The sequence below is a fragment of the Larus michahellis genome, chromosome 5, assembly GCF_964199755.1.
Source record: "Larus michahellis chromosome 5, bLarMic1.1, whole genome shotgun sequence".
In the NCBI taxonomy this organism is placed as follows: Eukaryota; Metazoa; Chordata; class Aves; order Charadriiformes; family Laridae; genus Larus; species Larus michahellis.
The window spans coordinates 31,047,358-31,191,132 of NC_133900.1; the positions used below are offsets into that span (position 1 = coordinate 31,047,358).

The 143,775-nt window shown below is 45.0% G+C and overlaps 1 protein-coding gene and 1 long non-coding RNA gene across 3 annotated transcripts; one reads left to right on the forward strand and one right to left on the reverse strand.

Moving 5' to 3' along the window:
- The first annotated feature begins 8,059 nt into the window (after positions 1–8,059).
- LOC141744118 (uncharacterized) lies at positions 8,060–90,881 on the forward strand. The gene is made up of 3 exons (XR_012587338.1): positions 8,060–8,195; positions 31,954–32,046; positions 90,758–90,881. It is a non-coding gene; the product is annotated as an uncharacterized LOC141744118 (long non-coding RNA).
- On the reverse strand, positions 22,365–96,642 carry TET2 (tet methylcytosine dioxygenase 2). 2 transcript variants are annotated; one of them, XM_074589437.1, is made up of 10 exons: positions 96,546–96,642; positions 42,961–46,351; positions 40,591–40,681; positions 37,628–37,721; positions 36,274–36,482; positions 35,306–35,456; positions 33,023–33,112; positions 30,312–30,449; positions 28,438–28,798; positions 22,365–27,139 (listed from the first exon to the last, which is right to left on the reverse strand). In XM_074589437.1, the coding sequence occupies exons 1-10, from the start codon at positions 96,573–96,575 to the stop codon at positions 25,740–25,742; spliced, it is 5,955 nt and encodes a 1,984-aa protein (XP_074445538.1). In that variant the 5' UTR covers positions 96,576–96,642; the 3' UTR covers positions 22,365–25,739. The 2 variants fall into 2 exon arrangements, with proteins under 2 accessions (XP_074445538.1, XP_074445537.1); XM_074589436.1 differs by having other exon boundaries at positions 22,365–27,157.
- Positions 96,643–143,775: the final 47,133 nt, after the last annotated feature.

Genomic DNA, 143,775 nt, shown 5'->3' on the forward strand with positions numbered 1-143,775 from the left:
GATCTTTTTTCCCACCTTGTTACTGCCCCAATTTTATACTTGTGAGTGGGAGCAAATGACAGAGACCCTTCTTTCCCTTGTTTGTTTCTCAGTGCCCATCAGCTTTTCTGTATCACTCGGCAAAACCCTGTGACACACATTTTGACCACAGCAGCTTGTTTCTCATTCTGAGAATATGGTCAGACTGTGGTGATGCTTAGAAAGGGGTTATGTGGATGGTAGCCTCAACTTCCCCAGTTATTTTAGGCCCCAACCACTTCTGAAAGGATGATGAGCTTAGGGGGAACAGTTGATTCATTCACTTCTTAAGGCCATCAAGCTCTCAAGCCATCTTGTGTTATTTTCCTACTTACAGTGTCCTCTCAAGAAAAGATCCTGTATGATGCAGGCACTGGCCCAAGGAGGGAAACAGTAGTTGGAAATGTCAGGAGGAATGGAAGGAGTACTTCCATGTTGGCAGAAACTTTAACATTTGGTCATGCATTTACCATGTTTTTCCAAAAATTTTTTAATGTTTTTTTTTCCCCCCTGTATTCAGTGACTTTATCCAATTGCTTGTAACGAGTTAGAACAGACAATGATGTTTTCATTAAGGTGATCACATGTAGAAGTTGGTTGGAAGTTGGCTCAGTGGTGCTGACAAATGAAAAGAAGCTCAAACCTTAAGAAAATACGTTTGGAGGGAGGGAGATGCATAAACATTAAGTTAAAATGAAAATGTTATCCAAAACAAACAGTGGGCTTAAGTCTGAGTTAATTTTTCCTCTTGAAGTAGTTGGAAAACTGTCTCTTGTATTCCAGATCTCAAATTTAAAGTGCAGTCATGCTTTGTGAAACTGAGGACATATTACAGATGTTGATTTCTATATGTGATTTAGTGGTTATGGCAAGTGGCAGATTTACAGCATCAGGACTCCCAAGTCTTATTGCAGATTGAGTCATTTAGTGACCTTTGGGTGACTTTTGGTTAAACACCTACACAGGGAGCTCGATCTTGAGCAGTGAGGAATGGCTGCAGCTTCCATGGGGTCTCCTTCAGCTTGGCCAAGACCCCTGCAGAGGGGCAGGGATGGCCACCCCTGCGGGCTGCCCCGTAAAGCCCGGCACCCCGCGCTGCTGCCTGCCATCAGCAGGGGTAGCTAAGCTGCTGCCTTCTCCAGGAGTCTTCTTCCTTCCCTCTCCTCGATCTTCCTTGCCTGGCAGAAGGGGCCGAGAGACTAACCACAGAGCTTCTCCCCTTGCTGCCTGCGCTGGGAAGGGAACAGGAAAGGGGAAGTGGTGCAGTGTGTCAGCTCAGAGGGCTGCTTTCCTGGAAGCATGCTGCTTCCTATGGAGGTGTGTCTGGAGATGGAAGTTACTGTTGTTGCATTTCCTTTCCCCCCACTGATGCAAGACTTTGGGTTGAATGTCCTGAAGTTTGCTTTCTTGATGTTGAAATGAGTTTGTGACCAATGTTTCAATACCTGGAGTGGAAAAATGCCATTTAAATCTCTAGGAGGCTTACAGGAGGTGAGGGAAGAGAGAAGGTAAGATGAGGAGAAATGGCAGCTTCATCCAGATTAGTGTCGGAGTTAATGCCACATGGCAGTCAGATGACTGAGCACAGCTGCATGGCTGTGTGCTCACATTATCCACATCCTCACCAAGTAGTTTGTTGGTTACTTCAGAAAGACAAATCAGGGAAGGGGAAGGCAGGGAAGGCAGAGAGACTGCTGGGACCTACTGTCATGTGGCACGGGAGAGTCTCTGGTGCTGTGCTTCATGCTGGGACACGTGAAAATAGTGAACAGCAAAATACCTTTGTGCACAGAGCCTGACTCTGTGAAAACAGAGGCTTAGAGGGCAAAGCAGCGCAAAGAATTTTTGGGCAGATGAGTAAATGCTCAAAGATTGCCAATTTCCACCTTCATTGACCTTTTTTCCTACAAAGAGTTGTGGTGGCAGGTCTAGGGCTGCTGGCAGGCACAGGAAGAAGCATTCAGCTGCATGGGCAATATTTACTGTCCCCGTTTCCTCCAGAGAAACAGCTGTGGGCTGGTCTGGTTTTAGCATGTATCTCTTCAAACTAGCTTTGCACATCACGCATGGTGTGCATGCCACAGTTTGGGAAGTCCTGACCTAGATGAAGGGAAGCCGGTGAATTACTACTCTTGGCCTGTTTGAAACTACAGTGCTGTAAGTCAATGCTGCCTCTAAAAAGAGATGTTACCACTAAGGTGCGGCAAAACAGTGGTGTTGCTTATCTGATTATTAGCAGAGCTGCTGAATCAGACCCACTGTTTGCATCCTCTAAACTTAGTCCAATGCTAAATGTAAAAATCGGGTAGAGGAGGGAAAAGCAGACAGGGAGGTGGCCAATTTAGTTCTGTTACTGTAATCCTTTAGCTTCATGGAACACAGCAGAAGAGGATGGGAGAGGTACATGTGGCTGGATGTAGTGATGGAGCAGCTCCTGGAGAAAGTGTGTGAATCTGAAAGCCGCGGAGTTGTTGAGACATCAGCTTTGCTCCCCGTAATTACAAGGGGAGAGAGAGGAAACTGGAATAAGGGGTCAGACCCCTGGCTAAAGGCGAGTCTAACTTCCACGAGGCAGAGTATCCTAAAGGGATGGTGAGACTGGGCCACCAGCAGGGCAGGATGCTGCCCTACCATGTCAGGGGTGGCCATGGCTGCTCCTGTGGAAGGGCAGAAGTGAGAGGCTCTTCACTACTGGCTACGTAGTATTTCTCTGCCATTCTGGAAATGCTCCAAGACTTCAGTCTCTTCTGTTGAATGTATTTAAAACAGCCTTGGTTATTTCATGAGGCTGTTATGACATGGCTACTTTGCTGTTTTTCATGAAAGACTGCTATGTTTTGGTAAAAGAGGAGTGGGATTATATGACTTTGAGAGATCTTGAATAAATTGGTTGTGGACTCAGCAGTTTTTTCTTCTTTCTTGAAAAAAACCCCACCAAACAAACCCCCTGAAACACAAAAACCCCTGAAAACAAAGGTTATTTTTTTCCTTGGGGAATTTCAAGATGTTCAAACTAAGCAGCTGTTTTTTCAGCTGTTGCAGGTATTAAACAACAGCAAGAAAATCCTCCGCTATGACCTGTCACAGGAAATAATCCGTTCTGGATCACGGTGAACAGCTGGGTTCATTGCTTCTCCTGCAATAGTAATCTTCAACTTCTCAACTTGTTACCTGCACAATGGCTCGTCAAAATTTTACGCTAACGGTATAAAAAAATGAAATAATGAAATTGCAGATGTTTAAGTGCATCCTTGGGATTCATAAATTATGGGAGCTACAGTGAATTGCTGTTAGGAATGAATTAGGTGTTTGGAAGTGACCTGCTTTGGAGATATTTTTCCTTTTTGAAAAATGCTAAATGCTTTTGACCTTTCTTCCCATTGCAATGCAAGTGACCACCTAATAACACCACTTCAATTTTGTTGCTTTTTTGTGATACTAAATAACATTTGCTTTTCAATGGTGATACTTGAATTATGCAAATCAAATTCTCACAGCTTTTTTCAGACCCCATAAATCTGCGGTGTAACTTGTTCTTTAGAAAATAGGTCAGGGGAAATGCAACAAAGGCAAGGGTGGGCAGATGCATTTTGGATCCTCTGTTTAACTGTATGTATGCTGTGTAATCACTTAAAAAAACCCCAAACAAACCATGCCAAAAAGCCCAAGAAAATGGTGGTCTGTATAAATGTTTGGAATTGCTGTGTTTTGTGTTGTTATTGTCAATAAAGGGGCTGTTGCCAATTTATTTCACTTAACAATATCAGTGGAACCAGTCCTGAAAAATCTTACTCTGAGAATATCCTGTAGGTTTCCTTTACTTGGAAACCAACATGTTTATTTCTGGCTTGAATCTGCTTATTGTTTAGATTAAAATCTGCTTTGCGTGGTCAACATAGTTGAAAGCGAGCAGATTGCCTTCTGACATTATCAACACAAGAATAATTGCAATCGCAAATAAAAAGGCAGGAAATAACATGCATTACTTGAAAAAGAACACACAGCTTTCATGTTCACAGATTTTTAAGGTTAACAGTTGCTTTCCCTTCTCTTTCTCCTGCTTTCAAATCAAAACAGAGCCCTACCCTTGAAAAGCACCAAAAAAACCTCAGGAACAAGTGAACTACCCCAAAAGCTGAGAAGGAGGCAGCTGGGATCTGTAATTGCTGGGACAAATAAAAATGGACTTTTGCTGTATCATTTCTAGAATCGTATTTGAGATTGGTGTTGCGATTGAATTGTTAATTCAAAGCACATTGTTAGTAAAAGCACAGGGACGGAGTGAGGCAGAGTTGCCAGAACCAGCCAGACCAGAAACCCAGCGCACTGCAGATATGTTTAAATTCAGTATGTAGCAATACAAACTCATTTCTGGATGATGTCTGTACTCTCCCGTGTACACCAGCCAAGGCCATTTCAGCTGGCTGATTGCGCAGGATGGGAGTCTACAAGATAATATGAGAAGTGAAGACAGCAGAGTCACGAGGAGGGGATGTGGAAGGAGAGTAGTGCATTGCACCGTCCTGTATACAGTGAGAGTACTGTGGTAGCCATCGCAAAAAAGGTGCATTTTGACAGAGATTATATGTTCTCCGCGCCATGCTTGTCCTTTCCCTTTACCATCATTTTGGCATTGTAAGTTTTTATAAAGAAAATCAGGGTGTAAGAGCATGAGACACCTTAAAGAATCAGTAGGTGAATACCAGTTCTTTGAAGATAAGCACAGTCTGTCTCAGAGGACTTGATTATCCAACAGCAATTTGATCCCGTGCTCTGTTGGTTCAGTGATTTGACACACTGTGTTGGCATTGTTATTTAGGGCGTTTTTATGTAAACCTGTATGAGCTGGTTTATCCTGTTTAGAGCGTAAGCTAGTTCTCCCATTCCCACAACTGAATCTAACAATTTCATTACAGTGAATGCTTTCCTTATTTGTCTCTGAACTTTAACTATGATCACGAACAAAACAGCTGTGACCTCTGTCTTTGACGTGAGCTTGTCAGACTTCTCTTAATATAAGACAGGTGATACTGCCTTGCCTTGCTTTGGATAGTTGTTCCCCATTATCTTTGGAAACTAAATCTTTTTTAAAAAAGGATGTGAAGAACCATCATTACATCAGTGTTTCTCAGGCTACGATCCTGGGTCGCTGGTCAGCCATAAAACATGGAGTGTTATTCCAGGGAGAACAGAAAGTAGAATGCTCAAATTGTACCACGTGTGTGCTCTCACATATGTCAGCAAATCAACAAAGTGGGAAGAAATGGGCAAATAAAAATAGCAGTCATACAGAGTTTTAGCCTAATTTTTTGTTGGGAAGTTATAAAAACTAACAGGGCAACAAGCACGGCCTTGGTTATCGTTTGTTTAATTTCCTGAAGGGACAGATAATCCTTTGATTTATTTATTTATTCTGATTTGTTGGGAAGCATTGCACTTGGGCTCTGTTCTGGTGAGTCTGATTATCGTAGACAAGAGATGCTGTCTGTCCTGCCTCTGATCTGGAGCACTGGTGCCACAGGCACTGGTCTGCAGGAAGAACTAGTACACCTCCGTCGCAGCCAGCTTGTCATCGCCTAAACTCGGAAACTATTTGGTCCTCGTTTTTGCCACTTAAATCCTCAGACGTGGACAGTCCTGCTATTGCCGTTCTCAGAAGCACCTTCCTTTTCTTCAGGGCTGAGTAGCATGGCACATCCGTCTCACCTGCGCCACAGACAGGCTGCTCTCCCTGCAGTCCTCAACCCAGGCAGCTTTTGTAGCAGTCATCTTACACGCTGGCTCGGAGGTTGGAGTGTTCAGGTCTCCAATTTCTGATTAAATTCAGCCCTTGTGAAACTGAGCAGATGGATCTGCGTTCCACCAAGTAGACAGGGAACTATGTTTAATTCCCACATCCTGAATGAGTGCTCTAACCTCTAAGGAAGGGCAAGGAAACTGCTGCTTCCTCTGGCCACGCTGCGTAGTACAGAAGTTGCCCTTCCTCATGAAAGCAAAGGGCTAGTAGGCAGAGCAGAGCTACGTGCTGAACTGCAAATGAGAAGAAGGGCCTCCTGTTGCCCTGCAGGAAGAGGCTGAGCCCCCAGAAGAGGTGGTTTTAAGGAGCTTCTCTCTCCTCCGTGCTCCCTGGTGCTGGTGGAACCAGCTTATTGTGCAGTGAGCTGGTTTACGTGGATCGCGCTCTGCGGCATCAAGGCCTTTCCTGCACATTGCCCAGGGAACCTACTTGCTGAAATCGCGAGCGTTGCTTCTGCTGCAAGATCTAGAGACTAAAATAGTTAAGCGCTTTTGTGTAGCACTGCTGTGCCAAAAACCTAGGTGCACAAATATATAGTTTGTTCCTTAGGGGGCATTAACACCACAATACTCTTGACATATGTGCTTGTACAGAGAAAAAGCAGCATTTGGTACTGCTTTCTTTGCGAGCCCTCCTCCCAGCAGTCTGCATATTAAATATACATTAACCCCCTCCCAATAACTACACAATTATGACAGTTGACACAGAGTTAGAGGAGCTAACATAAAGCCAGACCCCGTGTCCCACCTGCACTGCAGGCTACTGTCAGAGCACCTGTCGCTCATGATTTGCACCTGCGCGACCATTTCTTTCCTGAAAAAAAGCAAAACAAAAAGCAGGCTTCCTTCCAGCCTGCTGCCCTGATAAAGCTTATCGGTCATAGCGGCAGCGAAGGCATAGTGAGGATAGCTTATAGAGCTTGCATCTCTCTGCTCTCAGAAGTATAGATGACACAGCGCTGAAAATCGGTTCCTTGCATCTCATTGCGCTTCTGCTGCTGGTGGGACGTCTACCAGCAGTTACAAAAAAAAATCCAGCTGTAGCATATGCAAAGCCTGCACTAGTATTTCAGTGGACCTAACAATCAGTTTCTCAGTGTCCTGCTTGTATATCAAATACATAATAAAATATTCATACGAGATAAAACAGTACAGTTTCTCTAGAAAGCTCTAAGCTGCCTGGCATGGTCTAACACCCAGAGTCCTGGTAGTCTATGCATTACCTGAATTCAAGAACAGCTAGCAACTTTCTCTTGAATAAGCAGCACGCTTAGCTGGAGAAATAAGAAAAAAAGCACTTTTTCATATGGCTGGTATAATGCCATTAATTGGCATTTTTAGAGGATCTTCTGGACTTTCAGCGTTGACTTTGTTAGCCCTGAACTCTGAAATTTCAGTATATTGCATTCATTGCTTTGGATGGACGCATGCCTTCTTTCTTTCTAAGCTAAGACCAAGCACTGAGGCAATTATAGTTTTAAGATAATAATGTCTTTAGTTAAATAAACCCAAGACTGCCATTTTTTAGAACGTAGCTCTAGCCCATTTGTTGCAAATTATGGCTTTCTGTGTTTGCACTGCTGTGACTGTGCTGGTTCCTGATGTGGGCTCATTAATAGATTATTTCCTTGTTAGCTGTAGGTAAAGCTTTGACCTAGAGCTGATTAGGGAAAAGAACTTCTGTATCTATTATCTTTTCTCTCTCATAATTAGGATAATTATGCTTCTGTGCCCTAGACAGAAATCTCAGACGGTCTGCTGTGGAGCCACAGAAACCGTCTGGACTGCAGGAATGGGAGTTTGCTGTTGAGCAAGGGATGGCCGGGTTCTGTAGTGTCAGGGAAAAGCTGAATTACAGCATTACACAGAAAGTAACCAAACCAGCGGAGAGAGAGTTCCCTTCCTCCCCACCCAGTTAAATCCAATTAACCGGGAGGAATGCAAAAAGCAGGTTCTGTCATTTCCACTTTTTTTTTAGGATAAATTGTCACGCCTATGAGACAGAATCATTTAAGGGCACAATATTTCAATTCATAGGTGGAAATCACAGGCAGCGTTGAAGAGGAATGCATCCAAAAAACACTGCTCTGGTTTTGACACAATACTAGAGCTTTTTAGTAGTGGATTCACTGGATTCACCTGCTCTCTGGCGACTGGGGCTGGTTGGGAGTGTTTGCAGCTGTGCAGAGGGGGTGTGATTGGGACTAACTCAGCACTGGGCTGGGGGCTGCTCTCCACAGGTGTAGGTAGGGTTCCCCTTCCCAGCGTGACCTGCAAAGGCCAGCTGCCTTCAGAGTTAGGTTGCAAAACTAAAGCGAAAGAGAGGAGGATGCTTTTCGAGGTAGATCTTAGCAGCCTTTAGGGGGAAATGAGTGCAAAAGGTAAGTTCAGTTTAGTACGTTTGGTTTTCATAAAGCTTCAATGTTATTTGAATGCAATGCTCTGTTCCTGAGATGTCAAATCAGCCTAAAGTTAAGGCTCACCTTAAAAAAGGATATGGCTAAACTACTGGTGTGCCCAGAAAGCACTGAGCAGCTTAACTGGCCTACAGGAAAGATGGGGACAAACTTTTTAGCAGCGCCTGTTGTGATAGGACAAGGGGTAATGGTTTTAACTGAAAGAGGGTAGATTTCGACTAGGTATAAGGAAGAAACTTTTTACAATGAGTGTGGTGAAACACTGGCACGGGTTGCCCAGAGAGGTGGTAGATGCCCCATCCCTGGAAACATTCCAGGTCAGGTTGGAGGGGGCTCTGAGCAACCTGGTCTAGTTGAAGATGTCCCTGCTCATTGCAGGGGGTTGGAACTAGATGACCTTTAAAAGTCCCTTCCGACCCAAACTATTCTATGATTCTATCATTCTATAAGGTATCTTGAAGCTTAAACTTGAAAGAGTTTAAATGTATGTTGGAGAGCACAAACAGGTGTCTTTTTGTTGCCTCTTACCCTTCCCACTGTGTTTGTACCTTAGAGTATGTGTTGCTTTTCCTTGTGGTGCAACTGGACTGACAGGATTTAACAGGAGTGTTGTTCTTTACGGCCATCTCGGATATCATCTCTCTTGTACTATGGAAGTGTAATTCTTTTTATAAAATGGCAGTTGTACCTCAGCACTTCCCAGTAGGGCTGAGAGGCAAAGCTCAATAGAAGGAGAAAGGAGATGATGGTAGTAGATAGTTGTGAGGATGTAGCAAGCATAATTTCTTCGTTGGGCTCAGGGTTTGGAGTCTATCTTGTGCCTCGCGATGGAGTTCTCTGGTGAGGTGGGAATGGGTTGTTGTTCAGTGGGAGCAGCCTTCATCCATCCTTCTGAATTAATCTTGCAGCCTGAGAGAGTTGCGGTCTAAGTGCCTGTGTCTGAAGTGGAGAGGGAGGCTCTAGTGTTTCATGCTCTTCTCCGTGTAATGATAAATGCATGAGCAGCCCTTGGAGGAGGAGAGAGCTCAGGCTCTGGGACACTGTTAGCCTAAGTACTAGGATGCATTCTTGGGAATTAAAAATTATAAACTTGGATCCCTTCCAGAAAGAGAGGGGCTTTAAGGCCTAATGACCACATCTCAGTTAAATGCTGAACTAGTTGTGGGCTGAAGGAAATGACTTCTGCTCTAAGAGTAGAACTGGAGGTGCTTACTTTTAATCAGAGGATGTGCATCATGAACCAGTGATGCTGCTTCTTAATAAACCCTTGAAGGCCCCAGGCAGGCTGTAGGAGCTTCTGCCAGGGATCCTGGGTTGTGCCACTTGTCTGCCCCTGCATCTCCTTGAGGTACCTGATCGTCCCTGGGCTTTGGGTAAGCTCAGCAGTTGTGTTAACGCAGTCCCAAGTTCTACTCAAGGCCTGGTGATCAGTTAGATCCTGTAACATTACCTGTGGAGCTGCTCGAGTCTCTGTTTGGGCTAAAGTCCTTGCTGTTAGCCATCAGCCCTGCCAGGAAAGAAATCACTGAAATGTGTGAAAATACTTTGTGTAATAGAGTCTCTGGCAACTGAGAGGGGATAGTTGGATTTTTTTTGTTGTTTGTTTGCTTGTTTTCGCTATATCACTTCTTAAAAAAAAAAAAAAGTGTAATTCATTAAATGAAAAAATAATCCAGTTATAAATGTCAAAAGCACTCTGGACTGTGCTGCTGCATCCTGTGGTGTAACAATCCACGTTCTTTCTGTGTTCCACGTGTGATAAAATAACCTGGGAGAGAGTAGGGTGTCTGTAATCCCATGTCCCTGGCTCCCTGCCTGGAGGTGTTCCATAAGCACCACCAAGGATGAGCCACGGTGTGGGGTGTGCCATGTGTTTAACGTGGCAGGGGAATGAGTGTGAGGCTGTGATTAAGGCTCTTGTGATGCGCCATGAGAAAGTAGAAGGCTTGTGTGTGCTATTGGTGGAGAAAAGGAGTTTTGTGATGTACGGGGAAGTCCTCTCCTGTGTTGAACTGTTTTCAGGCTGTCATTAAATGCTCTTAGAACTAACGAGTGTCTGAATTTTTAATACGGAGTTGATAAAACTGTTGTGGTAGTGTAAAAATTAACGCATTTTGGAAGTAAATATGCAGTTGAGTACAAGAGCTTGTATGTCTAAACTAGGTTAGTGGTTTAGGGCCCAAGAAAATAGGTAAAACCTCTTGGCAAGTGGAATGATACCATTTAATCCTGGGTTACCAAAGAGAAATTTGAGATAGAAAGCAATGGAGAAACTGCCTGCATCTGGAAGTGTTTCAGGCTTCAGCTAGATTTTTACTAATTTTAAGAGACTGAGTTCCAGCTAAGAAGTGTGAATTGATTTATTAACTGGCTGTTACTGACCTTTCTCTCTGTTTACCTATGTTGCTAATTCTTTCTGTGCATTACAGCAAGAAATCATAGTTTACGCTTTCATCCTGTGGAGCTCGCAAGCATTTACTTTGCAGCCTGAAACCTCTCCCTTCAGCTGATAAGGAGCAAACTGCGTTGGAAGTGTAGCTATTCAGCCTGAGACACAGCTCCCAGTTGTGCTGGGTGGGGGCTTAGGAGTGCTAATTAGCAATGGTTGAATAGTTCCACGTTTCAATGGGGACAAGCCCAGTGTGAGCAAGGCTGGCAGGGAGCAGGTGGAGGAAGCAGATGATCTTAACCTGTTTAGACAACTTACTGACAGTTTCACAACCAAATAAATAAACTTGCATGCTGACTGTATCCAGAATGAGTCAGGGCATTTTACAAGATGTCTGTTTTGGTTACAGAAGTATATGCGTTTTCTTCTTGTGAAAGATACTGGAAAAGAGTGAGACTGACTTCTAATGTGTGTGGAAGTTCTGGCATTCACTCCTGGGGTTTCCTTACCTCCTGTTTCCTTGTCATGTTAAAGTGCATTGCTTTTTTTTTCTAGGCTTTCTAAATATAATTCTTTTTTTATTAGTGATCCAGTGGTCATGGCATCTTCCAGCCTAAGGGAATTAGTCATCTCCAACTCCATTTTTCGTTTCTTATTTTCAAGGTGCCTTAAAATCAAATATAAACCCCCACCGTTTGGGGTGGCTCCCATGTGAGAGCACTTGAAGTTGATCAGATTCATTTGTTGTTCATTGACTTTCCTTTGAAAGTATCCAAAGTGAGGCGCTTTAATGTTCATATTTTTGTGCTTCTCTTAAAATGAAAGAGATGAAAGGGTCAAAATGCGTATCAATGAATTTTGACTTCTATGCACCATCTCAGTTTAGATCCCATTCCTTGCCACACTGTGAGAAGAGCCTTCTATTGATTTCCTTACTGGTTACAGCTAATAATAATGTTGGCATCTATAGTTGCTGTGAAGGGAGGTAGAGAGGATTTAAAAAAGAAAAAAAAAGAGGGGAATGAAGAGAGATTATAGGTATAACTTCTGATCTTCTGGAAATGCTTTGAGTCATAGGCACTGAGAGCTGCGTTTTGGTGGCTACAGAACCTGGTAGGATGTTCCCTTCCAGTCACGTGTGAGTTCCTGTTGAAGGCAGTTCATTTTCTGGAATTAGTATAGGTGGTCATAGTAACAAAGCTCCATGGCAGTAAAATAACATGAAAGCATAAGCAGGTTTGTTTTTTTTTTCTGGACTGATGGACGGCAGTGGACAAGCATACAGAGCGAGACTTCAAAACAATTTAGTAAAATAATCTGTGAACAGAAATAACACAATGATAAATAGAGGTCACCTGGTAATTCTCATAACGCTTCCTCCCCCTACCCTAAATTTTTTTGCCAGCTAATGCTGTGGAGTCAGTCAGGGTGGTGAGCTTCAGAGAAGAGTGGAGAGCTCTGAAAGGGTACTAAGGCTTGTGCAAAGCTGCAGTCGGTGAATGCTGAGGTGTAAAGTGCTGAGACTGTTGGGGGATGAGGAGAACATGGTTTCTTAGTAGAAAGAAGAGGTCTTGTTACTGATGCAGGAAAATCTGGGCCGTTGCAGAAATAGCAGCCTGGGTAATGGTGCTGACTAAGTTCTGTTTCTAACACGTTGAGCGAATAGATCTCTTCAGCACCTGAAAAATGAACGCAGAGAGGCAAATCTTCAAATTCGTGGAGGAATTTGGAAACTGCAGAAACTCATGTGGCCCCCGAAGAGGATTGAGACCTTTTGCAGTCATTATTGACATCTTGGTACTCCCACACCGGGTGTGGTGCCAGCTCTGAAAACTGTATTCTGGCTGCCAGATTGATTTCTCCGCTGTTCCTGTGGATTCACCTTACACCCGACCTCCTCGTGCTCCATTCCCAGGGCTGCGCTCTGTAGGTGCGATTGTCTGGTCATGGTTTGCATTCAGGTCCCAGCTCGTGGAGCCTGTCAGATGGAGGCCTATGTTATAAATGAGAAACCAGACACGTTGTATTTTACCTTCACTGGGTAAATGATCCTCTCTGTCTCAGCCTCGCTTCCTGCATATTGCAACAGGCAACTGTAAAATCGCATCCACAGCACAAAAGTGTTGCAATCTCTCTCCTCTGACTGTCCTTCCTCTCCTCCCCACTTCTGTATTATGCCAGGATTATGCTGATTTTCACTATTTCTGTTTTGCTTGGTTTTTTTTTTTTTTTTCTTTAAGGAGGAAATTGAATGAGACAGAGATATCTCCTTTTTATCTCTCTCTAGCCAGACTTTCCTCTGTCATGTATGGTACATTCAGAAATCCTCAGTCCATCTCCAGCTTTGATTGGTGGGAGTTACAAAATGGTGCTTTTTGCTCAGCATAGCTTGTGTGCATCTCAGACTAAAAACTGTGTTAAGCCTGGCTGGAGTTCTGCAAAAACTGGCAAATATGCAAGGGTGAGTGCAGTTCACTCACTTTCGTGTCATTTCTTACACCTTCACGGTTCTTCTGTGGTACTCGGCAGAATGGCTGCATTGTCTTGCCTTGAAGTTTCCCACAAGTCCTATATCCAGTGTAATCTTAGTGCTTTAAAACTTTATGAATTGCCTTTTGGGAAGGACCTTTGGAGAACTAAGCTGTTGTGAGGGTTTCTCGCATCTTGAAAGGGCGAGAGGGTCAGGGCAGCACTGTCTTAAATAGCTTTCACAGTCTGAGCTCAGCCGTGAAAACAAGGCTCTGAGAAAACCGTGCATTTCGTAAACCATCTCCCAGAAGCTGTGCTACTTACAGCCCATGTTCTGCAGTGTGCTATAGACTATTTTGTGAGCAATCAAAAATTGTATAAACAAGGTCTGCCTTTGTAAATCTGTAATTGGAGGAAGGAAAAAAAAAAAGTGTCTTAATAAGTATGGAAATAGATGTTTATGTAGTCTGATCTACAGTTGGGCTGCACTCAAATACCTTTCAAAGTGGCTCGCTGAGTGTTGGATGGTTAATGGGAGACATTAAAAGGAAGCTGAAGTACCTGTCTGTATTCCAATAATCAGGTGGCTTTAAAAGGTTTCAAGCTGTGCTCTCTGAAAACCTCAGAAGGCTCCAAGAGCTTGTGGCGTGTTTGGCCACATACTTTCTATAGACTTCAAGATATTGCTTCATTCTTTCCCTTAAACCATAGTGATAAGAGTGTATGGGGGTGGGTGGGAAGTGGGGGGTTTACTTTTTACATATATAGACTTAAACTCAAGGAAGAGAATTTAAGTATCTTCACCTCTGATTACCTTACCCCTGATGGACTAGAGAGTGCGTTTGAGTAGAAAATACCCTTTGCCCCAGGGCCATTTGCAATCCCCAGCAGCTCTTTAGAGAACGCTGCTGACTAGCCCGCATACGGTCCTTCTGCCCGCAGAGCGATAAACCAGCGGTAAGATGCACTTCTTGCCTTTACGTTTGGGGCAGTTCGCTGAAGACGGCTTGGAAAAGTTTTGCGCGGTGGGCTGTTTAGTTCAGTGTGTTGTGCGTTTTTTCTGCGCGAGTTATTTCCCAAGAAGGCAGAAGGGCTTGCCTGTAATGCTGAAAGCTAGTCCTTTCACATTGAACCCGCTGTCTAAGACAACTAGCAGCATCGTTGTTGAATTTTGTGGTGCTTCTCTAGCTGAAAGTTGATTCTGACCAGTGGGTTTGGGTGTTTTTTTTCCCTTGCAGCTAGCCAGTACTTGATGTGGTATGATGAGAATCAGAAAAGAAATCATCTTCTATGGATTTTTACTGGAAAAAAGCAGTTGGCAGATCTGCATCTCTGGGGGGGGTGGTTGTTTTGGGGTATTTTTTTTTCTCCCCGACACATGACAGCATCTTTCCTGTCTCTTGATGATGCAAATAGGATTTTATGGGTCATAATGAAATATTTTATTGATCATATTATGAAAAATCAATGAAAAAGTTGCCCTGGCTGTCAATTGTGTGCTGTCTACTATGTATGCAGTGACAGGTTTGACTGCTCACCGTTGTGGCTGAGAAGAGAATACCTTGGGGTGCCCAATTATAGCAGCAGTGAGAGGAAATTCGTAAGAGTAATTTTGGCTTCCTTCATTGCCTTTATGTTGGCCTCTGAACAAGTGGCCATTCCACTCCTTTCAGATTTCACAGCTGCAGGAGCACTAATGGCAACTATGTGCAATTTTGACTTCTCATGTCCATGAGATTGAATCAATGCTTTTCCTTCCACATTTAGTAAAACAATTTTCCACGCACGCTGAGCAGCTATTCTTGTCTATACCTGCTTTGAGATGGGCTAGACGAACTGGAAGATTTTATAGAAAGCCTTCTCTTTCATTCTTTCTCCCTTCCCCACCCTCTTTTTTTTTTTTTTTTTTTTTTTTTAATAAACGGCGGATTGACAATGGAACAGTTCTTTAAAGGGGAGGTATTTTTAAGGTGAAGATGATGAAAAGCCAAGTGTTTTAGTAGGGCTCATCTCATAAGGGGTGGAAGTTTAAAGCAGGAAAGAAGAAAGTTAACACGAACAGAAAAAATAGCTGTTGAGCTCTCCCAGTTCAAGGATACGTAATTCAGGTGCTGTTGCCATAGCATCTGAACACTTAAATTGTTAATGTATTTATTGTTATAACATTCCCACGTGGTTTGGAGAAGGCCCTTTTGCAAGGGAACCGGCGCTGAGAAACACAGTTTAGGGGCTTGGATACCTAAAGCAGGTTCCAAGCAGAGTTTAGATGCTGAAATCCAGAACTGCGGTCCCGTTGCTTCTTACCCCTGGAGGTGATGCATCTTCCTGACATCTATGAACAGCTGGATTTTGCTTTCAAACTCGCTCAGGACTGCTCAGAATGGGAGTTCCCACAGCATAGCTCATAGGGGAGCATGACCTGACCCCAAAATGAAGTGTTCCTCTCTCTAAGTTCAGATCAAAGCGGACTCATTGCTCAGGGGAACTGAGCTCCTGACACCATCACGCCTCTGTTTTGGCTGCTTTTAAAGCGTAGCTGGGGAAGGAGAGAGCCTACTGGGGAAGGTGCTTGCCTATGAAGAGGAAGGCAGGGGTCAAGTGCTGTCTCTGAGCACTGCCTTTTAATGTGCTGTTTAATATTAACATCACATCCATAAGCAGAAATGAGAACGGACAGCAGAGCTCGCCATTCCCATAGTACAAAGTCACGCTTCCCCTTAGGCATAGTTCTCTCCCCTGGCCCAGCAAATATGGTATAATAATTTGGGACGAGTGGCAGGAGGAATCCCCTTCCTTAAAGGGGCTTGTCTTGGACTAATGCTCTTTGCTCTCCCCTGCACTGAAGGCTTCAATCTCTTCTAGCAGCTGTTTAAAAATGTTGCCCATGCTTCCGAACAGAAGCCCACTGCATTTTTGGAAAATGTTTGCGTGCGTGGTAGGCAAGAGAGCTCTTTCCAGCCTCTGTGGCAAGAGGTCATGTGTAACCTGTGATCTCTCTTATTAACTGTAATCGATTGATCGGAGTTAACTGAACAAGCAAGAGCTTCGTTTGCTCTTTACCAGGAGCTGTTTGGGAATACTCGCAGCAGGGCCCTCCACGGATCAAACGGCGTCTGCTCCCTGCTTTGTCCGTGCTCTAGAGGCAAGCAGGCAGGCATCAAATATCAGCAAATCCCCTTGGTGTGTTTTTGTCAGCACAAGTATAATTCATAACGCCCCACCAAAATAGGGCAGCGTCTTTCCTAGAGTGATAGTCCGTAAATTATGCTGTGGAGATCTTCCTACAGACACATCTGACAGCCATGTGTAACTGGTGACTGTCAACTGGCAGCAAACTACTTTCTCAGGAAGAAAACGGCTGCTAATGTTCCCAGCTAGTCAAATGTCAGCTGTACCTGGCGATACTTGGGCTTGCTCTGTGTTTGAGTCCTTTTATAGAGCCTTACTACAAACGCAGGAAGAGAGCACATGGGAATGCTTGTTGGATTCACAGAAACTTGTGAGGCCCTCTTCAGACTTTGTGAAGTTCTCTTCTTTCCCTCACACTGAAATGTGTGCGTGTCTGTGTGTTCCTTGGATCTAAGTATGTGTAAGCAAGCTGCTTGCCTGCCTTTCCCAAGGAAGCAGCTGCTGCTGCACGGCAATAGTGAACGTGGAGGAGGAGGCAGCACTGGTTTCTTCACGTAACAGGCACAGCTGCTGGAGCTCTGAAACCTCGTGGCTACACTTGACCTGGTTTCCTTGACAAAAGCACATCTGGTTTTCGATTTAATTTAACCTGGAGACTGTGCCTCTGCCTGCGCCGGGGCTAGGAATCCTGTGTCGCAAGTCCTTCTGTAAAATGCCAGTGTGTTGCTGCTGGGAAAATTACCAAGATAGCAGATCTAATACATTCCCCATGTCCTCTTGGTAGTCCTGTGAGAGAGGCTCACCTTTGTCTTGTCACCTCACGTGTCTGGGATTTGCGCCTGGCAATTTGAGTGCTGTGGGGACTGTCAGACTCCCTTTTCCTGCTCGTGCTGCTTTGGTTTGGCTGGTATCGCCCGGCACCTCCTCGCAGCATCACTGTCTTGATACAGATGAGTTTCTTCTGTGCTGCCGTTAGATCAGCTGGTATCTGCCTGGGGTTTTGGACAGGAGGAGCCCAGCGTGTCCTCTGGGGGGAGGTGTGTGTGTTGTGCCATGACCTCGGTCCCCGTCTTCCCTGGAGCAACTCAGCTGAGGAGTTCCTGCAGCTGCTCCAGGGAAGGTGGGAATGGGCTGCTCTTGTTGGCATCCTGTGCCAGAGATGTTGGAGTGCTTTGGTGCAAATGCACGGTCGTTTTCATCTTAAGAGCCAGTATAATAAATGCCGACAAACTGCAGCCCTCTGACAAAATGCATGCTTGCTTCTGGTATGGAGAGTGTTAACAGCAGAGAGACAAACAGAGGGGAGATTTGCCAGGGTTACTGATTATAAGACTGTATAAATTCTTGAAGAGCAGGCAAGCCTGAGGTTTTAAAATTCTGCCTTATACGGTCCCTTCCAGTATCCTGTCCTTCCGCCTTAGGAAGGCTGCATGGATGCTGCAAAAGTTCAAATGCAGAACCAATATCTGGATGTTTTAAAGCGGGGCCTGAACTGAAGGGCTGTCATGCAAAACAAATGTGCTGGGGGTGGTGGTGGAGGAGGGAACAGCTAATAGATGTTTTCCCCTTGCTTGACATCTGTCACCTCCCCCCACGTCAACCCTTCCTCTGTTTATAGCAAACCATTTGCTCCCATTAATTAGAACTGGATTCCTGCCATCTGACCAGCTTTATGCCTGTACAAATGTCAATGGAGCCAGGACTACCCAGGTGGGGAGAAGGGCTAGTCAGGGGAGATCTGTTGCATCTGTTTGGGGAGGGATAGATGGGGGGAAGACGCCAGCCTCCTCACCCCCCCCCCCCTTCCCAATCAGGCACGTTAGCTACAACAATAATTGAAATGCAGACTGGGAGCCCCAGGACGCCACTTTCCCAGTCCCTTTTCAGAGCAGACTGCACTTTAAGCCATCCCCTCCAGTTAAATCTCTTTACCAAAGTGGTCTGTATGAAGGCTTACATACAAGAAGATAATGGTGCTGTCATTTTTACAAATAATCACAACAGGGGCAGAAAAATAAGAGGAAGATGATTACGCCTGAAAATCCAATGAGGTTCCAGTTGCTAATGCAGTGGGAGCTAAAAGGAAGCTGAACCCCAATCCCAAGCTGTTCCTGCCAAGCACGGGGCTGCCTTCTCTGCCGTGATTTAGGAGTGTACAGTTGCGTTGCCATGACATTAGAAGGAAAGCGCTTACCCTGGGATGGTTTTCCATGTGTAAAATACTACAAAGACAAAGTATTTAATGTGCTAGTTGAAGCAAAACCTGAGTGGGAGAAACAGGTTAACCTTGATTAGCTTGGCTGGATTGTAAAAGAGAAAAAAAAACCCACAAACCCTCTCGTGGCCTCCTCCAGCAGCGAGTGCCGTATTGCTGCTGGGATTATGAATCAAGAGAGTGGCATTGTTTTTACGCCAAGCATTAAACCCCATCTTAAAAGGAAGTGGAACAGCAGGCTCTCCCTCCCTCTGCTCCTTCGTGTAATGATTTGAAGTGTTTTTTTTATGTGACGTGGGAAGGAGGGGGACGATGTGATGTTCCTGTGTGTACCCCAGAGTATTTTAAGCCTTTTACATCCTGTAAGGTGGTGCTCTGAATCTGTTCAGGCAAGGAGGACCTGAACGGCAAGGTTATGAGCAATCGAACCACTGAACTGATGGCAAAATGATCTGGGGGAGAAAGAGGGGTGCCTTCTTCCTACATCTGAAAGACACAGGCGCAGGCTCCAGACCTGGGAACAAGGTGACCCTTTGAAGTCAAGGATAAGGAGACTTCTATGTTTTTATACCGTGTTGTAAGAAGTATGTCATTCCCTTCCCCATAGCCTGGCATCTGGGGATCCCTCCCTGGTGTTGCCCTGGGCGGACGGGGTGGCTACAGCGAGCCTGCTGTTTGCCGGGGGACGGAGCGCCTCGTTGCAGCGTGCAGGTCAAGTTCCCGGCTTCAAGCCCCAGTTTTCTCTGTTGATCGGAAAGAGTAGAAAGGACAGCAGTAGGTCTTTAACAGACCTTTTCCTTCTTCTTTCTCGCTTTCTTACCCCAGTGCGAGGTTTTTCTTCCCTCTAAATAGAAGGCGTTTTGTTTGTTTTTTTTCTTCAATCAGCAACACTTTCGGTCCTAACTTCATGCACATCAGTTATTCCCTTTGGTGGTTAGAGGTGAGGAAGTAAAACATGGAGCTGACTTAATTGCAAGTTCTGCAAGAATCCCTCCTAGTACAGTATTTCCCCCAATTAAACTAACTTTAGGGAATCATTTACAGGACAAAGTAAAGGGACCCACTTAATACATGAACTTAGTTGAAAAATGAACCGTCTCACACAGAGTGATGGAGGGAGGGCTGTCGTCGTAGCTTGTGGGGTTGTGGGGGTAAAATTGTCAGTCCTCTGAGACAAAACGGTCCTTTACTGAGTGCCTCAAAATTATTAGTTGTGGCTGCAGATGGGTAAACACAGTTGAGTGTAACAGAAACTTGACAGATGCACGTTTTTCAGGAGGAGAAAAAAAAGTTACTGTGTCAGTTAAATAGCAGAGTATTAATGTACTGCTGAGAGGATGGTATCTACCAATTCTAATCTCGGTGCTGCTGGAGTATCAGCAAGCGTCAGTGAGTTCAGCGTGACACCTGTCTCGCAAGTGTAGACGTAGGGGAGAGCCCTTAGTGCCGGCAGGCACGGCGCTGCGCTCTTCTCAACAGCCTGCGGGCAAGAGAATGCCTGTTTCTATAAGCTCTGTTTTGCAGCTAGGTGTAAACCACAGGGTTCACACTTAAATCCAAGGTCTTGTTCCCCTGCTTTGAGTTTTACTTGAGTGAAAAGATTTGAGTTTGTTTTTTTTTAAATATTTCCTAATTAATATTTGAAAGTAGCGATGAAAATGTGCACATGGAGAAACTACCTTTACCCGCCACTTCTTTTGTAAGGTGCCTGCCGCCTTCTGTAAGGTGCTTTACTTCTCCAAAAGAAATCCTTTTATTTAAGTATGTGGTGGGGTTTGTGGGGGTTTTTTTGTTTGTTTTTGTTTTTCTTTTTTTTCCCCTCCCCCTTTTTCCTGCTCATCCATGCTGGATGCTTTTCTGCATCTTTGAGCACAATCACCTGTCGCTCTTAAATTTTACCTGGGGTTTGTTCACCCTTGGCTTGGCTTGTCATCACAGGCTTTTCACTCATTCCCATAAAAAGCTGTATTTTCCTCTCTGGGATGTCAAAAGGCAGAAAACGACAGAAACCGATGGGTAAGAGAAGAGGAAAGGCAAGGCAGAAGCTACCTCTGGGAGATGGATGCTCAGCGGAGGCACCCTCTGGTTGTAACTCATTCAGCAGGGCTAGCAGCTGGTGGCTTGGGTGGAGATGGGAAGTGGTACCTTGGTCACGGCCACCGGAGGCACATGTCTCGGGGAGAGCCCGTGTTTTGGGAGAAGCGTGGTGGGCGGGTGTGGTTTGACTTCCCGGTGGCCGTGGCTGGGAGCACCTCCTGCCAATCTCGGCAGCGCCTCTGAAGTGAGATCTGTCGAAGTGCACCAAAGGGAGAGCCACTTATGTTAAAAGGCCACTGGTGGGAATGTTCATTAATGGCAGGGTTGTTTTTCCCAGGAAAGGCTAAAGGGGTGATAGACCTTTGTTAAAGCGAGTGCATTTGTCGGTTCCAGCTGTCTAATGCATTGAAGTGCACCTGCGCACAGAAAAGAGCAGCGCTTGGCTGCTGCTGTGTGCTAGCCTGCCTCAAGACATTCCCAGCTGGGAATATGCTGGGAGCAAACGCTACAGATTTTCTCGGGTTCTAAATCACTGCTTCCCCAAGACACTTCGCTCTACGAACGTACAGAGTAGGGGGGGCTTTCCCAAGGCACGTGCCATTGACGGATGGGTGTAACCAGGGCTGACAACAAACTTGGTGTCTTCAAGAAAGCCTGAAAAGCTTTCAAGTACCAATAGTCACAGAAATATTTTGCAGCCGTGGAGAGAGCAATTTCTGTCTCTTCCCGCAGCAGAGAATATTTCAGGATTCAGTCCCGATATCCCTTGAAGTTAAAAGAAGGGACCGTGAAAACAAGCCTTTGTCTGGTGCCTGCAGGAATGTGTATCCTGGTATTGATTCAGACACGCTTTCTTAACTGCTTCTGATTTTCTCTATATTATCCGTGATTTAAATTATACATAAGGTTTTAGGCTTTTATAATTTTGTTTTTTCTTAATTGTACAATCACGTAGATCAGGGAAAGTTCTTTAAGATCACAGAGTCCAACTGTCAACCTAGCACTGCCCAGTCCCTCAGCACCACATCTTACCTGGCTTTTAAATACCCACAGGGATGGTGATTCCACCACTTCCCTGGGCAGCCTGTTCCAATGCTTGACAATCCTTTTGGTGAAGAAATTTTTCCTAATATCCAATCTAAACCTCCCCTGGCACAATAATACTATCTATTGGAGCATCCCACCATTTGGGAGCAATTTGAATCAACTGAAAAATGCAAACCCAGGTACAGATAAATACCCCAAACTCCCCCTTGTCCTGCTTCTGCCAGGCGTGCTTTTGTGGGTGTTCCTCGAGCAGCGAGCAAATTCCAAGAGTGAATACACCACATTCATCTGTGTCCGCAAACACCAGTAGGAAACCAGCAGTGATGCTCTACACCCTCTTCCTGCCCATAAAAATGCCTTCCTCCTTCACTGTAAACACAGATTTTATTGAGCAGTAGCCTGGGCTATGTAGCTAGTGTCCCAACGCGTTAGGGGTGAGAGTCAAAGCAGAACTAGGAATGAATGTGATGTCCAGATGCCCTGTTTTGAAGTCCCTAGTGATGCATTTCGTTTGAGTGTGATGCTTGAGTCAGATGGAGGTGGGCTCAGCCTGTGGGGGTGTGTGGGCCTGCTTCCGTGAAAAGTTTGGCTTGTCCTAGGGTGTCAGTGGATGCATTCAATTTCTGAGCTGCTGAAGTGTGCAAACTTCCTCCGTTTCTCCAAACACGGTTTTCAATGTAAGTTCCCCAGGCACTAGCAGCTTCCCCAGCCCTGTGACCACAGTCCGGCTCCCCGGGGGCTGTTGACCTGTGTCTGGTACTAGGGGCCGCGTTTTGCTGCGCTGGCTTTGTTGTTAGCTGATAAAAAATAATGGGGAAAGACAAGTTTCTGCAAGACAGACTTAGAGTGCATTAAATAAATATAAATTTTATTAAAAACACCCACATCTCAGCGTTATCAGGAATGATATAATAATAAACAGCTTTCAAATAACCTGCATTACATTACAATACTTACAGTATTTATAACCATCCTCAGATTCTTTTTATAGACATACCAAACATTTCATGAAAATGAATGAAACTAAAGTAAAAAAAAAAAAAAAAAAGTAGAACATAAGCATAGAAAATGCACACAGAAGTTCATTACCTTAGTGTCAAACTGCTAAAGTTTCCTACACAAGTTAACCACTAGCTTTAGAAGTGAACTTTTTACCACTGTGCGTCAATCAAGATGAAAAATTCATTCAAGTAAAGTTGACACCACTCAGAAGCATCTTCAAGTATGGCTATAGTCAACCTGATAATCCTATACAAGCAATTTTATGTCTGCTTTGTCATTCGTTCCAACTGAGGCAGGGTTCTGTACACCAAAAATTACAGTTCGGGTATTTACAATACAAAACTGATTCACCAGCTAAGCTTCCTGCTCCGGCTGCCAGCAGTTTGGCAAATGACGGTGCATGGCATATTAACCAAACATCTACTATGGATTACATGAAGAATATAGGATTTAAAAAAAAAAAATCGCTGAAAGATGAAGATTTATAAGGATTTAATTAATCTGACATATAACCATCATTAATTTTATTTTTTTTTAAAAAGGCGAAACTTTTGTTTCAATGCAGTGGGTAAAGTCACAGACTGAGAATTAAAAAACCAAAATTGCCATAATAAATATTTGACCATTAAACCCAAAGGCCTCCTTTGATTTACTTAGAGCTAGGTTGTGATTCTTTTAGATAAAATTTCTTTCGACCAAACTTAATCTTACAGTATATTGCACAAGATATATCTGGGACATGGAGGTTTGCATGTTTAGGGAAGCCCTTGTACAGACTGTACCTTTTTATATTTTATCTTATTTTATTCATTACAGTATTCAAGAAGCCTTGTTTAGAGAGTGACTTGAACAACTCTAGCAAACAGTCACTTGCCAAACCCCTGCCTTACATTTTTCCCTTTAATCAGCTCAGTGCATTCTACTTTCTTTTTGTTTATTCGTTTGAAACAGGCAAAACATTCTAAATCTCTTAAACACTTTCATTACAATAAAAAGAGCTAACGAATTTACAAAATTAGTTTTAGTTACATCAATACATGTACAAGAAAAATTAGAGCAGGGATTCAAAAGAAAAGCATTAAATCCCTGAAGAAAAAAAAAAAAGGAAACAAAAACAAAACAGAAAACCCAAGAATAATATATTTCACCTATAACAGCTTTACATACACACAGGTGACACGTTGGCATAGGAGAACATGAGCTGAAATATCCCTGAATTTTTAGAACCAAAAAAAAAAAAAAGTTGAAGTTCAAGTTATACTTGCTAAAATGTCAAGTATTGAGAGAGTTTTTTTTTGTTTTGTTTTTTTTTTTTATTTGTTTTTTTCAAAGGCTATTGGGGGAAAAAGATGGTATACAATATATAAACTTTCACACTCAGTTCAATATCCTATTGCCAAACTAGTGTTGAGGTATATGACAAGTAGGAACATCACTCAAACCTTTTAATGTATTTTTTTAGCTCACATTACGATATATTTGTAGCAGGCTGAGTAGCACCATGATGTGAATTCAGCTCAAAACCCAAATATATATAGATTTAATATTTTTACAGTACTAAAATACTAAAGCATTGCGTTAAAAAAAGTTTTGTTTACAATTTAATTTACTATACAACTCTCCTGCTTTTTTTTTTTAATAGAAATTAATGATTTAAAACCACCACAGCAAGCCAGCTGCCTATTTTTTTTTTTTTCTATTTCATCAACGGAATCACACAGAACTAACCCTGTTTCATTCATCTTGTGTAGGCATCGGTCTGCTTAATCTTCCTGGCAAAGAGGACACTTGCACCAAGAAATGACTTACACCACAATGTACATAATTATCAACACAAAAGCAATCTGCCATTCAATATTTGAAGAGCGTACAGATCTTTAAAAACAGCAGAAGCCCAAGCTAACTAGTTGTAGTCTGTCGCATGCTGCTAATTATTACCTGTGGTTAATATAAAATTCTTTCCTTAAAACTGTACATATTTGAGCAATGAACTTGTCATAATAATTGTAGAAAACAGTTTACAGTATAGCTGTGTGAGATGAGCACCAGAAAAACATGTGTTTTGTGTACTAAAGTATTCCCTTATATCCAGTAAGCCCCATTTTTGCCATAACTGACTGTATTAAAAATGGATATGTAGCCCACTAGCAGATGCATGGCTAAAACAAAAGTATTTAAAAGCTTTTTTAGTTTAAAAAAATTATCTTTGCATTTTAAAATCAAAGTAAACTTTTTTCTTTTTTTTTTTTTTTTTTTTAATGTCTTAGTACCTTAGCATTGTTCAAGTTGCCAAGCTTAGGTAGACAAAGTGCTTTTGAAACACTATTTAAAAAAAAAAATATCTCTCTCTCTATTTTATTGTCCTTTTCTAGGACTTGGCTGGATGAGCAAAATCCAGAGGTCTTTGTAATTCCCATACGTTAAAAAGTAAGCTTATTTTAACACCAGGTAAATTCAATACATACATGAATGAAAAGGTCCTCCCTGTTGTTGAAGAACATTTGACTACATCATTGACATTTTGTTATAAAGGCATTAACTGTTCGACTGTTAAAATAAAGACACCATTCTCTTAGATAGCACCATGGTTTTAGAATATCCAAACAAATTCAGTGTTTTGCTGTCTATTCATTATGTTTTATACTTATCTACTTTGTTAAATAAAATCAAGAGGCTAATAAGATTACAGTAAAAACTGCATGTTAAAAAGCCATAATTCCAGTATTTCAGTACATCGTAGATTCAGCACCAGATGTTATTTTAAGATTCCTGCAGTTGTAATACTACAGTATTATTTTTTTTAGGGTTGTTTTTTGCTCCTGTTCCATGACTATGCAAACTTGATGACATTAAAAGTGGCCACAGATGTGCAAAACTGTAAGAAAAAAAAAATAATCTATTTGCAGATTATCTCTTTCAGTAATGGAGCCAGTGTTTTCAAATGTAAATTGTCAAACACTTTTTTTCTTCTGCTTTCGTTTTTGCATAGGATGCTTTGGTCTTGTTTCCTACGTGCCATCTGTGACCACTTAAAAATCAGTGGAAAATAAGTGCGCTAGTGAGATTACCTCTTGTTGCTGGTGTGCTGAGGCTTTTTCCACTGACGAGTTTTGTAAAAACACTGTTTTCTTCTTCACCCTTGCCTTCCCCACAACCTAAAGAAGAACTACCCTACTGACAAGGTGTTTTTTCAAATGAGGTAACCAACAAAGGTGTGAAGTTAGATATATCGGTTGTAAGGCCCTGTAACCCGTGTAAAGGCATATGGAGATGTAGTTACTGTGGAGTCTGTGGTGACCGACAGTGTCCTTTGTGCAAGAGACTTGATGAAGCGCATGTACGTTGGCTCTGAGGGTTCGTGTGGCTCAGCAGGCTCCCGCTTTGCTTTTTTGCCGTAAGATTTCTGAGGCACGTAGTCTGGACCGTACTTTTCGCATTCCTCTTCTTTCTCTCTTGCCTTCTCAGCCATCTTTGCCTCCCACAGAGCCAGACCGTGTTTTGGCTCATTCATGCTCTTGTGCTGGTAAAAGACAAGGGATATTCTGGTGGGATGGTTCCTGTTGGGATTTTTTAAGGGAGTCGTTGCATGGAGCTCACGTTTTGCGCACTCTATGAGGATTGACCCATGAGATGGAGCAACTGCCACTCCTCCAATTTCTGGATCCAGAAAGCTCTGCTCACTGTCTGACCAGACTTCATCGGGATCCTCTGCTTTTTCTGGATTCAGCACTTCAGTTTTATCTAAACCACCCTGGGGAGTAGTCCTATCATGGTTTTGACCTGGAAGCATGTTAGACAAACCATTAACTGCATGTGAAATCATTTCACTATCCTTATTTTGGAGATGCAGTGAATTAGGAGGACCACTAAACATATTTGGAGCAGAATGGTAGTCGTGTGCTAAATGCGGAAGGGGTTGCACGTGATGATGTTCACTGGTTTTACTCATGGTGGCATAATCCATGCTCGGATTACTCAAATTAGATTTTAACCTTGAGGCAACCTCCATAAAATGACCGTCAGCCTCAGGGGTGGAGTAAGAGGAAAAAGACCCCACGTGGTGCACATTTGGTCTAATGGTGCAATTACTGAAGGAGTCTACCTGCATATTTTGGTTTCCGTAATTCAAGTACTTGGGACCAAAACTCTGGTTATTCCCAAACCTATGCTGGTATAATGTTTGAATGGGTGGTAGACTTAGTTTAGACATATGGTCTTGGCTCTGGCAACTATACAAGTCCACGTGCTGATGCTGGGAAGAGTAGGAGCCCAAGTAAGAGGGGCAGTTGTCCATCGGTATGTTTCCATTGCATTGGTAGGGCGGATATTGGTTATTTTGACTTAATGATCCTGAATAAGGGTTCATGGGACTGGAAGAATTCAAATAAGACCCCGCAGGCTGTGATGAGGTTGTGTAGAGGTTCATGGGACTGGACCCTCCATAGGGATCTGAAGTGTATGAAGAGCTTGGATAAGCATTGGCTGGATTAGGCAACCTTACATAGAGATTTGCAGAACCTGAACCCGAGTAAGAGTTAACAGGATTTGACTGAGGGTTGTTAGGGAGAGTGCGCTGTGGATGTTGCTGCTGCTGCTGCTGTTGTTGTTGTGTGGCTGGTCCTGAAAGACGTAAAAGATCTGTGGATGTGAAAAGAAAAAAACCACCACAACAAACAAGCTTTTTTTTTTTTTTTAAAAAAAAAACCCAACCAAACCAATAAACAACATATTTATAGACTTTCATGATACATATCTATGAAATTTCTAAGAAAAGTATATCATATGATACATTAACAGAGGTTCTCTTTCTCATATCTCAAATACCATCCTTTAAGAAGCTGAATAAATACTAAGACTACTCATCCTTCTTGGCACGTATCCAGTGAGATCAGATGCTAGTGGCAATGGGGAAAAAGAGGACAGTGCAATCTGTTCAGAGTCACATGCACAAAATCCAAAGAGTTGAATCATCATTTAAGTAGCCCGTGAAACGGAGCATCAAAGTCCTCCCAAACAGCCGTGCACAAGGTGACCTTCTTTTCCCTAAGAATAAATAATTCTTCTCATCTATATTAATGGAACTGTCTCAAAAAAATGTCCCTATCTTTATGTAAAAAAATCAACGGTGACATTCACTGGCAGAGAGAACGGTTCAGTAACCAGTGAGATTAACCGAAGGCCTAAGAGCAAAACCATCACTCATTAAAGTGAAATGGCATTGTTTAATGGTTACAACCCTAGCCTAGGTCACGGGGCAGCTGACTTCCATTCATAGGTATTTCAGTGACCTTCGATGTGGCCTTGGATGCATCGCTTTTTTCCTCTCTGAGAAAGCTGCTGTAACAATAAAATAGTCATGATGAACTCCTTTGCTCAGGACTCTTAAATCTACTGATGAAAACTGCCAGGGATTGCTAAGTGGGTTTTTAAACTCTTACTCCACTATGGAAAAACCTGCCTTGCTTTTGGTCTTGAAGCAGAGTATACATCGTGGTAAAGAGGTTAGGCTCGAATCCCTTCAAATTAGGAGGTTCTCTGTAACAGCGGCAGACAGTGAGTGACGTGTAGGTCATTCTTTCTTTGGCAGCAGCATCACACACTTCTTTTCATGGCTTCTAGCACTACTAGTCTTTTAAAGGTACTTTACAATCCACTGGATGGCAAGCAGAGTTTGCAAAAGCACCAGATTTCTACAGGTGTTAACTATCCAACAGGAAAGGATTTCTCATACAATTTGCCACTCCAGTATTTATAAATATACAATAACGATATTTATTTTCAAGAATTCTCTTTCCCTTTTACTTTAAAATGTTCTTGGGCTGAGAATAATGGTTTTCTTGAGACTTATTAAAAATAGCCCTGATTTCTAGGAAGCTTACCACTGCTGATAAAGATCCCGATCCGATTCATGTGTTTACCTGCTAGCTGCTTTGCATGACCTGCCGCCTCAGAGTTGCCTTGCTTGTTGCGTGCTGCAGCAGACTTCTCTCTTTCAGCTTTGCTAGACCCATTCTCCAAGGAGGAAAGCTTCTCTGCAGCTGCTTTCTTTGCTTCTAGCTTCCTTTGCCGACACGTCTTGACGGGCTCTGCTAACATCCTTACTTTTCGGCGAAAGGAGGTAAGGACCTGGATGCTGCCGTTCCTCTTCTTCTCCTCCTGGCCTTCAGTGCTTCCAAACTCATCCACATCAGAGACTTTGTATAACGGGAGCACATGGAGCTGCTCATCTTCTGGTGTTTGGCCAATTTCACGATTGTCTTCTCTAGTTAGTGTGCAAACCTGTCAGAAAGGTGTGTTAGAGGAACTCCCTCAAACCAGTCTGAGAAGAGGAGATCTGAAACGCTACCCTGGGCATTCTACCTTGCCCTGCCACTGTCGGCATTGGCATCTGGCAAGCTATTTGTAAACTCTAAGTTTCTGAGCAGCTTATGCATATCACAACGAGCCTGCAATTTCATTTCTTCCATTGCTCTGTTGGACAGCGTTAATAGAAACAGAAGGTGTGTGTGTGTATATATATATGTATTTATACATATATATCTATCTATTTCTTGTACTTTTGCTGAAATGAACAGCATAGTAAGGGATTATCCTAATGTGAAATAAACTATGTGATGCATTGTACTGCGGCCAGAGAGCTAAAACAGCGGAACCTGGAACTTCATACTCACCTGAAGATTTTTTTTGCTATAATACATTAGCTAGCTAGCTATTAGAAATAGTGTGCAATATAACATACTGCCATTGTATTTCACACACCCTTACAATGGCAACTTCCAGGACTTTGCAAAGGAGCAAGTCACTGTAATGTTAATAGTGTGATTTAAGGAAATTACTGCTGTGTCGTGCAGCACGCTCATTGTGTTAGCTCCAGCTAAAATAGGTGTTGGGAGGATCTCTGTGGGAAAAGATGCTGATACAGACATATTCTATAGCAAAATCATTGCATCAGCCAGTTTTAGGAAGAAAGCTCAGCTAGAAATATATATTGTATTGGTGGTGGCTGACTGGTCAATTAAGTCAGACCCTGGAAACAGGAAAAATTTAGTTGGTATTAAAAAACTAGATATTCCCTTTGGTCGTAATAGGAGCTGCACTCATCTAGGTAGTTGCTTCAAATTACAACTATGATGATTATTCAAAACTGAAGATTATTCTTTCTCACATTTACCCCAACTGTACTGTCATAGAAAGAAGAGGCAAGGAACAGAAATGATCCAATACACGTTGAAAACCAGCTCCCTTTTCTGGTATCTTCTATAGAGCCTTTGCTGTGTACGTGCTAGAGAGAGAACTGAAGAGAGTAAAGGGTGCGTGTACAATACAAAGGATGGCAAGGCGTGCAGGCTTTTTGCTCATCCCAAGCAGGAATGAAATCCATAACTTCCTAAACTCTTCTGGAAAGAAGTTATTTGTTTCCATTTTTATTTTATTAGAAGATATAATCCAAAGTTGTTAGAAAAAACCCAGTGTTTCAAGAGGACAAATATAAACCATTCTGTGCCAGAAACACTGAAATAGGCATTTCAGCCCTGCCGGGACCTTCTTTCCATTGTCTCCACAGTTTCTCTTTTACCAGTTCTATATTAAGCCTTTCTTTAATACACTGTAAGTCTCATTCGTTTGAATGAAAAATTGTGTAGGGGATAATAAGTTAGCTCAATTACTGCTTAATGTTTCTTTTTTTAGCAATCTGTGTTATGCAAGTATAAATTTAAACAGACGGGAGATAATGAATTAAATATATGAAATTAGTGCTGGAGTAAGGAGGCTATATGCATCACAGACTTACCAGTGTACTCCCGTTCTGCATATTGTGCAAGTCTCTGTGAGCATGAGCGCAAAAATCCAGGCAGGCAGTGACCCCTGAGAATGGGCGACCTTCTTTTAAACCCAGGCGACACTCGGGTGCCCTGTGTTCATACTCGATCTGGAAAAAGATGACAGGTATCACTGCAACCGAGCTGGACGCTCCAGTACACAGAACTAGCACCGAATGCTCCGCTGTGACAACATGCAAGTTTCCTGACACCTTGGAGATGGCAACATACAGATTTTGAAGACAAATAAAATCAAGCCATTTGATAGCAATTTCATATCCGCGCTTCATTCCTTGTTGTTTCGTTCCCTGTTACCTTCTGTCTCGGGCTTGATTGTGAAATTGGCCAATAATACTTTTCCTTGTGTATTACTTCTCAGTCGCTGCCAGTGGTTGGTGTTTTTACATGACAAATGCAGCGTATGGTTTCAGCGTCTGGCACTGTAAGAGTGATATATTTGTGTAGACTGGAAATATACCAAGCTATTAAAGGAAAATGGCTTTAGAAAACTGACTTCAGAATGACTTCATGAAAAATAACAGTTTGCTTTTTGATTTGTAATATTTTGGCGTGCTAAGCGTATATTTCATTAGCTTAAGTATGACTCTAACCCCTGACCAAAAAGAGAGAGAATTCAGTCAAGACAGTACTTTCTAGCCATGCGTTCATTATTAAGGAGCTTTACAAAGAGTTGATAATGCAACAATAAACCTTACAACAAAGGAAAGGATTTTGTAATGGAAGATCAAGCCTTAGACAAACGATGGTTTCATATTTTATTTAGAAAATTAAAAATGAAACCATGTTTGTAAAATGCTTTGCTGAAATTCCTGAACCTTTCAAGTGAATGCAAAAAAATCTTAATGGAACTTAATGGATCCTGTTTTAAGTTAAGGTCAAATTAGAAGTTTTGCCAAGTCTTGATCCAAGATCACTAAAAGATTTCTAGTTTGCTCACAGACCTTTATTTTTTAAATTTGGAATATTTACTTCCCTGGAATCTGAAAATAAAAGCACAATAAAATGTGGAACATGTTTACATGTTTACTTCTTTGCAATTAAATGAGAGGGATCTGAAATGTTAGCCAGACTATAATTGTCTGATTAAAGTATGCTGGTGCAACTGTTCTCTGAGATGTTCCGTTGGGTCCAGTTGGAAAAACAGACTCTTTCCAATTCTAGATTTTAATCCGGTAGCAATCCAGACTTGGATTAGAATAAATCTGGGAATCTGGAATTTCTCTTTAGGATTCAAAGGGAGCGTTTAGGGCGTTTTGGTTTTTGAACCTTTCACAATACCATACAAATTAGGCCTTGATCATCCCTCTTTAAAGCTGCTGACAGTACCTTGATCAGGGTTTCCCCACAAATGCAAGGTCTGCATGAAAGTCCTGAAGTAGGCCAAGCTATACATGTGCCTCATTACATGAGGTAAAAATTCAAACTTGTAAAAGCATGTATTTTCAGCAAGTGTCAGGCAGGTCCACGGCTTACATGGAGAAAAGTTCTTTTGCAAACTATTGTGGGAAAAGAAAAGCAGCCCAAGCAAAGAACCATTTTATTGTTCACCACCCCCTCATTTTTTCTTCTTCCTCTTCCTTTCTTCTCTTGCAGAATATCTCTCAGATATTTGGACAGATAACCACAGCTAGTGGGCACACGGCCACAGCTTCCTCCATAACGAGTCTCCAAACATTATCTGATCAGGTAAGTGAAATCGGGTACGTCTGCTTACCCTGTCTAGTTGCTACTAAATATGCAGGAGTGAGTTTTCTGGCAAATAAAAATGGACAGTTTTGTGTTAGTTTACTGTATCTGTTACAGTTGAAAATCTGTCTTGTGCTGGTTGCTACAGCGTAGTGCTGCCAACAGGAAAGAAAGAGGATGTCATAGTTTGCAGTGATGCTGATAGTTTGGAGACTGTAGGTTCTGTGAATGTTTGTAATGGTACTGAACTGAAGCAATGAAAATGAAGGTCAAGTTATGCATTTGCAAGGGGTACGTTGTCAAATTTTGATGGAAGTATCTGAAAGACTTTGGGTAAAGGAGAGACAGCCAAACTGGGAACCTCATAAAGGCTTTGAATGTGCTAGTATCTGTGAACACTGCTTCACAGAAAATGCGTGTGCAGTCCCCTCATGCAAGAAGGCTGGTGCAGGCCCGTGTGTGCATATGCAGGGCTGCGTATGTTCAAAGATGAAACTTTGCTTTAAAAGCATGTTTGTAACGCCTATTTTGGTGAAAACTAAATTCATCTGCCACTGAGAGAGCAAAACCGAAACAATGGCTTCAGGACTGGAGTGCAGTATGATACACTGCCTTCTGGCACTGTTGCCAGTCTCACACCATCTTCATGGCTGTTTCGCTAGTTTGGCTCGTGAGTCATGCCAAATCCAGGAATTTGTGTTGTAGAGCTGAAGAGTTCGGCTCAAGTGTGAAGTAATTTTATTGTGTTGATGTGGGTGAAAAGATTAGTTCTACTTTGTGAACCAAATTCTACTAGTTTTACTTTTGAAAGCATGTTAAGTGGAATTGTTCATTTCCATCCATCTTTAAGCCGATGTCAAAGGAATGCTGGCACAAAATGTACGTAATGGTTTGGCTCAAGTTTGAAGCATTGGGAAGTGTGGTAAAAATCAGGTTATTTGCATGACTACTCCAATTCCTTCTTTCCCCAGCATACCTGGTTGTTATACGCATCAGGTGCAAGCTTCTTGTAGGTAGGTGCCATCAGGGTTGACAGATTCTGCAAATTGGATTCTAGTTTTTCTTCCTGGTAGGAAATGAAATAGAGTTCAATGACATTTCTAAGCTGTATGTATGGGATTTAAAAGTTACAGTCTTTACACAATTATGTTTACACTGATAGTTGTTTAAAGGCCTAGACCGTTATCATTCTTGTTCAGACAATAACCGTTGTGAATCTTCTTTTAATTTTACTGTTTCACAGCCTTTAAAGTAATGAAGTAGTAAAGTACTGTAGTGTGATCCTTGCAAGAGGACATCACATACTATAATCTTAATCTGGTTTATATTAAGAAGAATCACATTCTTCAACATGGAGATGTTTTAGACCCGAGCATGATGATCCCCATTATTTTCCCCACTGGAGTTTTGGGAAAATAATACTCTTCAGAAAGCTTGAGAGAAATAATATCAGAATGGTTCATCAAGTAAATCTGGATAATTTGAGGGTTTTGCACGTTGCAGTGACAGCACTTCAACACACTGAAATATCTTTTCATGCAGCTATTTAAAATTATTTAAATACTTCAGACTTCAAAAAGTTCCCAATTCTTAAGCAATGAAGAATTGTGGACATGTCTAGTAGCTGGTGATACGGAGGCAGGAATGACCACACTTCTTTTTTCTGTAAGGAGAGGTACACGCTCTCAAAATGAAGGGCTCTTTAAAAATGAAGTACACTAATAACATACTCCAAAGTTGCTCCCCATCCTCTCAGGATGAGAATCCCCAATCCAAAACGTTGCTTATATAAGGCCCTTATTTTTAATTTCAAGTGCATAAGGAACAGTGGCATACTTGTTTTTAGGAGTTTGTGTATTTTAGGAATGTGTGAAGAGCTGTGAAAAGCCTATGGGTTTGAGAGAGAGGTACGTTTGGTACATTAAAAATTTCAATCTCCTATATGGGACTATCCTAGTTTGGGACTCCGAAATGACATTATGAAATTGTCAAAAATATCTTGCTGTGACCTTGTGGCTGCTGCCAGAACGTGGAGCTTTTTGTATGGCCCATAGGTTACCATTTGTAAGTGTTACTTCTAGTTTTTGTTGGTGAGGATCCTATTTGTGTTGTCTGTAAACTGTGTCTATGCTGTGGGATCCAGCCCCTGGTCTGGGCTTTGGCTGCCCCTGACTTTGTGTGGGAAAGAGATTGAAGGGTAAAACCATCTTTCCTGCCCAGCTCTGGCTTCCATGGGAAGTAAATCTAGGAATGCAAGTTGGAAGGATGCCCTGATGGGCTCTGGGGCCAGGTATCCAGCTTAGAAAATTTAGGGTGTTTAGGATTGCAGACTATGATAAAGAAGGCTTTGTGCCACGGCGTGACTGAAGGAGAGCTATTCTGTGATTCTCTGGGCCATAGAAGAGCAGTGGGGAGGAAAAACTGTACCTTCATTATGATGATATTCTTAACAGTGTGCTGTTCTCAGCACAGGCCATAGGATGCAGAAGTACCTGGCGCTCTGATCGTGCGGAAGAAATGCTTGGATTTGTGTAAGACACCAGAATACAGTGAAAGCTGTGGACCTATGCGTCAGTGCACAAGCAAGGGACTAAATTTGCACGTGCTTGCCAAAAACCAGACTGGGCCATTGGAGCCTCCCAGACACATGACTAGCTGGAGGTGTCCAGGAATCACTGCAGTCATAACTTCAAAGGCATCTTGTGCCCAGGCTAAGGTCAATGTTTTTTATATTACTTGGACTCATTTTAAACAGTTGCCAGTTTGCTGTAACGTAGAGCCCAGTCTGAAAACATTCAGTGGACCAGGACTGTATGTAGAATGAGTCTTCCTATCCTCTTCTTCCTGTTGTCATCTCAGAGTTTCATCATGTTTGTCTCCATGCAGTCTGCTCTGGTTCCCAGTTGCAATGTTATGTGCCTTCAGTTGGTAAACCTTCCACTCTGCCACTGGGGAATATCCCATTGCAGGCCTAATACAGCCACAATTATTCAGGCCGTGCTCTCTCCTCTAATTGTGAAAGCCTGCAAACATGGCTTCAAATCTCAGGGCTTTTACCAGCTGTCAGAATTTGGACAGCCAATTCGGCTGGCTCGGTGACTGGAATCAATCAGTTTTGACTGGCAGTTATTTAATTACCCTACATGTGTGCCATTCAGGCAGGGCTCTGGCCCCTGGTCTCTTGTGCTGTATCTCTATTTGCAGAGTGACAGAGAACATTTCCTTGCAAATGAGGCTCATTTTAGACATGGACACCAACCTCTTTTGGGTCATCCCCCATCAGCTTAAATTTTCTTGGAATCTTGCTTCTGGCAAACTTACAACCGTTGTAGTACATGCTCCAGGAGCAACCAAAGGAAAATGAAGCACCACAAGTTTCAGGGTCCAGCCCTTGACATGCGCAAGTCCGCCTAAAAAATAAGAGAATATGGCTGTCAGCAGTAGGTGGGTCACCCCGGGGCACTCCCACAATTCTGCTGGCACTCTGGGGAATCACTGCTCTTGGATTGTCTTCCATCAGTAAATAATGAAGAAATAATGAAGAAAGAGGGAGGCATACACATTATAACAGAAGAATTTATCGGAGTGAATAGTTTTGTGGTTGCAAAGCAAGGACTATGGGGTTTTATGCTTCCGGCTTTGCTCAAAAGAGGGAATGTTTGTGTGGTGCCTTGTCAGGTAACCATATTCATGGCACCTGAAAGGGGCAGATGCTGATGGCACTGTGGCAATGTGGGAGCCCTCTGACAGGGGCTAAGCAGTAATTCCTGAATTTATGACTCTACCCATTAAGCCAAAATAATATACAGTGATAGCTATGTTAATTTTGGTATAAATGTTTTACACTCTCAAAAAGACATGGGAAAACACGTCTTTGTGCAATATAGTGCAATTTCTTTAGATTCAGGCTGGCTTCTGTAGGCTTACGGTATGCTTTAGTGCATCTAGTTTTTATTTCAAGGTTGAGGTTATCTGCTGTCCTGCGCCCTGATGAGATCTCTTCTTTTAAATATACTGAGATGCTTCACAACTCTGGGAAGATGTTTTTCCCTGAGTTATAAGAATGTTTACTTTGCTTTTCTCACAAGGTTTGTGGGTTTTCAAACTGCTTGAAATAGTTGGAAAAGTTATGAGTATTTCAGGGTAATGGCTTGAGCAAAAGTGCCGGGGGTCCGAGGCTGAAGGGGGGGTTGCAAGTCCGGTGAGCAGACCCTTTGTTCTACTTACTCTTCATTCAGGGCGCACCGCCGGTTTGTGAGCGTGCCGTACTTCCTCAGGGTGTCGGTGAGTTCGGAGTAGAGCTTGTCGGCCAGGCTTGTTGGGATACCCTCCCAGACCAGGATAAGAATCACGATCACGGCCGTCTCACACGTGTGGCCCGCTCGCTCGCGCACCAAGCAGAGTAGCTTTTCCTCCTGACTGCTTCTGCGGACTACCTGCATGCACAGCAACACACACCCCCAGAGCCCCAACACAAACAGTGCGTTTCTTAATGTGAAGAGCAGGAGAATAGGAAACCTCAGCATTAGTGCGCATGTGGGGACCTTAATTCTGTCTTCCTCTCTGTTTCTGCCAACTCAGTCCGTTTTTCTTGTTAATGATACGGGCCGGGACTACCCTTTCTGTTTAATGAAGCTGACTCTAAGAGACTAAACTTGACCGATGGCATGGAAAGCCATGGTGGTGGAAACCAGCTTTGTAAAGGTATCCCCCATGCTCTGATTCACCAGGAATATTCCTGTGAATCTGCGCTGTGGTACAAGTGTCCCCGTTTGATTAGCGGGCAAAAGGAAGTGAGCGGTGAGATGCCTCCCCGCACAGAGCTGGATGGTGGACACTTGCACTTAGGGCAGGAGCCATGCGGGGAAAGGAGACAGCTAAGGAAGGGACTAAGTAACTGGACACGGGAACTCTCTCCCTTTCCCTCCCAAAGTTAAGCAGCTAAACCTGTAATCAGCCACGCAGTTTGGTGACCTGCCCTTACTACAAACAAACATTACAGTGATGAGAGGAAAGCAGTAGATGTTGTTCAAATAAAAGGGTGTCCTTGCTTCTCAGTGCTTGTGCTACTGTGGGTATTTCTGAAAAAAAAAGGTGCAGTCTGGCATGCATAAAGACTATAATCGTGTATTGGTTTTTCACCATCCCGTCTTCCCCCAGCCTACCCAAACTACTTCATAATTTGTGCCAAAGCATGACAGTGTTTGCTAAGAGGGTGTCCCAATGTCTCCCTCAAACTGGGAGTGCATTTTAAAAACATCACAGTGGTGCACTTACTGGCTAAAATTAAGCTAAAAATTAACCAGCAGTGTTAATTTTACAGAAAATCTAAGTGAAACTGCTTTCTCGGGTTTTCATATCTTTAAGCCAAATTTTATTCTTGCTGTTCTTCATGCAACAAGTAAATGGGAGTGTGAGAGACAGGGGTGGGAGCAGGCTACAGGCATCCTGAGGTACCGCTGCCGTTGAGCTATTTTAAGTTTCATAGTGTCAGCTAACAGAAGGACATGTCACTGCTGTTTGCTTACGTGAACCATCGTACTGAACTAGATTAGTCTTAACATTTGTGTACATCACTTACCCATTTAGCAATTGGACATCCTTGAGAACTTTTGCCTTCTTTCCCAGTGTAGACAACCCTCTCAATCCTTATAGCTTTACCCTTCTGTCCAAATCTTAAACAAACAAAAATAAGTAGAATAAGCAGACTCATTTGGTTCTGCGTGAACACTGAAAAGATGGAGCACGTTTGCCAGTCTTGTCTTAAAAAATAAACACTATGAATTACAGGGAGGGATATGCAATGTGGTTCATCTTGCTGATTTTATTATAGCAGCAGCTTGATGTGTTAAGAGAGGCAAATGTCTTTGATACATTTGCCTGTTAAGGTCATGCATTTCCAGGCATGTTCTCAGGCCAGGCCTCTCCCCGGGCTGCTGCAGCTGGGGGGTGCCCCCCTGCTGAGCCCTAGAGCACATCAGGTCTCGGGTGAGGCCATGCATTAGAAACGTGTGGGGACTAAGTCACCATCTCCTTGTCCTTTGCCTGTTACCTATAGAGCAATCAAGATAGTTCCTTCCTGTTACGCAGCCATTTAATCATGCCTTGAGAACTTTTGACCTTCCATCCCTCTTGTTTTTGCACTAAAATCTTGTTGACATATCTGAGAGCAAATATTTGTATTTAAATCTCTGTCCTGTAAAGGAAATGAAAAATGCTTATTTTTAGATGTGATCTCATTGTGAAATTTCAGTGTCACAGGAAATTATACAAATAAAATCAAGTCGTACTACACATGTTCTGCAGGCAACTGTTAGGTCACTTTTTCCTACTTAGGCTTGGATGTTAGTATACATTTGTTTCTTTAATTAACCACACGAAAAAACATTTTTAAATCTTAAAATTTTCTATCAATTTGCTCATCTGGACAAGGACCTCATCAAGGACAACTGTGCAGATGCCGCTATAGAAATACGTTGTGCATTACACACTGGGAATGAAACGGACTTTGTCTCAAATCTTTTCAACTGTCAGAAAGGAATTTGTGCCTGATGTTTGTCATGCTGGCTTTCAGGCTGGAGCTGATTGGCTCTAAAACTGGAGCAAAACTCACTGAGCATGAAGTAGGGACTGGGAGAAGGAAGAGGTAATATGTATGTATCCACCATGGATTCTGCAAGGAATCTGTTCTGGTATAGCTAAAATATCATCTGGGAGTCTAAATCCAAATCCTGGTTTGTTTGGCAGTGCTGATACCTTAAAAGTCAAACCATGTTCATAGGAAGCCAGTTTAAAAGTGCTACAGTTGTCATTAGTGTCACCAACTGCACACATGTGCTTGAGAGTATCTTTAGAGTTAAGTGCTTTTTTAACTCAAGGATACAAAATTAACTAATGAGGAGGAGTTATGGAGTTCTTCAGTCAGGGAATCGCATAGTTCATACCATATGAACAGCTGAAAACTAGCCCTTGTTCAAGTGGCTCCTGCTATACTCTGCTGAACCTGGCTGAGTAGATGCATGTTATCTATAATCTCTCAGGATTTCCTTCTGCCAACATGAAATGAAATTAAATGCAAAAAAAAAAAAAAAAAAAAAGAAAACAAAAAAAAAAGAAAAAAGGTGAGGTCAATATTAAGGATGAAAAATTACATTCCAAAGTAAAGAAATGAAAAAAGTTTCATCTCTAATAATTGACATCATGACATGAATGACTTTCCTCTGTTATTTGTAAATACTAAAGAATTAACCAGTCAATGAGAGCTCTGGAGATAAATTGTCAGAAGCTCCTCAGGAGGGTCAGTGTCCGCTGCCCCTTCGCAGGAAGAAGTTGGTTTATGTAGGTTACATGCATTGGAGCTGCTCACAAAGCTGAAAACAAGTATTGGGGCAAGGCCTGCACAGGAGTCACAGGGAAGGAGGTGCTAAGAAAGAGAAAGGACCTTAGGACTTAGAGGTAATCGGAAGGGTTTAATATGCCCTCCGTGGCCACGCAGTGATGAGCACAAACTAACAGACCTTGCTAAGAAACGGCGCTCCTTAGCTCAGACAGAGCACTGCAATAATGCCCGTTTACTTTTGGTTCTGCAACTAGCTGCAACTTCTTTGCAGTTCTGGAGTCCAGATTTTTCAGGTATTCAAATTCCCATCTGTCTCTTACTTACTGGGGAGCTTTTTGTTTGCTTGTTTGTTCAGAGGGGAACTGAATTCCCAGATAACCTCTAAAAACCTGGCCATTGATATCTATGCATGCCAAAAGATACAAGTAATGCAGAATTCACAGTGCAAAAGTCACTTTTGTGTCAGTTTTTAATTTAAATACCTTAGAAAGGCTAGTGGGTTTTGTGTTTACACATATTTTTAAATAGCGCGGATCACATATCCATTCTGTGCAGTTCAAAATTCCCGGTTTGCTTGGCTTTGATGTAATAAATATATCATGGGATGCAACACGATACAGGGATTGTCCACAATCAAGAGAAGGCTAGTTTTGTGCAATACTCTGAGGAAGGGGGATGTTTTTTCACAAAACTATTTATCGATTCTTGGGCTGAACTCCTATCCAGCAACTTTGTGGCACTTCTCTGGACGTGACCGAGTTAGATGTAGCCCTTTAGGGCTTCACCGTATACTTAGTAATTTGGGCAGGGGGTGCACTAATTTTGGAGTTTGGTATTCTGCTCTTCGTCTTCCTTCTACCTTGGCATTCTCCTACCCAGAGGGAACACCAGGTCCATGCCTGCTTTTGCAGCCATTGCCAACCGTCTTGCTTGGCAGGCTGGTGAATACTTGTTCCTGCTTGGGTTTGCTGGCATCTGTCTCAAAGTGCGCAGCCTGTGCCAGCCAGCAGACTATTAGCCCTGTCAAATATTGTGACTCTCTGGTGAATAGCACAGTGCGTAATGTTGGCAACACTGGAGTAGCTAAGCCTACAAGTAATTACTTGAGTTGCAATTGTTTATTTCTTTATGTGCAAAAGCTGGAAAAATTCTGACATCCACAAAAGGATAAACGTTAATCTGCCCTGTGCCTTTGCACTAATTACCTTTCTTCCATGATTTCTCTAATAGCTGCCACATTAGGACCGGCTCCTAGATGGGTATAGAAAGGACCTTCATCTTTTTCAATAATTTGCTCTGTTTAAAACAAAATAAAGGTTATTACTTCGAAGCTTAATTCTTTAATGTAAAAAGTCACATTGCAAAGCTTACATCTAGCTCGTTAGAATACTGCTGTATGGGTCTGGGGTCAGAGTTTTCACACTTATGTCTAAAGTATGCTCGCGCAATTTGTACAAAACATGCAAAGCACGTGGCTAATCCTGCAAATAGCCACGATATGGACTGTGTGCCTTTTGCTAGCACAAACAGTTGTTTTGCATCTTGGGCTCTAAACTGAAATTCAAAAGGCATTTTCCTGTTATCACTGAACAATTGTTTCTCCTTCTCCCACTTCCTCCTCTCCCAGTATCTAGAAAGGAGGATAAATGGGATAACAACGGTAAATATTGACGTTAGTGAGCTGTACAGTACTTGTTTTTCAGCAGACATGTTACAGTGTAGGAACCTACAGCTTGAGAGAGCGGCCAGTAAGGTTACATAGAGAATTTCTGCCACCCACAGAAAGACTCTGTGAAATGGAAAAAAAAAGCAAGTTTGCTGAAAGAAATCCTGCACAAGGCTTAGTCAAAATGCTTGTATGCTAAGAATGTGCCCTCAGTTTTCTGTGTGTAGGTAGGACCATGTCAGCATTCACAATATACGCTATATGTTTGGTTTGATACGAGAAGGCAAGCTCCGTCAGTGAGAAACAAATGGCCAGGCTCTGCCTGGGTTCAGGAGGAGATGGTGGAGCTGTGCTGACTTGTCCAAGGGCTGACTTTACGCTTTCTGCCATGCTAACTCCAAAGGCTGGATGAGGTGATGCTGCTCCTGACGTACAGCCTCTGGAAGAATGGTGAAGGCACGCTATAAACCTGAACATGTCAACAGGGGAATGGCTTAATTTAATCTTCCTAAGAAGGAGTATTGGTAGGAAAGAGCAATAAAGCCTATCGATTATGCTGTGGCACTGGGTTCTTCAAAGAGGATGGGAACTAAGTTTCATGCTCCTTTATTTCCTAGAGGGTCTGCTAAGACTGAAGAATTAAAATGGAAGTGGAGAGTAAGTTCTTTTGCTTAGTTAGCGGTTACGGTACTGGCTATAAAAAAATAGTGAGAATAATGAAATGATTGCCAGAAAATCTTGTGCCAACTACACTGGAGAAACAGTCTCAGGAAAAAAAACCCAAACAACTTTAGTGTTTTCAAAAAGCCTACATTTTGTAGATTGTTTCTTATAAAACAATAAGAAACAGCAAGGAACTGACTTCCAGTTTTCTTCCTGGGGGCTTTGGAAATCCAGTACCTCCTGGTTTTGTTCCCATGGATCATCTCTGAGACATAGGTCCAGGTGTTTGAAAAGGCAAAAAGGTCCATTTTGCAGTTTTGGAGGAGTGTTGGTTCAACTTTCCACTTTTATAGTTGGTACAAAATCTCAGTAAGTGAAACTATAACAAGGATTTCCCCCCTCCCCCCCCATTTTTGGCACTGAGCCTTTTGTCTCAGCCTGAATAGTTTATCCAGTAGAGTCTGGAAGTGCCCATTAGACCTGGCTATGTGCAGCATCAGTGCTGTATGGAAGCTCGGGCTACGCGGCCATGCCTGTCACTCCACTTTGCTTCCCTCTGCTCTATTATTCCAGCTTTTGGAGATCAGGTGTGCCATCAAGAAACACCGAGGGTCTCACTCGCTGCTTTTTTGGAGCTGCCTGCGTAGCTTCTCTAAGAAACTGCTGCTCTCTTCAGCCTTGCAGGAGACAAGTGTGTGAAAGGGATGATAAACAACAAGTTAATCTTAACTTGAAACAAGTGAGGAATAATCTGCCATCCCTTCCTTGCTTGGGCTTGGCTGAGGGAAGCTTCAGCAATTTCACTCTTAGAGCAAAAAAAGGCGTAAGGATCTCAAGTTTTGGACCCAGGACATATTTTATAAACGCTATATCTAACCTTGATGAATAAATTAGATTATAAAGTTATGACCTACTTTTTATCAGCATGTTGTCGTTACATGTCTGCTGCTCAAGGAGAATGGATGTGAGGGGATACATTACTGGCCGTAAGCATTCTGACTGAAAAAGCAAATAGGCAATTGCTTCATGAAATATTGAGAAAGGGCCCGTGTGCAGGGTTGGATAAGTGGAGTAGGCATACGTGTATAAAATGGCAATTTTTTAAGTCTTTACTAATTACTGTTCTAAAAAAAGCCAACCCAGAAAATCCTCCAACAAAAACATCCAACTAACCCCGTGATCCCAACTTTGAAGGCTCATTTCCTTCCTGTGAACTAGTACATTTTTAGTACATCTCAGCACTTACCCACACAGCTGCAAGATGGGAAATCATACTGGGTTTTGGCAGGTGTGTCCAATAAATTTTTTACAGGAGTATCCAATAACTTGGAAGGTGAGTCTAAAAAATTATTGAGAACAGTTCCAGCTGTTCTTTTGGTCGGGGTTTTCTCAGCAGACAAGTTTGCTTGCTGATCTAAGATTGGGGTCTGAGTGTCAAAATCTGCAGCACTGGTATTTCTTGATAGGATGGTAATAGGGCCTGCTGTTTCAACCTTCACATGTTTAGGAGATTTGATAGTAAAAGTCTTGTGATCAAACAGTGATTTGACCTGTATCTGTTTTAGCTGCTGTTCCATTGTCTCGATGATGCTCTTTTGTTGCATATTCTCACAGCCAAAGTGCTGATTCTCTTGTTTAATTGTTTTCTTCCACATTTTGTTTTCCAGCTGTCCAGCTGATGGACGCATGCAGACATTAGACTTTGTGCCAGCCTCAATTTTTATAGGCTTGCGCGCTGCACTGGGACCAATCTCGGTTTTGGGTTGCTGGTATGCTTGTTGCTCCTGTTTTTGCAAGAGATGCCACCTTAGAGCAGCATGCTTTTGGAAATCCTTAGGGGTTTGGGACTGCAAATGAGAGCCTCTCTGGTCTTGGGAGTGTGGGGCGGTTTGCTGGCTGTGTGGTAAGTACCGCTGAGGAATCTGCGTAGCTTGTTGGCTCAGGAGATCTTGGTTCAGGCTACCACCGTAGCATTGTGTTTGCTGGAGTGGTGGTAGCTGTATAACTGAAGCTTGTTGTGTCTGTTGCTCTTGTTCTTGAAAAGAGTGATTCACATCTTGCTTTGCGGTCAAGTTATTTGAAAAATACTGCACGTGTTGCAAGTCCTGCATTTTGTTGGCTCCAAAGCGTTCGATATTTGTGGGGTTTTCTTTCTTCTCAGAAATCAAGTGCACGTTGTTTGGGCAGGGATGCTGCAGACCAGCATTCGCTTTCTGAGTGTAAAGGGGAGCTTTGTTGTTCATGCTCTGTACCTGCTCTAGGCCTAGCTGAGGGTTATGCAGCGGGAACGCAGTTGATTTCATGTACTTATTCCCAGTTTGAAAACATTCATCTGCTTTAAGCTGATTGAAGGATGCCCTGTCTAGCGGCTGTTCAGCATTGCTTTGGGAGTGGGAAACGGTTTGGGGCAGGTCTTTGTTTTTCATTTGCAGAGCCTGTTGCTGGTTTGGGGTTAGCTGCGAACTGCACGGCAGTTGCACCTGCTGTGCCTGTTTCTGAAGCATCTGTTGCAAAATGTGTGAATGCAAGAATTGCTCATTTTCCCCTGGCTGGGGATTCAAGTGCTGCTGTTTCAGCGGGGCCCCTAAAGGCTGTTTGGCTTGTTGTTCTGGTCTTTGCTGGAAATGGAGCTGCTGCGGAGGGTGTTGCTGCACTTGGGACTTGAGCAGGGAATCCATCTTCGTGAGCTGTGGCTGCGGTGAGTGTTTCTGGAACGGCAGCTGCTGGTGGTCAGCTGTGGGACGCGGCTGCAGCTGGGAGGTCTCGCTTTTGTACAGCGGAGGAATTTGTTCCTGTTGCATTATCTCCTGGCTCTGGGGCTGTCCCGAAGGCCCCTTTAATGCATCAGGACTTCCAGCATACTGTTTTGTATAGGCTGTTTTGGCTGTGTTTGCCTGGAACTGAAGAATTGATCGCAATAATGCTTCGCTGGGCTTTTGGGGAGGCTCTCCCTGGCGGAACTGGGTGGAAACCAGTTCTATCCAGGCTGGTTTTGAATAATGTTGAGCCTGTTGCACAGGCTCTTTCACTTGGTCCTTTACTTTGTCGGGAGGAATCTCAGGTTCTCTCTGACCTGGGAAAGGCTGATAGTGTTGCTGCAACTCACCCTCGCTTCCGCGCGCTTGCAGGCTTTGGAGGGGAGGCTCCGACGCCGGCGTCATTTCTTCTGGGCGCTGCTGAATTGAGGCGGCCACAGCAGCTTGCGGGTTGCTTTCACCAACATCTTGTGGTGTTTGCGCCTGCTGCGGAAGTCTCTGCTGAGGGTGAAGTTGTTGTTGGCTGAGGCTGGGACTTTCGGACATTGGTCCCTGCTGTTGCCCTTCATTCTTTATCTCCCCAGGAAGAGTTTCATCACATCTGTTGTCAAAGGAATGAAGTCCTTCTCGCACCATGACAGACAGTGCACTGTTCATTTCTGGAGCAGGAGGAGTAGAGGAATCTTTGTGAAACATTGAGTTCTGTTTAAAGAAAGCACCATTTTTTTCTGCTTGCTCAGAAAACCTTTCCAGAGTGGCGTTCTGAGCTTGCAGGTTACTGCTGGAACTTAGAGAGAGGTCTTGGTTGGGAACCTGCCCTACGCTTCCACGAACAGTACTGTTTCCTACGGGTAACTGGCGTGGATCATAGCCTGGAATCTGTTGCTGTAGCTGTAGTTCTGGTTTCTGAAGCGAACAGCTACCTGGCAATACAGGTGGGTTACTGGAGTCTTCTGTGTTGTAGACCTCAGTAACCACTACAGCTGGCACTTGAGGCAGCTCAGAGTTTGAGGTCTGTGGGGAAGTGATCTGCCCTGAGGTATGGGATGAATGTGTTGTCTCATAGGACAACTCATTAGTAGCCTGACTGGTAATGGCATTGATATGAGATGTGTTCTTCTGCATTGCTATGGAAACATGTTCTGGATAATATTGAGACAGTGTTTTCTCCAGGAGTTCACCATGCATGCTTTCCATGGAAGAGGCAGAAACTGTAGCACCATTAGGCATTGGCACTGCCTTGTTCTTAAGTAGTAAGACAATGTCCCTGTTGTGGCAATGAATGTTTTCCCGCTCCTGCTCATCCTGAATCAGGAGGTCATGAGGGTTTTCTGAACCACCACTGTTGTATCTTGTAGACTGTATCAAATCTGAAACTTCATTTTCTTGTCTTGTAAAACTCTCGGGTTTCTTCTCACTGTAACAATTGGAGACGCATGGTTTTTCAATATTATCTTCTGGCTCAGCTTTTTCTCCATTTACCTCTTTGTCTTGTTTCACTTTCTTGTTCTCATGAAGTCCATACAGAGAGGGCTCACTAAAAGTGCGTTTTATCCCACCATTTTGCATATATTTGGAATATACTTTCTTTTCTTGTAAAAGGTCGGGGCTAACGCGGTTGTTTGGACTTCCCTTCAGGTGGGGCACTCCATAGCTGCTTTTAATGAATAGCCTCTTGTGGTCTCCATTTACTTCAACTTCGGGCCTCTCTGTTGCTGGACTTCCATTCTGTAGCTTCACCGCAGAAGGCTCTGCCTGGCAAACGTGAGAAGATTGCGGTATTAGAAATGGACTCAATCTATTGCCGTCAACATGGTTGGTTCTGTCCTGTTCCATCTGGCCTGCTCCGGGGCCATCCACAAGGCTACCCTCTGAACGTATCTGAAAGAGAGAAAAGAAACGGGAGAGAATCTAAGTCAATTTTAGTTTACATTGATGGACAGCCAATTATCAACAATCCCTGCAGCATTCAAGCACCCATTGTCCTGACCAGCACCCACACAACATGAGCTCGCAGGCGCACCTGAGGGGTGTTTCACTGTCCTGTCACATTTTGCAGCCCCGTGCCTTCCTTTTTCTTGAAGGTTTGCTCTTCAAGATGAAAAGAGAGTGAAAATACAGAGTGGCTCCTTACCCCCATTTAACACACAAGTGGATATTTTACCAAAAAAAAAAATCTCTTAATGGTGCAAAAAATATTCTCTGCTTTTGAACGATTTGCATAGACTCCTCTATTGTCACTTTTTCTCCTTGGTAAGACAGCAGAAAGTCATGCCGAAACTGTGGTTCCCAGACTTGGTGCTAATCCCGTTATTTGATTAAGCGTGCCAAGCCTCTTTTGTGTGACTTGAAGGATTATTGCCACCAAGCCTGCCAATTAGAGGGGAAACCCCCCTTTTTTCTGTCTTCAGCTGTCTAACAAGGTCTTTTAAAACTGGCATTCCTAAGGACCACGCAAGTGGCACGATACACACGTGAGACAAAGCCACGCATGATTGCTGTCCATAGGAACTCGTACAGTTCATCAACATCTCAGTAATGTTGACAAAAACAAATCGAGAGATTTCTGAAAGGTCTGATGGAAGCGGTATTTTTTCAGGTATTAATACCCGTTTGAATTTGCATATAGACATCAGGCATGGCTTAAACTATGCCTTTGGGTTTTGAACTGGGCCTCACAGCTGTGGAGTTAGGATTTTTTTTTCTTCTTTGTTTGAATGGAAAATCCCATTTTCTCATATGCTCTTTATATTTTATTTATAAAATGAAGTTTTTCATTGGATAAAAGTACTGACAATGTGCAGTGAACAAATTCCACATAATGACAAGCTAATCCTGTTCACATGGATCTTCCCAGGATTCACAATCCCAGTTAACATAGATAAAGCCCTTGTTTGACTGTGCTTGTAATTTATTCTTTGTTGGCTTTATGGTTCTCAACCAGTCACAAACGACAGAAGACAGGCTGACAGAGGGTCTTACAGATGTGAGATTGCACAGAGAAAATTTGGACTCGTGCGTGTCTCTGTCCTGAAGCTTTTATTTTTAGTTTGCATAAAGAGGAATCTGAAGGGTTCTCCACTACCAGGTCATCCCTAGTTGGACTGCAAAGTGAGGAGAAGCACTACACGTGGCTGGTATTGCCACTACATAGAAAGAACTACTATACTGAAAAATTTCTCCCATCATGGTTGCTCTGCTTATATATTTATCCTACACTAACACTTTTTTTTTTTTAAATGCCAACGAACATCTGATTTATACAGTTTTCAGTGCAGTTTTGCCTTACTCAAGTAATATGATTTGAAAATGCTTTTAAAATTAATATTAATTCATGAGATTCATTACATCCAGCAGAATCCCCTCTCCGCTTGCAGCTCTGATTTCAGTATCAGGACAATTCAGACATCCATTTTGACTGGCACGCACTTATATGATGACTTGTATCCACTTCCTCCTTATCCCAAACTTGGTTTTAGATTTACTTTTGACCTCCTGAAGTTTTTTTCGTTTCCTTCTGTACTCAATTTATGTTTTGTATGACAGGCATAGAGAAGTTATCTCTGCAAGTAACAGTAGTTAAAAAAAGAGTTTTTGAAGGGAAAGCTAAGGAAGATAGAAGAGATGGAAAGGAGTGTTTGTCCATTTTACCTGTTTTCTTGACAAGGTAAGGTAGGCTTCTTCCCTTCTAGATATATTTCAGTATATTTCACAACCTAGCTTTAAAGTACCACAAGACACAAGCCTTTGCAGCTTTCCCAGGGAGACGATATTCCACGCTTAACAGAAAGGAGCGTGAAAAGGATCCCTCTGATGTGTCATTCTAGGCCAGGAGGCAGAATGATGCTCCCAGGCTCCCAGAGTGTCTCAAAAATAAAATGTCAGCCTAATTTGGAAACCATTCTTTGCCTTCACACCTTTCATACCTAGAAACTGTAGCTGAACCACAACTCAGACATGAGTGGGTAGGCTGCTGTATTTCGCAAGTATGAAATGAAATAAAAGGCACCATAGTAATTAACACTGTGCTGTCAAGCTGCTTCTAAAATATTTATTTCTTTAAAAAAAGTTTTAGGCTGTGCGATTGAGTCATGAGAAACTTCCTCTGGCCCTTAAAGTCTGCCTTGCTGCTTGTGTTCTGGTGTATTGTGTGGGTTGCAACTAAATTCCTCCCAAGAGTTCCCAGACAATCCTTCTTCTCAACTCATTACTGATAGGTAAAACCACTCTGCCCAACTTCTCTAACCTTAGCTTGCAAACCCCTTGAAGGAGCACATCTGTGCTTCAGAAAAGAGCCGTAGGTTCATGCCATCCTCAAAACCCACGAGGTTACCTTCACCATGTGACATGGATTATTAGTCATGGTACCCTCAAAGTATGTGTTAACCAGTTCCCCCAAATTCCCATCACCTCCAGTGTAAAAGGCGCTTGTGTTAGGCATTGCAAAGGACATGGGAGTCTTTTGTTTCTTTAAAATAAAAAGTTAATTCATTGATTAAAAGTGCCAGATTTGCATTCTTTGAAATGCATCTAGGGTTGCGGTGACTTTGCATTATACTTATTTCTCCCTCTGTCTACAGTCAGTTATTTGCAGTCCTTGAGTCACACCTGAGTACCAATCTTGCTCAAGCAGCTACAAATCACAGCAATTATTTGTAATTTAAAACGGGCAAAAGACAAATGGCAATGATACCCTTATTACTGGTTTTAACTGGGATACCATGAAGATATTCTTAACGCTACTACCTTACGAAGTCTCTGTGCTCTTCTTTATAATTGTCGTGGGGTGAACTGTCTGCCTCTCCAAGTAAATCTACCTTTCCCTAAGCGTAGCAGTTAGCCTTTTTTCTCCTTCCTATAACTGTATTTTATCCAGACCGTTTAGTAGCTCCGCATATTTTTCTTCAGCTATAATTCATTAGAAATTCAAGTCACATCAGCAGCATCTGTGAAACAATTACTGCATCTAGGACTGACTCTGCAGTCTAATCCATCATAATTATGACTGGCCTCTTTGAAGATGCCACGATGCGTGACTTAAATATAGCACATTACTGTGCAAGTGGATCAGCATCTCATCCCACCAGCATGCATTCAAGTTATAATTCAGTCCGCCAGCGTTTGACTTTTTCAGATGCAAGCAATGTACGTACATTTATTTCTTGCCATGTATGGGACACAAATTGGAAGCCAGGTACTGAAAGAGAGTTTGAGATTTATCTTTTTGTTTGTTTTATGGGCAAGTTTGGCATATTCCTGCCACCTCTATCAATACTGGAAAGACTGTGTAAGGCGTTGTTATGAGCGCAACAAACCTTTCTGCGGCAACAAAAGTACTCTTAGTTATGTCATTTTCTTTCATGGAAAATCTTTCTTTACTTTTTTTAGCCAGTTCTAGAGGTTCACACCTTATATAGCACTCGTATCTAGGGAGTTTGTGAATGCAAAGCAGCTCAGATGAATGAATGGACAAATACACCCACTGCAGGGAAGTACAGTCTTCTGCAAAGCTGGGCAAGATTCCCAGTAGAAAAAGTAGGTGGGAGGATGCTGTGTTACAGTACTCATGGCCCTAAAAGGACTGAAAGGTGGGATGTCAGATGGCTTTGTTTCCCCTTCTGGGGTTAGCTGGGATAGAAATATATCTACTCAGAGGTTTTTCTCCCCAGCAGAAATATACCTCCTCAGATCATGACCTCAACTGACTTGTGCTCGAGTGATTATCAGGATGAGAATTAAGAAAGCAGAAGTCAGATACCTGGGAGCTTGTCAATGGCTCGCTGGGTTGTCCCTGTGGCCTTGCCACAGCCGCCATCCTGCTGGCACCCTTCTGCCACCACCAGATGACACAGAGGTCTAAATTGCTCCCAGGCAAGAAACCCCTGTAGCACTTTCTAGACAGGAGGTGAATTTACCTATGCGTCTTGCCAAGCTCCAGTTTGGTAAGTTGTACGTTTTGCTTACGTTCTCCTGCTCTTATCACCTGGGTACAGTAGTTGGCTTCACACCTGGCTTAATTTGCTATGTATTATTATGTGCTGTTGTGTAGCTGATTCTCTCCTTTGAAGCTCATGCTGCTGGCAGAGGTCTAAATCCTGAACCTCCAACAAGTGAAAAAGCTCCTAAAGTGAAGGTTTTTTTTTTTTTTTCCCTATTTCAAAAATGACCGAAAATTTGAGAAAAGTCATGAGTAGGTTTATTCCTAAGTAAGGACACTCATACATGGCATTATCAGAAAGCTCAATTTCTGCACTAAAACCTTAAATCTTCTGGACTTGCATACATGTGAAATTGTTTCTGATTAACTCTGTGTCAGAGTTTTCTCTTTTTTAACGTGAGAACAAGTGTGTAAGCAGTTAAAATGATGCTCAACACCATGATTTATAGCAGTGTGGTTATCATGGGATGTCATTTTTCTCTGGCCTATCTAAATAGCAGTTGCTTCAGCTGTGCCTTGGGTTAACACCTATAAGCAAGTTGCAAATGTCACTAGAGGAGAAAAGATGTGCCGTTAACTCAGATGGTTAATGGGCGATGTAACACATCAAAGCTCCTTATTAATGAGACATTTCCATTATTGCTGGGATAAAATGTTGCACACATGAAAACAGTGGCATAGTTTAAGGATTTCCTGTATGTTTTGCACTTAAGGTGCCCTGTATTTATATACTGAGAAACAAAGCAAGCTCCCATGTGGAAACTAATGAGAGAGGCAAGACCAGGACTATTCCTGCCCAGCCTCTGGATGGTTTGTCATTTGCAGAACAGCTTCTTCCCAAGCCAAGGTTGCCGGTAGTTTGTAATAAATACAATACCATCAGAAACCAAACCCTGTGTTGGGCCTGCTATTTAAATACAGGTTTAACGTGCTTTTCTGAAGCCAGGGCATCCATGAGAGAGAATTTCAACCCTGTTGTCCAAAGCATATTCCAAAGAGAGATTGCATTCGTGCCCAAGGTGAATTGAGGCTCTGAACCCCAGAATATGCTCTAAGGATTTGCTCTGCTCCCTACCAGCATCTCTGCTGCCCCGCTGCAAGTGTGGTGGCTGAGGAAAACACAGTGAAACTTCAAGGCAGATGTGAAGGAGGCCCCAGAAGGACAAGGACACTCTGTTGTTAGCTGCGCTCTATGGCTTACAATGGGGTCCTTTTGCACTGCATTCAGCTGTCTCTTCATTTGGATACTATATTTATTCAGTGCATTAGCAATGCTTTGGAAAAAGCTCGCATAAGGATGCCGTGCTTTCTCCGTCCCTTGAAGTTTTAAAGTTAAGGCTGTATTTCTTTCTAAAATAGACATATTGCTTTCTCATTGTAGCTTCAAGCAGCAGTTAAGGGGTTAATCTAGACACTACTGGATGAGGCTCTGTGACTGTATTCTGCAGGAGGTCATATTACATGAATATAATTGTCTTCTCTGGCATTTAGATCTACGAATAATCTGTGTCAAACAGAAAAGAAAATGTGGGATGGCTAAAATTTGTTACCTAATTTATAGCTAATTTATCATTAATTTACAGGGAAAATGGTGACTAGCGAATATAGATATAAGCAGACATAAGGGAATGAAGAGCATGGGATTTGTGAAATATGAGGATTAATAATTCATTAAATCTTATCTAAGCCAGAAGCCTCATAATTCATGCATTTTTAAATCAACTAGCGCTAAACCCCCCTCAATTTATTGACACCAGTTCTTGCATTTCAGTGATACAATGATCTAATCGCAAAAGCACTTGAATCGGTTTGATTTTTGACCTTAATACAGAGGGCAAGAGAGTAAAGCTAAACTGGTCTGCACAGCAATTTCCCCTTGCTACATTTCATAACCATCAACAAGACTGGAAACTGCATAGTATCTACCCAGACATGAAAAATTGCACTATTTTAACAATTGCATAAAATCAAGGGGAGTGAAAATTAAATGCCTCTACAATGAGGGTGGAAAAAAAACAATTATGTGAAGGAAATGAATTCAGGAATATAAAATGAGAGCAAATAGGAATTACAGTGTTGCATCATACAGCTCTCCAGTCCCTATTTTTTTTGTGATTTACGTCCTATGGAAACTTTGCAACTAATTGTTCCATGTAGCACTTCCAACATAAGAACACAACTCTTCAAGTTGCCTGCAATGCCACCATAGTATATTTCTACCCTAGTGATTAGAAATGTTTCCTGAAAGGTTGAACTTCAGGTTGGATTTTGGAGACAAAAGAACCTTCCCGCTTTAATAACCAGAACATTCAAGATGAGGCTGGCACCCACACTTGTTCTTGCTGGTTGTAAGCTCGTTTTTGTGGTTTAGATTTGCAGTATGGTGGATCTAGGTGGTTTATACTGACAGGCCATCCCACAGAGCTATGTTACGTCCCAAGTTAGCCTGTTTGACATTACTTTGGTTGTTGGTATGCTGATATACTCTAAGACCAGTATTGCTCAATTTCTTGAGCACCACCTATTATACCATTATACAACTTTCACAAATACCAGGAAGCTGAACTAAAGCACCCTTTTGCCTTTGCTGTTTTTGAGAATCACTGCAATTGGTAATTGTAACAGGAAGGCTGTGGGGGTGGGAGTTACAGTCTTAAACGCTGGGGATGCTCAAATAAGTGTGCGCTGAGTGAGATGCTTCTATGCCTGGATATAACGAGAAACTTCTCTCGTGTGCCTGTGAAGTCTGGACCAGCAAAATTGTTTCAAATTGTGATCCACATAGGGCATCATTTGGGTAATTCACCAGTGCCTGTGGATTCAACATCAGGAAACATGTTGGGGTAGGAAAACAGAACCAAGTCTCTCTTTTTCTTCATCTCAACCGGTTGTCGTGCTAGGTTAGGTGTGTTGAGCACAGGTTGGCAAGGTAAGGTGGGCAGTGCTGTCGGGTGCACAACTAGCGCTCAGACCTATTTTGATTTCTGGAGAAATGGTGTAATTTGAGGGATGATTTTCCTCTCGGTACTTCAGCTACCCTGTGTGTCAAATAGTAATGATGATACTGGCTGCTGATTAAAATCAGCTGTCCGAGAGCAACAGCTTACTGCTCATGCTATCCTGACCGAGCTCTGCAGTGCAGTGTGCTTCTGTGTGAGCACGCCAGAATGAGCAAGCGTTGGTGGCTGAACCGTTCTTCAAGAGACACTTGATGTTATCAACCTGCCGTTTACGAGAGGTTACCAAGAGGTCAGTGTCATCATTATCTTCCAGTTTCTGTGATCTTTTTCCATCTGGCTTCAGACCTGGATATAGCATGGATTTCTTGGGTTGATGACTTCCTGACACCAGTTGAAGGTTGGTTATCCATGATGATTTCATCACAGCTGTTGGCAGAGTTAAGTAGTTTGCTATTAAGTAGTACATCCTCATTGAGAACGAGAAGGAGTGGAAGAGATTCTCTTGGTTGTCTTCATTCCATACTATAAAGAAGAAAGGGAAGACCCAAAGGAAAAACCACTGGCAAGCTAAAGATTTCAAAGTTTCATCATGTTGGGACAGTAACATTAGAAAACAAGAACAAAAATGGTCCTGTTTGGCATGTGGGTGGAAGAACTGATAGAAGAGAGTAAAACGTTGTGGGCTGCAGCCTTCTCAGAAAGCCTGTTTACACACCTCTGTTTTCCATTATCCTTTGAACTTCAAATAGGAAATCCTGTTGGTCTCCCAGTTCTGATGAAAACAGAATTTTGGATGAAATGCTGTTTTCTTAAATTTCTTCTCCAAAAGTTGAAGGTAAAGATCGTGTGCCGAGAGGAGAGTGGGGAGAATACAGAGACACAGGGGTTGATGACTCTGAGGATTACTCTGACTGTTGCTCCCACGTGTCCAGATGATAAAGCGTAGCTTTCAGCCCCTTCACTGGCCTTGCCATGGCAGCCTTTACACCCCATACACATTCCTCCTCTGTTTTTCTCATGCCTCTGCCACACCTAGGCTGGGAGGCTGTAGAGAACTCAACTTTTGGCTGCTATTCTTGGCCTTTGAGAAATGAGAGGCAGCAGAGAGAGAGAGCTCCCATGCTGCACAGTGTGCACTGTGCGCCCCAGAGTCCCCGGGGGGCAGGTGCTGGGGATCCCTGCCGGGGGCGGCGAGCCATGAGATATCCATGTGTCCGTATGCAAGATGCTGCGTGCCACTGCAGCTTCTGCGTGGTTTCCTATGTCCTTCTGGGGATTTACTTCCAGATGGTGAAGTTGGAGGAGTTCAGCCAAAACAAGGGTACTTGCTTTAGAAAGATCTTGTGCTGTTTTAATTGTTGCATGATTTGATTTAAAAATGTGTTTTCACACCCACTTGTGATGTTTTTTTTTTTTTTCTTCCTTCCAATTTGTGCCTTGCACGACTTACAAACCAAACCAATCGCTCATAAACACATGGGAAAAATAGGTTTGTCAGGGGCCTGAGGAGATGAGTGCCCTGTTCCTCAGCTCCGGGGCAGCACAAGCCAGAACTGCACCAGTCCACTCCAACCTGTTTTCAAAGGTCTCTAATGATGAGGGTTGCATAATAACCCTCAGTTACGTGCAGTGCTTCATTAACCTTACTTATTAGAAAGCTTCTACCATTTAAAACGTAACCTTAGATCGCCTCTTCCCATCTACCACAGACTTGCGGAGCAGTTTTTTTTCTTCTGTGCTATGGCTTCTTTCTCCCTCTGTAACTCAAGACTGTTATTAATGCTCACCTCTTAGACAGAATAAACAACCCAGTTCATGACATCCAATCTCCTCCCTGGGTGGATCTATATCCCTACCATTTGTTCCCTGACCAGATGCACGGAGGTCGCAAAGCAAATGCAACAGTCTGTTCCTTGGAGACCTTATGCACATGCCACATTCTGCTAGATTTTCCCTGAGTTCAGATGTTTGATATACAAGCAGCTATAATATCTGCCTATATATTTCAAATACCTGTATGAATTAACTTGGCTTTCCCCCCAGTAACTAAAATCAGTTTTATTCCCTCAGCGTGAGAGAGGACTGTATAAATCACATTGAAATCAACACAACAGGCTCGTTACTGCTAGCAGAGCTTTATAGAGGTTGTTTCCTTAAAACCTCTGCTTTGGTATGTTTAAGTCTGTGAGCTACTGGCACAAACATTTCTTCTGACTTCCACTGTTGCTGAGGCACCACAGAAGATAAGAATCTAATGCATTTTTAGAGGTCTATTAGAAGATGCTCCCTGGAGCTACGGTTGCCATTCAGCTCCTTTCTGCATTCGTGTGTGGTCTTCAGGAGCAGTTTTCATGTGGGTTACTGCAATCTACACGCAACAATGGCATGGATTATCATGCTGAAATCTACATCTGAGAAAATAGCTACAATTGCCTCTTCAGATGTACAAGAGATGAAAGACAAGGTGTTTTTGATGACCAGAGCCAGCTGACAACCTGAGAGCAGTCGAGATCTAACCTTGATAAAAGCACAACTTTGGGAGAGAAACGAAACGTGGGAGCCGGCGCTGCCTTGCCACAGTTCTGAGCACACAAGAGAGCTTGGCATGGGTACTGTTGTCATCCCCTTTGGTTTTAGGTTGGAGATGAAGATGTGGGACTACATTTTCATTTTCAATACTCAACATATGAGCTTGGAAAGAACTTGGTCGTTGACTAATCTTAGATAAAATCGCCCAAGGCCCAAACAAATTGTAGGTCAAGAGACACCCACTTCACATCGTGCCAGCATTTATCAAGAAGTTACAGCCTAGCTTCAGAAAGCTGGCTTGAAAACTAGATTTTCTGTAGTTACCACCTTGGCTAGAGTTATTTTCCCCCTTTTCTAATTTTAGCTTTTTATTACTTGGCAAGAGATTTTTTTTAGCTTTTTCTTTAGAAGGCCACTATTAATCCTGTTCTGAGGATCATGCGACGGGCTCCAGTTTGTGCTTCCACACAACTGAGGCCATTTCAGAGTTCCTTCTTACCTTGTTACATCCTTGCTTACACAGAACACAATTTTTATCTATAGCCATTTAAAACCCCTTAACATTTAAGCATAAATGGGCAGTATACAGGGATTTTTATGTATTTTGTGGCAAGAAACATTTAGTTAGAGAGCTACTAGAGACAAAAGCTTATTACAGGGAGACAGGCATTTGCCTTTCTGTGGAATCTCCCTTCGGTGTTTCAGGGAAGCTGGAAACCAGTAAAAAGTCTGGATTTTGTGAACAGGATGTTTGTTTAAAAACACAGCTCTAACACGAAGGTTTCTCCCTTTAACCAAATTACAAAACTGGATAAAAACTTGGTATTTCTGTGCTGAGAAAGGGTTGGGATCCCAGAACAAGTTGGCATTCCTGCTTTCCTTTAATTTCTAATAATTCAAAGCACATTCTTTCTCCTGTTTAAATTTTCCTCTTTATGGCGAGATGCAACATGAAGAGACAGAAAATTCACAGCCGCCAAGCTAATAGAGGTGGGGGGGAACTGGCAGATTGTGTTTTAACTCTCACTAAGACTTTCAGACTCCCACAGCTGACACTTGGAAGAGTGGTATTTGAGCAGTCCTGAAGGGAACTGCAACACTCCTCTCTCTGTCCTCCCTTTTCAAATATTTTCAAAGCTTTGAAAACAGTTGGTTGTTCTTCGTTCTGGCAACTTGCCATTTGCTGCCAGCTCACATCAGTTCATAGTCTTCAGAGGTATCCAGTGGCCCGCGTGGATTTGAGAGAGTTTGAACCTCTAATGAAAGACCTTTGATATTTTGGGATTTTTAAGAGGCATACAGAAGTGGATGAGTTCAAAGAGCTGTTGTCAGTTCCCGCAAAACCCGCTTCATATTCTCAGTCACGAGATAACGTTTCACTAATTGATTATTGTCTCTCCGTAACAGAGTCATGCTCTTTAGCGCACAAAGAAGCAGTGTGGATGAAAAGCTCACCATTGTAAAGTACACACTCAACTGGATTTAGAAAGCTGGGAACTACAGACAAATCTGAGATACAGGAGCACTTTGAATGAAACTCATAAATCATAGCTGAGACTTTTCACCTTAAGTAAACATCTTTACTACAGACAGTGAAAAGTAATGGAAGCATTTTAAATGCCTCTCTTCACTCTTCCTTGAAAGGGTGGCAGGTAAGCTCTCCTCAAAAGGATCAGGTGACTTTTCGTTATTTAAATCCACACCTCTAGCAATGAGGACCTGATCCCGCAAGTCCTGCAGAACCGCTCCTAGCTGGCAAGGTTATGCGAAGTGTTTGCCAGGCTAGTCCTTCAGCCAGAAGTCTTAACAGCTGTGGTGGTCTTGAGCTGAGGAATGCAGGTAAAGGGATGAACGCCTTGCATTGTGCTGGTTGAGTTCCCGTAAGCTTATGTACGTCCTTGTACATTAAGTGTGATTGCGCAGCACAGTCGCTGCTTTTCTTGCCAACACAAACTTTCACTCCCTCTTCCATCCCCCTCCCTCAAAACACATCAGGGAGAGAACAGGGTTGGGGGCAAAGCAAGGATGGTGGGCATTAAGCTCTGACATATGCAACCGGTTTTGCTCAAAAGAAACTGCAATGTAGTCTGCGCTTGGTGGTATTACTTCTATACAGCCTTTGGGGGCAATGAACAGCTGCTTCTCCTTTAAAAAAAGGCGGGAGGGGGGGCGCTTGGGAGAAGAGAGGAGGCAGCTATCGGGATACTAAATGTCTAATGCAGTCATTCAAGCTAACATGCATGCCACTGTGGAATGAATATAAGGACACTTTATTTTTGGTTTGTTAGCAATTTGAGGGTCAGCCAACTTGATTATGAGAAAATGAGCTGGTAAGTTTACTGTGGGAAAGGTGGGGGACAGTGATGAATGGCAAAGTTTATTTGCTCATTACACTCCCCAGCAAACAACTCTTCCTGACAGCCTCATCTAGCTCACAAAAGCTTGCGTGTAATTGATGTGTAATAAATCAGAAGCACGCCTCAGCTCCCCAAACAAAAATGATCTTAAAAGATTATGATAGGTATTGATGATTAAGCAAATGTTCTGAAAAGTTAGTTGCACCTAAACTAAGAACTGAAAATGAGATGGGCAGAAAGAAAAACATATCCTGGAGTACCTGCAGTTAACCTTTAAAAAAGCGTGTGGAGGACTAAAGCAGATCAGGTGAGCACTAGAGACTGGATCTGTGTTCCTGTACTGCTGTGCATCAACTCTGCAGCGTGCCACGTCCTTCAGAGGAATTATGGCATGAAGCTGTTCAGAGTCTATGTTCAGGGTGCTGGTGCCTCCCAGCCCATCCTGTTTCCTACATTCTCCCTTTGGGACCATTAAGGTCCTTTCACTGGCCGGTCCCAGCAAAACCATGCTCCTCTCTTCACGCCTGGCACATGGGCCCAGGGCACAGGAGCAATACAGGGCGTGTGTCAGCGCTGCCCTGCAGGGCCCAAGTCCCATCCTGCCAACCCATGGGGATCCCAGCAGCTCCCGACCTCCCCCGGCCTGAGCTCCCTGCCCCAGCCCCTGTTCCCGGAGGTGTGGGGACAGGGATGTCTTCAGAGCTGTCAAAATGTTACAACAGGTGACTTGTATGACCAGGATGCTGGCTACTCTGATGTTAAATATTTGCTTGCTCTTTTTGCTCCTGTTCCACTTCCTCTAACACCGCAATATAATCAGGCAGTACAAAGTCGTAGTTTATGCTTTAGTTTTGCTGGCTTCATTGAAAAAATTCAACGTCTTAAAAACAGCTGCTACTACTTAATGATCTTTTGGTAACTAAGGCTGATTTCTTTTGTTATGCTCTCTGAAGATTAAATTTTGCTCTGGACTCTGTTGCCTGAAGGAGGCTATTGTAAAACAAGATACTCAGAAATCAGCAAAAAGATGTTAAAACTAAAACAGAAAACCAAAACACTTTAACTCTAGCAGTGCTGCTGCCAGCAAGTTTGAGAAAAGACCCTGAGATTATGCTAAAACCAGTCTGGTATTGTGGGCTGATGGCTGAGGAACTGCTTTATAACAAGGTACACAGCCTTGCAAAAGAATAAAACTTCCATGATATGAGACGCTTCTTTGATGTTAAGTTTTAAATCCTGATTTGATCTAACAGGCTATCGTGCAAATAACTGGAGTAAGCATTGCTATTGCTTTAGATTGTGAGGAGGGAAATACAAAGCTCGAGGATTTGCAGTCCCTTTTACAAGAGACCCGTTGGGGAGAGCCTGCATTCTACCAAATACTGAAAAGCTCGATCAGGATTACAAAGGAAATTGCTACAAAAGATTAAAATATGCGGTCAGCAGTAATAACTCTCCCTCTGTTTGTTGTCTCAGATTGTATTTGTGTTGGAGGAAAGATTGGTGTACTTCAGATAGCAGCAAGGAAGAGAGAGAGAGGTTTTGAGAGAGATTTTCCATGACAAGGTTAACAAGAGGAAGTGGATGGGGATGGGGGAATGCGCTCCACAGAGCTGCAGGAAGTTGAAGCTGGAGGAAGGCAGTGCAGCAACTAGGGACTACAGCTAAAGACTTGATGAGTACAAACACTGGCAGTAGTTTTTGGAGTTGAAATTACTGAGGATTGCCAACTGACCTGGTCTTCCAAGTCTCCCCTTGTTGGGATGCTCGTGCAGCACCCACTGGGGTTAGCCTGTCCCCAGGGATTGGCACGCAGTGACCTTCATTGGGTGTTTATTACAGAAGGCTTCCCCCTTGCTCAGGTCAGCTAGGAACTTACGGCATAGTTAGCACTGACTCTGGAACTAAAAGTTATCACTATTTTTATTGGTTATAAAAAACTTTTGTTTAAAAAAAAAGAACAAGGATACATACAGAATACTGGTGTGTGCAAAGGAGTCACAGGAGGATTGTAATGAAATTCCAGCTGAAGTGATTGTAGCATTTTATCTTCTGTGCTCACTGTGTTATAATAGTGATTCAAGGGCCCAAAAAAAGCGGGAGAATGAAGGTAATTTCTCCAGATATGGCTGATGAGAAAAGCTTTCCTTCTTAATTGAAAGTTTAAGCTCTTGCTTTGCAACTACGGCACTTGTTTCCGAGTAACTGAAAAAACTTTGATTCAAATCAGTCTTTATAGGAACTTGCCCGCATGACCGTCTGTATCTCCCAGTGCACAGCAACTCTGTATGTTTCCCTGATCCTGCCGACTTGCACTGAAATCCTCTCTTCTGATCTAGCCTGGTGCCAGGAGACACGCTCATTTGACCCGAGATACCAACCGTAGGATTTACGAAGCCATTTCTGTGAGGCTAACTGTCTCTGGGGAGCCCTCCTACTCCCCGCAGCCAGCAGTGGGTTACTGAATGGTATCGGGGCTTGCACATGACACCACTTAGCCTTCGTTTTATGTTCCAGCTGAAACAGGGCATCAGCCTTCGACAGTTATTTTGCTCACGCAAGTTACCACCACAGATACAGATTCAGAGGGAATTACAGTAGCCCATATGTAACAATGTGCAAAATTTAGGGAAATACATTTTGTAAGCACTTTAATTACTCACTGTTACCTCTTTCTGTTAAAGTTACAGATACATATTTATAATACACAGACCTAGATTAATTAAGGTACATACTGCCAACATTATCTTTTAAGAGCAGATTTGCATATCACATGTGAAGACATGAAGATCGTAACTAATGCACATGTTACGCTGAACAGTAACTCTCCTTGAAGGACTTAGGGTGGCCAGACTGTCACCACATCCCAGACTGACGCGGCCAGGAAACCTCAGGACCTTTTCCATCCCTGGGGAATGCAGCTTGCAAAATGCTATTCCCACCTTGGGCTCCCCTTTGGGCACCTGGTAGGCACTATGTTTGTATCTGTGCGCAGTTCTTCATTTGAATACTTGGGAGACTTAGGACCTGACATGAGAAATGGGAGGTTGTGCATCTGCCTGTTCAAATCACAGCTCACTTGTCTGTAAAACAGTGGCCATGGGCCACACGCCATGCACAGTTTGGCATGGCAAAGTGTGGAGCACATAGCACAGGGTATAGGTTGTGGTTTGTTTGTTTTTTTTTTTTCTGTGACCAGTAGTTCAGGAATAAACTATTCATAGATATTGTAAAAGAAACAGCTATAGCATTAAGTTTTAGATGAACTTCGTTGACTTGACTTTTAGCGGGTTTCCAATAAGCAGACTGAAAAGAGCAGCAGCTCTAACAGCCGTTGTTAACTTTTACGCTCATTTGTGGCCATATCATCATTTAGGTTTAGTTTTAGGGTACAACTGCTTAAGTAAGTGCGAAGTAATTTTTTACTTTATTTACACTTTCATTTACATGTACTACACATGGAAAAGAGGACCATAAACTTCAGCATCCGTTGCAATGGACAGGAAAACTGACATTGACTAGACCAGAGACGAGATTTTACACAGAAACATTAGATTCTAGTAACTTAGAGGTGCTACTTTCAATAACAGGAAAAGTAGTCAGTTGTGGTATTTTTTTATATTGGTCATGCCCCAGCAACTCCCACAGTGCTCTTCTTTTGTAATACTGAGTCTTTCATTGCTTGACAATGTTTATTTGCATTCTTTGTATTTTTTGCTCGAAGGGAAACTATTCTGTGAGCCTTTTTTTTTAATAAAAAAAAAAACCCCAACCAACCACTCAAATTCTGAAGTCTAGTTTCTGTATTTCTTGTCTTCTCAAAGGCAAAAAAATAGATTTATGATATCTGAATGAAGAAAAGAAGACGGATAATATTAAGTACCTGACACATTCAAAGAGCAAAGATCATCAGCTTTCTCTTTCAGTGTTACAGTTAGAAAGTGCATTTGACAAAGTTATGCTGTCAAATAGATCATCTGCTGGGAAGACTTACACAAGTCTCTCACTTGTATCTTTTAGTCATGACACAAAGCTATGTTAAAGTCACCACAGATGACAAATGAGAAACCCGTGTTTCTTCACTTAAAAACTTTGGTGATTTTAAAATGCATAAAGTAGCTGCATTAGAGTTTTCCGCCCTCTACCATGTTGCTCCTGAACACATATTCCAAAATTCCACTGATCTGTGTTGCTGCATTTCTGCTCACAACAGTTTAGCAGCTGAGCACTTGAGTCAAAGCCCAGGGAAGTCAAAATGACACTGCGAGTTCTTAGATAAGTGGGATATTTCTAAAAGATACCCTATACCCAGAAAGGTATGTATTTTCATATCCCATATGACTTTGGTCCATGGTCAGTGTCTGTCTGAAAAGCAGAACTGCAAAATGCTTTACATCAGGAAACTGAATCAGTAATAGATGGGCAGAAATCTTTCTTTCCTTGGTTCCACAGTCCTCACAGCTGGTTGTTTTTATTGTTTTCATTTCAACATTAGTTGTATTTGAGAGCTGCTGAAGAAGGAAGAAAATCTAGGCAAATTTCATGCTTACACTTTTTGTCCTACAGAAAAAGTTCTATATTCCTTTTTCTATTATTCTTCACAATTTTAAGACAGACCTAAAATTTTTCTTGGCTATCTTTAGGGGTGAGGGAAAGGGATTATTTCTTAGCTTTAAATGGCATTTTAGCAATCCAGAAACACAAGCCTCTGCCATAATGAAGAGCAGTATCTTCATCTTGTAGTAGGTGATACAAGTGGTGTAGCAAGATTATTGTTTTTGCAAGGGTAAACTCTAGTTCTGTAGTTCAAACGTAAAATAGGAATCTTCCTAGATTAGGAGAAAAAGGAGTTACAGAAATTCATAATGCTTGTCGCAGTTGACCTTTTCTCTCCTTGAGCTTATGGGTGTTTTCTCAAGTAGAAATTCTTGTTCTTGCTGTGCATGGAGGAGATAAGGACAGTATCACAGGGGGAGGCAGTTGTGTTTTCCTAAAAGGTAAGTTATTATTTAGGGAGGGAGGGAAAGAACAGACAGAAACTGCTTGGGGGGGTAAGATGTTTTGCCTAGGGAAGGAGAAAATACATAATATCACAGTTGAGATAAATTACACTGAAAAGACTGTAAGAAAAAGAGATGCGATGGTGGGGGGCGGGTGTCCAAAGTTTGTAGAAGCAGAATGCACCCACTAAGGGTGGAATGGCAGGGACCAGCATTCAGATTTAAAACTCCTGTTTTTTTAGAAAAAGAAAGGATGGGATGAGGGTTTTTTGTATCATCATCTGATGAAATGTTTATTTAATAGAGAAGAAAAGAAAAATGCAAATACAGGAAATCTTCCTGTGCCTGGGTTAAGAAAACCCTCGGAGTCACTAACGCATAGAATAAATCCTGTTTTAGGCAGGTAATGACTTGAAACTCCCTGCTGAAAACAAAGGTGGTTCACAATGAAGCGTGACAGATGCAGAAGCAATGTGACTGTGAGATGGCACAGTTATTCCAGTTTCAGGGACGATGGGAGTTTATCTAAGGATAAAGGAGGGAGGGATTCCCTGTGCAAGGTCAGTGTCGGGGAGAGATCCAGGGGGAGACCAGCTGTCTGTACTTACTAACCTCTAATCCAGCAGGACGGCTTTGTTATGCTGCTCCAATGCAGAACAGGTTAGATGAATGTCGATGAGGTACTGACCATCTAGGAAGGCATTTTCCTCTTCACTGATTTTTGGTTCTTATTGTTTTGTTTTCCCCCTCTCTTTGTATGTAAAACAAGCGTTCAAGGAGTTCCTAAACAGAGGTCGCCCTGCTCCTCTGTAATAGCAGTGTTTGAGCAATGTGGCTGCTGCTGGCTGAAGGGCTCACCAGCACTTCACAAAAAGCCCCAATAGTACATAAATTCAGATCTTCACCAGATAGATAATTTTATGTGGTCTGCAGAAGAATAGGCCTTTGTCAGAATGAGATGATAGCTGACTTTGTTTGGGAGGGGGAGGAGGGAGTTTTCTCAGTTTCTGTGTATTTCTATTCAGATGCTGCAGAAACATCCCCATCTGCTTTGAATCTACATTTTAATTCCAAACCCTAGCAAGAAATGAAGCAAGCTGGCTTGCTCTGCCTGGCAAAGTACACACATAGCAAGTTGCTGAGCTGAAAGCTGTTTCAAAATCCAGGAATGTAACAGACTTAAAAGCCAAGTTACCTGGCTTTGTGATGTTTAACTGTACAAAGATGATAATCACAAAATGATACTCATCAGTCTGTCCTTTAAACGTTGTCACTTACTCAAGAGTATGTGCTTTTTTTGCTATCTGCTTTGTCAGGACAATTTGCTTTAAGGAAGTGACACTGTAAATAAAAAAACCCAAACCCATTTCATTTCTCTGTTGAAAGCAGGCTATGGAGCTTTGCCTGCTTTCCTGCATGATTAATGGGTAGTGAAATAGAGGGTGCAAATTAAATTGTTGATTACCCTCATTTATAACACCTATGTCTGAACTCATGTAGTATGACATGATTTTTGACACTGACAGTAGAATCCTGCATTTTTTTAAAATATATATATATGAATGTTCAACAGCTTATTTTAGCTTTATGATCTGCACAGTTTAGAGTTTTTGCTTGCCTTTCCTAGTGCAGGAAATTTTATCCCTAACTGTCAACAGGTGTCAGAAACAGAAGCAGCTGGAGCCAGAGCCGAACAACATTTCTGTTCTGATCTGATAAACTTGCAAATAAACCACATGTAACTTCTGTTATGGACGCTCAGCAAAAGCTAATCATGATGCAGACCTTAAGTTAATTTCTGTGCCTGTTTCACAAGCTGTAACAGGGGATAGTGAGCGATATACAGACTAACTCGCAGGCTGATAAGAAGCAGAACTGCCTCTTAAATTGCTCCTGGCTGAAAGGAATCATAGAAATGCAAGTTATTTGCATCGCATTCTGGAGAGAATATAATTTAAGGGATTTTTTTTTGTAATGGAAAGAAAATGGACAAGCGAAACTGCTGAAGCAAACTTAAGCTCTTGTGAGACAAGACAGAAAAGGAGAAGAGGGTTTTACTGTGAGCTGAAAGGGAAAAGAATTGAAAGATGCCCATTCAAATGCTTCATCTGCCTGCTAATTTTAATTAAGACTCCTCCTTTGTAACTATGCCACAGAGCCTGAGTCTTTAAAAAAAAAAAAAGTTGTCACTAGGCAGATTTCTGAGTCTCCTGATTGAATCATCATTTTAATCTCTTCACTGCCACCCCCCTCTCCTGAGCAGAAGCTACTGGCTGCGTTATCTGACAATTAACATACTGAGAAATGCTACTGCACTCCTCAGGGAGTTTCAGCGATGCAAAACACTGTTTTACTGTATGACAAAACCTCCAAAACCTTTAAAATATCCTGTGTGATAAAATATCCTGTGTTTTCTGAAGCCTGGATGCACACCACCTTGTTTTCACCAGGAAAAAATATTCTTTATGAACTTTTTCTGAAGCAAAAAATATTCTTTTCCTTCAATTCCCTCCCCTCCCCCCCCCAGTATCCCCTCCAAGTTTGGAGAACTTGATAAGTACAGTGGTATTTGCAAAGAAATACTGGTCAGTGACACAAACTGCTGGCTGGGTTTGCATGTCTTTGCTCAGTGTCCTTGTACTTTCTCAGATCCCTCCTTGTCCTTGTCTTGCTGCTTCACATTTCACCTCTCTTCCCTAACAAAGCACTAGGAACAGCTTCTTGCTCTGTGCCTGGTGAGGTCCCAGCCTGCTCTTCTGCACAGCCCCACTCAGTCCCACGGAAGCCAAGCCAGGTTTATTGAACTGGGTCACTGGTCCCAGTTAGACACCACCCACTGTACCAGCCTCCTCTCCTAGCAACACAAAAGGGAGGGAGGGGTAAAAAAAGGGAACAAATCCTTTCTGCGTCTTCTCCCTCTGCCACCTTTGTAAGCCACAGATCAGCCCAAGCAAGGTCTGCCCACAGGGACAGGCTAATTGAGATGCTGTTTGGCAGCAGACTCTGTCCTTGCACAAATGTTCACAAAATGACTAATTAAAAACAAGCCTCTTGCCCTGCTTCCTTCCCTCGACAAGTTAACATAGGCACGTTTTTCCTTTCATTATTTTATGGACAACAATAACGAACACGCTAAGGAAAGAGCACTTCAGGAACAGTTTTGTCTGAAGAAAATACGCAGGGTGGGTTGTCCCTTTCTTCCCCCACACCCTGATGGCTGCCTGCATTGCTGGGAAGGTACAAACCAGGAGGAAGTCGTGCAAGAGGGGGGGTGTATGGGGAAAGGAGGGTTGTTCCAGGAAACTTTTAATTATCATGAAAAAGGAGGAAATATGCTTAAGCATAAGAGCTCTGTTTCTGTTGCCCCAAAAGTACTTTGGGTATTCGATCTGAGAATAAACAGATTTTCTGTGAAGCCAAGAAGGTTAGGTGTCGTTGAGGAAAGCCTCTGGCTTCTGCTGCTCAGCTGAGCATGTGTCCTCCCACGGCCTCGCTTGGAAACCAGAAGGCACCAAGTAGGAGTGCAGAGTGCTGTGTTACTCCAGAAAGCACACGTGGTGCCAAATGGGCAGAGCTCTTAATTACATCATAGCTAAATCATGGTGTAATCACGGAAACATGCAAGGAATTGGAGTAACTTTAATTCAGGAAAAAATAGCTAACTGGGTTGTGTAATGGGGAAAACCAGCAAATGCAGGAGAAGAATGCAATGGAGAGGTGACTGCTGCAAAGCGGGCAACGGAACCATTTCCATGTTGATCGGAGACTGTGAAGCACCAGGCTGGATTTTTATCTAGCTGTTGTACGTGACTAACATGAGCTCTGTGCGTACTTGAAAAGCTGAGGAACTGCTTTCACTGTTACTCTGCTGCATGTGTGTTCATTGTTGTCTAAGCTTGGGAATAATTGCTGTGAAACTTTCAAGCACATAAGAGTTTTCCTGTAGGCAGAGTGGACAAATCCCCAAGGGAGAAAGGAGTTGGCTCCTTGTGAGGACCTTGATCTCTAGACTTGGACAGGAACAGCTTTGCTGTGCTGGAAAAAGCTGCATGTGCATCCACGTGCTTTGGAGGCAGCCTCCTCGCTGGGCCCGAGCCAGCTGTCCGATAGGAACATGCTGAGGAAGCAACTCTCTGCTCCGTGCGCAGCCAGGCTGCTGGTCGAGCACCCGAGATGCACAGGGACACGGAGGGGAAGCCGTGTTTATTCCTGCCGAGGCGAGGAATGGACGACAGTGTGGCACAGAGCCCATCCTGCAGGTGGCTGGTCGACCTCGTTCTTCCCAGCAACTGCTCGGGAAACCTTAACAAAACTTGAGTATGAGAGGGACGAAATGAGCAAAAGATGGGCCAAAACGTGCAATGATGTTTAAGCACATAGACATGCGGATGGACACCTCCTGGGGATTTACAAAATCGATTTGGTAGTTAATGTAATTAGAATCTTCATGGGAGTTAAAAAAGTACCTATCTGACTCTCTAGACATCTAAATGACCCTGTAGAGACGGTCCGTAGGGTCTGTTTTACCAGAAGTCAGGTATGCAGGTTTGGTGACCACAATACACACAGATCAGATGCTTGCAAATGCAACTCTCCTCCTGAGCTCTGCTGTGTACTGCTAGTGTTTTGGTGGCCAGCTCTCCAAAACGCCTGTCTCTGGCATTCGATCAGCAGTCCCATATGTAGTTTGTGGAACTGCCACTGACCTCTGCAAGATTCCATCAATATGTGGACAGTCGCCAGAGTCAGTGTCATGAAGCTGAGGTCAAAGTGTTATGCAAAAAAAAGTGCAGTCGTAATTCCACCTTGAGCCGTGACACTGGACCTCCCTTGCTAGGCAGGTAAATTAACTCAGTTACAAGGAAAAGCCAAATGCTGCAGGAAGTAGGGCTCATATTTCCATATGTAAAACCACTTTTCCCTTATGTTAGTACCAAACCCTCAATACAGAAGGACAAGGTAGCTTGATTTACGGGCACAAAAATCTGTCTTCCTCTGAAATAGTTAACTACATTTTTGTTCAGAGTAAGGAGGGGGCAGGGAGTGAAAGGAGTGATCTTTACATGTTGGGTTTTTATTTATATAAACTATACAGAACACCTTGACAATCTTTGGGATACACAGAGCTATATATAGAAATGTGAGTAACTGTATTAGTGAGCGTGACGCTGTGTGCAAGCCAGAATATTCCCCAGGGTTTTCAGCCATGTGCTTTCCTTCTCCCCTCTAGCTTTGCGTAGGTTATTCTAAATCGCTTTAGCATTATCTAAAATAATTTTTTCTTGCCTTTTATGGTAGTTATTTCTCTATGATTACTATGTAGTCTGAGACTTCCTCAAAACCTCCCAGTTTGTCTTGCAGTTTCTACTAAATAAATACCTTTATTAGGATCTCATAAAGCTATACCTCCATCTCATTGGAGCAGGTTATTCTGCAGTGAGCAGGTTATACAAAAACCTCATTGATAGAGATGTAGAAATACTATGACATGAGAGCCAGTACATCAATAACCCTAACAGGCTGATGATTCCTCCAGAATTGGTACATACCTGTTACTATCCTGAATTATGTACAGAGCTTTTTAGACCTGAACACTAACCTAAGAAATAACATCTTTCCAGGCCATGCAATTACACAAGGGGTTTCAGTACTTTTAGTTGTATTTTGAGGTTTAAGAACACAATGCTGTGAACTAGTATTTGTTACTGCTGAGCTGAAATGCAAATTCTAAATGCTTCTGACTGGAGTGGGAACTATTCCTGATTTGGGACCCATGCCATGCTTTCCAAGCAGATAGTTCTGGGAGCAGCAAGCCTCAGGAAGCCTGAGAGTCCCATGGGTTTGCTTTTTTGGGCGACTGTGAGTTGCAGCAGAAGCTTTTCTCGTGGCTGGAACACATATAAGGGCTCTCTCCCATGAGCGTTCTCTGGCATTTAATAATATGTGAAGTCATGCATTTGTTGTTCCTCACTGGGGATGTTTACAGGGTTTTTCTCCTTTACCCAGCTTCTGATCTTCACAACAGTTGGAGCACTAAATCTATTACACATGGCTGAAACCAACCAGTTGACTCAGACTCTCTTTGTGGGGGATGGACAAGTGCATATGCACAGTATCGTCACGTATTATTCATTCTGTTGGGAAACTATAACATATATTTTTCTAGTCACAAGAGGGACGTATGATGGCAGTAGCTTGTGGTAGTGAGCAGAATGGTTGCTGGTATTAATGGGTAAAAGAAATCCGTTCAAATCAGAGCAGAAAGCTGTCAGACATAGCACCTTAACCACAAGTCAGAGGACACCAGGGAACACTATCTGTAAGAACTGGCAGTGGAGAGGAGACAAGAGAAGAAGGGTAATTTTTACACAAGCCTGGACAGAAGTTGACTCCTGGACCCTGCAAGGTCAGCGGAGATTATGTGAGGAGCTCCTCTGGAGGCAACTGGAACAGATTCATGGAAGACACTCACTGTTTGGGTTCACAGAGAGAGGTGAGAAGGTAAGAAGTAAAACCAAGCGAGCCTTTTTCAAGCAATAGACTTACTGCAATTTGGGACTGGCTAGAGGACAGTACTTTGGATTGATAGCTTTCTTGTCTTCTATGGAGAGAAACTTGGTAACTCATGTTTTGGGGAAAGCAAATCAGAAGTGTTTGACTGCACCCAGAGCAGTGCTTCAGAAAGGGGCAGGGCAGAGAGGTGGTGCAGTTTAGAAAAATTCTGGTTTGTTTTAATGCATGTTAAGTCATGCAACTGCAGGGTAGGAATTTTGCGCCAGTCAACAAGTTTTCCCAGAGAACCATTTCACACACATTAAAGTGACACATGTGAAAGGCTGGAGAACCTCAGAATGAAAAGGGACTGGAAGCTGGGAGCATGTTAGAGGAAGTCCCTTCCTAATTTTTAATTTAGGAAGGGAACTGTTTCGGAAACAGTTGAAGGTAGTTGCAGACTTTGGTGTCAGGAACTAAGAGAGAAGTTTGAAGGATATGAAGGGAAGCAGGGTAGTCACACAAGCAGAAAATGTGTAGGTGCTTTACGAGCAAGCACGCTGCAAAGAATTAAGTAAGGAGAGTGCTGTATGTATCCAGATACAGATGCAGACCTTGGTTAGATTAGAGAAATCAGATGTCTGGCGTTCTTTGGGTACAGAAAAAAAGGAGTGAGATAAAAGGAAGGATCTTAAAGGAGGGCAAGAATAGATGAGTGAGAATGTGAAATGGAGAAGGCTAGATATGAAAAAGAAGTTCTGGGTACAGTGGAAGAAAATGCTTACGAAAGCAAATTTTGAAATAAAGCAGTGATGCTTTTCAGCTTATAGAAAGTGAACAGAGCAAGTGAGAGGTGAACCAAAGTTTATATAGCCAAGAAAGGAGATGATAAAGAAATAAGACTTTCTGGTTTTTTCCTTTTAAAGCCATACCACTAACAAAATTGTGAGGTTTATCTTTCTGTGAAGGAAGATTGTTGCTCTTACCTACTTCTTGAGCTAGCATGGTGTAACCAAATGGTAACAGTGATCGACATGATGACAGAAAGGTCTCTAGTGACTATGCAGGCAAAAATACACGTGAGGATGAATTTACCCATCTAGCTAGTTCGTAATAGCTGCAATGAACATCCCATTCAAAACGATCAAATAGCTTATACGATATCTTTCCTGTGACCCATGGAACCGAATCTGTGTCACGGAGTAAGGTCACTACACTGTCAGCTGGGTGACAAACCTAGTTTGAGCATTGACTCAGGATTGCAGGCCATGGGCCTTGGGCCAAGGGATGTCGAGCGTGCCACAGAGGTGACGCGCATAGTCCTGGCGGAAGGCTTCCAGCCGATCGGCACGCTGCCACGCCATCCCCGCGCCAATTCATGGAAAGGCAACTGGGCCGCCTCCGAAGGGAGCGACTCGTCTGGCTGTCCAGATGGATGTGGCGCTGTGCTGGCAGCAGTGAAAACCTGGCGGAGAGGAGGAAGGAAGCCTGTTGGGTAGTCGTTGGCCGTTCGTGACCAGCTTTCTAAGGAGACTGAACACTTGCCGAAGATGCCCTGTTTGCTTTGACCAAAAAAATCTGGTAATTTTGCAAGAAAGGGAGGAGACAAGAGCAGATGTCGCACTGCTGTAAATCCAGGTAGCTCCACTGATCTCAGCAGAACCACACTGGTTGAGTTTTGGCTCAAGGTCTGAACAAGGGCGTTAGCACAATGAGACTGTGTTACCTATGCTGCCGTGAAATGGTACCATTCCAGATATTTCTGGTGTAACATAGATGTAAGCCTGTCCCCTCGTGAGTTACTGCTAAGATACGTTGGTGCTGAGGGTTTGTTTGGTGTTTCTGTGTCAGTTTGAACAGGTAGCAACCTCGTTGCTGCAGTTTAATCCTTCAAACAATGCCATGACAACTGTACCACACAGTGCCTGCCAGGTTCAAGCAAGGACATAGTGGAGCGCACGTCAACAGTGGAGCTGCAAATGAGGTAATGTGTTATCAGCAGACAGGTCAGGGCTCTATGTATCAACTCCTGGAGCACAGAGTGACTAAAAATAACTTTCTATTGCAAGTACCCATTTCCCGAAGAAGGAAATGCCCTTGTTTAACACCTTCCACTCCAAACAAACCAGGAATGACTTATCACGCGATTCTGCATCCCTTGATATCCCAATGGTCTAGCTACATGACTGGCTCAAGTGCTCTGCTTTCACCTCCAGAAGGTGACCAGAAGTCAAGAGTAATATAAAGACCTGAGCAATCCCAGACACATTCCCATCACCTGACCGTCGCCATGGGTAATATTACAGTTATGCACCAGCCTCTCTCTCTCAGGAATGTGAGAGCAAGTGTGGGACTGAACTACTCCTTGTGCCTTTTAAGGCACACATCATCGGATCAGGATCTAGACTACTAAATAACCTCACGTGTCTACTTCCCACTTTGAACTGTGAACAGAGAAGCCTTTGGCTTTGTTATTAAGTCAGATTTTATACGTGTACACAGACACCAGAGAGATCCCAAGCAAATAATACTACTAGTCTTAAATTATTTTTAAGAAATTTAAAAATTACTATTAATTTGTAGCTTATAGTGTGCCCTAAGAAGTTTATATTATCAACTTAACTGTAGTGGATGTTTTGGACCTTGCCATGAATGAAGAGGTCTACAGCACAACACTTAATAGTGAAGGGTGTGAGCCTGTTCTCCCTGGCACTGTGGAGCAGTATGCGTTCAAGTCATGGGGAGAACTGAGTGAACTTCAGTTTCTCATGAACATTGGGCAAAAAAAGTTTCAAACTTAGCTATTCTAACTGTATTTATGCATCTTCACAAAAAAGGTTTATCTGATTTCTGTTGGCAGCATGTTTCACTACCTTGTCCAATAGCTCTGATGCTTTTACTACTGGCCAGGCAATTTCTATTCCCCCTGCCCTCCTAATTATTGCTTTTCCAGATGTTTACATTAGTAAGTCACGGAATACACTAATCCTTTTTAATGGAAGTGGCAGATTTACAATTGTGCCACTACAGGCCAGTGCAATCTTCTCCTGAAGAAGCTGCAATAGAGGTCAAAAATCCACAATACATACATAAATAAAGCAAGCCTCAAACGCTACTTGCATTAATAGAAGTGAAGGTATCCTCTTCAACGAAAAAGCAAAAGCATTTTGAAAAGGCACATACTAATAGATACACCAGAAACAAGCTTTCTCTGAAGTAAATAATCCATGGCACATCTCCTAGTGACCAAAACCACAAGTGTTTTATTAACACACATGAGCAATGAGCTTTAAGCAGGGCCATTGGATCAGGCAGGCCAAAACTCTTCTGCATTTGCATTAGTTGACTCAGGACTGGGGTTTTTTTTGCCTCACTACAGACAGTGCAGAGAGTATAAAAAGGACAATTAAGCACCACTGCTGAGCATGTCTCTTCTTCCCATGTTGCACACCCTGGCAACAAATCAATTTTGTCTTTTGCTGTGAGACTTTCTCTCTCTCCTGGCTGGCTCAAAATTACTCTCCCAGAATCCTCTAGAGCAACTTTTTTTCCCCCTCTACAGTTCATCCTGCCAGCTGCCACTTTAGTAAATAGCATATAGCAAGCAATAACTTTATTTTTCCCATTCCCTCTAAAGGTTAACTATAGGTGAACGTTTTATTCTTTATAACAAGTAATTGACATGCATGAGCCAACTTTCTGTTCAGAACATAATTTGTATTCTTGAGAGATCTGTGCATATTCTTGTTCATATTGTTTCTTCCCTGAAGGGATCTGGGAGGGGGAGGAGAGGGAGAAGCTTTTAAAGTTTGGCTCACAAAAGTTACAGAGAAAGATCTAGGCTTTCAGCTCCATCAGATAAATGGTAATGTAACTGCACAATGTACAGTACAGTGGCACGTACTGATAGGAAAAGAACAGAGTAAATAACGGGGAGGGAGAAGGGGGAGAAGGGAAGTCAGCAGGCAGAGAGAAGAGAATACTCAGCATCCAGGCAAGCTTGCTGCTAAAATATAAATTGTTAGAAACTTTGATCCTAAAGGTTGGTGGGCTTACCTCCCTCATTACAGACACAATTCAGGTGGGAGCTTTCTAATGAAAAGTCAATGCATGTCTTCATATCCTTACACTTGGGCAGCATTTGCTTAATCAAACATAATGATTTGATCCCATGATCATTGAAATCAGATTTGTTTCAGTCACTTTAGTGGATTCAGGATTAAGTTTGAAAAAGCACCATTTTTACAGGGGTGCAGTGGGGGTGTTTAAGGAGCGTGCTTTTTTTTTTTTTAATAAATCAAGAGTCTTCTCATGTGGTTACATCTTCTTGTGAGAAGGTCTTTTCAGAATTCGTATATATAGAAAGAGTGTCAGCACATGTGCAACGCCTGTAATTTAGAACATAGCTCGCGGGTTGTGGTCTCCTCGGTCAGGCTGGTAGGTGTGGTGGGTACAGCTGTGTAATCCTTGCAATGCCATAATCTATCAGCTGACACTTTAGGCCTTTAATTTTACCACACAACAGTGAATTTTTATTTTGTAGTAAGGATCTTCAGCCTGTGAACATATAGTTTTTTCAAGATTAAACAAATGTAAGACCTGCTTTAGCAAACACAGAACATACTGCAAAGCTAATGTGAAATCGCATTTAAAAACCTGCTGTTCACACTTTCACCTATGAGGGTAGGTCCTACCTCCCAGAAATGACCTCCTTAGCTTGTAACATTCAAATTTGTGGTTTCAGAAGAGTGAACAGTGTATTTTTACTCAAGAAAACATAATTTACAGACAGAACTGGGACAGGATTATATATTAGTTGCATATTATCATGGCAACTCATGAGACTTAGCTACTGGACAGTCTTCACGCTACTTCAGTTACCGTACCCTCTTGCAGCCCCTGACTTCAGTTGCCCGCCTCACCCATTAACAAGCATTCTCCACACACAGATCCCAGTTGTCTAGTAAAAAAATTACTCTAAATACTAAGTAACTAAGATAACTTACCCAGACACAGCCACCTATCTTGTACAATGAAAGCCCAAAAGAGCACCACGAGGTTATACTTTCCACTCACACTTTATTTCAAACAGGTGTGCAAAGGGAACATATCAGAGAGATTTAAATAGAAGGTTAAGCAGACTGTAAATTTCCATCTACGCTTGGTCTAATTAAAGCTATGAACATACTTGAGACTGAGAATTTTGTTTAGAGTAATCCCTTTATCAAAACTGTCATATGCCAGGAAATGTTAGAAGCAAGAGTTTCTTATTCCCCACGTTCTTGAGCTACTGTGTCTGCCATTTAAATATCAACATTTCTCAACAGCTTTCAGTTTAACCCACAGAGGTTTCCCGCAGTAACTACTGGCTGACTTATGAGCCCCTTACTCATACCGGTGATTAGTTAATTCCACAAATAGCTTCACTGACTGCAATGGGATCACATTTAATTATGACTGCATCAACATAAAAGATTTCCAGCCCTTTAGGACTAACGCAGATAGCTCTATGAGATAATTGCAACAGCAGTACTCCCAGAGGTTGTGATCACCAGTCTTTTTTGCTGCTTCTGCTCATCTGAACGATAAACCACTGCACCACAAGACAAGTGGCAAAATGTTACTACGGCAAGCCATGCTAAGCCTGGGTTTGGTTTGGTTTTTTTTTTTCCCATTATTATCTTCCTACAAAGAGCTCTCTGCCTCTTCTGACTCTTGTATTCTACTCTAAAAGCAGTATTTTAAGCTCTAGGGTGCAAGGATTTTCTCAACTTTACACTGTCTCGCTTGGTGGGGTCCTGAGTTTTGCACTTCTACCCAGAATTTGCACTTACACATAATTAACATACTATACAGGAAAAATATTTATGTGCTATTTATGTAGCACAGCAACGTCTTCAGGCCTCAGCTGAGCTAGGGGCCTCCTGCTTAGATGCCTTAAGGATATATAATGTGCTTATGAATCCCCTCTGTTATGTGCTTCTTCCCAAAAGGCTGTATTGTGAGTTTCTTACATGGATGCAGGTAAAACTACATGTGATCTCACTGCAGTCAATGACATTATTTGTGAGATTAACTAATCATCACTGTGGAAAACTGCTCATGTTCAGGTCTACAGTTAATGAAGGGAAAAGGGGAAAAAAGCTTTTTAGTGCCGAGACTACAATCCTGCACGGAGCAGCAGCCAAAAGGCTAGAACAGGAAACAGGTGCTCACGCATCAGGCAAGCCCTCCTGAGGCCACCGAGTGGGTCCAGGGATAAATCTACACACAGACCACAGGGTTACCCATTTTCCCAGGGCTCCTCTTGCTGGTGTCCCAGGGACAGATTTCCCTGCTAAGCTTTCGCCTGCATGCTACAAAGCTTTCTTTTTTGGGAACTGCTATGTAATAACCTAAAATAGCCTGCCCCATCCATCCTGAGTGCAGCTGGGCAGAGTTCCTTCATAATATCTGTCATGCCTAAAAATATTCCTGTTATGAAAATAGAGACACAGATACTATGTCTGTTTTCGTGTGCTGTGCCTGGGTGTTTAGTGTATGTGTAGGTGCATGTGGGGTAAGTCTGAGGGTGAGCTTCCTCGTCCACGGACTGTGAATGCTGCACTGAAGAATTATGTAAAACAGTGAGCTTATGAATAGGGGCTTGGTATTTGTTTCAGAGTATTTGTCTATAGCTCTACTGCTGCACTATAAATACATCTAAACCAAAGCAGACAATATGTAAAATAGGGCAGGGAATACCTCTGACTTCTAGACTTGCTGAACTTGCAAAGCTGAGGGCAGTGCTGCTCACGGTAATACTTTGCAGGGGTGAGAGAGAAAAATACAACCAGGAATAACCAGGCTAAGCCTTACAACTGAGATAAGATATGATATTTGAACGCTTCCAAGGAAGAAACAAAAGGGCAGTGCAAAGTAGGCAAAATGTACTTTGACTGGTGTGTAGAGGATGACAGTGGTGAGGACCACAGTGACAAAGCAGAAAGGTGGGAGGTGTTTTAGATCATACACAGTTTTCTTCCTCTGAAAGTTTTTAGTCATAGAAAAAGCCTGTAGAGGAATCAGATATGACCATACAGAAACAGGAAACGATGAAACAAACTAAGTCATGGGGTAGAGGAAAACCCTATTAGTTGAGTGTTCCTCACAGCTTTTTTCCCTTCTTTCTTTTTATTTAAATTATGATGTTCAACTTCATAAAAAAGGCAAACCCTGCAACTGGGCCTGCCCAGCTTAGGTGTTTTAAAATGCAAAGGGAAGCAAAAAACATGCAAGCACAACCACCTGCTGAGTTTAGGAGAACAGAAAGAAACAAGAGAAAGGATGAAGCAAAGAAAAATCGCAGGCTGTCTCCAGTTCCCTCTGAACCTAGTCCAGGTCAGCACTGTTGCTAGCTATACCGCAAGATAGGAGTTCCAGATTTTATGAAAAAAGGATGGCTATTTCTCACAAGTGCTATCTTTACATCAGGTTACTGTTGCTTTGAAACCTTCTTTGCTTCATAGTTTCTACAGTTCTACAACCAATATCTCCGTATACTCATCCACTGTGACTGTTGAAAACTACTTCTTCATTCCCTGGAGGGACAGACAGGGGCAGATGAGGCAGCACTTTCCTGCCCAGTTCTGCACAGGAGAACCAGTAACCCTTCCAAAAAGACTGCCATTTACCCCCCTGAATATCCTGATTTAGTGCAAACTCATATTCATACATATCATTAACATTTTAAAAGAATTTCTAAAGTCTGTGTCATAGCCTATAAAATTCTTTGGCACATGCAGAGGAATTTAGGTACTTTCAGGTTAAAACAGTTTTGGCAGAATAAGGAAAACCAGAAGCAGTAATAAAAAGCCCAAATCCCTGAAAGTACACAACGTGTCCTTCCCCATCCATTAGGCTGCAACAAGTGTGTTGATAGGCAACATTAGATATGCAAGGATGAAGTAAACAAAAAAGACTGAGGATTGCAAAGTAAATATTTGGGTATATTAGCTAACTGTTTGTGGGTGTTTTGTGCTTTTAAATTTGTTTGTATTAATATTTGAGTCCAACTCAAATTCCAAAAAATGATAACTGAAATGATCTGTCTCCTGCCCACAGTCCTCTCCTGCATCAATATTTTTGCTTATCTCTCTTCTCATGTTTCATGTCGTTTCAAGCAGCTCTTTAGCAAGCCACAAAAATGTTAGCTATCCAGTTAGGTTTAAGTGGACCCCAGCTGAAGTAAATACTCCACGCAGGCATACTATCTTTCTTTTCCAGTTCTCGGTCAGTCCTCTTTAGGCCTGCTACATGTAGACCAAGAGTCTTTAAAATGTTTAGTGAGGAGACCATGCATTACAGAAACTATTGCTTTCACAGTACTGTGTTTCTATAGTAACCATCTTATTAAAGGACTGCAGCCATCTGCTTTAAATATTAACTTCACAAGACCATCAGGACTAGCTTAAAACAATATCACATGTTCATTAAATATTAAAACTAGAAACAAAAAGAGAGAACTACAGGAGAGCACTTTTTCCTGTTCCCTCAATCTAATCTTTTAAAAAAACCGCCAACACTGGTTTGTTCTTTTTAGATAATTTAACAGTTCATGCCACTGCTTTAGGAAGAACTGTTTAAGTGACCACACTAGCTGCCAGTGGCATAAACTACAACTTTGTGGATGTTGCAAAAACAAATAAATGAAGAAAATAGCTTCTTGGGGCAGGTGGTCAACTTTGTATATGTTCCTCCCAATAACAGATTTTTTTGACCCTGTTTTTGTAGCAGTACTCTCAGACCTACTGTGGCAGTCTTTAGAGGAGGGAGCACACAGGGAAACAGCCAGCAGCAGCTGAGAAGTGCCACTGGAGCAAACAACTGTCTGTTTTTATCATAGTCTGCTAAAGGGCAGATGCCTCAGAGAAAGGTATAAACACTCAGTAATGCATTCAGCCAGCCTCCAGTTTACAGCCAAAACTATGAGACTTAAAAGCCCGCAGAGATTGTATCCTAAGGAGCAGGAGCCTGGATCTTGTCCTAATTCACAGAAATGTCTGATACTTACAAAAGAACCTGCATCAGCAACAGGTTGTGACAGCAAGATCCTTAGATTAAGCACACCCAATCGTATTTGTTTCTTTTCAGCAATTTGAAATATGTTGGTGGTTACTTCTCCAAATACTCTCTTTCTTCAAACTGTGCTAGAGAGCAGAAGGTAAGCTGCTGATCGCCCTCCTCTGCCTTTAACGTATGGTATTTAGCTCACCCTCCAACATTATTTTCTCTGTGCTCTGCTTCCTGCTCCCTCCTGTGCTGCCTGTTTTGAGGTGCTGACCCAGCACAGGCTATTGTATTTGGAGTTGGAATACATGGGAACACTCATAATTTGCAAATTTCATCTGAAAATTTCACTGGAACAAGAGGAGGAGAATTCAGATCTTCCCATGGCACACCCACGCACCTCTGGCACTGTAGCTCAAGGGAAATCTTTTTTAGCATATTGGGTTCCCTGAAATACGCTTCTATCTCCATCCAGTACAGCTTAGCAAAACCATACGTACTACTAAGATTAAGTACTCTATTGCATCTGGTTTTCCCACTTCTCTTTATTGCCACATCGACCAAGTGCCTACATTAAGCTGTGTATGATACTGTCCAGATCTTCCGCAGGAGAGAACTTCTTGCATTATGCATGGAATAGCAGCAATGTGCCCAGGTAACACAGACAGTCCTTGTCCAAGGAATTCACAGTCTAGTGGATCACCAGACCCTCACAAAAATACATAATTACTTATTTTAAGATTCCCCCAGTATGCATGTCCTCCTCTTTGATGACACCAACTTCTCTGTTTTCATACACTAGCTTTTTTCTGAAGTTCTCCTGGAGTTTCTTGTATTGATAACCCAAGGGCAATGTCTCAAAAGGCAGGAACGATCGTGAGCACAATCACTGGAGTTACAGTGAATATCAAGCTGAACAGTTAATGTCAATCCTTTTGAGAAAAAAAGGCTATTTTTTCACAGGCTATAGTCCTGTTTGTGTGACATTAAGTTACCTTTCTTCTCAGCCTTGGCAAGGCCTCAGCTGGAATGCTGTATCTGTCCAAAAAGAAAAAAGGTGATCAAAACAAGAAGATTTGGAAGAATGCAGACTCTCCACTAGCAGAGGTCTTCTAGAGCAGATTATCCAAGTATTTGTCAAAAGAGACAATTATGATTTATCTGGCCTGGGAGAAGAAGATGGATTACATTGTTTCTTCCATGGCAATTTCATACAACTTTAGGAACAACTTGTCCGTTTTTCTCACTGCTGTGCACTGGTACAGGGAAACTCCATTTAGTATAGCCTGGGGAGAATTTTCCTGGTGCAAGCAAATTTGCATAGGCCATAAGGGGCTCACAAAGGGAAGACGTTGACCACTCTTCCCCCGAAAATTAAACAAACCCCAGTTTTCCCCATCAAAACTTTACACCAGAGCACAACATTATTTTACACGGAGTTTCATCATATTTGCTGCTCTTGAGACACCCATTCTCTCTACGCTCATGGACCTACAGCAAGAAAAAATAGCTAGATTAAAAAAAAAAAAAAAAAAGCTGCCAGGATAGTGGAACTTGAGTAGAAGAGAAGGCCTAATTTTGCTGCTTTTGGTGTATCTCTATTGAAATAATAAATCAGAGTTTCTGCTGTTTGCTTGTTACATAATAACGGCTGTTCTCTTTTGTTGATGTATAATTTGGCTTCTAGAAATGGGGGTTTCATCATATTTTGAAGCTTTGGAGGTTGTCCCTGGCCAAAGGCAGGCTGGTGGGCAAAGCACAGTAGTGTTTCTTGTAATACTGAAAGACGTGGGAAGAAACATCAGCACCTCACTGGTTTAATCCTGTGAACATGAAGAAGAGCCATTGCTGGCATGGCTCAGCCAACTTTTATTTTTTTAAACTTACTCTATAACGTGGGATTTTCTTGCTTTCCTAAAAACATCTCTGGGCATTTTTCCCCATACATTCGCTGTACTGTAAAAATCTAAAATACTCCTTGTTCCTTTTCATTGTTTTTGTTCTCTTTTGCCACACATTGTAGTTCTCGTGACTCTTGAATTAACAGGACTTGTTTTGTATTTAAGTAGGGTGATGGGAAGAATTTTCTGCCTGTGGTTTGTGCTGAGCAGATATTCTGCAGGCCTGTTGCATGTTCCTACCTTGCCTTTGAGTGCTGTGGGCAGTTGTTAATGTAACTTCAAGTATTGTCCAGCAGGTGTTCTGCATGTTTTCTTCTCTGTACGCAAAAAGAATAAGCAGTTGGTCTGTTAAGGAACCGTGTTCTGCTGAGAAAGCAATGAGTAAGAGAGACAGAGGAACAACGTGGTCCCTGTCTGTCAACCTCCTGGGCCAGAGAGTCCTCCTGCTGCCTCATTCAGCGCTGCAAATTTTGGTAGCGCAATTTAGATCCCATCCAAGATTCCCAGCTCCAAGAGACATCAATGAAAAATCCCTCAGGTAAATACTACAGGTGCTGTTTCATCTCTTCTCCATCTCTCCCTGCTTTTTTTGTAGATTGGCTTCTGGAGGGGGCCGGGGGCAGAAGGGGACTGGCAGAAAATTGTAAATTGGTGACTAATCTCTTGCTTGCTCTCACACACACATGTGGCAGAGAAAGCTATGGCTGGGGATAATTGTTTATTATGCCAAGGGATTTTTTTCCCCAAACTACGCACTGACATGATTATTGATCAGCATATATTCTAAGTATAAGAAAAATCAAAAGTTCCAAGTCTGTTCTCTGGTAGTTGGGTATAACTCTTCAGTAAGAATTGCACCCATGCCTCTGAAGACATAATTAAACTTTAGGTGTGCCTTTTGCTGAACTTGTTAAACAAGATTTCCATTACTTTTTTACCTAGAGGACAAACCCATGACAGAGTCTGTATTTATTTTGAGATACTCATCTAAACTGACACAATGGCGGTATTCACCCTGTAGCATACAATGGTAATCTTACACTATTTGCTTCCATCCTGCCTCCAACTAAAAGCATTGCATAAAATAATCTCCATCATAAGCAGCATTTCTTTCCTAATATTCTCTTCATTGGGTGACTAAAAGAAGCTCTTCATATAATGTAAGAAAATATCATAAATGGAAACAATAAGAAGATTCTCTGAGTCAAAGATGCACCAGACACATCATTTGTCTATCTGTATAGATCTTACACTGGTTAAGTGAAACGTACTGGTAAAGCCCACAGACATCATAAATACTAATAAAACAGTCCTTGTAAACCTCAGTACTTTCTGATTCAGAATATTTTAAAAAGTGCTTCCAGGCTTCTGGAGAGAGACTCCAGAAGATGTACAATCACGTACATAGGAATAAAGCTATATACATTTAGAGAAGATTTTATAGTAAGGCTCTCGTTCTCCTTTCTCCGAGTCTGCCCATACTTGTACAGTTTCACAGCAAGGTGGATTTGCTTTCCTCAGGCAGGAGAAATGCTACAAAGAACAGCAGTGACCTATTTTCTGTACTTCCATTCTTATTTCTAGGTCTATTACATACAGTGTAATGAATACACTGTAATGAACATTCAGCAGTGAAAACACATCAATAAACAACACAAGCACATTTGCTCACATTCCAAATGCAACATTAAAAATCAGCTTGGCGATTGGACAAAACCAGTGATGGTCAAGGGCTGACCTGCAGAGCACTCACCTGCTATCAGGTTAGAGCTATCTGACCACATGAAATGAGTTAGTGACCAGGCCAGAGTGGGCATGTGTTGGTCTCTCTTGATTTATTTTGTTTACACAGTGAAAAAACTCTGCAGGAGCATTAACAACTCTAATGCAGAGCTGCCATGACTATGGATGGAAAAGGTGAAGACTATGGACTAGCTTTATAATGAAAAAAGTTTTATTCAGAAATGGGATTCAATTGCATTGGAGAAGAGGCACGGAGAAGCTCGTAGTGTATCTTTCCTAAGGGCTTTGTCATTATGATATTTACAAACACTGAGATGTATCATAGTGACACATATAAAATAGAACTACCATCTTTCTACCATCTTGTCTGCTTCTGAAAGGTCAATCTTTCTATTTTGGGGGGAGAAGGGGGAGGGAAAATCCTTCACCATTTAGTAGGCTTCTGCAAAGTTGGGATTAAATTCTTTGACTCTAAAAACTGGAAGTGATTTATTAACAAGCATGGGTTATTTTTGCTAGTTTAGCAGCTTTTTCAAGAAAGCTCGGTTTATCTTTGGCAACCAGTCACAATTATATAGCCTGTCTTCCTCCACGTGCATGTATTTCTGAGAAAACTTCAAGAACACTAGAATCTGTCAAAAACTAATCACCTGATCACCTTCTTCCATTTTACAATAAACTGCTAACTTCTAGGAAGGAAACTGCTTTAGAGTAATTTGGCATACAATAAAAACTTCTTTGAAGATCTTCAAGGGTAAGGAGGGGACACATTTTTTTAAAAGTAGACATCTACTGCATCCAAAAGTGATTTTAAAAAAATATATATCAAGATAGAATGAGGACATTTGACAGTTAAGCAAATAATGCCTGGTTTGCTAAAGGGGTATTTCAGCTATGCATTTTTTTCTTAAGGGCCATGTCAAAAAAACAAGTCAGCCATACAGTGGTATTTGTAATTTGTAGATGGAGGTCTGTCATTTGAATCTACTAAGGCATCTTTTTCCTAAATGGACGGTCACAACCTGGCTACAGAGCATTCATTGGTGCCCGAGTGCAAGTGTTAATAAAGGAGTAAAAAAGGAACTGCCAGTCAGGAACTACACGATCACGCAGTGTTCTTTTCTTTTAGCCAAAGTAAGCCAGCTTTGCAGTTCCTTCCTGCTTTAAAAATTGTACGGACTTTCTGAGTCAGTTCTAACGCAGAAACAGACTTACGGTGCTGAAGAACACAGTCACTTCTATCCTCGAGTTGCTGAATCATTTACCCGCCGCTCCTGCTAGTTAATAGTAGCTATTTTTAGCTTACGGTGGAAAACTCTCTCATGGTGGCAATGATATTTCAAAACAGTTTGGGAGCAAAATCACCTGCCTCAAATGTCTGATGTGCTCTCAGAGCCTGACGTTTTGGTACGAGCGCCTTGCTGTTCACTCCCAGCACTGGCGATCTAGGTCACCCTCACGGGCGGGATGCGGCACTCGCCGCCGGCTCTTTCATAACTGCCCGTAAGAGTTCTGGGGTCATGTTTGTAAACACTGCTGCCATGTGCGCGTAAGCACGTGGCAAGACACCAGCGTGACCTGGAGCGCCAAGCCGAGAGGTAAACCTTGGCGTCGGCCTCGCCAAGCTACTGAACGCCAATGCTCCGGCTGGTGCACGCGCACCGCGCAGCCTGTCAAATGCCGCGGCGGGTTATTCGAAGGGCAAATGGGGACCTTTTTCCTGTATGTGGCACGCATTGATGTTGATGGCCTTCCAGGGCAGGTTCCTTCTTTCAGCCATAAGCAAATGGCAGTGCCGAATTGTTCTCCAGAAAAATAAAACTCATTTCTGCCCTAAGTCACTGAAATTGGAGCCAGTGTGGTCCCACAACACAATGCAAAACTATGGCTATTAAGAAAAAGAATTGTATGAGGGCACATTGCCAAAGTTTCCAAAATGACTTCAAAGACAGATAACCGAGACTTCGTATTTGTACTAGCTTTTTGCTGGCTTTGCACTGGTGAAATTAAGACCATGTTTCAGGCATTTGAGGAAGTAACTCCTAAATTATTTACGTTTATCAGTAGAGGTTGCATGAAGCTAGATATGGCCAGCACAACCAAAAGTCACAAGTCTTTCATTTCCTCTTGGCGACAAATTAGCAGATACAGCCACCCAAAACCTATGGCGGGAGGGGGGGAACAGTCTGTGGTCGCCGTCCCTCCCTCCCTCCCTCCCTCCTCTACCGGCTGTGTTTCAAGTGCAGCTGTAAGTCTCGTTTGCTTTGACCTTTGCCGGGAGAGCTGAGAATAGGACAAAGAGTTAAAGTGTTACCAGTGGCTGCTGAGTCTGCACTTCTGGGCCAGGGAGGCAGAGAGGCGGCTGGAAGAGGGTGTGCAGGCAGCAGAGGGCAAGCGGGAGGGGGCGTGGGGAGGGAGCATCGAACAAAAGGAGAAAAATAAACAGTGCACACCCCGAAACAAAACAGGGGAACGAGCACAGAAAAATGCTCGTCTTTGAAGAACGCGGACTTAACTCCGTGCAGTTATATCTTGTTATCTGAACTCAAGGTACAGTAGATATATGAGTCCTTGAACTCTGAACTCGTGAGGGGAGCAGCAAAAAGTAAGTCAATACAATTTTAGCTGAGCGGCTGGAAAGAAGCACGCTTTGTCTTTTCGTGCCTCAGCTATGGGAGGCCATTTAATGCAGCAACACCAGCTGTTCAAACCTCTTTCTTGCTGTATGCCAATGGCCTGCTAAAACAAAGCAAAACCAAGGCAGTCTTCTCCAAGTCATAATGCAACTGTGGTTTCAAATACTAGCTGCTCCAAGCCACTGCTGTTTCGTTGAGGACCCATCTCTTCAACCTGGACAAAAAGCGGTCCCCAGTTTGTTAGCAGGAAATAATAAAAAAAAAATGTCCCCATTCATTTCCACAGGCTTTCTGAAATCTTTCCCTACTGTAAATGTTACCCAATTCCCTAATAGCATCTCTGGAAAGCAGAAAAGCACCTTCCTCGCTGTTGCATGTATGTCTAGCTAGCGCTTTCCAGCGCTACTACTCTATCGAGCAATAAAGTTTCTATTTTTGACTCACTGTGGACGACCTTGCTCTAAACCCCTGGCCTGAATATTCCTTAAATGTAACACAAGCAAACCCAAACGAGCTCACAGGCTCCGCCAGCCCATCGCAGCCCTGCCTTTGGCCACCACTGTTACAAGCAGCCACGGACGTGGGTGAAAAAGAGGGGTTCTCGCGAAGGGAGCGTGGCACCCTCTCACTGGTTACGCGTCGCCTCGGGGATGCCTGGGAGGGTGTTTGTAAACAGCGCGGCCACGTGCATGAGAGCCACGTGGGGGCCTGGCCGGCTGAACCTCCAAAATGCCGTGGGGAGAGCAGCGACTGGGAGAACAAGGGACGAGGAGGAACATCCAAATGCTCCCACTACATCTTTTCCCCCCCAAGTAGTTTGCAGCGCTATCGAATCTCTAAACACGGCAGGGAAAAATCCATCTGTCCTTCATGGTCAACTGCCTCCGTCAGCATCCAGAGACGCTGCATGAGCTAAATTACCCATCGGATTTTATTTCCAAATGCATTTCATCATGGATTGTATCACGAGTCTGTGAGTGTGCTGATGTTACTTAGGGTAGGCTCCCGGTTAAATGCACTATGTACCAAACCAGGCAGGCTGAGCTATGACTACCCACAGCAAAGGAACTCCAAAAGATGGGAGAGAGGCAACATTAAAATTTACTGTTTCTGATTCAGGTCTACGAGATAACAGGTGACTGTTGCAACAGAAAGCTATGACTGCTGCTAAGGTTGTGTCACCTGCATGGGTTTGCACATCCTGTCTCCAGCAGGGAGATTTCTGATGACCAATTAAGGTTGTTTTTGGTAGGTGTTTGGTGGGTTTTTGTTTCTCTTTTTTTTTTTTTCTTCAGCTCTGTTACCAAGTATGAAGTCAGCATGAGGGTTCGTGAACCCTGACAAACCTTTAATTGATAAAACAGATCAAAATGGGAGTCGTGTGGTAGGCTGGAGCTGATGCGCGGGAACAGTTTGCAGACTGTGTGAAATCTTGCCTCAATGAATAGGAGGATCAAGGGTATTAAAGGTTAATGGGAGTTATTGGAGTACCTACTTTATGAAATTACATTACACAACTCGGTTTCACACACTGCAATTAACTGACACAACACACTATTTTTAATTGTTACTAGCTCCTTGTGAGATTTTGCTTATTTGTTTGGAGGTGCAAGGAGACCTCTACAGTGCCAGTAAAACCGAGATGACATCCTTTCCCGCACCCTTCCTCACTTGGAGTGGAAGCTTTCAGCAGTGGTGCACAAAAAGCCACACTCTTCATTGAGGAGACAAACAACAGTATTTAATTTACTGGGTTGCTCTGGATGAGCACCAACTGCTGGTTTAAAGGTCCAAAGGCTTGTGCAGCAAAAAAAAAGAACATGTTGTCAATCAACAGAAAACGCTACTGAAAAACAACTTTTGAAAAAAGTGAAAAGGTACTTGTTTCTGAGTTTGGTTTCTGTTTCTTAAAATTGATACTTCTGTTATCTTAGTAAGCAGAGAAAACTATCTGTAAACCTCTGAATGAGCAGGAAGGAGGGTATCATGGGTAAAGCACTGGTGCTTAGGAGATATGGGTTCAGTTCCTAGCTATACCACAGCTTTCCTGTATGACTTTTAGGGTTAAAAAAAAAAAAAAAAGGCACTAAAATGAATGGCTCCAGCAGGGTTTGTACCATGTTGCATGATCTGTGTGTGCTTTGGCTCTCAGTTGTTGCTTATTAATTTTATACCCTTTCTCTTACTCTTTGCATGTTTTGCCTGCTCATTAATATTAGCACCCTAGGGAAAAGACTGCAGCAATGCTGGTTAGGAACTACTCTTAACACACACACACGCACGCACGCACACAGAGCAGGTAGCAATAGCAGCTTTGCTTTATTTACTGCAAATATTTAGTTTTCTGGAAGGGAGCTGCCTGCCTCTGCTTTGCGTTATAAACAAGACTTACTAACACTCTGGCCCCTAGTGCACTGCCAGACCCCTTTTCTCTGTCTCCTTTACAGAATTAAGTAGCAACACAGAACAAAAATGGCTTATGTTTGTACAGCCCCAAGCACAGTGGGATTCTGTTTCGTGGCTGGGATATGAGGTGCCTCCTAACGTGCAATAATTAATTCCTCTCTATCCACTCTCCTTATATTTAGAAGCATCAGAGTTGCCATCCTGAATTAGACTCATGCTCCAGCTTGTCCAACAAAATATCTCCAACCAGCTAGTAGCAGTTGTTTCAAGAAAAAGCAGCTATTCAGTAGGTAGTTACAGACTCACTCCTCCAGAGGCAAAACTTCTCTCCAGTCCTGCAGCTAGAGTTTATATTTTATAGCAAAAATCACGTTAACTTGCAACGGCTTCGAAAAGTTTGTTGTTTTTTTTTTTTTCTTTTAAAGTAAAAATTAGTTTTTAGCTTCTATACCTGCCTTTAAGTCTTTCCATCCATTTCCTCTCCCTCCCTCCTCAAAGAAGAAAAAATACCCCCAAAACTACTTTTCCTTTTTTCAGTTGCTACAAAGTATGTGACTGACTAGGTGCCTCACTCCGGCAAGTGTCTCTACATAGGCAGACTGTTACAGCTCAGTGAGCTCAAGGAAAATGAATAGGGCTTTGTGAAAATGGCAAGGGCTGCCATCAGTTTGCAGGATCACAAGTCAGATGACAGCACTGGGGAAAAAAAGCCACCTAACCTATTGTCAACTGCACAACGCAGGCACAGTGGAAAAATACATAGAAATCTGTGTTTTCCTACCTGGTCTCTCACTTCTCAGGCAATATGCCTAGTAATAAAGAAAACAGATCAGCGCAATTCTTGTTTTTCCTACTACTTTTTCACACCTACAAAAGCTTCTTCTTTGCATTAAGGATTACAGGGAAGCAGAAAAGTACAGGTACAAAACCATTTAGAGAGATCAAATGTTCTGTGGAAAGTATGGAAAGCACCCATAGAAACAACAGAGAGCAGAAAGGCTGTATTTTTCTGTTTTGTGCGTTTTTCATGTTTATAAATATCAAGAGTGCTTCTCCCTATTTGGTCAATATTTTCATTTGCTCCTGGGTATGTGATGTGTACACTCGCAAAGTGACTGTGTGTGGAATGGAGACTCACTAGGATAGATTTTCTTTTCTCAAAATGTCTACTGGTTATGAGTTAAGTAAGTGTAAAATCTGACCCTTTTTGGTTTTGCTCAGCTTTCATGTTTTTGATTTTTACTGTTGCCCTTTCAGTAATACTTCAGACCTTTTTGGGCAGACAACCTTGAAATCAAACAGACAAGCCAGCAATGGAGTGCACTGGCAATAAAAAGTTGGTCATTTGAAAAGAAAGTCTGTTAAGGTCTGTAACACCTACACACACATACCCCCATTTCTCCAAATCCCAGGGAGAGGCGAGTCCAATGTATTTTCCAGCTTTCATACGTTCTCTTTCAGGTATAAACTGCATTCCTTTTATTAAGCTATATGTGCATTTTAAGCTTCAAGGAAATATCTCACTTCTGTGAACTTTAGTAACTTTGGGGGAAGGGAAGCAGCTCCTGCTTTACTGCAACAATTCGTTTCCCTCATTTTACCATCAGCAGGACAGTAATGCTACTTGCACACAAGAGGAAATATGTAATCATTCTTTTCTCCTTTTTGCTTACATAAGAGCTGAAAGAGTTTTGTGTCCTTTGGCAAGTATAAAAATTGTATAACTTCAAAGTATGTGACTTCAAACGCAAGTGGAGTAGCACTGAAAGAACAAACAGATTAAACAAAGATGAAAAAAGAGTATCAGGGGCATGAAATGGGGGTGTGCACTGGACGAACAGTTGTTGTCTCTCATGCTAAGGGACAAATATGGAAAGTTATAAAAGGACACTGAAGTTGAGCGCAAAACTCTCCTGTCAGCATCAGGCCTAGGGTTAACATTTACCCTTTCATCTCTCTAACAGCACTAAAAGTGGCAAGAGCAGGAACAAATAGTCAGTGCAAACTCAGAAATGCTTTTTTCACCTATTCACTTATATATTCTTTATTCTTATCTGCTGCCTTCTGCTACCCAGCTGCTGCAAAAGTAATGGGAACTGGGGGTCAAAAAAGTCAGAAAAGAAAACAAAAGGAGGTGAAGAGCTTCGTGAAACAGAAGCAGGTTCTGGATGCGACCCAAACCATTCTATCCAGCATATGAGAGGACAGGGGAGAAAGAAACCACTGGAGCGTGATAATAAAAATACAGTGATTGTAATTGACATTAATGTAAAATGGAAGCAACCAATGTGAACACACAACTAATAGCAGAAGTCACACGTACAACAAGATCTGCGGACTGGCCTTCATACTCTGTTTTACGATGGTGAATACCATGACTCATTTTGACAAATTCAGAATATGGAAGATGCACTTGTACCAAGTGCTTCCTCCCTGTGTGGAAAAAAAACAGTTCTTGGGATTCATTTTGTAAAGCAAGTGATGTGCTTTGCACACCATCCTGAGTGCTTGCTGCAAAACTGCATGTGAGAAAGTCTGAAAAATCCTCACGGGACTGGAAAATAATGTTTCTGGATGAGGAGCAGAACCTCTGCTAACAAGGTCCCACAGCGCACACACAGCACAGGCTGTCTCTGGAGACCAGAACCTGTCTGACAGCTTTGGTTTAGGTCCACAGGGAAGGGCGTGATACACATTGTCAGCTGGGTGCTTCTGACCAGCTACGATGTATTTTCATCTGTGATTCCTGAAGCCATCTTGTCAAGACAACCCCAATAATTACGACCACTTCTCCCCCCTCCTTTTTTTTTTTTTTTTTTTTTTTTAAAAAAAAAAAAACAGATTGGTGGCATTATTCTTTTGGTTGAGTAAATGCAGAAATCTCCACCAAGCTTCTTATGTCTAATGGAGATCCAAAACTTGCCTTGCAGTGGTATTAGCTTTCGTAACAGCAACGCCTCTTTGTGTCAACACGTCTCATTAAGTAATAAAGACTTTCAGCTATTTGATTTTACTTATAAAGTTAGTAGGACTCATGATTTCTTTTTTGTTCTTTAAAAAGGGAATTGTTCTAGTATTCTAACAGGCAGTGAGTCATGCCTAATTAAGGAAAAAATATATAACCATTTACAGTGGGATTCTTGTATTGCAAAGAGCTATTTTGTCATGAGAGCTTTTGGGGATTGGATTCCTTATAAATTTTTTAAAAGGGGAGAGGGGGCAGGGAAATCATTTGAAACATTTGCAGCAATTCCCTTAACCCCCGTCTCGTCCTTAGGGTCAGTCCGTTCCAGGCAAACGCGTCAACACAGCCCAGATTGCGCACGAGTGGGGGGAAAAAAACAGCGGCATCTGACAAAGGAACCAACGACCTCAAATGCAACACAGATGCAGAAAGCTCAGCCAAAACCCAAACTACGATATGTTTTCTTGAACTCGGCATTTTTTTATTTCTGTCCCCCCACTCCGCCACCCGTGAGGACCAGGGACATTCCTAGAACTCTGTCCTCACTGGCTGCGTCAAGGCAGCTGCCGAGGATGCTGGGACACTGTTTGTAAACACTTAACCACGTGCGTGCAACCACATGGAGAGTCATCCTCCTGACCTAAACATCTACCCACTTGGTAAGCTGGGGGTATTACTGCAATGGAGCCAAATCCTTTTCCAACACAATGTGACTTAGAGCAGCTCACGCCAGGACATTTGAAGACAAAGCTTGGACTGTTTATGCAATATTAGAAAGGAGATTAAGCGGAGAAGTTGTTTAAATTTTAGTCATCGAAATGTAAGTTTAAGGATAAGGTAGCTCATGTAGAATAAAGAATGTAGTCATTATCCTCTTTATACATCTGTGAAAAATTCAACTTAAGCCTGGAAAACTTCTCCTCCCCCATGCATACAGCTGCTAGAACCAATATTCACACGCTGAGAACCCATGTAGAATATATCTGAGGTTAGAAGTAATGCTGTGGAACACATGAAGATATTCTAAGTTGTCTAAACTGCATCACAGTAATTAATCAGAAAGTGACAAGATTACTGCCCTGTACCCATGACACACACTTCTGAGGGGTACTTGGTTATTTAGCTATTCCTGGTTATCTTAGCTATCTAACCACTCGCCTGCTCACTTCTTTGAAACGGCCTTAAAAGACATGCTGTATTTCATTAGTATTAAAATGCCGGATTTTCCTTTCTTGCTGAACTTGAGCATAGAACAAACCTATTCCTTTCCATGCTGCAAGAGAAATGTTGCCTTTATTTTTATTTTAGTAAGAGGAAAAATCCACACGCACCAAGAATTAGGTCAAACTGAAGCCTCAATACTGCAAGCCTTTATTTATTTGCAAGAATAATCCTACTGGGGTTTCTCGCCATATGTATGCTACAAGGCAACAACACTTCAACTTGGAATCCACACCTCCACAGAAAACTTTGTTTTTGAAGGACAGCCTGAATTTTGTTCAGGTTGCTAAGATGACTCAGCTTTCTGGAAGGTGTTTGACAGAGACGAACAAGCCTGCTTGAAAAGATAGACAGGAATCTAAATCTTTGCAGCTTTTAATTGTTAAAGTGTTTTTCAAAGCATAACAACTTTCTTTAAGTTGCCCCCAGATTTAAAACCCTTTACTATGAACAACTAGTAGAACATTCTTTCTGATCCTCTTATATGGCAGGACATTTTTTTTTTTTATTCATTTCAAGAACAGTGTGAGACACATGGATAAAATTAGTTAACTGTTCTTCCTATTTCTCAAACCTTGTTTTTCTCTATCTTCTTTCTGTTACTCTCTGCTACGTAATGCGAGACACATTCCCAGTATTTTAATCCAAACAACCTTTTCGGGTCAGTCATCAGCTGTCCTTGGGATTAGTCCAGCTGATGCTGGAGGTTCAGAATTTTCCTTAACTCCACCACCTCTGTCTCCACCCACTGAGCAATTCCTTGGGAAAATGGGTGATTTTTTTTTTTTTTTTTTTTAAGAGACTCGTCTACCCTAAGGCAAGGCAGAAGTGACTTCTTTTCAACGGGTGACTGAGAAGATGATTACTCATGGTACTTTCCATTTGTAACATTTTATTATCTAGGATATTGGGACCAGCTATGCAAATTGAACATGCAAGCAGTGACGATCTGAAAATGTAACAACCGGAACTATGGCAACTTGTTACTAGTTACTTGTTCAGTGCTCAAAAGGATATTTTTCCTGCAGAAAATCATTCAATGAGTAAGAAGGTATTCACTTATTCACTGCCTTATGGAGTATGGGATCGGAATAATGCTACAAGTGTGATTGATTCATATAATTCCCTTTTTGGCTTTCAGCCATGATGCAGTCATATGCTTTATCTCTGTTCAGACTACAGCTTTTTTTTTTTTTTTTTTTTTTTTTTTTTTTTTAAAATAGTGATTCATACTACATCCCACTCCATTTCAGAACCAGCACATTGCCTTTCAAAATGATGTCACAACACTTACTGCTGCTGGCTGACTGCCTCAACAGCAATCAGAGAGCTGGACTAAATAAATACTGTATATTATTTGGCAAAATCATTTGTGGTTGTGTTCTCCGGTACAGTTTCCAAGATAACCACCAACTCCACTTGAAACTTGGCAACTTTGTTCTACCACTTTCAGGCTCCAATTGTGTAGCTGGCTTACAGATGCTGCTACCACGCTTAGAGCTACTGTGTGGCAGTTGAGTGAGAGAGGTAGAAGGGTCACCCGCTGTGACAAGCCAAATTTGACAGCTCATCTGAAATTCCACCTTGAAAAATGGACAGTTTTTTTAAAAGGACTTTATTTGACTCCCGTAGAAACACAACACACTTCTTCCACTCGGAACAAAACAGAGCAAGGGATTTAACGTCCCTGCTTAGGCACACTCTGAGAAAACCACTCTACTGCCCATGCACCCTCTGTAACCCCAAACAGGGTCAGTAACATTAGTCTAATCCAAACTTCATGTTTTTCAACACCTGAGCAGCAGATTTGTTCCAAAACATGGTGAGTTTTTTCCTTTAGGGCTGTCGCTAGTATTTAAAGGAACTGTATGGGAGACAGAGTCCCAGCAGCATCTGAAGTGCTTGGGGGAAGAGGGAACGGTCCCTTCCAACTCCGGCAGCTGAAATCCCCATTCCAACAACTACAGGGTCTCCCAATTCTGCACACAGAAATCAAAACATTTTCAACCTCCTATTTCTGTTACAGCACTGGTACCAACAAGAGACCTTGGAAATCTGTCCGTCATAATAACTCCTCAGCAGGCACACGTTTCTTGTTCTTTAAACAATGTTGACATGCCAAAGTCTAGGACCATGCGTACTATATCAAAACAATACCAGTTTCCCTGGCTAAAAGCCAGGAATCAGCACAATGCCAAAGTCCTCATTAAAAGCCTTCCTGCGAACAGTGATACTTCGGCAAATTCAGGAGCCTCAGTGTCTCCCATTCAACCTTTTCTTCTTTTGAAGATTTGTTAATAATTAGTTCTGAAATGGGCAATACAAAACCACATTGTGAGGTTCCCTGGATGCATTCACAAAGTTTTTGGGTGTCACTTCCCAAAATGAAAGAACTATTTCCACTGAAAGATGACTTCTGAGTTCTTAGTTTCATATAAACAGCAGTTCAGTCCCACCACCTCAGCACTGTTATTTGTCCCGTCTTTGCCCCCCCTTTTTTTCCTCCTCCCTATGCCCTGGTTGCTAGATTTAAATGTTTTCTGACTTCACTGGCAGGGTCCGCACTATGCTTTCTGTAACACTCAGGAGGAGAGACAAAATATTTCCCAACGGTGATTTATTTACAATGGTTCCAAATTGTTTTTCTGCAGGAAAAAACCCAAAATGTGTACATAGCAACAGATCTGGCAGACCAAAAGTTCTTGACTTGCTAGATTTACCAGTGTTTTCAAGACACAACAGACTTAAATATAATAGAAAGAATGCAATTTGGGAGCAGGAAAAGAAATATACAAAACTGTCTTAACACAGATGTAGCAAAATAGTATCAGTGTTTGTATCCAGTTTTATTTGAGTCTCTTGAAAAAAATCAGAAATTTAGCGACTGAGAACTGAAGTGTCAAAGGACAGCACCAACCAAAGTGCCATGTATTTGAAACGGAAAGAGGTGAAAGAAGTAGTGTTTCTGTATGACAGTGTATTAAAAACCATTTCCTGACCATTGCTAGTCACGGACCTTTAGTGATGATACTCAAGTGGTAATCTATACAGAAACTGCAGTGGCTTACCTTTTATTTGGAAGGGTGCACAAAATTAACTGTGAGGTGACCAGGAAAAGGAAAAAACCCACCAAGAGCCAAAGAAGTTCTGGGAAATGCAATGGTAATTGAGGGCCAAGCAGCCCTAAGAAACGTGCTCATTTTCAGTGGCTACTGGTAAAAACAGTCAACACATTCATCACACACCACTTAAGCAAATTTGTCTAGCTCCCAAAAGATAAGGGAAGGAATGATTTATAATCTATGGTCAGCCTGCCAGGCCGAGGGCATCTCTTAAAAGGACACTGCATGTACCACGGTGTTGTTTTTGCCACCTTTTATTCAGTCAGATCCCCCTCTAACTCGAGTTTATACATGACTCTTGACCATTAACATCTCCCTGTTGAATATCTTCGCCAACCAAGTCCTGTTTTGCACTTTACAACCTCCAGAGAAAGTGCCGTAGTGGAACACACATGCAGATACACAAGTGAATATACATATTACTACACTCACCCCCTGCTGCAGTAAGTCAACCTGCCATTAACATGCAAATAGAATGGCCTCATTAGCCGACAAACAACACCCACTGACCTGCTTTCACTAGGGACAGTATCTCCTTATCTCTGAAACTCCGAAACTTCGCATTCAAAAAAAAAAAAAAAAGGAGAGAAAAAATTGTGCTGAACCGATATGCAGAGCTGCTGATCACTGCTCAAAGCCTGCACATTTGCATGCCGCTCATCATGGAAAACAAATCTTGTGATGAGATCTTTGGTTGCAACATTTCGATGGAAGCATGCTAAACCACATCACTTCTCCCTTCACCTCACTCTCTTGAAAAGGAAAATTACTTAGCAGAAATGGGTCTGCTAAATTTCCAAGATTCAAACCGCGAGCCGAAAAGCCTCCTTTTAACTAAGGGCACGAAAATGACTGCTGGTGTCTAAGGGGGTGATTTAACGCCAATAAATGCCACGATGCGAGCATACAGAGCCGCGCGTCCGACTTACAAATGTGCTAAGGTTGTTGCTCTTGTCTGTCATCTGGCGGGGACAAGCCTGACCTCGCCGAAAGCGTTATTTCAGGGGAACATGCACGAGAAAGTAATTTTTTTTTCTTTTCTTTTTTTTTTTCTTCCCTTCCCGCGGCCACATTGTGCAAGTGGCCCCGACAGCAGGATTTAGCAACGCGGACAAAACGCGCGTGTAGATGGCACAGAAAAAGGAAGGCCTCGCAACGAGTTCCCCCCCACACCCGCACACACTTCTCCCTCGCCCCCCAGGACCGGGTTTCGGTTCCCCCCCCTCCGCGCCTGCCCCAAACTCCGCAAGTCCCCCCTCCTCTCTCCCCCTCTCCCCGGGGCTGCGCCCGCCTTTGTGTCCGCCCGGGGCTGGGGAGCGGCACAAAGCCGGGCCCCGCCGCCGCCCCGGCCGCGCTCCGCGGTGCTCCGGTACGGGGGCGGCCCGGGAAGCCGGGAGCGGGAAGGCCGGTCCCCGCGGGGCGGAGGGGCGAGCGGAGCAGCACCGCGGCCGGACGGCCCGGCAGGGGCTCAAAGGCGGCGGGCGCCTCCCGCCGCCGTCCCCGTCCCCCCCCGCCGCTGCCGCCGCCGCGCCAGACAAAGGCGCGGGGAGGGGCGGCGAGGCAAAGTTGCGGGCCGGCCCCACGGGGAGGGGGCGGCGGGGGCCCGCGGCGCCCCCCGCCGCCTCTGTCAGTCAGCCATGTTGGGGGAGCCGCGGCGGCGCCCACCCCCCCGCCGACACCCCGGGGCGCGGCGCGGCCCCCCGACACCCCCGGGGGTGTCGGGGGGAAGGCGGCCGTCGCGGGGGACCCGCTCTGACCTCTGCCGCGTCCCTCAGCCTTGCCGACATCCAGCACGCACAGCCGGGCGCCGCGCTCCCCGCTCCTACAGGGCCGCCATCTTGCTTCCTTCTGCTCCTTGACGAAAGCGGCCGGGCCCCCGCATCAATATGCACGCGGCGCCCTGACGTCGGCGCCCGCCCCGCGCGCCGCACCGCCCCGCGCTCTCAGCACAACCCCCCCCCACACCCCCCCGCGGCAGCCCCCCCCTCCACGCGGCGCCGCGCGCCCGCGAGCAGCGCGTGCGGGGGCGCCCCCATCCCCGTCTCTGTCCCCGACCGCGGGGCTTTTTTTCCCGGCTGGTGCCGCTTTTTGGCGTTTTGGGGTTTTTTTTCCTCCCCCCTCCTTCTTCCCCCAGTTTTTCTGCTTTCGCCTCTCGCTGCGCAGCGTTCCGCGCACCCCCCGCCCCGCGCTGCGCGGCTGCTGGCGGTCCGCGGGGCACCGCGGGGTCGTGCCTCCGTCCGCCCGCCAGCGGCACCCCCGACACCAGTGGCGCCTCCCCGGGGGCCGGCGGCGCTTTCCCACGGCCGCGGGACCCCCCCGCCGTCTCCCGCGGGCCGGGGGGCTACGGGGGCCACCACTCGGGCTGCGGGCGTGGGGACCGGTCACGCCGGCTGGCGATGTGAAAGAAAAGCCAAAAAGGAAAAAAAAAAAAAAACTAAATAAAAAAATCAGAGCCAAAACCTCCCCAGGTTTCCCCCAAAAGGAAGTCGCCGTCCCGCGTGCTGCGGCCGCGGCGGGCTGCGAGAGGAGCTGGCTGAGCGCGGGGCCAGCTGGACACCCGCCCGGGCGAGCGCCCGCTTCCCCCTGCCCGCTCGCCCCGCGGCTCGGCGGCGTGGCTGCTCGCCCGCCCCCGGCCAGCGGGGGCCCGTCGCACTGCTGCCAAACCCCGCTCCTGTCGCTGGCCGCAGGAGAAGCGGTTTCTTGGGAGGTCGGTCTGGCTGCCCGGTCCCGCATCCCCGGGGTTTGGTGGCCACCCAGATCTGCCAGCCCTCGCCAGCGGGTGACAGGTCGCCGCTGCCGCCCCCTCCGCTCGCCACCCTCCGTCGCCGGAGGAGCGCCGGAACGAGCCGGTGGCCTCCCCACTACCCTGCTGTCCCCACCGTGGATGTGTCCTTCGCCCCGGGGGTGGCAGGAGGGGGTCTGCTGGCGCCGTGCTCATCAGCTGTGCCCGGGAGAATCACGGAGTCGCCTGGGTTGGAAGGGACATTTCAGATCATCAATTCCCAACCGTCAACCTAACTCTGACAAAAACCACCACTAAACCATGTCCCTCAGCACCACATCTACCTGACTTTTCAATGCCTCCAGGGATGGTGATTCCACCACTTCCCTGGGCAGCCTGTTCCAATGCTTGGCAACACTTTCGGTGTAGAAATTTTTCCTAATATCCTATCTAAACCTCCCCTGGCGCAACTTAAGGCCATTTCCTCTTCCACTTGCTACTTGGGAGAAGAGACTGACCCCCACCTCACTACAACCTCCTTTCAGGTAGTTGTAGAGAGCAATAAAAAGAAGCCGAATCCCCGGCTGTCCCCTGCCAGGGGAAGGCCAGGCTGGTGGGAAAGGGCATCAGCAAGATGCCAAATCCGTTGCGCTCGATGCAGATCAGAGTGATTTCTAGGAAGTTCAGGTCACTGAGTAATTTGTTTTTCACATCACAGGTTGTTCTCTGGGTTTTGGTTTTGCTTTAATTTCTGTGAAACATTTCAGAAGCAGACTGGAGATAAAAGGTCACCCTTACAACGTGCTAAAATCTCTCTGCGCTGCTGGCAGAGTGTCACTCCTGTACCTGTGCTGGGCAGCTTGCTCTCCCCAGCCCTTAGAAAGCTGCTGGCCCAGTTAGCCTCATCCCATAGGAAAATACACAGGTTTTCTAGACAAAGGCTTTGTGTTCACTTTTGCAGAACTGACTTCATCAGCATCTCATGCAGCCCAAACCCATGCAAATGGGCTCAGTCTCTTGTCTTTTTTTTGGAAGAGTAACTGATGCAAAGAATGGTCAAAGTCTGTCTCAATTTACCAGATTTGCTGCACTTTCACAGCCCTTACTTGGTTTCCAGCAGGCTTTCACGAGGATTTCAAACTCTTTTAAGCCTGTGTACTTACTAAAGCCCAGGGGTTGCTTTTTCCCCTGGTGTGGCACATCCAGCTGACATTACTGGGAGCGAGCACGCTCTGCCTCTTAGTGCTCTCTCCTTCCTCCCTGAGCCGCTCTTGTAGCACCTGCGGAGACACCTTCGTCCTCTGCACCCTCTTGCTCTGCCTGACCAGGGGCCTCTCTCTCCGCTGTTCTCCAGTATTTGCATTGCGCTGGGTGAGGTGACGCTCCTTTGCATGGCTCAGGTGCCTCCCATGCCCGTCACCCCTTCCCGGCTGGAAAAAGCAGGTGGGTGGTTTTGGCAGGACTCTGTCGCGCCGGCTCCCGGTTTCAGCGGGAGCACAGCCCTCTCCTCCCTTCACGCCAGCAAGTGGCTGCGAACCTGGATAACCGGCTGGGTAAAATGAAAAAAGAAAGGGGGAGGGGCAGAAAAAAAGCATTCCCAAATCCACAAACAGGAGTTTTACCCTGAGCTGGGATTCTTTTCTTTTCTGACTGTGCTGCTGGGCTGAAGATAAGAAAGAGACAACTCGTGCGTATCTGACCTGCACGCGTGAACGTCAGAGAAGTGTGCGTGAGAGAGAATGTGTGAGGAAGCATGCTTCCTGTCAGAGGTGTGGTTCACGTCTCTATTCTTTTCTTTATCTCGCTTTTTTTCTTTTTTTTTTTTTTTATGAAAACTTTACTGCCCTAATGACAGCCTGTTGTAATCACCGGGCTCGATAAACCCCGCAGCGGTCCTGCTGAACCAGCAGTACCGTCTTCCCTCCCGCAGCACAAGGCGCGTTTGCCGGAGCCTCCCCTGCTCCCTGGGTTGTGCTCAGCTATCCTGACCTACAAGCCTCCTAATTGACCCGCTGCCCTCCCGTAGTCCCGACACATTTTGACAGACCGCAGGATCTTTTCGGCTTCCGAAGCGACTGCTTTCTATTACGCGTGCCTCTCTCAAATGCAGTGTGCTCTACAACGCAACGTTTCTCAGTATCAGCAGCCTAATGAGAGGGACATGGATCTAATTTCTCCCTTGGCGTAGCTCCGTCGGCTTCAACGTATTTATCGAACGAGAAAATTTGACCTGTTTTGCGTTCCTGTGTCTCTGCCTATCAAACAGGGAGAAAAAATGCTTGACCATAGCAACGAGTGACTTAACCCCTCCCCCCTTTAAGAGTTGGGGTAAAAAAAGCCTTTTACCTCTTGAACATGCTGTTCCCAGCCTGAAGTTGCGTGCGTTTTTCAAAAGAGGTATCTGCTGTAAAGGACAGATACGCAGCTTCCTTGGAAATGCACCAAAATGCACTTAGCTCAAGCGGTATTTTGGAGCCGTTTCTAGGGCTATCCCAGCCTCACCGTTTTTCCTCTCAGTCGATCTTTGCATCTGTAAGCAACAAAAAAAAAAAAGAAAAAGAAAAAGAAAAAAGGACATTTCAGCTGATTAAATGCGTCACGAATCCCACCAAAAAACCACTTCTCCAGACTATGTGTGTCCGCTGCTATCCTTGTCAGGAACAGCTTTTGCTCCTTCTGAGATTCGCTGGGAAGGGAATAATCTGCTTCAATTTAACTTTCTGAGCAGAGGGTTAACAGCGACAAGGTCCAGATGCCTGATCATCCCCGGGTGCGACTGCAGGACAGGCGCTGGAGCGGGGGGAAGTCACCGCTGGCCATGGCTGCAGCAGGGTCTCTTAGCTCCCCAGCTGGCACTGGGGCCAGGCGAATACGTCGTCATGGGCAAGACGTCAGGCAGAAAACACCCTCTCACTCGTCAGGTAGAGTGTTTGCGAGTACAACGTGTAATTGCACACAATTAGAGCAATGGTTTAGAAGAGTGTGGGCCTTGGCCCTCTGCTAGAGGGAAGGACCGTCCCGTCCCCCCCGCCGTGAAGGACCTTGGGGCAGGCAGGGCACAAGCCCCAGCCAAAGGTTGCTCCTAACCCTAAAGCTGCAACGGGCAAACCTGACTCTGACTATCTCAAGGAATATAAAGTACTTGGCCCCCCTCAAACCCCTGCATGAAACGCTCAGAAAGACATACAGGGCAAATAATTTTTCACCCTTTATCCCGCATTGAAGAATAAGGGGGTTTATATTAACTACCCGCTTCACGTAGCTTGCTGGGCCAAATTCAACTCTGGCTTAAAATTTCTGTGCAAAACCAGGTTCAGAGCCATAATTAAATTGTTTCTACTGAGCCTGCAACTCTTTGTGTTCTTTTATTCATGTTTTCTCCCCGCTGTGATAAAGAGTGAACAGCTACATGAGGTCAGGGAAAACAAATTTGCCAGATAGCCTGTTTCACCTCCTTGAGCGAACCCCGGCAGCCCAGAGAACTGGCAACTGCGACACTATAGCCCTACAGAAAATCTCTCGTCTCCTTTCTCTGTGTAGACATTTATCTCTGTCTTCCACCAAAGGACACTGATTTCTCATAGGGCCACATCTGGATCACAGCGGTATCCACCAGAAGCCCTACAGGGATAAGGTGGGAAAGGCAACGGGACCGGTTCAGCAAGCCATCATTTTGCTTTGGTTTATACTTTCAGAAGGGCTTTTTCAGGTCCCAAGACAGTTGTTTGTCCCTGTGCTTGAGAGTCCAGCCTCAGAGCTGAGGGATCAGGCTGATTACAGGAGCCACAGCCATGCTGCTGGGCAGCAGGGGGTGGCCCTGCTGGCAGGGCTTGGAGGTGGCCTGGGACTCCAACACAACAGGACACCGCTTCATTTTTTCCCCGATATTCATCAGAGGTCACTGTTTGTTATTTCTTGGTGTTCCTTCCCTGGGCAGGAGGGGGCTTTTCCAGGACCGCATGGACAAGACGGTGCAGAGGAATCACGGTAGCTTGTCGTGAAGTTTGGGGAGCAAGATACCCAGTGGCTGGGATGCCTGCTGGGACGACATCGAAGCTGCGGTGTATTATCCGCCCAGCACCATCGTTCTGGTGGTGGGAGGCATGTGTCGCTCAGTGATGGAGATGTGCTGCAGATGGTTTGAATTTTCAGTCCTTGGCTTTTTGCCGATGGTTGTAGATCTCTCTATTCTGCTCTGCAGCGTTTGTAGCTCTGAAGGTGACTGTAGCCTTGTGATTGTTCGGGCATTTGTGGCTGGAAAGTCTGAATCTGGGTACTTTGGGCACCTGCTGGGCAGCACCTGCCCCCAGGGCCATGGCTGGGACATGCACCCTGGGGCAAGGAAGCCTCTGGCCTGGAGCAGGAGTAAGGGAGGCTTAAGGAGAGGGAGGACCCTTGGTGGCTCTGAAGGTACAGCTCATCCTTTCGGGGCCCCAGGCTTGCTTTTCCATGGCTGTGGCAGTAAAATCCCAAATCCTTCGTGGTAAAATTGGTTTATTTTCTTTCTCAGCTTTGCTGCCCTCCCAAAGGTCCTGCAGTCTGGGAGAGGAGATGTCCAAGGGATGCCGGCAGGCTGGGGAGTGGGATGAGCAGAGCAGGGAGGGTTGACTTTGGTCCCAAATGTCACCACTCAGTTACATCCAGGATCTATACATGCTGCTGAGCGCCCTTTCTTTTTGGGTTGGTTTTTGGGCTTCTGGGGGGAGATTATTCCCAGAATTCACCAAAGAGCAACTCCTCAGGAGAAACCAGAGACCAGGTCTCCATCCCTCAGCTCGCAACTTCTCCTACGAGCCCATGAGAGGAGTCTCCACTTCCCTTGCACGAAGGATTTGGGTACCTTACACCATCGGTACCACAGACCAACGTACACAGAGGGACAACGCAGAGTGTGTGGAAGCCCTTCCCCAAAATATCTGCCTCTGGGAGCAGAGAGGCTGACTAGCCTTGCTCCATCAGTCTTGCTTGCCATGGCTGAATGCTCTCCCCCACACAAATGCCTGCCGTAGCAAAACGTGGTGAGCTGTGTTGCATTTCTGTCAACTACATTACGCAGTCGTCGGGAGTCTTGAAACACCACTGTCACCATCAGTCCAGCTCCAGGGAGGAAAGCCCAGTGCAGAGCTGTGCCATTAGCCCTCCACGGTGTCATTAAAGCAATGACGTGAGACTAGGAGTGCTCCTGCCCAGTGCCACCAGTGTCAGGCTCTCTATGTAACAGCACGCATCTCTCACTGCCTTCCTGCGCTAGAGCAACATCTGGTAGCTGTATCTGTATATTCTCTGATTGTTGGAGGAATTAAAATCCTGTGGTAACCCCCGAGCATTTTGTTGCTGAGTGAAGAGCTAAAAGCTTGGGTGGACTGAGCAGAAGGGGCAGCCTACAGCTGCCAAATCCATTTACCAAAATTTTTTCCTGCCGTCTCTACTGATGCTTGGTTTTCTCCTCATCTCCAAAGCCCTCCACAGCCTTGCGGTTGGCATCCTGGTGTGCATCCTCGCATCCTGCCCATGGGGTCTGCCGCACCGCCCAGCATCACCGTTCTCCAGCAGCCCTCTCCCTGCAGCTCTGCAGTGGTGTTACGGGAGCAGGCAGGTGGATGCGGCCATGGAGTCTCCTTTGTGCCCTCCCTGGTCTCCGCCAGTGCCGGTGATGGAGGAGGATCCTTCACATACAAGCCCTCAGTAGCTGCACACGCAGAGCCCGTGCAAAGCCGGGATGGGTGCAGGAGGCTTCAATGCTTCTGTTTCTGATACGGACATCAGTAACGTTGGCTCTGGCCAACACAATGTTGCTCCCAGGCCCTGCCTTCTCCTCCGCTTTACCGAAAGGTGTCTCAATTTGAATGGTGGTTTGTTTTCAGTGGCTGCTCTGTCCTCTGTCTCTGGATGTGACTTTTGGTTGACTATGAATTGAAGGGGAATGATCTAGAGCTAAACTCCTATGGGTGCTGGTCCCTGGGAGGTGCTCAGTGTCTCCTCTCCTTGCAAACCAACTCTCGTTTCCTCAGAAAATTGGGGTAGAAGATGAAGGAGTGATCGAGCACTTACCTCCTGCAACCACATTTTCAGATTAGGTGTCTGAAGACAGGCTCCCTGTGCCTGTAGTTAGGCACCAAAGAAAGGTGGCTTTTTTTCATGTGAGCTTAACGTCCACTGGTGTCACTAGTGACAGTCTCAGAGAATCAGTACTGGTCACTTTTACTTAGATATTTTCTGATATATAGATGAAACATACAACTTCAGATTTCAGGAATCTGTTCATTTTCTCCACTTCATCTCACAAGTAGAAAGGAAAGGTCTTGCTGTCGACTTGGACAAGCCAAGGAGATTTGCCACTCTGCAGTGCAGCCTGTGATTTCCCAGCAGGTGTGAAAGTTGCCTCCTAAGAAAGTCCTGCAAAGGGAAAAGCCCTGAGGGAAAACCATCCAGGGCTGATGAAACAACTAAACTGGGTGACACACAAAGACCTGGGCTGCAATATGGCAAATGCCGGCGCTTGGAAGGAGCCTTAGCTGTGTGCCTGGGCAGGAGCTGGGAAAGGCAGGGGTTGCATAGTGGGGCAACTCATAACAAGCTTTACCTTTTCATTTTTAATTATCATTTGCCATTTTAACAAGCTCGGTGGGACTTGGCTTGTTGGTTTCCCTTCTCCCAGCGCATCCAGATGAGAAGCCCAAACCTAACCATGGGGTTGCCATTGCCCCCCTGATTCAGAAACTCTCAGCCTCAGAGCAGAAGTGACTGTGTCACTGTTGTTCATACTCCTAGTGCAGGCACAATTATATTGAGTTAAATTCTGCCTAAATCAATGTTGCCCTATAAATAAAAGCTACGTGCAAAGCTAACTGCTTTGCGGCGTGCATTTGAGCAGCTAAATGGTGTTCAAAAGCAATGTAAACGCTTGTGTACCCGTGATCTCGTTAGTGCAGGTTTCCTAATCTAGAAGGAATGTATAAAGAAGATAAATGTTATAGCTGTCTTTGCCTCTTTTGATTTCCTTCTCTGGCAGAGCAGTTAGTCTGTGGTCCTAGCTGAGCTGTCAGCTTGCTTTGATTTTTTCTTGCATGCCTGCTACTGTTTTAGGCAGGGAGTCAACACCGTAGCTCCTCGAGGGCAAGAGGTCTGGGTTCGGACACGACCTGGCAATAACCTGGGGTTTTGCAGCTTGGGGAAGGAGCTATGCATTTGGTCCTTTTTTTTTTTTTTTTTTTTTTTTAGGTGAATGTGGTGATGTTATATATGGTCTTCCTTCTTCCCTTCTTCAAAAAGCTATGAAAAAGCTCTACTGAAAGATGCAGACATGCATCAGACACACAGTCACCACCTTAAGTGTATTAAAATGTACATTTTTGTCTGGAGATTTGAAAAGCAAGAGGAATAGCCTGGAAGGGCTCTGCAGCTACAAGGCATCAGCAGAAGCCCTTGCCACCCCGAGCAACTTAAAAAAAACCCTCCCAAATTCTGTCTTCTTTTGGGCGGGTTGGACAGTGGGGAAAAGCTGGCTGCCTTTCACAGCTCACTGGTGCAGCTTTCACTCCTGCCAGCCCTCCTCCATGGGCACATTGTGCCACCCTGCGCCCCTTATCGGCAGGTGGCAGGGCGATGCGCTGGCAGGTGGGACTCGCTTTTGGTCACTGGCGTCGGCGGGTGCCTCGGGGCAGGGCTGGGGGCTGGTGGCCAAAGTGTGGCCAGTGGTCAGCCTTTGAATGGCGTTATGCACCTTTCCACGCAGCCGGTGCCTCCAGTGTAGTATGCCACTGGCTGCCAAAATGAAAAATATCTGCGGTGCTGCTCGGCGGTGACAACCTGCCCTGTCTTCTCCTTCCCTTAATGGGATGCTGAGAGACAAGGAAAAAGTGATTTTGTGAAGCTGGTAAAAAGTAAAAAAAAGACAAACTGTAGCTGCTGGGACAATCTCTGCCTTGCTAATTCCATCTCTGAAATATTAGGAGATGTATTAAAAAGGGATTGCTGTGAGAGAAGGAGATTGTCTGTGGCCACAGACTTATTGCCACAGAGCCTGCAACGTCCTTATTTTATTTCCATCCAGGAAAAAGCTGTGGATGAGCTCCCTGGCTGTGTGACAGCATCCTCAGTTTTCTGCAGTGCCAAGGAAGTGGGGGGTGCCACCGCTCGGAGGTGCCTAAACTGAAGCAGCTTCAGGGGCACAAGTTTTAGAGGGTAGTTATTGGCATTTTTTAAAAAAATTAAACTGCTGTTTGCTTTTAGGGCATCTCAAATTAGGGACCTGCTTTATGAGATTTTTACTTCCAGTCCCACTTTGCCTTGCTTTTCCGTTTGTAAATAAGACCACTAATACCCTTATCAGCAGAAGGATTTAGTGAAGATAAACAGATTTGTTTTTAATTCCTTCAGAAATCATGCCAGAAGTACAGACAATAAACAGGAAGCATTTGGAGACTCAGCACAGAAGCAGACCAGGATTTAACAGGCACCGCAGAGACTCTGGGGGACAGACCACAGTTTGGAAAGGCGGGTAAGGAAGGGCACAGCTGATTTAGGAAAAATAAGCAGAGAAAACAGAAAACGGGTTAAATTTTGCAGCAAATACCAAGAAAGGCTATTCTTCATCTGACATTGGGGAGGAAGCAAGAGGAAGATTTATTCAGTGAGTTTGGAGATGGATAAAGAGGGAAAAGACGAGGGTGTCAGGAGGAGGGCTGTTACAGCCCGCTTGATCAGCAGGGAGATTTTGGGAAGGTAACATGTAAGCAGCTGCTAAACAGTCACCCACAAAGGACTTCACCTACCCCCTGCCTGTAGCGGAACAGTCCCCGAGAGGGACGCAGGCTCGTGGTGCCTGGGGACACCAGGGATGTAGAGCAGAAAAGGCTCCAAAGGCACTGGTGGCCACTGCTCTGGAGCCAGCAGCCGGACGGGGCTGTGCAAGGGCAAACTGTGCCCCACGGTGTATTTGCCATGGGGAGGTGTCCTCTGTCGTTCACAGCTTGGTGAAGTGTCAGATGGAGAAATGCAGCCGTCTGGAGAGCCGTGCTTCAGTAACACATTAGACGAGGCAGTTCAGAGGTAGTCGGCAGCAGTGACGGCTTATATGGCGAGGCTCTGCCCCGAGCAGAAGGGTTTGGGACTGCTGAGTCTGGATTTTGGCAGACGTGAGGACGCGGTAAGTCATCTGCTCTGTGTTAAATTCTGTTAAAAAGCTGAGCATCGGCTGCCCTTCACATCCACTGGAAAGGAAGCAAGGAAAACCTGGGGTAACTGGCAGCAAGGCACATCCACAGCTACTATGCCAAGACAATAACTTCTGACTGTAAAGATAGTTCTGTGCTGAAACAAGTTGCCTGGAGAAGATACTGCACCAGAGGCTCAGCAGGGCAGAGCCTGTCAGGACACGTCCACCCACGCGGGCCAAAGGTGGACCAGGAAACCACCTGCAGTCCTTCTCAGACCCACGTTTCCATCATGCTGTGAAAACTACAGACGTTTTTAAGAGTTTTCAGGAAGAACTGTCAGTCTCACAACAGCATGCCAGATGGAGAACATATAGAAAATAAAATGGGCACTGAGAGTAAGATAAATAGTGGAGATGTGCCATTTGCTGGGCTACCTGCCCTCATGGAGTCCAGGCCACATTGTCACAGCTGAAGGAGGGGGTACAATTTATTTTAATTTTTTCTGGGGTGCTAGGGAGCAGACTGAACCTGGAATATTAAGATATGCGTTGAAAAAATACAGCTAGTTGTAAACTGAGAAGTGACTTGGGTGGAAAACGTTCTTTGATTCATAGAGACGGCAGTCCAAAAAAAGCCCAGCTTCAGAAGTATTTTCGGTGACTTAAATATGATAAAAATAGGTAAATGTGAAGTCAAATTAAGATAATAAAATTCTGATGGGAAATACATAGGGAAGTGGGGACATTCAAAGTAATTACTGGAAGGCTATACCCGTTTAGGGGCAGGAGGGACACACTCAAATGATGCTGACAGGTTGGAAAGGGTTTGGAGAGGACCTACCATCTTGCCATCAGTTCCTGGCCTTTTTTCTGAGGTCAGAAAAACTTGTCTCCCTCTGAGACATGTAAAGAAGTTCAACCTATTTGTTTTAAGAAAGGCAAGGTTAAGATTACAGTCCTCAAAGATCTACAAAGGGAAACGTTCTTGGTAGCTGCAAGTTCTTTAATTGGGCAGGCAAAGACAAAACAAAACACAGTGGACAGGGGCTAAAACTAGACAAATTCAGTCTGAAAGGTTCTCATTTTTGAGACTAGGTGGCATTTTTTTCCTAAACTACCGAACAGTTTAACAGGGGAATCAGAGCCAGCAAGGGTTTGTCTAAAAGACTCGTTGCGGTGCCTTAGCTGGTTATCTAAAGGCTGTGCCGTATGAGAGGTCAGATGAGACAATTGTGTGGTCCAATTTAGTCCCTGGATTACAATTTTATGTCATTTGTGCTGTTACTGTGATTAAAGCATGATGGGAGCGGTTAACCTGAAGATGTCTGCCCTGTCGCTGGAGGTCTCTCCAGTGAGCAGATGTCTGGCATTCAGGAGCGAAGAGGTAAAGTGCAAGATGCCCCACACAAAAGAATTGTAATGGTATTAATTGCGCAGTCCTTCCAGGGATTTTGAAGGCAGGAATTGCCGAAGGAGTCAAGAGAGGTGGCTGCTAGCTCACTAGTGAGCCTGTGAAGCTCCCACCCGTGTCTTGCTTGGTAAAAGAAACTTTGTGGGTTATTGCCACAGACCTCCTGTGTCTCTGACTGTTTCAGCTGGCTGTCCCTCCCTGCCAGAGCTCTTCTTAATTTTCAAGTGCTCCATCTGAGGGAGGTCAAGAGAGCAACAAGTTTATGAAAAGGGCAGGACTCAAATTAATAAATGCGGGTGGGAGAGAGATGGTGAGGTGCATTTGTCTTTCACATCTAGTCACCCATGTTAATCTGTTGTAATTGCATTAGAAGGAAGAACGGGCAACAGAGCTGGTGTTTGCTGAGGCCAGTGCTTGTAGCAGCTCCGGGCATCTGCTGGGAGATTTCACCAGGTCAGCTGCACTGGAGGCAAAGACTCCTCTCTCAAGCGAAGGTAGACACCTTATATGTACATACGTGTCTATATTACTTTAGTGACAGGATATGTACATATACATATGTAGCATAAATAGTCTCAGGAACGACATCTTAGCTTAAAAGTTTGCAGTTGGTGAACATAATACCCCTTCACTCCAAACTGAGATGAGACCCACATTTTCCACACTGAAAACCAAGCTCTTAATTTCTCTTTTGTTCCTCTTGCATTTCAAAAGCAATGTTTTCCTAGGAAGTAATATTCATCATCTCCCCCATAATGTGCTGGCTCTTTCATACTGATCTTCTCTGGCAAAGGTCTAGAGCAACAAATTGGGTCTTGTCAACGGGGGCTTCAGTACAGGTCGGAGTCTGCGAGTATCGCTGAGGACAAGCTTTGCCGAGGTGAGGAGGGCAGGATCTGGTCTTGGAGCTGAACATCATCTAGAATTGATGTTTTTTGTGTTTCAGTCTATTTAGACTTGTTGATATTTTTATCCCAATTCCATGGTTTTGCTACATGCAAATCAGCAGCAATGGGGAGGTAAAAATCCCTGTCTGAAACTGGCTCATGCCATCCCTGTACCTCACGTGTATTGCCTGGTGTCTGGGAGGGACAGCCTGTTTTGGTGATGTCTCAAACCCCTTTTGGCTCCTGCATGTCTGCAGCGGCATCCATGGGTGGGGAGGAGAGGAGAAGAGAGACATGGGAGCGCAGAGACCTCGTGTGCGTGTCCTCTTAATCCAACAGCTGCAAGGAGTTTGCATTTTTTAAGTGATTCCCTCATTGCCTCCCGTTTTGCTTCCTTGGCTTGTTTTCAATTCCTAGGTATGGTGCAAGCCCCCCATTGGCAACCGAGGGTGCTGAGGGGCAGGCAGGGAGGGTGATGCCACCCTCGGGGATGCAGCCCCAGCTCCCGGCTGGTACCCTACAGGTGACAGTGCCATCTTAGGGTATGTGGTGGCACTGGACAGAAAGCTGGAGCGAGGAGTGGGCCACAGTGGGAAACCACGCAGGCAGGGCTTGCTTATGTTTACTCTTTGCAGACAATTTGAAGGGAAGCATCATCAGTCTCCTCATCCCCATGGGCCTGGCAGAAGCGTTTTCCCACTTCAGGGGTTTCTCCATCCTCTCTGTGGATGGGCTGGTGCCGTGCATGTCCCTTGCAGGGTCATCCGTGGCAGAGGCCATCGGGAAGAGAGATCCGTGGCTGCCTGGGATGTGATGTATCTGCCCTGGAAGGGTTTTGTGTAGGCATGTTGAAAAGGGTGTTGTTTCCTCCTGGCCGTGATGGATTGCAATGGGGGAATGCGCAAGTGAGCTGTTGGACATTAAAAAAAAATAAAAATCCCCCATGATCTGGTCAGCAAAGGCCGGTGAGACTGGTTTAAAAAAAGGTTATTTTTTTCCTTTTGTGATAACTTTTGCGTTCTTTGCATTGAACCATCTGGGGTTTGAGTGGGTAGTGATCACTTGAAGTTTCTCCAAAACCAGCACCCTGTGCTGCAGCTTTCTGGGTCCCCCCTCAAAGGAGATGCTGGGAAACCAGGCGACTCCAAAGCCTTGGCTCTTGGGGTGAGTGTGAGTCACGGGTGGGTCAGGGTTGGTCCCAGGGTGGCCCAGGGACACTGACCTGGGTGTGAAGGGTGAGGATTAATGAAACCTGTTGGGTGAAGGGCTTGTCCTGGCCTCGTCTTCCTCCGGTCCTCCCTCCCTCCCATCCCCTGCTCCCTTTCCCAGTCTGGTCCCACAGAGAAGCAACAGCCTTTACTTTCTGGGAGGAGCTTGTTGGTAGCCCCATCACCATGGCCGTAGTAGTATCCGCAGGCTGCAGCCATTAAGGCACGCCGCCCCCAGGGCAGTTGAGGAAGTGGGGGGCCTGCATCCATCTCCTTTTCCGCTTGCTCTAAACCCAGCCCTGTTTTAAGGGGTTCCAAATTTTGGCTGACCCGAGCATAGGGTAGTCGGGATGCTGTTGGTGCTGCCCCTCAGTGAAGGGAGGAAAAGCAAACAAAGTGCCCTGGGCAGGATGCTGCAGGCTCCCAAGGAGCTGGGGCTGTCCTTCCTAATAGATTTATTGCTTGCCGTGTTGTTTTCCGGGTTGCTGGGTTTTTAAAATTTATTTTTTTCCACTTTTCCCCACTTAACTTTTGGACTTTCCTTCTGCCAGTGGATTTTGAAAACATATTTGCAGTATGCCAGGCCTCATCCCGAGGGAAGCGCTAAATGGGAATTAACAATTAACATCTATTTCCGAGCCCCCAGAAAAAAAAAAAAAAAAAGTGTTGACACTCTTCCTGCTGTTAGGCGCCAAACAATAGGCGCAGAGCTGTCATTACTTACCTCGCGCACGGCTAATTAGTCTCATACGTGTGGCTGGGAGTGTACGCACACAGGGCGGCCGTCCCCACGTGCCTGCTCTGCTTGGCGCTGCTTCTCCCGGGGTGAGGGTTGGGGACCTCTTTCCACAGGGTGCCTCTGTGCTGCTAGAGGATGAACCATAAGGGCAGAGCATCCTTCAGGGGCGGGCATCCTGAGGAAGGATGGGCGCCCACTGGCGCAGCTTGGCGAGCAGCAAAACTGACATCCAAAGCATGGAGAAATGCTTTTAGTTTAAATACACGGGCTCTTTAAAGTCAGAGAGGAAATCTGGGAGAGCGAGAGCGTGGCCCAGCCTGCCTGGGCTTTAACCCGCCTAATTTAAGAGAGCAGCACAGCTCGCTGTTGAAAGAGGAGGAATTTAGAGAGCGCATTTCCGCACAGAGAGAGGTAGCCCGGCACAGCAGAAACCTTTTCTCTCCTTTTGGTGCTTTTTTTGTTGGATTTCAATGGCACTCAATCCTACTGAGTCCTGCAGGTGTGTTTTGTCTCCCACGGTAATGCTGCTGGGTAGGAAATTGCCTATAAAATGCCCATCCTTTGAGCCTGCAATCTGGGGACTTGACTCTTTTTAGGGGGGGGGGGATGTCATTTCCTCAACATATTTATTTAACATTAAGGTGTTGGAAATATATATTTATGAGAAAGCAGCCATCAGATAGTCAGTAAAGTCCCTGATGGTGTTGCTCTCTGCATATCGAAGCCAACACAAATCAGCACAAACAATCGTTAAGTCATTAGCAAAGGCTGCAAATGCCAGTAGTCCTAATATTAAGCCTCCTGGTGCTCTCCCTGGAATCGTCTGACTCGATTGCATCCTGTTACACTTGCAATCTGCTTTCTGCCATCAGCAGATAGGCTGGCAGCCGTTTAAATTCTTATTTAGAAGTATCTGAGAGCACTTGGGTTGGGCTTTTTTTTTTTTTCTTATTCTGGCTTTTTTTCCTGCTCCGATGAGAACATCGTGGTTCCCAAAGGGCAGCCTGGGGAAGAGCCTGATCTCCCGTGGGGCCGAGCACTGGCAGCCCCATTTTGGGCTGGTGTAGCCCACAGCAAGGGCAGCCGGGAGGAAGGGGGAGCCTTGCTGGAGGGGGGACACACATCAGCCTGCTGCTCTCACCTGCCTCCTCATCCTCTGTCCCTGTCCCTTATCGGGTTTGTTTTCCAAGGAGACGTGGGAGGAGGCGATGCCAGCATTCCCGCAGCTCGGGGAGGTGCAAGCCTCTTTCGGGGGGTTTCCTGGCACGAGGGGCACAGGGGGAGCTCGCTCTTGTGGAGCTGGGATTTGGGTCAGGCAGGAGGATAAAATAACCTTTCTGGGGAACGAGAGGTGAAGAGAAGGTGGTGTTGTAACACGAACAGGGAGGTTGTTCCTCCTCAAACTCTTCCACTCCTCCTCTTGACACAAAACAAGGGGGAGCGGGGAGAGCCCCCTCTTCCCGCCAGCCCCTCCTGCAGCCCTTCGTGCAGCCCTGGCCCTTGGTGGCTCATCCCAGCGCTGCGGCGAGTCTCTAGGCAAAGGGACGGGGCACCTCCTGAGCCTCCGGCTTGCGAGGGAAGCCTGGATGAAGCGCTCTTTGCTGGAGACGCCTGGCAGCACCGGCCCCCGGAGCCAGCGTTCAGCCTTATGAAAGATTTCCCTTTGCAAACCTTCCCCGGCTGCCCGAGGTGTGGAGCCGCTGGCTGCCACCGGTGCTGCTTGGCATCTGCCTTTTCGGCATCCGCAGGCGTGAAACACTGCCGGGGTGCCAGCTACTGACACAGCCTGCGGTAGCATTAAGCGTTAATCCATTTATGCCATTTAACTACAGGCAACATAGTTTAACAGGTTTTAAAACGCGCAGGGTCATAAATTCCCCCCCTGATGCTTGTGTATAAGTCTCTCCCTCTCTCATTTGCACAGCTATGAACGTGTCAGGAAGTTTCCTATAGGATTTGGCTGGGATGCTGGCCCCGAGGCCAGCTTTTGCATCCCTAGGTCTGCTTTGCAGGACGGATCTGCAGATGTGGGTCATCTTCATGCAAACGCCATCTGCCTGGGTCCTGGCTCCCCAGGTTTTGGAAAACCTTGTCCTGAGGGAGTATTTCCTGATTTTTGATCATGTCTCCGTGACTTGGTGAACTGTAACCCCCTCCTCTGAAAATATCTTGTCAGCGTGCAAACCCTGGCAGAACTATCTGTGTATAAATCGTTAACCTAGTGCGAGGAAAATAATTTGCCCAGCAAAGTTTATCTCCTTGGTGTTGCTTTCTGCAACAAAATCTATATAGGCAAATGAAACCTGACAATTCCACTTTTGTCGGTAATGAACCACAGTAATCCTATTGACTGCCTCCCGAGAGAGGCTGCACACATCCCCAGTCAAGGAGAGACATTGGATGTGCCTAATTCCTGCTCTAGGACTTGAGGGATGCTTTGGCAAGCAGTTTCCTCAGTGGAAGACTTTTTTTTGGGGGGTCTGGGAAGCCACCAGAGGCAGACACACCCCTGAGTGGCAGCACATCCTTTGGCCGTCTTCCCACCAACGTGTGAAAACTGTCCTCCCATGCTCCTTCAGCTCTGTGCACCAGGGATGGATGTGGCCCGAGGGCTGGTCCCCACGTGCATGGTGGGACGGAGGACTGCTGGTGATTTGGGGGCCATTTGGTTTAATCTCATCTGCCTAAAATGGTCTCAAGGGAGGCTGAAAGAACAAACGAATGCTGGGCTTGCCTAATGGCCGTACTCCAGGGGAGGCACCCACTGAAAATCCTCAAGCAGATGTAGGAAGCCTAGGAGAACTGAAGGGCACTTCGGTAGATGCTCTGAGATGCTCCACGAGCAAAGTCAGGACCAGCAGTTGGACACCAGGCTGATCATTTCAAAATGCAGCCTCAACATACGCTTCCTTAATCAATGCACAAATCTCCTGTGGGGTTAGTCTCTTCATGTCCCTGTTACACAGAAACGTGACAAGCAGTTTTGATCTTTCAGCTTGAGAAAAATCAGTGGCAGGGGACGGGGCGGCCAGTTCTCCCTGGAAGGATCAGAGACCACCCTATCTTCACGTGGATGGGACTATGTTGCTTTAGCCCAAAGCAGAAGCTGGCATGAGATGCAGGCATCCTCTGCCCCATGTGCTCTCATGCCAAGAAGCTCAGCCATCGGTGACATCGAGGAAGAAACGCTTGCTATTTTTAGGAAGGCTGTTATTTGCAGCGTAGGGAGGGGAAACTGGAAAGGAAAAGGAAAAGCTGCAGAAGTTAGACAACTTTCGTCCTGGAAAGCAGCAGAGAACACCACCACCTGGGAAAGAGGCAGCAAAACCCCCTTTGCTGTCAGGACCGTGGTGTCCCAGTGCCAGCAGGAGAGGTCTGAGCTCAGGGATATGCTCCAGGGAGGGTCTCCCTTTCCTTGCCCCCTTCCCCCGAGGTTTTGCACCCCCTTGCTCGAGGACACAGCAGTGCCTGCATGTCCTCCCTCCAGCAGCTCTTTTGGGAGAAGGTGGTTATGGAGCCATCAGGAGGAAAGGGTTGCGTGCTTGGGGCCTTGGCAATGGAGAACTTGAAGGCAGCTCAAGCAAGAACGGTGTATATATAGATGTATATAAACATACATGTGTATGTACACGCATGATTCTATCTGGAACAATGTGCCCAGGGGTTTGCCACCTGGAGCCCCCCTCAGTGTTTCCCTTTCCCGGCTCCCTGGGCTTCCTCCCCCTGCCCTGTGAGGGACCGGACTGAAATGGCAGCTCCTGCACCTCTCTCCCGTCTCCTTTCCCACCATCTTGTGCTTTTGCTGGGGGGAGAGGGGTGCTGGCAGTGCCCTCCTCGCTGCAGCTGAGCCTGCGGCTGTGCGGGCAGCTGCGGGGGCTTCACACCTGGGGCCGGGGTGGTTCCTTACAGCATCTGTTCGGGGAGGAAATGGCTCCCACCGCAGAAAGGGGCCTGTCCCCCAGAGGGAAGGGACTTGACCTCGCTGCCGGCTCCCCTCCAAGGAAGCGAGACCTCCAGAGCACTACCAAACGCTGCCAAGGAAATGAATCCTCTGCCCAGAGACAGGGCAGGGGAGGGCGGCTGGACCAAGCCCACCCAGGAAGGCATGGGATGGGGAGGGGGTGGCCTGGGGCACGGGCAGCCCTTCGCTCAGGGCCCACTGATGACCATACGTGGGTTTGGATCATTTTGTGGTATCTTTTTTGGGTAAGGATGCTAATTTTCCTGGAGAAAAATTATTTCCTGGAGGAAAATTATTTCCAGGGTGAGTGTGCCATTGCCACCACAGGCAGTTAAGGTCTAGTCCTGTAGTTCTGCTGACAGGTGCCAGATCTTCGTCTGAGCTTGGAGAGCAGCTTAAAGCCACTTGCCTGCCCCAGGGGGAACCCCCTCTCCTCCCTCTGGGTGACAGATTTGAGACGTGTGACTTAAGGACGTTTGATTTCTCAGAAGTCACAAACGGCACTCAGTGCCAATAGCTGCCAAACCATGCGTACTTTCTGTGGTATATGTATGACTGTATAGGCAGTCACTCAAACATATACATACATGCATAGATATAGGTATACACGCACATATGCAAGTATACAGCATGTGCACCCAAAACATTTATCAGCGCACAGGGTCTGATTCAGTGACACAGAGGTGAAGCGGGCCACGTCCCCTGCCATCCTCAGCTCCCTCCCTCCCTGCCTGGGGTTTTAGGGTGGTCTCCTGCCGTCCGGGGGCGCAGGGGCTCGTCAGTGCTGCCGTTGGCACCGGCTGCTTCCCGTGGTGCCCCGCTGACATTTCTCTGAGTCAGCGCAGGTGGCAGATGATTCATCTCCGGTGTCGGTACGATGCTCAACTGCACAGCCTCAGGTCACATGGGTTTTATTTTTTTCTATTTTTTCTTTTTTTTATTTTTTCAATGCCCACATGATTCATCTCCTCGTGCCGGTGCTTCAAAAGCTTTGGTCCCAGGGGCACTGTCTTCTGTGGTCGGTCTTCTAGGAAAATCATGCCACCACTTCCCTCCCTCCCTGGTGAGCGGCACCATCTGGGCTTTTTGCACTCTTTGCTTTCTTATTTACTTACGGTTGGGTTTATGTGGCATGCGGATAGCATTAGCTATCCGTGAGTGACCGTTTTCCTTGCCATGTCATCCCTAATATTTTAGGAGGGCAGTGATTACCACAGCATCTTTGAGTCTCAGTCCTGCAGGACTTGGCGGAAGGTGGTGAGAGAGTTTGGCTGAAGGTGTCTCTCACTCTGGCAGAAGGGTGTTCCCAAATGCCTCTCCCTGGAGCGACTGGGCACGTCTCCCCTGAAGGACACCAAAACACCTGCCCAGAGTCACAAAGCACGTACTTACTTTTAGGAGCACTTGAGGTGAAACTCTTTCATCTGCCAGCAATAAAGCTAGTTAGATAGTGGCCCTCTGCTGTACTTGTTGGCCCATGAGGTGGTGAGAAAGGGCTGCTGGAGATAATGGGGGGGATGTGCAACATGAGGGCTTTAAACTGGGTGTTTGCAAGCACCAGCTGGAGATGACGGGAGATGGGCAGGTGAACATCAAAGGCCCATGAGATTGGTCCACAGAGTGAGAAGAATTTGAATGTAGAGACATATCCAGAGGAAAGAAATATCCAGGAAATATCCTTCCAGGAAGGAAGGAAATATCCCCATGGATGCGGGGAACAGGGATGGCGAGGGAGAGAGCCCCTAGCATGGATGCAGAGGAGACCATGTGGGTTTGTGGCTTAAATTTTGACTTTAGTGTTTCTTGAAAAATAGTAATAGTTTCTCAGAATATTCTAGCAGGTGTGAAATGTGTCCTCACCATGGATATGTTTTTGCTGCTTGTGGATGTCCCCTCTGAAAAGAAGAGGGCTGTATAAAGCCTGCCTTTCTAATTGAATGTGTGTGTAGACAGAGAAGGTGCAATCTAAGATAATTAATGCTAATTAATTATTACATGGTCAAATGAGCAGGAAATGCACATGGAAACTTGAAGAAAATTAATTATATGAAAATAGGATAATCGCTTGTGTGTTCAGATACACATTTATCTGAGCAAGCGTATACTCAGCATTTTAAAAAGCGTTACTACAGGATAAAAAAAGCAGCTGTGAAGAGAAAACATTTCCTAAAATACTCCCTACTGCATATTGAAAAAAACAAAGCTAGCAAAAAATAGATGAAGCTAAGAAAAAGAGAGTAGTTTCAGTATCACTTGCCTTCAAAGGGGAAAATATTGACATCGCACAGCCTACTGCACTCTCGCCGTACAAACGCACCTGGCCTGTGAATTTAGTCATTGTTTAAAAAAAAAAAGGGGGGGGCTAAATTTTTTTAATTGTCCTCAGGGTGTGCGGTGTGTTGTTTTGCAAGCCTTTGCAGTGAGGCTGGAGAAAGCAAGGTGAGAAGGCTGGAAAGTGAGTGACCAAAACCGGTGGGATGGGGGAGAGCAGAGGCAAACTGATGGTTTTCACATCTGCCATGACTTGGCCCAAATAACCATTACAGCTGTGTGCAGACAGAAGCTCGTTTCCTTACAAATACAAAAATACTTGCTTAGAAAGTCTCCAGAGCTATCAGGATCCAGGTTTTCTTCCCATATGGCTGTTTCCCTGTCGGCTCCCCGGCCATAGCGCGTGATGAAATGCTCCTCCTGGGCAGCCAAGGCAGGGCTGTCACTGGTGGAGGCAGGGGGAGACAGCGACCGTGTCCTGGGAAACTTTGGGGTTCCTCATATCCACCGGTGGGGTTCACCTCCCTGGTCTCCACACGCCGTCGCCCATCAGGCGTACGGTGTTGCATTGCTAAGCAGGTGCACCACCCCCTTCAAGCACCACCTCCAGGGTTAGCGGTGGGATGTGTGGGACAGTCCATCGTGGAAAAATGCAGAAGTATGTCTGCCCAGGGAGCGTGAGATGGGGGAGGCAGCAGCACTGGAGGAACAAATCTCAGCTCCTGTGAGAGAGTTTTAAAATATAAAACTTTATAGACAAAATGTCTCACTTTCTCCCTCCTCCTCATCCAAGGATTCTGATTTTAGATGTTTTAATGTAAAAGTAAGCTTGCCAAATGTTTGCAAAAAAGTTGCCTAGTGGAAAATCTAATTTTATCCTAAAACTGTTTGATTCAGAAATTCATCCTAAGCCTTGTCTGAAGACTTGCAGTGCCAAGACATGTGTGTTCATCTGCTTACACCTTTCCTCTGAGGAGCAAGAGGGAGGAAGACAAACAGAAGGAAAAGCAGGAGTTGCTCTTCCTTTGTCCAAGGAAGAGCACCACAGTTTGCTGTTGATGAGCCTCAGTACAGACTTTCTATCACCTTTGGGAAAAAGGAAGGAAGACGGAGGAGATATCCTTGGAAATGGATAATGGTCTGAGTGTTTCCCGAGACCTGCTCTTGCACAGAGGGCTGGAGGACGAGCTCAGCGCTGCACCTAAAGGCATAATCAAGTCCTCGGAAATATGTAACAGCTAAATTCTCGTCTCTGAAAGGCAGCAGCAACAGCGATTTGGGATTCATCGAATATTTTATCCAGGCGCAGGCATCAGGTGGACCTCCAGGAAGCGGGTGGATGAAAGCGTGAGGGGGAGTGTGTGATTTGTATTAAATGAGAAATAATCAGTTAAGCCAACAGCAGTTCCAGGGAGCCACAGCAGACCATTTCCAGTAATTGATTTTTTGGGTGCCCCGCAGATAGAGCTTTTCTTTTTTGTGTGTAATGGATCTGTCCCCCAATGATTAACTAAGTAATTCCTTTAGCAATTACATCCTCTCCAAAATGACAGTTTCATGGCTTAGAAGGTACCAGGAGCAGCTCTGATCCCTATGCCTGTGCAGTTTACTCCCATGGGCCAGTCCCACCCCATCCTTCTCAGACCCAGCTGTCCCCCATGCTCCAGCCCCACACTCCATCCTCCGAGCTGCCCGCTTACACGTGAGAACCTCGTTGCAACACCTGTAAATGTGATATAAAGACAGGGCAAACATCTCCTGCCCTGGCCTGGCCATGCCTGGTCTCTCGCCGGCTGCCAAGCCCGCGGGGCAGGGAGGGAAGTGCTGGCAGGTGGTGGGGTGGCCGCTGGGCACAGGAGTTGGGACGCAGGCGTCTCGTTTCTCACCCGGGACCTTGACGTTTGCTGACACTGGGGATCCAGCAACGCTGTGGAGTGTCTCAGACAGGAGCAACTTGTCTCCTCTCGGCAGCTGTAGGGTGCTGCGCGTTTGCAGTGGGAGGTGCAAAACTCACCGAGGAAGGGTCTCTAACTGCGTATGGCACAAATGGGTTGTCTGGATGTCGATGTTGTCAGTGCCCATCCTGCTCTGCTTCAAGGTGCATTTTGGGCATACCCAGGAGAAAGCGGACAGATTTCTTCTATTCACTTCAAAATTGCCTCCTTAACTCTAACGCCATTAGCAGAGCATGATTAGCCACTTTCATCCTTGAGTGGGAGCTGCACTGGCACGGCTTTTCCCAGAAGAAAGCTGTAAACTTGAGGGCGTACGATGGAGACAAGTCCTTATGGCCACTGGCCAATGGCAATTGATTACAAACTAGCAGGGGCACCCACTTCCTTCAGCTTCGTATGAACCGGATAATTATCCTTCGGCTTTGATGCTGGTATCATCAGTGCAGTGTTGGCTTGTCAAGTTGGCAGGAGCCCACAAGGTCTTAGCAACAGGAAGTGTCTTCTGTGAATGCTTAAGACTTTAATAATCATTTATTGAATAGGTAGGATGAGAGCCAGGACATAGCAGAAACATGAGGAGTTTCCCAGGAGAACTTCCAAAGTCTTCGAGATACTAGCAGGTCCAGCTGTAAAGTTATTAAAAGGAAAGAAAATCTTCTCTAAAGAGCTTTTGGCTAGTTTTCTTGCTCTCCTTCCCTCTCTTATTTACCTGGCCAAATCTCTTCAACCTGCCTTTATTTAGCAAAGTTGAGGAAACCATTTTCTTTTATAAACTGCATCCTTCCTGAGTGATCTTGGTGGAAGAGATAGAAGGAGAGAGTACAAATCACAGCTCCGAATTTATTTCTAACAAAGGGAGCTGTTGCTGCTAGTCCCGAGACAAACAGATAAGTCCAGTAATTATAGATAAGTGCTTTTGTTTGATCTGTATAACAATTTCTGCATTTTCAGGTAATTTCCCTTAGGCGTTCACAAGCAGGTGGGAAGCTGTTCTCATACAGGCTGTATTTTAATTTATTTTCAATTGGCTTCTTGACAAGCAAACAAACAACTTTCTTCCATTTTTAGGACTAAACCTGTTCCTGAGACTTTGTATGAGCTGAAGTTATGATTGGTTTTTAATATTATACTTTCCGACTTCTGCCCTTTCCCCCAAGTAAGCCAGCAAATAGAACAAAATACCCTGTTGCTTCATTGATTTTCCCCAGTAAAAAAGAACTTCAAAATGCCCTAGCATGTTGCCGGGCCTTAGTACAAGGTAGAGACCAACAGTGCTGGCCAAGATTTGTCCTAACTCTGCTAGATGCTAAGCAAACCTCTCCAGAGAAGTGAGAATTGTGTGCGAATAATTCAAACTCTTCATTTTTCCCAGCCTTCAGATTCCTATGAAAGCCCTCTGGGACGTTTTCCAGAGGTATAAACAGAGACACAGATGCCTCACTAAACCCCGTGCACCCCCTGCGCTTAGCAAGCAGACACGCAAACAGGACTTTCAGGCTGCTCGCAGGAACATTCCCCTGGCCAGGATGTTCGAAAGTGGACGCGAGCCGAAGCCAGCTCCATAACTGAGCGATGAAGTCAAGTGTTTGATATCGCGGCTTCAGCTCCCTGAAACAAAGTCAAAAGCGTGGGGCAGGTTGGTATAAGCCAGCAGTATGGCCCACGCAGTTGTTCAGAAAATGCTCCTCTGGCCGAAATCTCCCCACGCTATCGGTGTTTCTAGGTGAGTGTGAGGAATTTCAGAGGTTTCTGCTAGGGGCGGATATATTTTTTTGATGCGCAAAGTGAGCACAATGGTAGGCTGCTTGTCAGCTTGAGTGGAAAGTGTTCTTTTAGTGGTGAGAGAGCAACTATTTGAGAAGGCCTAGAGCCAGCCGGGTATGTTGAGCTTTGCATCTTGCTCTTCCTTTTTCCTGTTCTGATATTGTTCTATTAAACTGTCTTTATCTCAACCCATGATTTTTTATTCTTTCCCCTCTTTTTCTCCCTCTTCCCCCTTGTGGGGGGAAGGGGGGGTGAGCGAGCGGCTGCGTGTTGGGGTTAAACCACGACAGTCTCCCACTTAGGAGCAAGGAATATCTAGTGGGATCGTGTTTGACACTGTGATTGTGCCTGGCAGTGAGGGAGCACTGGTGTTTAATTGTGGGCCGGGTTAGTGTCAGCTAGGTGTAGAGGAACAAGTGTCTAATAAGTATTTGACACAGTTCATTATCAGTCATGGTAGATTAAATAACAAGACGTACATTAACTCATTTAATAATTAGCTACCATCATATCAACTTGATAAAAGAGTACTATTAAGTAAGTCTGACATTGTATTAATACAGTCTTTAATTTTTAACATGGAAGATTAAGATAAAGCAACCGCCAAGGATCGCATTGGAACACCTTTTCCAGCTATCTTGGGGTAAACATCTTTTTGACAGCATTAAAGCTTCCTGAGAGCAGTTAATGTTAACTCCCATGTCTGGTATTTTTCTGGAACCTTAAGTCTTTGTATTAATTGCTGCCTTGCCTCCCATTCCTTTGGGAAAGAGCAAACTGGGAATGGACACCTGCTGCAGCAGAGAGGGCTTCAGGGGAGGAAAGGCGAGGATGTGGTGAAACCACACAGAGCAGGGACCGTCCCACGCAGGGGAGCTTGAGGAGGAAGGATGGATGGAGGAGCCGGCTCAGGTCTGTCGTGGGCTTCCTCTGTGGTGCTCGACCTCTCCTTTCATCTCTCTTTGCATCAGTTTCTTATCTGTGCAAAAAATAAAAATATTGATCTTTTTTCCATGTCGTTTCATTTGCTATGTCACTGCTAGCGTTGCCGTACCACGGGTAGGGTTAACCACATCTCCTGGGCTGGTTCGGGAGGTGCTGAGAGCGTGATAGGTGCTGTGTGTGTTGCCCCGTATGTGTTTCTGTTGACCACATGGAAAGTCCGGGTTTACGTTAACGTGGCAACAAAAGCGATGTGTGGTTTGTGAGTGGCTTAAGCTGGTTACATCTAGCAGATATCTTCTTCACAGTGAAATTCTAGTAGGAAGTGGGGTGAGAAGCAATCACTTTGGTTGCAATCATGTTTTATAAATTTGCTGTATGTATATTTTGTCTTTTATTTTGCTTCCATGGTTGCTGGGGGGCTTTGTGCTAGCAGTGCCTTTTTGAGCCACTTGGGTAGCGTGTACCCTCCAGCAAGACCTTTGATGCCTTGCCTTCATTTCTGGGTTCAAAAACCACGCAGGAGAAGATCTGCTGGTGGGAATCACACCCAGCAGCAGGTGGAGGCACAGCAGCGGCCGTGTTCTGTCCGAGGCACTGGTGGGCACCCGGGGGAAGGCAGAGGTGTAGCGGGGTTTCCCAGCAAGAGCTTCCCCAGCTAAAGCCGCCGTGCAATGGTGCTGGAGGGATTTCTCTTGCCGGAGTTCGTCTGATCCCTTTTTCAAACCTCTGTAAGCTTGCGGCACCCAGGAGATGTGCTGCCAGGTTTGGCCAGCCACCGTGCAGACGAGCATCTTTCCCATTTCCAGCCCACTGCCTGCTTGTTCCTTTCCATCCCCGCTTAGCTCCGATGTTCAACTGAGTGTGAACAATCCCCACCTGTTGATGTCAAAGTGTACCAGCTCGTTGCCTTTGCTGTGTCACTGGGCAAGTCGCTGTGTATTAATGTGGGGGTTTTGGAGAGTTTAATTTCAGTTTAACTTCAGAAGCTAGATTTAAGTTATTTCCAGAAAAAAAACCCAACTGCTAGAAGATGAGTATTTGGTTTGCAAATAGATATTACCTAACTTGAATATTAATTTCTGTTATTTCTTGCTGTGCTGACGTGAAAGGCTAAGTGGCTACGCCATAGAGGGGCTGCAGAGGTCTTTATGAAAGGGGCTTAAATACTGTTATACTGGTGCGTTCCTTGTTAAATACTGCAGTAACGCCAATGGACAATATTAAAAAATAATCATAGAATCATAGAATTTTTAGGGTTGGAAGGGACCTTAAAGATCATCTAGTTCCAACCCCCCTGCTGTGGGCAGGGACACCTCCCACTAGATCAGGTTGCTCAGAGCCCCATCCAGCCTGGCCTTAAAAACTTCTGGGACCGGGGCTTCCACCACCTCTCTGGGCAACCTGTTCCACCCTCATGGTGGAGAACTTCTCCCTAACATCCAGTCTGAATCGTCCCATCTCTAGTTTTAATCCATTCCCTCTAGTTCCCTCTAAAACCATTACCCGACATCCTAAAAAGTCCCTCACCAGCTTTCTTGTAGGCCCCCTTAAGATACTGGTAGGCCACTATAATGGTAGGCTCAGAAAAAACAGAAGTCAGCTTAAAATCAAAAGAATTAAATATAAATGTATTTAGTTCTTATTTACCTTCTGGTTTTTTGAGTCTCCTGTTTATGCTTGCAAGGGCTTTTCCTACACTCTTATGCTGTATCAACAATTTTTTTATTATATTGAAAACCAGGCTCCCATGATATTATTCAGCTGAAGGGCCACGGGTTTAAGAAAAGCAACTATGACAAGATACCTGATAAAATCATGGAAGATGGCAAGCTACTGTGGCTGCTTCAAGCATCTTTTCTGGTGAAACAGGTTGACTAAACAGTTGGGGGAGGGAACAGGCAGATTTATTCTGAAAAATCACATTAATAGTGTTCATGCAGGAAAATGATCTCTTAATGGGAGGTGCTAATTGTTATTAATTAAACAATTTACAGGTTATATGATTAGTATTGACCCACAATATTAAAACAGTAAATTACTTATAGAGTGGGCAAGGCTACAATACGGGAAATTGAATAAGTTAATAAATCAAAATTAATGGGTGTCTGGAACAATTATAGTCATTAGTGGAACTACAGTCACTTTAAATATATAAAGGGAAGTCCATAAAAGCTAATAACATTACTGTGGAAAGGGATTTCTTGGGATGAAACAGAGATACAGATTAATCCAGGCCCCATGAATGGGGGTGTCAAAGGGGGGCGCACCTGTAGACAGGAGGGGCATTTCTGCTCTATGGCTTTCTTAAGACGGCTCGGAGAAACTGCTTCCAAGCTGTATGCAATATGCACCTCTCCACTGAAGCCAATGAAAGTTAATGACTGTAAATAGCTCTCAAGATCAGACTTTGATGTGAAGTCCTCCCAGAGATTTACAAAAAAATAAATGACACTTACTTTAATAAGCCCAAATCCTGCTCCACGCTCATACGGGCTTTTTAAAGTGCTCTGAAACTCAGAGACAATCACTGATGATTTAGAAGAAAAACCATTGCACAGGGTCTGCTGCTGTGACCCTAGGCTGTGAGTCTCTTGTGTTGCTTTTGCTTTCCTGTCAGAGTGTGTCGGTACGGATGCTTTGCTCCGGCTCAGAGCCGGGGCCTCGGTCTGTAAGCCTTCCCTCCCCCTCCCCCTCCGCACAGCGACCATCCACCTGGAGAAACGATCATTGTCCACACCGTGGAAATGTTTTGTTGCCCACCACGAGCAGGGCCTCTCCTAGCAGGCACGATCTGGGAGAGGGCTGCAATGTGTGCGAAACACGTGGCTGCAGCTGGAGGACAAGCCCTGGGAGCTCAGGTCCTTGCCCACAGTTGGCGTCTAGGGATGTCCATGCGGGTCATGTCATCTCCCACACAAGAGCAAGCTGGTTCCTGCAAACTTCCCTTTTGAAAGCACAGATACGGTTACTTGGTGCATTGAACGTCATACATGGCAGGGCATGTTCCCCAGCCCTGCTTCCCAAAGCCTAAAACAGAAGGGAAGGAGCCATGCTTTGTTCAACGGCGAAGCATTCACCATCCCTGGAGGTATTTAAAAGACAGGTAGACATAGTGCTTAGAGATATGGTTTAGTGATGGTTTTTGTCAGAGTTGGGTTGATGGTTGGGCTAGGTGATCTGAAAGGTCCCTTCCAACCTACGCAATTCTATGATTCTATGATTCTACGACTTGAGCGGAAAGACACTGCTTCTCAAACTATGAAATCTCACGTATGCCTGTGAGGTTTCCACCTCTGGAAGGGAGAAGGGCTTGCACTTGTGGGATGAACCGCCACTAAGGACACAGGACTTTGTGTTCAAAGATGATCTTCTCACTCTTCAATGTGAAGCTGTGGGTCCTGGTCACCTCTGGAAACCGTGTCCACCGGCTTCTGACGTGCAGGGACATGCAAACACTTTGCATAGGGCTACATTTGAGAAGAGAGAGGGACAGGAACGCACTCTGAACTCACGACAGGGCAAAGGAGGTGGCGTGCTAAGGATCTGATCTCCCTTATTTATGTTAGCTTATGTGAAAAGGCAGCAAAGCCTTAACACCCAATCACCAGGAAACTGAAGATGTCCAGCCATTTTGTATCCAGAAGTGAAGTTGTGCTCCGTTACTGAGGCAGATTTAATCAACAGGAACCAGTGCTTGAGGGCAGTAACAGATAAGCAGAGAAATTAGTTCCAGAGTTATTGTAATTAAAAACATCTGGGTGATGTCACCCTGCCTAAAAGGCCATTTTCATGAAGAGTTTGCAGGCACTCCTAAACCCCTCATACTAACTGGCAAGAGCAAGCCTTTGATTACATGCCACACTTTTTTTCTGTACGCATGTGTGCGTGTCTGTGCAATATTTATGGGTTTGGATATTCCCACAAATACTGTTTCCCTTTTTTCAGTGTTGGAAAACCAATGTCACTTAGGAATTCACAAGGACAAATCGATGGCCAGACTCCTCAGCAGATGGAAATGTTTAACAAATTTCTATATCCACTGGAGAGACTTACCACAGATGTATCTTACCGAGAGACTTCAGCCAAGTCTTTATTTGTACACAGGGAAATGTTCTATTTTTTACATGAGACTCTTCATTTCACTGACACCGAGCAGAAGCAAAGAAGCTGTACCTCTCATCCGCACCTCCAGCACAGCAGAGTTGGCTCTGGTGGATGCAATTCAGATGGAAAACAGGCAGAGTTCAGCTTTCCTTCCTGGGGTGTACAGCAAGACTTTCAACATCAGTACCCTTCAACCAGAGAATACGCCCTTCACCTTATTATTAAATATTATTATTAAATCGTTAAATATCATCATTAAATAAGGTGAAGACACGTGGGCTACCTCAGGGCTAACACTGGAGTAGAAGTGACTTTTCCAGTGGGACACTGGGAGGCTTGAGCCAGGCTCTGGGCATGGGAAGGTACATTGAGCTGGTGCCAATGGGAACTGGATCTGCTCTGCTTTTCTCCAGGATGGGAAAGAAATGGGTGGCAAAACTCTGCACCCTCCCTGCCTCTCTCCTGCATCCAGATCCCCTTCTGTGATCCTGAAGGGATGAATGTAACATGGTCTTCTGCATTTCTTGCTTTGCAGCTTTATTCTTCACCTCTGCCCGCGTCTTCATGTGGCACCAAAAATCCTGTCTGCGTGGTCTTGGGTCAGAGGTGCAGACAGGGGGGGATGCTCTCGTCAAGCCACCGGGGGTCACGGGGACCGTGGTTTATGGCAGGCAGGCGCCCATGCTGCCTTTTCAGGGACGGGCAGCTTAGGGACAAGATGGGGACTTCCCCGCCAGAGAAATCAGCCAGAGCAGATACAGCCACAGGAGGTTTTCCATTTCTGAAGGTCAGTAAGAATTTCTGATGAAGGACTAATACCCGTAATGGCCAAAAGGGCTTTTTCAAATGTTATTATTTATTATTGAATCTAATTGACAGCCGTCCATGATTTTTATTATTTGTGGGATGTGCATTGCCCCACCAAGAGCTGAACTTCACGGTTTATTGGTTTGTTTTACAGTCTGAATGAGACTCATCCTCATTAATGTTAATGTAAGACTGTCAAATAATAGAGAGCTCAGGCCTTTTTCAGATGCTCTCCTTGTTATTTTATGTGATTCGATGCAGGGGAAGTGACGGTTTGACGCAAACTTGCTGCCGCTCCGAGGACTGGTATGAGAGGGGGCGGCGAGGGTCACGGGGAGTTACTGCAAGACAAACTGTGCAGTAAAATGTCACCAACATCCCCATTAATGGACTGCTGCAGGAAATTTTAACTGCACTAAAATTAGCCTGGGGTATTGTTTAAGCATTTTATCGGACTGATCTAATCTGCTTTTCCAGGTGTTTATAACATAACCGTAGTTGTGGTATTTATGCACACTAGGAAACTCTCTGAAACTCTGCAAACATGTCATGATGGAGGTAGAGTTTTCTCTGTGCAAATGTCTCCCTGGAGCAGAGAGGTCTTGCCTTGTCTTTGCTGTACAAAAGAGTATAAGGGTGGTTATTTTTAGGGCAAGGCCACTGTAATACATCCCAAGCTCATTGCAACTGACTTTATGGTTGTCTGTGATGGAGAACCTCATCCCTTCAGCCCCCGCTCTCAGGAGCAGCCTCGAACAACCGGGGCATCGGGGATGGTCCTTGTGGCACCGGCTCGCGAAGGTGAGGAGCTGCAGCTGCCCCGGACCCCGGCGGGATCCTCTGCGGCTCTGAAACAAGCCCGCGGGGCTGAGCACAACACAACCAACACCTGGAAAAAATAGTAGCCGCTCTGTAGATGTTTTAAACAAAAGAGAAGAAAAGAGCTGCATTCTCTGATCTCTTTGCTGCAATGTGCTCACCATATTGTTTCTCCCGGCCCAAAGGAGGTTGTGTTTTATAAAAAGTGCACAAATAGCTCTGCCAGTAGCCAGGGCTATTTTGAAGACACTTTTTTTCTTTTTTTTCTTTTTTCTTTTTTTCCTTTTTTTCTTTTTTTTTCTTTTTCACACAGTATCTTGAAAATATTTTAAGTTTCTGCTAAACAGAAAATAGGTTTTCTTAAAGAGATCTGTATTGTAGGAATATGCACAGAGGGAAACCTTGCCGGGTATTAAAAATACCCAACCAGACACCTTCCGTTTGTATCAAAGTGTGTCATCAACACCACAGAAGCAGCGGACTGCGCTCAGGCGAGGTCAGGTATGCTGACTTCTAACCAGGCTTCGAGACAAGCTACGTGGTGACAAAGCCCACCTACGCAAACCCTCAAAAGCGAAGAAATGGCCAGTTGGAGGGAGGCTTGTTGACAGCCTGGCTGCCTGGTCCTGCCCTCCCTTCCCTTGCAGCCCCCGAAAGCCTCCTCTGCGGAGGGGGTGAGGGTGTCCCGCCGACAATGCCACCTGGCCGGGACAGAGCAGGGTTGTCATCTGCCCTGCCCTCCCGGAGATAATTCCCACCGCCGGTCCCCATGCTGACCAACATGCATCCCAAAAAAAACGAGGAGGCCAAAGGATGCCCTTAGGACAGGCGAGGGGGGAGCTCATCCGTCTGCGTTTGCTGCTACGCTCCCTCCCAAGGCAGCAGTGGATGAGAAGCACAGGCGCCTAACTTTTGTCCAGCTCCAAAGCCTTGTAAAACATAATAGACCAGATCAAAGGCCTCAGCAGCTTAATAGCTGCTTCCCTCCTTCCCTCCTAGCTTTTCACTAAGGCGGTACGGGGAGCGCAAACCTGAACCAACAAGTCAAGAGTAAAATCACCTGTTTTCATGGGGAATCACATTTGCGCTTCAACAACTGGGAGAAAAAAGCCCGAGACCAACAATTCGCTGAGCGCAAGCGGTTACTGGTTAATAGGCATGTACAAACCTGAGGAGATGGCTGCGCCCACAGGCTCGCGCTCGGCTGGAAGCGGGCAGGGCAGGTGATGAGGCTTCTGCTGCCCTTTTCATCCCTTGTCGGCCTCAACCCTCCTGGCTTCAATGGTGCAAATCAGCGGTACCCACTCCGTCAGGATCCAGGATCCACTGTTTCCATCAGCAAAGTGCCACAGGGGCTGGTGGCAGTGCACCCAAGGAAAAAGAGACGAAAGAGCATGTTCTTGTCACCAGGATTCACTGGAAGTGTCTGCGTTGATGCGTGGGAGGCAGGGCATCTCTTACAGGCGTATCGCTTGATGAAGTGCCGTCGTTGCTGCACAGCGTGGCTCCCAGGAGCAATGCCTATCTCAAGCCTGTTTTCCCTGCTCCCACGCTCCATAAAATTATTTCCAAATAACCCAGCCCATTTACTGTAGGGGCTGATTGCCAAGTAGCTTGTTGGTCATACCAGCTGATGCAGACGCTGTTTCAAGTTGAAAGTTTTAAACTTTGAAATATCCCAGTATTTCCTGTCGTCTTGTCAGGCTGGGCTGCATTGGAAACAATGAGTGAAACTTAAAAGTTGTTCATCATCATTAGATGAACAAGATCAGGATTTGCCCAAAGATTTGCTCTGTAGCAAGTGGGTGAATATGGCGTGGCGCTTCCCATGAATATTCATTCCCATTTTAAAAGTGACTTTACATCGGCCACTCTGGGGTACTCGGTGTCTCTGGAGAAGATTACCCACTTATGGATCCTGGCTAATTTGCTGTCCTCAAATTTTCTAAGAGCAGATAGATTTCCCTTGCAGCGAGTTTTCCAAGTAAGCCTTTTTTTTTTTTTTGGACAGAGATGGGAACAGTGAACAGAGCCTGGGCTGCCCGTAGAGTAAAAAGCAGGGGAGGATCCTATCGGTTTCAATAGCTCTTGGCTATTTTGGCAACGCTGGTCCTGATATTGGTCCTCGGAAGCATGGTTGGGTTGGGGTCGCTGCTGTGATCGCATGCCTTCCCCCTATAGCCTGCCACTGCCCACATACCTATATACATACACACTCCAACGTATATACCACCACGAGTGCCAGCTCTGGCAGAGTGCAGGTAGTTTTGGAGGTACTGTTTCGTGGGCTGGGTCTGTGGGGGAGCTTCACACAGGGCCAAGGGCTGCGAGCAAGATGTACGAAGCCCCTCCAAAAAACGGCTTTGCCAGAAGTGTCTCATTGCCAGGTATCGACCCGCCTTGGCCACCTTCAACAAAAAGACACCACCAGTACAAAGGGCACGTCCATGGAAACCTGGTCAGCTTTGTGCCCCTACAGCTTGCGATGGGGCCATGGGGAAGGGGATGGCGATGTCCTGGTGGCAACGGTGCATCGGTGTGTGAACACCTCGTGCCCCACACTGCCCCACGGGGTCCCCTCCCTCAGCCTGGCACGGTGCAAGAGCGAGTGTCCCACAAAGCTGCAGGCTGTGGGGAAGGCTTTTTACCATGTTCGCGAAGGGAACTGAGGGTGAGCCGAATTATGGCTGCTGCTATCTTTCTGAATTTGGAAGGAAATTGTCTTGATACCAGGTGTTTTATAGCATGCCTCAAACATCCTCCTATTTTCTTCAAATTTCATGCAACAAAGGTTTTTTTTTTCCAAATATGGACATCAGAGTTTAGAGTAGTAGCAGTGCTGGGTTAGGGCTCTCTCCAGGTATCATGCTCAAGCTGAGTAATACCCCTTGGCTTGGCAGAGGTTTTGCTCCCAATATCCATGAGCGTTGCACAAATGGGAACACAAGACACAGATGAAACGGCCACCTCTGGGGGAGGCTGGTTGCCAGCATGCAGACGCCCAGGTCCAGCCTGCACGCCTTGTAAGAAAGTCATCTCCATCACTCCAGAAAAGCCAAAGATCCTTAAAAGCTAGAGGTGCTGACCATCCTCCAGAGGCCCCACCTGGCTCCTTCCCCGCTCCCCCCGGCTGCCTGGCAAGCGGTGACAGCTCTGACAGCCGCCGGGAATAACCTGGGTCTAAACATTTCCAAGCTGCTGTTTAGATCGTTAAGAGCCTGTTTGCATGAGGACGGAGAAAAAGGGGCCACGCAGCGAACAAAAGAGCTCCTGCAGATTCCAGTGCTCTCCAGCTTGGCTGCAGGTGGGCCGGTTACAGAAATCTCCTCATGTGGCTTGAGGTGCCTTCAGGAGTCAGAACTGATGAGCTGTTTTGTCTTCCAGCCCACGAACAAGGGGCAGCTCATCTGTGCCCGCTCCCAGCTAACGCCACTGCAAAGCGGCTATCCCACCCGCCCTTCCTGTATGTTACGTGCAGGGACTCTGTGACCTGTCCCCAACAGGCTCTTGTGCCAGCCCTTCGCACCCTCCTTCCTTGCGCTCGGTGCCAGCGAAAGCCGAAAAGCCGGTCCTTCCTGCCTGCAGTTTTGCTGTCGCAGCCCAGCGCTGGATGCGGTGAGGTTGCTGCTCCTGGTTCCCGCACTGCGGCCACTACTCCCACTCCCTCCCCGGCTCCGCAGGGGGCAAAGGCGGCTGGAGAGAGGGGAGGCCGAATTGCCAGGAGTGTCATTGTGCATTTGGGGAGGGAAATGAGCTGCTTAGGTCAGCACGCTGTCATTAACCAGCTTTTCCTAGGTTTTTGCTGCTTTGGCTTGTTCCTATACACAACCCAGTCAACTAGGACAAAATACATCACGGCTTACCAGCACGTGTCTCTGGAAACGACACCTTATTCCCTTGCTCATGGAGTTGGGGCAGGGACTGTGGGTGACTAAAAGCACAGGGCAGCCCCCACTCGGGTGCCTGGGAGACAAAAAAGGGTCTGTGGAGCTGCCAGCCCTGGGAGCCTCTTTGGGATCAGCCTCTGGAAGCATCAGCCCTGGGAGCCCTTGGCCCTGCCCTGGCCTCAGCGAGCCCAAGCGTGGGACCCAAGGTGGAGGATGTGTGGAGAGGCACCCCAGGACCCCCACACCAATACTTTTTTCTTGGGGTATCACTATAGGTTGGTTATTTGCAATTTTTTTTTTTTTTTAAAGTTTACAGCACTCATACAGAACATTTTGCAGGGCTCAGCTTTTAAAAGAAAACCAAAGCAACTTTGCAGGGTGTTGCCAGCCCTACCCACTCAACTACTTTCAGCTTTAAAAGACCTTATCAAGTTGAACACAACTGACAGGTCATATTTCGAGGAAGTGAGCCAAAAATGTTTTCACCATTTAGTTGGGTAAATTCAAGCTCTGAGCAGTTTAACCCCCAAAGCACCCTCCTCATCTGCTCCCCACACGCCTTCTAAAATTGGTTTTGTAAAGGACAGAACGTAGCTCGGCTATTTGTGCACTGAAACGTGAGTAAAACACCGTGTTTTCCACACTGTTATAAATAGATGGAATATCATTTGTTAAAAGGTAACCAGGGGGGAAGAGGGGAAGAAAACCCCTGAAGGTGATTTCCATCAGCGTTTCCAGGCTCCACTTCCACTGTTGTGCAATTAAGTCCAATTCAGTTGATACATTGGTTATCCGAAATGGAAAGACAGAAGGTTTATATTGCTTTCCATTATTATGGGTATGATGAAAGTACCACAGGCCCCCATCCCCGATAGAGAACTCTATTGTTTGAGACACAAAGCTGAGTAATAAACACAGTCCCCGGGGGAGATTCTCAGCTGGTGTAAATTATCACAGCAATTAATGTGCTATTTTGTAAGTATGACAATTTACACCAGATGATAATCTTCCTCCTGGCCTGGAAGAATTACTGATTTTAGCACACGATTCGATAAAACTAGCTACAATTGCAAACCGCCGTGATTTACGTGCTCTGCTAAAAACCTTCTCCTCTGCCACGTTCCTCTGAGTTAAGAGGATTAAGGGCAACACTTAGCTTCTCCCTCTTCCTTACAACAGGCACCTGTTGTGCTCCCACCTTCCCTCTCAGCCCCCTGAAGGGAGCCTGGATGTGACCTGGAGAGATCACCCTCCTGGTGTCTGTCGCTCTGGAGGTGCCAGGTTTTCCAGTTGCTGCCTTGAGGGAGTCTCTGACGTGATCTTTGGAAATGGGATGGGAAGGCAGGCTTTGTAAAGCAGCAGGCAAAGGTGGCGTGTTTCTGCAGCTGTGTTGTGGCCAAGGAAGACGAGGAATGAGGAGGTTAGTGGGAAACCCTTCCTGAGGCCCCACCTCGGCACGGTAGCTGCCACCACTGCCTTCTCCTTGCCTCACCGGGTACCCTCATCCAGCACCTTAGGGCACGTGAGCATTTATCTCCTACTACTTTTGTTACCCCGTTTGGGCTTTGGTGCATGTAGGACACCAGCTTGGTCTCTGCCACAGCTGAAATACTCGAGTCTCTCCAGAAGCAGAGATGAAGGCTCTCGAGAAGCTATGCATTTTTTAAAAAAGACACTTTCAGAGCTTTCACAACATCTAAAGGAGGAATTTCAGGATGATCTGTCTGTGGATTTAGGTGCCTAAATTATCTAAATCCCTCTCTAGCAAAGTGAGGGGTTTTTTTTCCTTTGGGGGAGGAGGGTGGACTGCTATTGTTCCTTCTGTACACATATATCTCTAAACCTATGAATTACGCTTTGAAAACTCAGAAGAGTGAGGACCCCTCACATGTACCTTACATCTAGCACAAATATGCACTAGGTTGAATCCTGGCTTGATTTTTTTTTTTTTTTTTTTTTTTTGCTTGCCTGGAGATGTTCCAGATGTGACTGCTGTTACAGAAACCCTGTTTCCATTGCACATGTGTATCTGGTTAAGCACTTTTTGATCCTGCAGGATACAGACGTTACTATTATAATAATGGCTATGGTAATTTCCAAGGTAGGTGATAAATCTATTGCTTAATCCATCTCTCTCTTAATTAGACAGCAAGCATAACATCACTATCTGGAATAGAAGGAGACTCAAGATCAGTGTTTAAAATCTAAAATTCAAATTATCCTTTCCTTTGTGAAGATGGGGGGGGGCTGTTTAAAAATAACAAACTCTAGCGATTTTATGTGGTGTCCTCTTGTCTTATCAAAAAAGCACAGATTCAAACTGCAGAAGCTTTAGTGGACCCAACGGAGAAAAGTCTTTAAGTTTAATCCTACCAGGCATTTTAAAACCATGAGACGATACAAAGCCTAGATTTTAAAAGGCAAAATGAAATACTTAATCTTCATCAGTTTAAAAAAAGGCCACTCCAATAACACAGGAGGTTATGTAACTTTGAGGAGAGGGTTTAAGTGGTTCCTGCAACCCAACTAAACTGGGATGGTGAGAGCTGGGAACAGGAGACGTGAGGGGGCTTTGGGGTTTAGGGTTTGATTCAACATCGTGGGGTCAGTGCATGTGAAATCTAGACCTGAACGTGTACATTGAGATCCTGGATCACACAGGGCCCCTTTTGAGGGGAAATGGCCCAAAGTGCTTCAGTAACTCAAATGAAGCAGGACGAAGGCATCCCAGTGAGGCAAATGAAGGCATCCCAGTGAGGCCGAAGGGGAAAAAAGCGATGCGGAGCGGTGGCTTAGCTGGTACATCTTGTACGGTGACGGATTGACGACCTGGTTTGGAGGTCTCCTGTCCATGAACTGGGGTCCTTGTAAAGAGCTCTGCACTCTCGCCTGTGGCTTCTGGATTAGAATTATTATTATTATTACTACGCACTTGGCATCAAACCCACATGAGCTGCTTTCTCAAAAGGGCTTAGAAGAGAGAATAAATTACAGTTTTTACAGGAAAGAAAAAAAAAAAAAGAGCGAGTCAATCAGTTTAAAATTTCGCCCAGTGCTAGCTTGCAGACACTCTGCTAGCGCTGTGTAACTTTTTATTCCGTGGGCTTTTAACAGCATGCATTTGAAGCTGGGCTGTGGCTGCAGTTTATCCTTTCCTCTTTTGTTATTCACCACTGTAAACTTTCCTTTTCAATTTAAAAAAAAAAAAAAAAGTGCTTTCTACACCCAAATCAGAGTGTTAGACTCTGATGCAACAGGTGGTTTTCAGAAGAAAGAGGTTTGCATTTAGGGTATTTTTAGCTGATTTGTAATATAACAAGCGGCTTATGTCTGTGGCCTTAAATGTGAGCGGCAGGGGCTTGTCACTCATAAAGCCTTATCTCATGCAGGAGACTTCCTCCATCTGGAGCTTCTCTGTTCTGCCAACTCGTATCCTACTGTGGAGAAGCTGTAAGGGTTGGATCATTAATTAATAATATCCTAAGGATATTGTCTTAAGCCAGTGCAGTAAAACAAAGCACTGATTTATTGAGTTGTTTCTTTTTCCTGCCTTAAAAGACTTTAAAAAAAACCTTGCACATGCAAAAAAAACCCTAAAAAACAAACAAACAAAAAAACCCCAACAAAACCCCCAAACCCCAGAAGGTTTGTTGTAGTGTCAAAACCTAGACATAGGGAAACTGCGGCATGGGCTGGACAGTGGGGGAAGAGGGGGGGAAAAGCCCATCTTGCTTCCTCCTCTGCCAGGAACGGAGTGTCTATAAATCAGATAAGCTAGTTGACAAAAAAAACCCCTGCAAACAAGGCTGAGAGCAGCATGCAGCGCTGCCTCAGCAGCAGCCCTCAGGATGTCCTACGTGGCCTTGGTGGGCCTGGCTGGGACAGACACGTCCAGCCAGGGTCAGTCTCTGCGGAAGCACCACTTTCAGAGGCAATGTGCAGGTTAATACCAGCCATGGAGCTCCTGCCCTCAGCCACCAATTATATATTTTTTTTTTTTTAAGGGAGTTATTTTTAATTTATATTGGCTTAACTCAAATCAAAATTGGGACCAGTTTTGTCAATAAACCCACAGACCACTGTCCTGCTGGGGTGTGAATTGGTGCCCTTTTACATAGACCTGCTCATGTTCATTTCATATACCAACATAATCACCTGGCATTAGCATCCAGATGAGGGTATTAAAAGAGGAAAATTAACACGACATATCAGAGGTGACATTAAAATACAAAGTCCCCACCATTTTCTTGACTCAAATTCTGCAATTACAAAAAACCAAGCCCATTATGTGCTGGGGGTCCTTTCAAGCTGCCGGGCAGCCTTGCAGGCAGGGAGCGTGGCAGTAACGCAAGCCGCATTTTGTGTTCAAACAGTGTTTGACAGCATTAAAAATAACATCGACTGATCTAACCTTCACGTCTCCATTCAGGTGCCTGATAACGGCCGCGGCGTTGTTTTATTATAGATTGAAGTGCATTTTCCTTTTCCTTTGACGAGCTTTTCTTTCCCCTTTGGAGAACACTGAGGAGATCTAGATGTGCCTTTTTTAGGGTGCATTGAGGCAGCCGGGGGTATTTTCTTATGGCTCTTGTCTTTCCCGTGGCGTGGGCTGTCCCTGCAGCCGGCTATGGGGGCCCAGCATCTTCGCCGCCCCAAAGGGGACTGAGCCCCCCGGCTCCCATTTCGAGGGCAGCGTTGAGTATTTGGTGAGCGGCGAGAGGCTGTTTCGGGGGGATGAGAAATGAAGGTGCAACAGATCTGCCGCCATGGTGCTGTTTGACTTTTCATGCAACTGGCAGCAGTAGGGAAGGGGAGGGGAGGGAGGAGAGGATCTGGGGGTCGATCTGGCTGCGGGTTAATCTATCCTGACAGCAGAGCTGTCAAGGTATCTTTGCTTAATGGGACCCGGAGATAATTGGATTTAGCAATCGGGGCCAAGCCGTGAACCCCAGGGCGAAGGGGCTGGGCTGGTAATTTGGATTTCCCTGCGGTAGGGGGGGTCGAGGTGTCTGCCTGGCAGGGATGTGGCGGGGGACGAGCCCCCACTACAGCCCCTCTGCTTTGCACAGAGCTTGGGGTAATGAGCCAGAAACCCCAGCTCCCTCCTCACGGTGAAATTCCTTTTGGCATCACCTTCCTCCTCTCCCCCTTGTCCTAGCCGACTCCACTTTTTAAATTTCTTTTTTTTCCTCTTCCAAATGGTTAATCTCAGAGGAATATTTTAAGAAAAAATCATATTGATATAAAATTGTTTTTCCTTTTTTAAATTGTATACAGCGTTTTGAGCCATCCTTGGGAAATAATAATAAAAGTTAAAGAAGTCAGAGTGAAAAGCAAGATGAAACACAATTATACCAAAAAGTAATTTAAAATGCAAATTCACCGGAGCAACTGCAAATCCCTAATTGCAGCGTTCTCTCTTATCGTGGCTTCAAAAGCTCTGCGTGTTACCTTCCTCCCTCCGGGAAGGGCCTCAGCCGCGGCTGTGCTGCCACACTCTGACCTCTCCAGCGAAATACGGGTCACCCGAAAAAGAACCGGGAGGAGACAGATGGGAAGGAGGGGGCCGGGGCGCCTTCACCCCTGGAAGCTCGGTGGTCCGTGGCTGGGTGCTTGCCCCAGGGACAGGGGTGGGAGCGATGCTATGTAGAGAAAAGGCTGTGAATGTGTAGGTCTGGAGAATGCTAACCTGGTGTGTGCACCTTCAAGTCAGTCCTTAATGGCGAAAAAAATGTAATTGCACTTTAAAAAAAAAGTTTAGCTGAGAAATTTGAAAATAGTCCAGCTATTGAGATGCCTTTGCACAGAGCCTGGTAAGCAAAGACCCAACAAGAATATATTTAGTTGTTGAACAAAACATTTGTAGCTCTGGAAAGTTGTCCCCAGGGGCTGAAATTCCCGGTTGGGCCGTGTAGCAGACAGCACTGATGCACTGTAGCCACCTGGCCAGCACCTCTCCCCTCTGCTCGGGGTGGCTGGGGGCAGAGGGGCCTCCGTGTCCTCTCCCTTGGCTCGACGTGCAGCCGCTGCCAAGCGTTACAGTAGAGGTGCTGGTCTTTGCCAGTTCACACATGGATGTTTGGCCATCAGAGATAACCTCAAGGACATCATGGAGGCAATTATGCCTCATGATCTCAGGCAGGCTGGCCTTTCATGAGTATGTCGAAGCACTTTCTGAAGCTGTTTGTACTTTAACCTTTGCAATAACCTCATGCAATTAGTCCCCATGGATTTACTCTGATTTCTTGGGTGGCCTTGGAGGGTTGTGGGCCAGGCTTTGGGCTCAGCATCTTACAGTGAATTTGGAGGAACTGGGTGGGGAATCACATGTTCAGCCATACTGTGGCCTTTCCAGCTGGGCCACTTTTTATTTAATTATGCTTTATATATGAACTTAAGGGTCCCCGAGGCTTTCTGATTACCAAAAGGCAGTGGAGTTATTTTGGAAGCACTGAGCACCGTGAGAGGGGGTGACACCTCCCCCTAAAACCACCACTTTCACTGGCCAGGTTGCCCAGGGCAGTGACAGCCACTGTGGTGGCACATGTCACCCAGCATGTCCCTGTCTGCCATGGGACCGCGAGGTTTGCTCTGCCATGGGAAGAAACAGCAGTCGCAGGTTTCTACTCAAAGGCACCAAGTGGTTGGGGACCTCTGGCCAAAATTGCAGAATCACAGATGGGATTTGCTGGCCTCGTGCTGGCCACAGTTGCAGGATCCGTACGTTTCCCTTTCCATCCCCTCCTGTGCTGTAGGGTGCTGTATCTTTGCCTGAAATTTTGGCGATGCACTGAGCCAAAGCACGGACTTTGCCTTTTCCCGGCAAGGTTTCCCAGAGGCCAGGGCACATTTGGGATGATGGGTAGGATGTCTCTGTGGTGCTTGCTGGCATCTCAAGCTCTTGTGAGTCTGAGAGTACTGGGGTGGGAGGTTTTTCTTGTGCTTCTAACCCAGCAGGGCGCTAATGGGAGCAGTGGAAAAGCCATGTCAGGGTATCACCTTTTTAATGGTCCTAGCTGGGGCCTGGAAAGGAGTAGGTGGTAGGTGGAAAAGCGGATGAAGGCAGGTGTACGACACCATTTCCACTGGCACAAGGAGCTCAGGAGACAGCTGAACAGGTTGTGTTGGTTCAAACACTCACCCAGTCCTGCTCTCTGTTTTCTCTCTTCCTCGTTGCAGCACAAGCGGTGCGGCAACATCAGCCCATTTGGGGAGTCGCGGCTTAGTTTAAATCCACCTCCCCCATGAACGCGGGCTCAGATCCTTGCACTGAAGTGCCTGAGCTGCATCCTGCTGTGCCGGCATCCAGGGTGGGAGCTGCAGGATGACGAGGGGCTGTGGGACAAGCTTTTGGGCACCCAGTGTAGGACCTGCTGTTGCAGTGGCTGCTGGTCGTTGCTTGATTTTTCTTATCTTTGCTCTGCCTTTTGCAGGCTCTGGTCTGCTTCTTAGGGTTGCATCCTGCACAGCAGCTCTTCAGCCACGCAGAATCACAGAATGGTTTAGGTTGGAAGGGAACTTAAAGATCATCTAATTCCAAGCCCCCTGACGTGGCCAGGGACACCTCCCACTAGACCAGGCTGCTCAAAGCCCCATCCAGCCTGGCCTTGAACACTTCCAGGGATGGGGCAGCCACAGCTTCTCTGGGCAACCTGTTCCAGTGCCACACCACCCTCACAGTAAAGAATTTCTTACCAATATCTAATCTAAATCTACCCACTTTCAGTTTAAAACTGTTATCCCTTGCCCTATCACTACACTCCCTGATAGATTCCCTCCCCGTCTTTCCTGTAGGCCCCCTTTAAGTACTGTAAGGTCTCCCCAGAGCTTTCTCTTCTCCAGGCCGAACAGCCCCAGTTCTCTCAGCCTGTCCTCATAGGAGAGGTGCTCCAGCTCTTGGATCATCTTCGTGGCCCTCCTCTGGACCCGCTCCAACAGGTCCATGTCCTTCTTGTGCTGTGGACTCCAGAGCTGGACGCAGTACTCCAGGTGGGGTCTCATGAGAGCGGAGTAGAGGGGCAGAATCACCTCCCTCGACCTGCTGGCCACGCTTCTTTTGATGCAGCCCAGGATGTGGTTAGCTTCCTGGGCTGTGAGACATTGCTGGCTCATGTTGAGCTTCTCATCCACAAACATGTCCAAGTCGTTTATCTCAGGGCTGCTCTCAATTCATTCTCCATCCAGCCTGTGTTTGTGCTTAGGATTGCTCTGACCCATGTCAGGACCCTGCACTTGGCCTTGTTGGACTTTGTGAGGTTCTCACAGGCCCTTATGGGACTGAGTTCCCTCTGTGATTCCCCACCAAAGGTGTACCTGAGCACAAGGAGGGCTTCACAATCTCTATGCTGACTCTTACAGGATAGATTTGTCACTGTAAGGCATTGGGATGCTCTAAAACAGTGAGAAAAGAGGTTTCTTGGTGTGGCTGCTGGTGTCTCCTCTGGGCTTGCGTGTGCTGGGTGACACTTGTGGCACAACCAGTCCCACGCTACTTCGGTCTGAAGCAGAGAGGAGACAGGGCTTTGCAGGCAGGCTGGCATGTGTGTTGCTATCCAGGCTGCTATGAGTAAAGTGATTATTGCTTGGCGCATCCAGCTTCGTGATACTGTGTGAACAGCTTGCTCAGCAGGTACGGCGCCAGCTGGATGCACAGTCACAAAAGGAAGCACCAAGGAAGCGACATTCGCGTAATTCCAGTATCAAAACCTGACTCTTAAACCCAGAGTGTGTTGTTTTTCTTGAGCTGAGATATACATTGGGATCTTGAATTATTAACGCAACCTTATGCCGGAGATCTATATTAGACGTGGAAATCTTTGGTGTGACCACCTGCGGGGTGACCTTTTTCACTTGAATATAGCCAATCTCATTGACTTGATCAGTACTTTATTAAACAAAGTCTCGCATTTCCTCTGGAAATACTTATATGGCATTACTTACCTTGTGACCTAATGACACAGTTTAATTTGGCACATCATTATTATTGCTGCTGTTACTGTGCCCCTAAAGCGCTGTGGCTTTGCTTGGAGTCCTCTCCGCGCCAGGGACAGCCAGGAGGGCAGCAGCAGCAGCTGGCTTAAGGAGCTTAAAGCAGCGAATTAAAAGTTGCAAAATGAGCTTCCAAATATTATTCCTGCCCCGAGCCTGGGTTGGATGTTGTCCACATTCAAGCACGCAGGCATCACCCCAGTCCTGAAAGCTTCTAATGGCTTTCATCCAAAGATCTCAGAAAGCTAACCGCTACGCACAAATACTAATTATAAAGCTGTTTACAAAGCCAAAATGCGGGGCATCCTTAGTTCATGTAGCTGAGCGAAGGCAGCGGGCACTCGCTGTCGCGCCGGCTGTGATGTGACGCTCGCGCTTCGGAGCGGAAGGCTGGGTGCTTGCAGGCAGGCAGGCAAGGGAGCTGCAGCCACCGGCCGTGGCTTGGCAGTGGCAGAGCTGAGAGAAGATTATTTATTTCCATGTAGCAGGGCCATAATGAAAAACTTGTGCCTCAGACAGGCTCAGCGCTCACCTGGCTCCTTCTGTGCTGATGGATGGGAAAGTGAATGAGGTTTTACTTGCCCATGGAAGAAAAAATCCGCAAGGAAAGCCAGCCCGAGCTTCACCTCGCTGGAAGGGCTGCTGGGGACTTTTAAAGCCATTTTTGGGGGTAGGGCAGCAGCAAAGTAATTATTATCTGAATGCACACATACAGTAAAATGGGTATGTTTTCTAAATGATCTCTTTTAAAGCAAAACTGAGTAGTAAGTAGGAACGCTTCCCTGCAGGCTGGCAGAAGGACACAGTTGGTATCACACGTTTTAGCAGCTGGCATGTTAATGAGGCCATTTTTATTGAAATGAGCTAAATACTATTAACATTTGTGGACTCCCAACTGATTTCTGAAGCATTTATTGAACTTCAAAAAGTGCTTCGAGAATCAATTAAAAATAATTTTTTAGATTTGATAGAAAGAAGACCAAAGAAAATTCTGCCGTCACGTTTATGTTTATCTGAACAGATCTTACCTTTGTGTCGCTGACTTTAAACAGTTTCCTCTCTTTTTTCCTTTCTGTGCTCTCAATAATGCTGAAAAATATCTCTTTTGAGACAGTGATAAGGTAGTTTGTAGCCAAGATGATTTTGTTGGTGTGGGTTCTCTCCTGTGAGGGAAGATGGTTGGTGTGTGGTTGAAAGTGACTTTGTTAGATGGTGATTGCGCTTGGCCACTTTTACCTTTTACACTTAAAGTGTATTCAAATTATTCATTAAATTACTCATTAAAATATTAAGAAGTTTTAGAAAGGAAGAAAGCAAAGCAGAGCTGTCTGGCTTGGCATTGCAGGAGGGGTGGATGGCAAACGGCGCTCCTCATTTCTCCTGTCCCCAGCCAGATCTGGGGGAAACCCTTGAGCTTCGGCGTTTTCGGGGAAGTCTGAGCAGCCAGGTCTGGAGCACGGTGAGGAGCTGCTTACTGGTTTCAGCATACCCAACCCCACCGTGGCACAGGGAGATGGGATGCTGCCAACTCCTTGGCTGCTTCCCTTGGCTATGCCAACCAGCCAATATTTAAAGCGTTGTGACAAGCTCTAGTATCTTTAAGACAGAGTCAATTATTTGGTGCTAAGGTGAGGGGCTTGTTGGTAAAGACAAATGTTTAAAGGAAAAATCAAGCCATGTTCTTGAAAGCGACATTAATCTAAGCAGCGTGTCAGCTTGCAGATGCTGGTGGAGTCATTATCCCAAGCTGAAATAACAACCTATGCAATTTTATTTCCCTCGTTTTGTATTTTTTGTCACAGCAGGTATTCGTTGCCTGCAAATACGTGTAACATTCGTCAAAGACAGTCAACGGCATCCCTGAGCCTTGATGGTGCACTGGAGGGGCAGGAACCAGGCACCTTCCGAGCGATGAGCTAACCCTGTCCTGTGCAGCCGCTGCAGGCAGGGGTGAATTCAGGAAAAGGGATGACTGACTGGTTTGTTGAGATAAATCCGAATCAGGATGGCTGGGATCATCCTCTGGCCTCCCCCCAGGGGCTGCAGGGGTGTAGGTGCTCACTGTCGGATGGGCTTTGTGGCCAGAGCAGGAAACCTGCCCACCAGCAAGGCTCCCAGGAAAGCAAGTTTGTGCATTGAATGCTCTGGGAGGGACTGGCACACAAAACCAGAGTGGGAATTTTAGTCCTTAGCCCAAGTGCACCTTGCCCGTTTACTATTGAATCCAGCCTGTGGCAGAGAAGTGCTGTTGGCTCCATTTAGCAGCTCCGGAGGGGAAGGCAGAGCATTAAGAGTATGATCTACAGTTACGTACCAAAACCACAGACTGTTGGGTCTGCGTGCAGCCTGCGAGACCGCAGCACGCCACAAATGCGCAACCCTGCAGCAGCTAAAATGAGCAGCATTTCTGTACCCATTCCAAAAAGTTGTATCATTGCTTCTAGTTTTATCTCATATCTAACCTGACAATTACTGGCCACTAGGATGATGATTTTTTCACTGGTTTCCCTTGAAAGAAAGAAAAGACAATAAAACAAGCCCTCAAAACAAGCAAAAAGGTCCCACGATGAAAACACAGCACGTGCGAAAATAAACCAGTAGGAAAAAAAAAAAGAAAAAAAGAAAAGACTGCTTATTGTATAAATATGCCTAGAAGTGGTTGGGTTTTTTCTCATTCAACTTGAATCCTTTCCCAAACTCTAAAAATAGCCTGGACGGAAGGAAGGAGAAGGAAACCAGAAGAAACAGCCTGCCACGCTGGTGCCTTTAATAGCAAACCTGTGTTTCCCCAAGCTGCCGGGAGCCATCCAGCCAGTGTTTATGTGGTGGGAGGCGGACATGCAAGCGAAGGAGGCCAGAGCTTACCAGCCAGTGAAGGAAGGAGCTTCTCCCACCTTTAAATGCTGGAGATGAGACGCATAAGCCTGGCAGGCCGGGATGGTGGAGAGGAGAGGAGTGACTGCAGTGCAGGCTGGAGCTGGGGCAGCAGCACGGGGAGGTGCAGGCTCATCCCACCAGCAGAGAGGAGCGCCCCCAACCTGCTTCCTTCACCCTTCCTCGCTGCTGGTGTCCCCTCCATGCTTGTGCTTCTGGCTGTCAGGGGTAACGGCGTGATGCTAGAACGAGCCTGGTGAACTCTGACAGCTGTGGTCTAGGTCCCAAAAACCTCCCTGCAAAGTCATCAAACTACAGCTGATGTAGGAGAAATTACTCTGTTTGCATTTCTTCGCTCTTCTGAGTCTAGTTCTGTCACACGAAAAAGAAACATGGATGATGCAGTTGCTGAACTTAATTGCTAAACATCTTCATTATTCAGCCCTGTGGCAAAACCTGGTTTGCCTGCTCGTCGTCTCTGAGGCTGC

What these genes read in the sequence shown, in the direction of transcription:
- TET2 (XM_074589436.1), bottom strand. Translation starts at nt 96,575, where the DNA reads ATGTCGGCAAGGCTGAGGGACGCGGCAGAG. An exon ending in AGAGAAATCATGGAAGAAAG is followed by an intron (nt 37,722 to 40,590) that starts GTAATTAGTGCA and finishes TGTTTGTTTAAG; the next exon opens with ATTTGGACAGAAGGGTAAAG. An exon ending in TCATGCAAAGCAGCTAGCAG is followed by an intron (nt 27,158 to 28,437) that starts GTAAACACATGA and finishes TCACATCCACAG; the next exon opens with ATCTTTTACGTCTTTCAGGA.